At 39.3% G+C, this 144,179-nt stretch overlaps 1 protein-coding gene across 1 annotated transcript; it reads left to right on the top strand.

The window, feature by feature from the left end:
* Nucleotides 1-43,796: 43,796 nt before the first annotated feature.
* On the top strand, nucleotides 43,797-138,253 carry ALDH1A2 (aldehyde dehydrogenase 1 family member A2). The gene is made up of 13 exons (XM_045530111.1): nucleotides 43,797-44,121; nucleotides 79,014-79,118; nucleotides 79,307-79,447; nucleotides 82,415-82,544; nucleotides 94,588-94,649; nucleotides 96,653-96,781; nucleotides 96,908-97,021; nucleotides 123,959-124,061; nucleotides 125,762-125,946; nucleotides 127,374-127,538; nucleotides 128,255-128,412; nucleotides 128,720-128,794; nucleotides 136,361-138,253. The coding sequence occupies exons 1-13, from the start codon at nucleotides 44,005-44,007 to the stop codon at nucleotides 136,431-136,433; spliced, it is 1,557 nt and encodes a 518-aa protein (XP_045386067.1). The 5' UTR covers nucleotides 43,797-44,004; the 3' UTR covers nucleotides 136,434-138,253.
* Nucleotides 138,254-144,179: the final 5,926 nt, after the last annotated feature.

The following is a 144,179-nucleotide window of genomic DNA, read 5'->3' as shown; positions in this document are numbered from 1 at the left end:
GGAAATTGGCAGCCTCAACCACTCACTGACTGACCTGCTCCTTCCACCCGTGGGCTGGCTCCCTTCAAGAAAGAATTTGTTTCATATTCCACACTCCAGGTTCCAGATCCCTTTGAACTTGATAACTCCACCATGTGGCTCCATTTCATACTCCCTTTTCCTCAGCCAGGTTTTCACCTTTCAGTCCATCTGCTCTGGGATTGATATTTCTTGAAATGGTCCCTGGTTCTCCACTTGACTTTCACCTCAAGCTTCCATCCTTCAGATAACTCTTGGCACCGTCCCTACCCATTCCAATATCTAGCCCAGCAACCAGAATCCTTCTGTAATGGAAAGTCTAGCACTCTCACCCCCACCACTTTTTCCTGGAGGGATTCAGACAGTAACCTGATTGGTGCATCTATTTCTGTTGTGGGGATCTCTCCATGGAAGGAACCAGAACGTTGTGTTCAGTGGTCATGACTTCATCACCCAGAGAGCAGTGCTGGAGACCATTTCCTTACCCTTGAGAGAGAGACTGGAGTCTAGAGTTGAGTTTGAATGCCCCAGAGTTAGAGAGCTGGGGTTTCTATTTTTCTTTCACCATTTAGTAGCTGTGGAACCTTGAGCAAGTTATTGACTGCTCTGCACCTCAGTTTCCTCATTCACAGAAAGGGAATTATAATAGGTCATACCTCACAGGGCTATTCTGAGGAGTAAATTATTCCATGTAATACAATCCATGTGACACAGTAAGCACGCTGTACTTATTACTCTTCTTTGTCTATACTTTTTCTAGATTCCAAGCAGTCCCTTTCCTTCATAACAGCACCATGACCTCAGATGTTTTGCAATACAGTCAAGTGGGTTATAGTTTCATGGTAGCACCCTGTTGATCTGATGTAGGAGTAGATTAGATTAGGTAGGATGTGACTGCAAGAGGAGCACATTCACATTTGTTTAACACCTCCAGGGTGGACCACTTTGCAGCTGCCTAATTATAGTGATGTGCCAGCACCACGCAAATTGCTTTTGGTGAATATTGTTTTGTAATCTTTTATTTGATGGTCATTCAGGTGTGGCCACAAGGAGAGAGAGAGGAGAAGCTCAGGAAAAAACAAAGTGTGTTATACTCACAGATCCTGGAGATAGGATACCTCACATGGGGCTACGTGGGAAAGACACTAGGGGGGCCAAGGGCAGAAGACAGGATCCAGGGAAGGTTTAGGCCTTTATTGGGATTTCCAAAAGAAGGGAAAATCAAACAGGGTGAACAGTTTAGGATTAAATAGCTAATTTGATCATTTCAGTGGGTTTGGGGATAGAGGGGTGGTCCCAAGTTGCCTGGCACCTGGCCATGAGATGATTAAGGCAAAGAAATATTGACTCCTGCAGTGCATGGACCAGATAGACAGTGTGTGGCTCCAGGCTGTTGGTTTGTATACCAAAGACATGCTCCTGGCTGGCCCTTTGTTAATCTTTAAGAACTGGCTAGCCCTGGGAGCTGTAGTCTCTCCCAAGCCAGAAAGATTTTCTAAAGATTTTGAAACATCATAATGTGCAGAGGAAAGTCGTACATTCCTCATCCTAAAGATGAGGAAACTGGGCTTCCTGGCATCAGGACATTTGCCTGGAATGGGCAGCAACGGGAGGGGTCCTAATTTGAACTGAGGCCTTCCTGGTTCCAGAGCCCATGGTTTTCTCCAGAATGCTCTATTCTTTCCCTCATGAAATTTAAAGTGACCCTTCCCTTGAGCTGTCTGTATATTGTAGGGACACCTTAGTATAGACTCCTCAAATAATGACATAGACCTAGTTGTCCATGATCAAGTCAGACCAGATGTCTGGAATTTCCTGGGACAGGTTTGGCTATATCTTTTGTCATTAATAAATAAAGCATTATGTCCTGTGCTTTATTTATTAATATTTCACTTCTGTTGTTTTTGTTATTTTTGCCCCAATTCAGAAGCAATTAACTATATTTTTCCATCTTAACATCCCTCTGACTGAAGACCAACTTATTAATCTTAGAGTTAGTAGATTCTTGACCTAGGGTTCCTAAATTTCCCTCCTCCTAGGAGCAGATCTGGTTCAGAGGTTGAACCTCAGGTAGGAGTCAATCATTATATTGATTAGAGGAATTGGTGTCTACAGATTGGGGACATCATCCTCACGCCTACCTCCATGGTATGTGGATCATCCACGATGATCAACTTCCAGTTGGTCATTCTCTGGCTGTACCCACTTCCTTGCTGGGGAAACAGTCCCTCAAACTCTGTCTTTGGCCTCTCGCTCATTCTCTCACTTTTGTGTCCAAGCCTGAGCTCTTAGCCCCTGTTTTTCCTCATACATGAGTGTTCCTCCTGGAGATGCTAAGTCCTCAGATGAACTGAACTTTTATTCTGATCCTGCGTGGTTGCCTCTGTATCACAAGATCCACCCCATATCTTTTCCCTGCAAATTTCCTGTCTTCCCACCTTCTCCATCTTGTATCAATATATCCCATTCTCTTGGTCTCCCAGGCTTGAAATCTTGGAGTCATCTTAAATGTCTTTAAGCTGCATATTTAGCCTTCTACCAAAATATCTCTTAATTTACACGATCTTTTCCTATCTTACTGACATAGCCCTACATTTTTTCATTATGTGTATCAAGTATTAAAATAACCCACCAGCTTCAGGGTTTTTAAGCCTGGGGACTAAAACGCACACTAGGAGGTCCACAGATGAGCTTCAGTGGGTCCAAAAAAGCCCTGGAATTATTTTTAAAATTCTTGTGTTTGTATGGATACATGAGTATTTCTGTGTGAAATAATAGTTTTCATCAGTCTCTTAAAGGGTTTATATCAGTTTCCTATAATCACTGTAGCAAATTAGCAAAAATTTAGTGGCTTAAAACAACACAGATTTATTCTCTTACAGTTCTAGAGGTCACAAGTCTACAATCTAAGTGTTGGGAGGGCTGTACTCCTGGAGGCTCCCATTTCCTTGTCCTTTTCAGCTTCCAGAGGCTTTCTGCACTCTGGTCGGTTGCATCTTCCTTGCATCACTCCAGCCTCTGTGGCCACATCTCCTACTCATCTGGTCTCCAGCCTCCCTCTCATAGGGACCCTTGTGATTACAGTGGCCCCACTCAGGTAATCCAGGGTGCTCTCCCCTTCTCCAGATCCTCACTTAATCACATTTGCAAAGTCCCTTTTGCCATATAAGGTAACACTCATGGGCTCTAGGAAGTAGCATGTAGACATCTTTGGGAGGCCATTATTCAATCTACCTCTGCAGTCAATGCCCCAGGTATATTAAGAGCTGCTTTCTTAACTGGCTTCTTTAACAACACAGACAACTATTTCTCTAACACTACTCTTATCCTGCCATTCTTCTGCTAAATTTACAATGTCTTTTTCTTACCTATCAGATCAATCTACTCTGTGCACCCAGCATTCAAGGCCATCAGCCAACAGGCCCCGGTTTATCTCTCCAATCTCATCCCCAACATTCCCTCTTAAGTCATTTCCCTGAGAATGCGCTGTTACTTCTAACTCCACACCTGTTCTCACTGCTCCCCTGCCAAGAATGCCCTCTTATCTCACCCCTCTCCACCAGGGTAATTTCCTCCCTTATATCAAAGACTTTTTTCCATGTACTTTATCACTCACAATGTTTTCCTTTATGAAGCTTAGAGTCATTACTGACCGATACTAAAGTCATATATTATTTTAAATTGCCCTTTTGCTGGAGATGAGTAAATATTCTGAGGACAAAACCTTCATATTCATTTTTCAGAACACCTAGAAGAATTTATGAATGGAGAATTTCTTTTATTCTTTCATTTTTCCCCAGAAAACAGTTCTCTGCTTCACAGATACACTATGTCCTTCATTCTGGTCCTTTGTCCATAATCCAACAATAGCCATTCTGAAATGTGGTGTATCATGTAACTTACACAAACAAAAAAAGTTCACTGGACAAGGATTTTTTAAAGTATTCAGCTAAAAATATTTTCCTTATTTCAACCATTGATATTTAAAAGCCTGAGAGATATTTTGCAGGTATTTTCCCCCTATGAGGGAAAAGGCACAATGAGGGACAGCGAAAAGGCACAGTTTAGGAATGTTTAAAAAGGGAGATTATTTTACTTACAGTACAAGTGGGACGTGTTGTTTATGCACAGTGAGTTGGAAATAAACTTACTCTATCTTTTCCTCTTCCCACCAATTGGGGATGGGCTTGGCCAAAGTGCCTGAACAACATCTCATAAGCTTCTCTTTAGAACCTGGGCAAAGCCTGTGATTAACTACAGGATCCTTTCACCTTCACCTTCTCCATTTGCTTCTCCTCTTGGCTCTAACTAAAAGTTGTCTTTCCTCTAAGAGCCTGGTTTCTTCTGTGACTCTATTTTCAACAGCTGAGTCTTCTATATCCCTTTCCTGCCTGCATCTCTGGGACAAGGGAAAGAGATCAACTTTCCTGAGTCCTCAGTATTTGCCCTACTCTCATTCCTGCAAATTCCAAATTCTTTGGTCACGTTGTCCTCCACTCTTTCCTATTTCTGTCATCCTTTGGTCACATCCCTACACGAATGTCCCAAGAGAATGTCCTAAACTCCATCCATGCCCACAAATGAGTTCATCATTTTCCCTGTAACGCCTTTTCTTCCTCCTGTGTCTCCATCTTCCTGAATGGCATCACAATGTACCCAGATACCTTAGCCAGGAACATCTTTAAACTCTATTTCTCCTAAAAATCTCACATGCAATCCATCAACATGTGCTCTCAATCCTGTCTCCTTTATTCTTCTAGAATTTGTTCTCTTCTCTCCAGCCCCTCTGTCACGGAATTAATCCTGGCTCTCATACTTTCTTGCCTGGCTTACTACAAAGTTTTCTAATGACTCTATAATAGCTTTTCCTCTGGTCTTGTTCTGCTCCTGCCCATCCTCCCCACTGTTGCAAGACTGACTCTCTAAAATAAAGACTAGATCATATAATTCTTTTATTGTCACTCTCCCTGCCCACTCCCCCAACCGGTTGAATCAGTTTGTGTCTCAGTTGAGAGATTAGGACAAATGGAACAGAGTGGAGTCTATGGGTGACTTTTCTTGGAAGCCTTTCCTGGTCCTTTCCAGGTGAACATATGACTTCCTCCAGTGTACCTCTTCCCATACATACACTGTATATTCTTCTACCACAGCACTCATAATGTTACAGCACTCAATTTATACTCATGCATGTCTCTGTCTACTCGAAGAAAACATTTGGAAAGCAGGACTACATAGCAGGGCAATGTTGATGCCCTGCCCTCTTGCTGACCTCTGAGCTTCCCTGCAACTGCAGATGACAGATCACATGCTGGAGCCTTCCTAGCTCAAGTGTTGGCCCATCTGCTTTGCTGCCTAAGGGCTTTCTCCAGTGCCACGGGAGTGGCTCTGCAGGCTACAGGGCAACTCAAATGCCAAGGATATATTGCTTCCAGGGAAAACCTCAACCAATGAGAGACAAAAATCTGTGGATAAATAGCCTAGATTCCTAGCCCTTGATAAGACAATTCTGAGGCATGATTTCTTAGACCAGCGGTCCCCAATCTTTTTGGCACCCTCCTTTTAGTTTCATGGAAAACAATTTTTCCACGGACTGGGGATGGGGGGATGGTTTCCAGATGATTCAAGCACATTACATTTATTGTGCAAACCTCTCTGCTAATGATAATCTGTATTTGCAGCTGCTCCCCAGCGCTAGCATCACAGCCTCAGCTTCACCTCACATCATCAGGCAGTAGATTTTCATAAGGAGCAGACAACCAAGATCCCTCACATGTGCAGTTTAGAGTAGGGTTTGTACTCCTAAGAGAATCTAATGCCACTGCTGATCTGACATGAAGTGGGGCTTATGCGGTGATGCAAGCGATGGGGAGCAGCTGTGAATACAGATGAAGCTTCACTTGCTTGCCTGCCATTCACCTCCTGCTGTACAGCCCAGTTCCTAACAGGCCACGGACCGGTCCTGGTCCACAGCCCAGGGCTTGGGGACCACAGTCTTAGAGGATCCCCAAAGGAACTGAGTCCCAATTGTGTACAATGATGACCCATTTATTAATGCATCCTTGATTGGCTTTTATCTTTTTTCTGTCCTGCTTTCCCCACTCCTCCTCCTGTACTAGCTGGGATCACCTCCCAGATAAATTAATTGCACCCTAACCCTTGTCTCAGTGCCTACATTAGGGGAAATTCCAAACACAGACAGGCAATTTCTTATTTATCTCTTTGGTACATTTTAAGTGCTTAATAATGGTTAATATATGAAAATTCAATAAATTAATGAGGGGTGTAACGATTCCAAAAGCCAGGTGGGAAGTTGTCTTAGAGACAGGGCTGATGAACTGGGATGGGACGGTGAGAAGTCAAGAGTTGTTCAAAATGGAACCAGTAGTCAGAAAGAGGTTGGGGAGAGAGAGTGTACAGAAGAGAGTTGGAGCAAAACTCTGAAAACTGAAGCAATAGACAAACTAGTTGGATAGCCTAAGAGTAGTATGAACCACAGGGTTTATTTAGGCCAGGAAGGGGTGGGCAGGGGTCAGGGGTGGGGACCAGAGTTGGAGTGATTTCTCCGAGCAGCAAGGCAGAGTGGGGCACACAGTGAGACAAGGTGGTTTCCCGCAGCTCTCTTTTATCTACAACTGGTGCTGTGTCCATTCCACAGCTCACATCCTCAGCCTCCATGAACTAGCCCCACTTATCTTTCTAGGCTCGTATCTCATTGTTGCTCCTAAAAGCCTCACTCTCTGCTCCTGTACATCTATAGTTTAACATGTAATATCCAACTATGCCCTATTACTTCAAGCATCCATGCCTTTGCCCATATGATTTCCTTGGCTTAGAACAGGCTTTCCTAACCCCATCATCCTAGCTAACTTCCGATTGTCCTTCAAAGCTCAGTTCTAAGGTTATCTCTTCCAGAAGACTTTTCCTGCACCTAATGCCCCATAAACTCAGGTGACCTTCTTCCATACATAGTGCACAGCACAGAGCCACTGGCACAGTGCACCCCCATTGTGGTCTGCTTCTCTATCTCCTTTAGTAAACTGTTCTCTTTCTTGGGAACCTAACACAAAATCTGTCACATTTTGGGTATTTCACACAGCTGGATAAATGACAGCAGTAGCAGCAGCATAGCTTTTATCTTTCCAAATCACCACATGGAAACAGAGAGAGTGAATAGCTAGGAAAACTGAAAATTCATGATCAGCAGTTATAACAAAACTAAGTGACAAGGTCCCCCCGTGACTTCCAAAATACAAACAGGTGGGAACAAACCACCAACAGCTACAAAGCTTGAGTCCTATGGATTTCTGTCAAGGAGGAAGCAGAAAGAAGCCAGAAGGCATCCAAATCTGAAAACAGGAGAACCCTGAATCAGCCAACAGGTGTTCAATGGACAAAACACAAGGTGAGGGTGGGAGGAACGTGAAGACAGCAGCCAACATTGGGAAAGTTCAGACCATCTCTCATAGTAGGTGAGTGCAGGGAGCCCATGCTAAGGGCCAAAAGGACTGGGGAAGTCTAGCCCCTAACATTAAATAACTCTCCAAACTGACCCAGCAGGGCTCCTTCCAGTTCAAAGTCTGACCCTAGGAGAAAGTGCTGGGAGTAGAATCAAAATAAAGATGAAGGGGAGAGAAGGTTCAGATAAAAGTGGGTGGGAGGAACAGAGCCAAAATTTCTCAGAAAGCAAGCCTTTATTTTTTTTTTTAACACTACCTGAAAACAACAGAAGAAGGAGCTTCGTGAAGTTTGAAAAGCTACCTAAACATCTTCCTTTTAAAAGTTCAAGAAAACAAAGCTGGAAAACCAAAATTACATGACAATTAGTAACAGAAAACTACTGAGATCAAATCCCATGCAAAATTAGTATAATAAAAAGAGACATTTATTACAAAGGGGAAGATAGCAACTTAACAATGAAGGAAACCAACAGGAGGAAGCTAATTGTGCAGGCAAGACGTAATCAAAACTTGAACCAGTGTTATGGTGTAGGAATTGTAGAAACTGAAAATGTAAGAGGCATTGGATCTATATAATTCCTAGGACTTAAGAGAAGAACACTATTTGGAAAACTAAGTGGATTTTAAATTTCCTTTCTCAGGTAGGTAATGTGTGATAGAAAGTGTTGTAGTCTAGAGAACTTTCTATTTGCCAGGCATTTTCCTGATACAAGTAATTAATATTTTAAAATGCAAATACAAATGGTATAGCATTTGTGAATGCCAACATATGTATTTATTAATATATAAATTTTCTATTATAATAATAAAATTTTAAATTGTTATAAAATTATTGCAAAAGTAATGTAGAAACATAATAAAGTGTTTAATACATGAATTCAGTTAATTCTCACAACAGCCTTAGGAATTATTATTATTATATTATTATTATAGGAATTATTATTATATATTATATATTATTATATATTATATATATTATTATAGGAATTATATAATTATAATAATATAATGATAATATAACAATATAATAATATAATTATATTATTATTATAGGAATTATTATTATATATTATATATATTATTATATATTATTATTATTATTAGCTATTATTATCTCCACCTTACGGATGATGAAACTGAGGACGGAAGTTAATTCATTTGCCCACAATCACCCAGATAACAAATTGAAGAGCTGGATTTGAGCACAGGTAGTCTTGTTCCAGAGTTCAAAGAATGACATTTGGTACAATTACTTAACAGTTATGTAATCTCTGGCAATTGTAGCTCTAAGTCTCATTGATCATTTTTATAAAATGAGAATAAGAATACATAAATTTGTGAGAAGAACTAAACAAGAAATCATATGAAGAGCAATGCTCAGAATCTGTTTGTTTAGGTCTCCTTATCAGCCCCACAAGCAAACAAGCTTCATAGAGCCATGGTGGTCCTTTACCCGATAATCTTCTCTCCTCTCTTTTTCTTCAATTTAAATCCTACCTGCCCTTCTATATCATTCTCTTGAAGCCTCCTTGACTATATGAGCACTAAGTTACCTATTTCTCAGAAAATATAGATCTTAGAGTTGTAGAATAATTTAAAACCAAATAATTTGATACTTCTTCATTCCAATCCCATTTCATCTGCAGATTCAAACTCATCCAAATCAGGGCAGCGCTGGATAGTGAACACAATATAGTAGATAGAGCCAAGTTTGATATAATCTGTAACAGAGGCACAGTTCTCACTGTTCGCTGGCTGGCTGATTGTGATCATGTACCAGATAAGTTTCAGTTTCTTCTTCCATAAAATTAGAATAAAAAACAATGCCTTGATGCAAAAGAATTTTATAAAGCATAAAGTGATATAGAAATCTAAGTCAAATGCTAATCATTTAAAAAAATCTGAAAATATTTGTCAGTGAAAAAGAATAAGGACCTCTGAAAATTTTCTCCTCTGTAAAAGTGAAAAGAACGCTGACAAAAAGACCAGAATCAGCTTTTTTCAGAACTTTGGAAACAAATACGATTTGCAGCAATTTGGGGAGCGTTTATTAAAGAAAAATGGGAAAATCACAGTAAGAATAGCAAGCTTTGTGGCATTTTAATTTGGATTAGTTTCATCCCCCTTTACAGCTATGTGGTAGCCTTGAAAATGGTAACAACCCACAATAACAGTAAAGAAAAAAAAACAGCAACCTGGTAGCCATTGGAGGTGGAAGAGTGCGGTTGGAGCTTCTTCAAAGCCTCATTCTCAGAAAATTGCTATTATTTGATTTGTGTGGTGGTTCTCTGGCTAACCTTGAGTCTCTACCCAAGCAAGAAGTGAATGCAAGCACAGAGTCCCCAGGCAAAGACTAGGAGACTTACTGATTTCAGGTACCTGAGAAAATTTCTTTTCAAACAATGGCTGACCACTAAAGTAACTAAGCAGAGAGAATTCAGTGGCCATACACAACCAAAAATATGGACTTTATAGAATTAGTCCAGAAAATTATCAAACAACAACAAATGCTGAGGAGGAGAAATAATCTGATTCCAGAGTTTCCACATTATATTATTTGAAATGTCCAGTTTTCAACAAAAAAAGTGTTGGACATGCAAAAAGACAAGAAAGTATGACACATAAACAGAGGAGAAAAAAGGAGCTAATAGAAACTTTCAATTAAGGAAGCCCAGACATTGGACTTACCAGACAAAAGACTTTAAATCAGCCATTTAAAATATGTCCAAAGAACTAAAGAAACTCATGTCTAAAGAACTAAAAGAAAATTTGAAAATGATATCTTGCCAAATAGAGAACATTGATAAATATAGGAATTTTAAAAAGGAAACAAAAAGAAATTCTGGGGTAAAAAAGTATAATAAGTGAAATGAAAAATTTACTTGAGAGAATAAATAGTATATTTGAGCAGGTAGAAGAAAGAGTCAGTGAACTTGGGGATAGATCAACTGAAATTTTCCAGTCTGAGGAACAGAGGGGGAAAAAATGAAGAAAAATGAACAAAGGATCAGAGACTAGTTGTACATAATCAAGCATATTCACTTATTGCAAAATAGGAGTTCAAGGAGAAGAAAAGAAAAAGGGCAGAAAGAATATTTAAAGAAATAACGTCTGAAAACATTACATTTGCTATAACATCAGAAAGAATTAAATACTTAGGAGTAAATGTAACAAAAAGGTGTAAGACTTGTGCACTGAAAACTACAAAACACCATTAAAAGAAATTAAAGATCTAAATAAGTGGAAAGATATTCTATATTCATGGATTACAACATTTAATATTAAGATGGCAATACTCTCCAAATTGATCAACAGATTCAACACATTCCCTATCAAAATCCAGCTACTTTTTGTTGACAAAATTTATAAGCTGATCCTAAAATTCAACTGACCCAGAATAGACAAATCAATTTCAAAAAGAACAAAGTTGGAGGACCCACACTTCTAAATTTCAAAACTTATTGTAAAGCTACAGTAATACTGATAGTGAGTGTGGGATTGGAATAAGGATAGACATATAGATCAGTGAAATAGAACTCAGATTCCAGAGACAAACCCGTATATCTATGGCCAACTGATTTTTGACAAGAGTGCCAAGACTATTGAATGGGAGAAAGAATAGGCTTTTCAAAAAATGGTGCTGACACAGCTGAAAATCCATGTGCAAAAAAAATGGATCCCTACCTCACTCTACATACAAAATGGGTGATAGACCTAAATATAAGAGGTAAAATAATAATACTCTTATAAGAGAACATAGCTATAAATCTTCTTGACCTTGGATTTGGGGCAGTGGTTTCCTAGATATTATAGCAAAAGCACAATCAACAAAAGAAAAGTAGATAATTAAATGCCATCAAAATTAAAAGCTTTTGTGTGTCAAAAGACACTACCAAGAAAGTGAAAAGACAACTCACAGAATGGGAGAAAATATTTGAAAATTTTATATTTAATAAGAGTTTAATATCTAGGATACATAAAGAAGTCTTATAAATCAGCAATAAAAAGACAACCCAATTTAAGAATGGGCAGAGGATTCAAATAGACATTTCTCCAAAGAAATGTGTACAAATGGCCAATAAACAAATAAAAATATTCTTAATATCATTAATCATCAGAGAAATGCAAATCAGGGCCACAGTGAGAATTTACTTCACTCCCACTAGGAGGGCTATAATAAAAAAGATGGATAATAATAAGTGTTAAGAAGGATATGGAGAAATTGGAGACTTCATACCTTGCTGGTGGAAATGCAAAATGATGCAGCCATTTTGGGAAACAGTCTGGCATTTCCCCAATAAGTTAGGGTTAGAGTTACCATATCACCTGGCAATTCCACTCCTAGGTCTGCACCCACAAGAACTGAAAATATATGTCCATACTAACATTTGTACCCAAGTGTTCAAAGGAACATTATTGATAACAGCTAAAAAGTGAAAACAACCCAAATGTCCATCAATTGATAATGGATAAACAAAATGTGGTATAGCCATATAAGGAAATAGTATTCAGCCATTAAAAGGGACAAAGTACTGATACATGCTAGAACATGGATGAACCTTGGAAACATTATGCACAAAAGATCACATATTGTATGATTCCAAATATCCAAAACAGGTCAATCCATAGAGACAGAAAGTAGATCCAGGGATGAGGGAGAGGGAAATGTGAGGTTAACTGCTAATGTGTACAGATTTCTTTTAAGAGTGAAAATGTTTAGGCATTAAGTCATGGTGACAGTTGCTCAATTTTTAGAATATACAAAAAACCACTGAATTCTATACTTTTAAAGGGTGAACTTTAGGCCGGGCGCGGTGACTCATGCCTGTAATCCCAGCACTCTGGGAGGTCGAGGCGGGTGGACCGCTCGAGGTCAGGAGTTTGAGACCAGGCTGAGCAAGAGTGAGACCCTGTCTCTATCAAAAATAAAAAGAAATTATGTGGCCAACTAAAATATATATAGAAAATATTATCCAGGCATGGTGGCGCATGCCTGTAGTCCCAGCTACTCGGGAGGCTGAGGCGGGAGGATTGCTTAAGCCCAGGAGTTTGAGGTTGCTGTGAGCTAGGCTGACGCCACGGCACTCACTCTAGCCTGGGCAACAGAGCGAGACTCTGTCTCAAAAAAAGAAAAAAAAAAAAAAAAGGGTGAACTTTATTGTATGTGAATTACATCTCAGTTTTTAAAAATACGCATTCCTAATTAATCCACTTTGAAATAGGGATACTTGGGTGTAGGGTCTGTCAAGGCATGCTGAATGGCCCTGCTCCAATGGAGAAAGCCGCTGGCATACAGCTTGCTGCTAGGGCATCTCTGAGATCAGAACCTCTCTCCTCTCTCTGAGTTCCAAATCAGTGTCTGCCCTGATGCACAACCAAGTTAAGCTCAGGTTGAATACAGAGTAATTGGATTGGCTGCTATGGGAGCACTGAGCAATAGATCAGCCAGGGTCAGGTAAAGGTGGAGAGAGACACCCTAAGCACTTAGTTTGGGAGTGTGCTATAAATCCAGCACAGACCTGTGGCTCCAGCAGTCAGAAAACCTTGCCCCAGAGACACCATCCTGTCAGAGCAGGGCAGGAGCAAAGGAGACAAAACAAGGTTCAAAGCCTCACTTTAGTAAGGAGGGCCAGAAGCCAAAACAAAATCAAAGAAAAAACACAAACTTTAGGTAAATATGGGCAGTGGGGGAGGGACCTGAGATGAGGGATGTGGACAGATGTACTAATAACCAAATGTTATTTACCATGGAAACAGTACAAAGAACACCAAGTTTGGAATCAAGAGACCTTTTACTATTAACTCTGAGTTAACGAAGGCAGCCCGCATAGTCTGAGCCTCGGTTTCTTCATTCTGAATTGGAGACTTTGGACTAAATGATCCCTGAGAATTCTTTTAGCCCTTCATACTAAATTACAGGGCATAAACTTGAGAGCCAGATTGCTTGGGTTCAGGTCATGATTCTTCCAATTACTAGACGTTGGGCAAGTCACTTCTCTATGCTTCAGTTTTCTCCTATCAAATGGTAACAGTTATAGCACCTATAATTGTTGTGAGAATAAATGAATCCAGGTAAAGCACTTAAAGTACTGCCTGGCATACATTAATAGTAAGCACTAGGTACACATTAGCTATTGTTACTACCTTCTGCAACCCTTCAGAATGCAGTGTATAACCTTAACAATTCCCCTGCCAGAAAAGTAGCACTGAGGACAACTCACCTAGTGTATTTCTTTCTGAGACATATTGCAAAGAAGGCATATGGAAGATAAAGAGGAAAGCACCATGCTAGGAGGGTCCCTTAAATCTTTGCATGGAGGCAGAGAAGTCAAGAATTCATTATTATTGACTTAAAGAAATACCTCAATCTATGTTATTTTGTTAATAGCTCCATGATGTTTCCTAATTATTTTAAGAAGCCTATTACCAACAGATGCTAAATCTGGTTGCTATAGGAGACATGCCAAGTGAATAGGAAGTGTGAAAAAGTCATTCCATTTGGGCACCTAATAGTTAAAACAGAGAAGGATGTCTTTGTGCATGGAAAATGATGGAATCATAACCTGCCCTTTTGTCAAAAAAGAAGCCTAAATTTATTGGGCTCTTATCTCGAGTTTTGAGATGTTCCATTAGAATTCTAACGAACTTTTTAAAAATCAGACTTTACAAAACAGTTCACTTCCAAAATAGTGCTGCCATTTGCCACTTGAAAAATGCCCAACATTACTAAAAGAACTTGCCAGAATGTGCTTTTGAGTCTCTCATCATACTTTTGAATTATCTCAAAGAATGTAAACCACTCCGATTTTCAGCCCTCACTTTTATTTTATTTTATTTTATTTTATTTTATTTTATTTTATTTTATTTTATTTTATTTTATTTTATTTTATTGGCTTCTTTAATTCTTGAGACTGAATGAATGAATATGCCAGGGCATGAGAGTTAAGAGGATTAGAAGAAACACAATAGTTCTGGTCAAAAACAAAAGCAACTACAGGAGGGGAAGGAAAGCTGCAGACTAGAGGCAGCTGGCATGCGCTTCTTCTTCAGAGAAGAATCACAGGATCTGTTTAATAGCCATACTTCAAACAGACCACCGGAGAAAGAGCACTTGATTATAACAGAGAGGCAATGGCAGACACTGAGGGTGAAGGAAGAAGCAGGAAGCCCAGTTGCTGAGAACCTTCAGTGGTTCTCACTTACCCTGAACCCAGACCAGGGAGGGGGTGAGAAACCCTTGAGGCCCCACACTCCCACCTCTGACCTTTACAGCTTTAGCTACAGAACAGCTCCTCGACCCTCACAGGCCTCCAGAGTGGCACAGAGCTGCCAGGAGAGTACACAGATCACTGCTTGAACTCACGTGGAGTTCCACGGGCTTCTGAACTCCAAACTCCAGGCACCTGTGGCCAGAGCCAATCGGGAAGCCCTGCCCCCAGTGCTCTAAGCCCTGCCCTGAGGCCCCCACTGCCAGCTGCTGCCAGACCAGGGGGAGGGTCAGGAACCTCGGCAATCTCCTGTACCCCAAAGTCATGTTTCACCGCCACAGCTGTGAGCTACTACAGGATCCAGGTGTGTTCGTACCATGAGCCCCGTGCCTGCCAGCCTTCCCCAGAGCTGCCCATCTGGCTGCTCCCAGGGAGAGGAGCATATCCCTCCCCGGGGCCGGACTGCAGTATAACTATAGTTGACCTGCTTGAGTGTTCTGTGGGCAGCCTGGGACCAGCCTGCTTCTCCCTAGCATGGTCAGTACTTAAACTCAGGGTTCCTGAGGACAGGTCCACTGGCCTGGTCACATACCCCCCAGGACTTGATCACATCATTCAGGGGCATGGAGGAAATATTTGTGAACTGACCTCAAGTGGGAAGGGAGCCCTCAGGGGCGGAGCTAAGAGGAGAGTGTGCCGTGGCTTCATGCTGCAGTATACAAGCAGGGCGCCCCTCTCCCCACAGGAACAGCTGGGGAAGATGTGCTTCCTGTCCTGGATGGGGAGGCTCAGAGCCTGGGGTGAGTTTGCTACCTAAACACGGGCTCCTTTTAACTTTCCTAGCTGATAGGGCCTGCTGCCAGTGGCCAGATACTGGAGGGAGATCCACTGGGTCAGGGGAGTGGGAGCTGAGCGAACCCCATTTCCACCTGCTGGGCTCTAGACTACCCCTCCCTCTGTGCAGGTTCTTTGGCACAGTGCAGGTGCCTATGTCCCATCCTGGAAGCTTCCCCCAGTGATCTGGGAACCACCTATGACCCCCCCCAACAGGATAGCACTTGTGCCCACTTTTGGGGAGCCTGACCAGCCCCATCTGGCTTTGCCCCTCATCTACCTTAGCAGTGGCAGAACACAAGAATGGGCCCCCTGGGAGTTCTAGGGCCCCTTCCACTGCCTGGGACATCCTAGTGCTACTTCTGATTGACTAGGCTTGGGCATGGGTCCCACAAATACCACCATAGCTGGCTCTCTCCTGCAAGTGCCACCCACTGGCAGTGAGGTCAACTTGGACAGCCCATTACAACATTGGCTGACACAATTGTACAGGGCTTGGACAACTCTTATCTGCAAGTGCCACCTACTGGCCTGGAGACTAAACTGGATGTCCCAATGTAATTCATACTGTTAGAAGTGCACAGGGCTGGAGAATGAGATAAGATTCCAGAGACCTCCATCTCCCCTTCTAGGCAGGATGCAGGGACCCTGTCCACAGACATAGTACACTGCCACTGCAGCTTACAGATAATCAGCATATTGAAAACTGACACACTAAGGCTATCTATAACCAAGGAATTCATTCAGAGCCTTGGTCTTCTGAAAGCACCCACAAGCAAAGCCAAAGGTTCTTACCCAAAAGTTACACATGGCTAACAGTTCTTATCCATGTGCTACAGTCACAACTTTAAGAGGGAAAAATTGTTTACTTTTGGGTAAACAAAAGTAAATTCAAAAATAAGAAATGACAGCTTCCCCACATGGGAAGAAATCAGCACAAGAACTCTGGCACTATAAAAAGAGTGTAACAATCCCCCAAGAGGATCACATCAGTTCTCTAGCAATGGACCCCAACCAAGATGAAAATACTGAAGTGATAGATAAAGAATTCAAAATATGGATCAAAGAAGCTCAATGAGATCCAAGAGAAAAATGGGAAAGCAACTCAACAAAACCAGAAAATTAATTTGGGATATGAATGAAAATTTTATTAAAGAGATAAATATATTTAAGAAACAACCAAGCAGAGCTTCTAGAAATGAAAAGTTCATTTGGGGAAATACAAAACACAGTGGAAACTTTTAGCAATATATTAGACCAAGTAGAAGAAAGAATTTCAGAGCTTGAAGACAAGGCTTTGGAATTAACCCAGTCATACAAAAATATAGAAAAAAGAATTAAAAGCAATGAACAAAATCTCCAAGAAATATCAGATTGTGTGAAACACCCAAACCTAAGAATCATAGGCATCCTTTAGGGAGAAGAAGAAAAAGCAAAAAGTTTGGAAAGCCTATTTGAAGGAATAATAAAGGAAAACTTCCCTTGTCTTTTTAGAGATTTAGACATCTAGATACAAGAAGCTCAAAAAACTCCTGAGAAATTGGCTGCAGCAAGGACATCACCAAGGCATATAGTCATCAGACTAACCAAAGTGAAGAAGAAAATTTTATGAGAAGTGAGAAGAAAGCATAAAATCACTTACACAGAAAAACTCATAAGACTAACAGCAGACTTCTCAGCAGAAATCTTTCAAGCTAAAAGGGATTGTGGTCCTATATTTAGTCTTCCTAAACAATAACTGTCACCCAAGAATTTTATATCTGTCCTGTGGGGGTCAAAGATGGTTCCCAGGCCACTGGGGGAAGGTTCCAGGGAGGGGCACAGGCACTTCCACCATGCCAAAGAACCTGCACAGGGGGAGGGATAGTACAGAGTTCACGGTCCGGCAGGTAGAAATGGGGTTCGCTCAGCTCCCACTCCCCTGACCCAGTGGATCTCCCTCCAGTGTCTGGCCACTGGCAGCAGGCCAAATAAGCTAGACAAGCAAGGGATTTGGCACTAGACTGGTCCTACAAGAAATACTCAAAGGAGTTCTAAACATTGAAAGGACAGGTTGATACTTATCAGTATAAAGACACTCAGAAGTAAAACAGTAACATAATGAAGAGCACAAAGCAACTAGGTAAAAATCAGCATGATGACTGGAACAGTACAGTAGCTCACATGTCAATACTAACTTTGAATGTAAGTGCTCTATATGCCCCACTTAAAAGATCTAGATTGGTGGAATGGATAAACAAATACAACCCAAATATCTGCTGCCTTCCAGAGACCCACTTAACTTGTAAAGATTCTTGTAGACTCAAGGTAAAGGGGTGGAAACAAATATCCCATACAAATAGAAACCAAAATCAAGCAGGGATAGCTATTCTCATAACAGATAAAGCAGACTTTAAGTCAACAACAATAAAAACAGGCAAAGAAGATCATTATATAATGATAAAGGGATCAATTCGATAAGAGGATATAATAATTCTAAATATTTATGCACCTAACACTGGAGCTCACAAATTCATATAACAAATACTAGACCTAAGAAAAAAGATGGACCACAATACAATATCAGTAGGGAACTTCAATACTCCACTGACAGCACTAGACAGATCATCAAGGCAGAAAATCAACAAAGAAACACTGAACTTAAACTAGACTCTAGAACAAATGGACCTAAAAGAAATTTACAGAAAATTCTACTGAAAAACTGCAGAATATACATTCTTCTCATCAACACATGGAACATTTTCCAAGATAGACCATATGCTAGGCCACAAAACAAGTCTGAATAAATTTAAAAAACCTGTCTTTAGCTCTTCTGTGCTCTTCCTTCTGCTCTGCGTCTGCTGCGACAATGGGCCCTGTTGTCATCTGTGGGACTATAGAAATGATGTTAGACAAAATGAAATTTAAGTTATTTTCTTATTCGAGTTCAAAATGGGTCGTAAAGCAGCACAGACAACTTGCAACATCAACAACACATTTGGCCCAGGAACTGCTAATGAATGCACAGTGCAGTGGTGGTTCCAGAAGTTTGCAAAGGCGACAAGAGCCTTGAAGATGAGGAGCACAGTGGCCAGCCATCGGAAGTTGACAAAGACCAATTGAGAGTAACCATCAAAGCTGATTCTCTTTACAACTACATAAGAAGTTGTCGAAGAACTCAATGTGGACCATTCTACATTTGTTTGGAATTTGAAACCAATTGGAAAGGTGGAAAAGCTCCATAAGTGGGTGCTCATGAGCTGACTGAAAATCCAAAAAATCGTTGTTTTGAAGTGTTGTTTTCTTTTGTATGCAACAAGGAACAATTTCTCGATCGGATTGTGACATGTGACAAAAAGCAGATTTTATATGGCAACAGGTGACAACCAGCTCAATGGTTGGACCGAGAAGAAGCTCCAAAGCCAAACTTGCACCACAAAAAGGTCATGGTCACTGTTTGGTGGTCTGCTGCTGGTCTGATCCACTACAGCTTTCTGAATCTCAGCAAAACCATTATATCTGAGAAGTACGCTCGGCAACTAGATGATATGCACTGGAAACTGCAACTCCTGAAGCTGGCATTGGTCAACAGAAAGGGCCCCAGTTTTCTCCAGGACAACGCCCAACCGCACATTGCACAACCAATGCTTCATCCACCATACTCATCTGACCTTTCACCAACTGACTACCACTTCTTCAAGCATCCCAATGACTTTTTGCAGGGAAAACACTTCCACAACCAGCAGGATGCAGGAAATGCTTTCTAAGAGTTCGTCGAATACCAAAGCACAGATTTTTACGCTACGGTAACAAAAAAACTTATTTCTCATTGGCAAAAATGTCTTGATTGTAATAGTTCCTATTTTGATTAATAAAGATGTGTTTGAGCCTAGTTATAATGATTTAAAATTCAAGGTTGGAAACCACAATTACTTTTGCCCCAACCTAGTGTTATACTGTGAGTAACTTGTAACTGTTTGGATTCCTATACTTTTTTCTAGCTCTGTTAGAATACTATTCACAGTCTTAAATACATCATAACTAAATTTTTTATGTATCATCTAGATAGTAATTTTCTTAACTTGAATAGTGTTTATATTTTCATCCTTCTCTTACTACCCTGCACATAGTAAATGTTCCATAAATAGTTTTTGCCTAAGGAAACCACCTTACTGAACAATTAGGTAATCTTAATGAACAAATAAACAGAATATATTTTATAAAGTAAAAAAAAAAAAAAAACCCTGTCTTTACAAAAAATAGGAAAATTAGTCAGGCATGGTGGTGCATGCCTGTGGTCTCAGCTACTCAGGAGGTTGAAGTAGGAGGATTGCTTGAGCCCAAGACTTTGAGGTTGCAGTGAGCAATGATGATGCCACTGCACTCTGGCCTGGGCAACAGAACAAAACCCTGTCTCAAAAATTGAAAATAAAAATAAAAATGAGTAAAGAAAAAAATCAAAATCATATCAAGTATCTTCTCAGACCACAGTGGAGTAGAACTAGAAATTAACTCCAAGAAGAATTCTCAAAACTATACAAATACATGAAAATTAAACAACCTGCTCCTGATAATCTTTGGGTAAATGATGAAAACAAGATGAAAATTTAAAAGTTTTTTGAAATGAATAATAATAAAAGTGACATGGGTTATTAAAATTTCTTGGAAACAGAAAATGCCAAGAGGAAATTTTATAGTGCTAAATGCCTACATCAAAAAGACAAGAATATCATAAATTAACAATCTAACATTATACCTCAGGGAACTAAAAAATATAAGAACATACCAAATCAAAAGCTACCAGAAGAAAAAAATGACAAAGATCAGAGCAGAATTTAACAAAATTGAAACAAAAAAATACAAAGGATCAACGAAACAAAAAATTGGTTCTTTGAAAAGATTAATAAAATTGATAGAACATTAGCTAGATTAACCAAGCATAGAGGTAAGAGGATTGAAATGCACAGGGGGACATTACAACTGATACCACAGAAGTACAAAAGATCACCTGATACTGCTATGAACAACTCTATGTATACAAACTAGAAAATCTAGAGGAAATAGATAAATTCCTAGAAAGATAAAATCCTCTAAGCTTGAATCATAAAGAAACAGAATTCTGGACAGACCAAATAATGAGCAGTGAGATTGAATCAGAAATAAAAAATCTCCCAAGGGGGGAAAAAAAAAATCCCAGGACCAGACAGATTCACAGCCGAACTTTACCAGACATTCAAAGAAGAACTGATACCAATTCTACTGAAACTGTTCCAAAAGATCAAGAAGGAGGGAATCCTCCCTAACTCATTCTATGAAGCCAGTATCACCCTGATACCAAAGGCAGGAAAGGACACAGCAAAAAAAGAAAACTGCAGACCAATACCCTGATGAGCATGAATACAAAAATCCTCAACAAAAGCTAGCAAACTGAATCCAATGCCACATCAACAAGATAATTCACCACGATCAAGTGGGTTTCATCCCAGGGATGCAAGGATGGTTCAACACATATAAGTCAAAAAATGTGATTCACCACATAAACAGAACTAAAAACAAACACCATATAATCATCTCAATAGATGTGGAAAAAACATTTGATAAAATCCATCATCCCTTCATGATAAAAACAACAACAACAACACCTCAGCATAGAAGGAAAGTACTTCATAATAATAAAAGCCATATATGACAACTCTACAGCTAACATCATCTTGAATGGGGAAAAGTTGAAAGCCTTTCCCTTAAGAACTGGAACAAGACAAGGATGCCCACCTTCACCACTTCTATTCAACAAAGTACTGGAAGTCTTAGCCAGAACAATCAGGCAGGAGAAAGAAATAAAGGGCATCCAAATTGGAAAAGAGGAAGTCAAATGATCTTTGTTGCCAATAATATGATCTTTTACCTAGAAAATCCTAAAGACTCCTCTAAAAACATTTTTTAATTTTCTATTTGTTGCCGATCTATTGAAACACTATTGATTTTGTGTCTATCTACTTTATTAATTCTTATATTTTAACTGTAGGTTCTTTTGGACTTTATGTACCCAAATATATCATCTATAATATATCATCTATGAATAGTAACTTTCAATCCTTTATACCTCTTTTTTTTTAGACAGGGTATGGCTTTGTTGCCCAGGCTAGAGTGCAGGGGCATTGTCATAGCTCACTGAAAGCTCCAACTCCTAGACTCAAGTGATTCTCCTGCCTCAGCCTCCCAAGTATCTGGGACTACAGATGTGTGCCACCATGCCCAGCTAATTTTTCTATTTTTTGTAGGGATGGGATCTCGCTATGTTGCTCAGGCTGGTCTCAAATTCCTGGCCTCAAGTAATCCTCTCACCTAAACCTCCCAGAGTGCTAGGATTACAGGTATGAAGCACCATGCCTGGCCTATTTCTTTTTCTTGACTAGTGTACCTGCTAAGCCCATAAGTAGAAGTCAAATAGCAGCAATGGTGGAAGCCATCCTTTTATTGCTAGTAATCTTAAAGGGAAAGCTTTAATTATTTCACTATTAAGTATAATGTTTGCTCTAGGTACTTTTTAAAAGATAGATACCATCTTTAAGATTAAGTAAATTCCCTTTTATTCCTCATTTGCTAAGGTTTTTATGATGAATGGATGTTGACGTTTATCAAATACTTTTTGTGCATCTACTGAGATGGTCATATGATTTTTCTTCTTTAATCTGTTAATTGGTAACTCTCATTATATGTTTTTCTAACTTTAAATTAGCTATGCATTTCTGGGGAAGCTCAACTTGGTAATAATCCTTTGTATATACTGCTATATTAGGTTTGCTAATATTGTATCTAGGATTTTTGTAACTATATTTATTAGTGAGGTTGGCCTATAATTTTCCACATTTGTAATGTGGTTTTGGAGTTTTGGTGTCAAGGTTATGAGAAGTTCAGAAAACAAGTTGGGGAGTCCCCCCTTTGTCTATTTTCTGGAAGAGTCTCTTCCATGTTTTGTAAATCTAGCCACAGTCCTGGAATTTTTACAAAGATGAGATTTTTAAAACTACTGGTTTAATTTCTTTAGTGGTATAGCAATTTTCAGGTTTCTATTTCTTCTTGAGTCAACTTTGGTAAGTTATACTTTTCTAGATATTTATTCACTTTATCTAATTCAAATGTATTGCAATAATAATAATATAGCTTCAATCTCATTACTCTTTATTGGTTTGTTGAGGTTTCCTATTTCTTTATGGTTCAATTTTGGTAGATTGTATGTGTCCAGGAATTTATCTATTCTACTAGGTTTTCCTATTTATTGGTGTATAGTTGTTCATAATAGTCTCTAATGATTCTTTGTATTTCTGTGGCCTCAGTTGTTAACTCCCCTTTTTCATTTCTGATTTTATTTATTTGAGTCTTTTCTCTTTTTTTCTTAGTCTTACTACAGATTTGTCAATTTTGTTTATCTTTTCAAAAACCATCTTTTCATTTCATGGAACTGTATTTTTTTAGTCTCAATTCCATTTATTTTTGCTTTGATCTTTATTACTTCTTTCCTTCTTCTAATTTTGGGTTTGGTTTGTTCTTGCTTTTCAGGTTCCTTGAGATGTATCATTAGGTGGCTTATTTGAAGTCTTTAACTTTGTTGATACAGATTTTTTTTTTGCTATATTCCCTATTAGTACTACCTTTCCAATTTTGTAATTGTTATATCCTCTTGCTATATATGGACTCCTTTATCATTATATAGTGACCTTTTGTATCTCTTTTTATAGTCTTTGGCTTGTAGGCTATTTTATCTGATATAAGTACAGCTACTTCTGCTCTTTCTTGGTTTCCAGTTGCATGGAATATCTTTTTCCACTTCTTCATTTTGAGTCTATGCGTGTCTTTATAGGTGAAGTGGGTTTCCTGTAGACAGCCTATAGCTGGGTCTTGTATCTTTATCCATTCAGTCACTCTATGCCTTTTAATTGGAAAGTTGAGTCCATTTACATTAAATATTATTATCGATAAGTAACAACTTACTACTGCCATTTTGTTGCTTGTTTTCTGGTTGTTTTGTAACTCCTCTCTTCCTTTCTTCCTTTGTGGTTATGTGATTTTCTCTGGTAGTATGTTTCAATTTGATGCTTTTTATTTTTAGGGACTCTATTATTAAAGTTTTTGCACTGTGGTTACCATAAGATTTACAAATCCATTTACTTAACTATTACCTACACACAAGAACATTCTCCCACACATACATCATAAAACTGTCAAAATTAGGAAGTTAATACTGATATATTACTACTATCTAGTACTCAGACCCCATTCAAATTTTATCAATTGTTTCAATTGTCTTTTCTGGCCTATCTTGACCTCAACACATTTAAACATTATGTTCTAGAATGTCCCTCAACTTGTGTTTGTCTGATGTTTCTTCATGGTTCAATTCAGAGAGGACACAACAAATAAGACAAGATTCTGAAGCTAAAAGTGGAAAATGAGCTCAAGAACTTAGGTGGAGAGGCAAACCCCAGTCCCAAAGAATGGTTTTCTTTAGAAACGAAAGCTGTAAGTGAGAAGATTAAAAAAAAATAAGGAAATGTTGAGGCTGAGTACAGGGAAGTTGTTGAAGTTCATGAGTTCGTGCCCTGTGACCTCACCCTTCATGGTTAAACTTCTTGAAAGACAACTCTGCCTCTGCTTCCTCCTCGCCCACTCACTTCTGCTCCCACCACTTTGGAGAAGAAACTCCCTTTTTAAATGTCACCAAGAAACTTTTAATCATCAAATTCTAAAGACCTTTCTCAGTATTCATCCTCCTTGACTTTCTTGCAATAACTGCATCACTTTTTTTCTTGTTTAAGAAAACAAGCTATATTGAGATAAAATTCACATACTACACAATTTATTAGGTAAAATATACAATTCAATGCCTTTTAGTATATTCACAGAATTGTGCATTCATCACCACAATCAATTTAAGAACATCTCATTACTCCCAAAAGAAACCCTGTTCTCCTTAGCTGTCATCTCCCAATTCCCTCACCCCAGCTCTTGCCAAACTGTAATCCACTTTCTGTCTCTATGGATTTGTCTATTTGGGACATTTTATATAAATGACATCATGTAATTCCTGGTCTTGTGTGACTGGCTTCTTTCACTTAGCATGTTTTCAAGGTTCATTCCTGTTGCAGCATGTATCACTCTTTCATTCTTTTTCATGGCTAAATGATGTTCCATTGTATGGATATACCACATGGGTTTATCCACACTCATCAGTCAATGGACATGAGTTGTTTTCACTTTTTGGCTATTGTGAGTCATGCTGTTTCCCTTCATCCTAAAATTCTTCCTTTTTTTGGTTTTGACACCATTGTACGTCATCTTACTTTAATAATTCTTCTGTTACCTTCTGAGTTAAAAAAGAAACAAAGAAGCAAAGCTGACCAGCCTGATATTCAGTAATCTCCATGATATTGATTCATTTTTCTGTCTCTCTTACCTGCCTCCTTACCTAGAGGCAAACCATATGCCGTGATATGAAGCCTTTAGATTTTCAGATGCTTTTTCCTTTATTCATTCCTGTCAAAGACAGCCTTCCCATCACTCACTGACCAAAATACCCTACCAAATCTTCAAGGCTTATCTCAAATGCTACCAGTAGCTTTTCTATAATCCCCCTAAACTAAACTTTTACTAAACTTTCATGTTCTTTATTTTTGCTTCTTTTATGTCATATACTTCAATGTCTTCCCTACCAAACTGTTAGTCCTTGAGGGCCTGGGCTATGTCTTTCCTTTGTATTCTGTAGCACCTCGCAAAGTTGATCTATTCAAAATAAGGCCCAATAAATATTTATTTATGAAACCGCTGGGGGGGAATCATATAAACTGACTCAGTATTTCAAAAGAATATCTAAATGATGGAAGGAAAGCTATTTGGGGATTCTAACTTATCCAGAATCCAAAACTTTAGTTATTTTTAATTTAAGGCATGACCACAGAGAAGATGATTATTGTCTTCTGAATAATTCCTATTATATTCCATTTGGGGTAATGACTCATTGTTTTAAATATACTGTGACTCAACACTAATTCTAGTCAATATCTGTATATATTAAGAAAATGGTGAATGACTTAAAAAAGTAGTTGATTTATGAGACTTAGGGGCACATAGTTTCCAAAACAGTAGCTTTATTAGAAACAAACAAATAAAACTCACACAAACAATGGGCAATATAAACTAAAGGAGTTCTGTAGTCAACTGAATGGAACTATCACTAAGGTCATGATATACCTGATTTTGTGGCAGAGAAAGACTGATTTTAAAATAGTTAAAAATACATCATTATTTATTATCAAGAGATTGCTAACTCCAGCACCACTTATGAAGTATTTTTGCCTATGAAATTTGAACATGAATCAAATCAATCCTCTAGCTGGAACCACTCATGCAAACCCTTCCATGACACAAATAACATGTTTGTTTGTTAACGAAATAATGTCATAAAGAAAAAAATAAAAAAGAGACTGAGGACTATTTCAAAACAAAGTAAACTTAAGAGATATAACACTAAATGTAATATGTGGACCTTGTTTGGATCCTTGTTCCAACAAATTGACTATAAAAAGATACCTTTAAGACAACCAAGAACATATGTATATGGATTGGATTGTAGATAATGTTAAAGAATCTCTTTTAAGTCTGTTAGAAAAAATAATATTTTGGTGGTAAGTTGGAGATGCATACTAAAGTTTTTACGTGTGACATAACATAATGTTTGAGATTTGCCTTAAAATACTCCCAGAAAAAAAAAGGTGGAGAGACAAAGTAAAATGAGTTTGGCAAACTGTTGACAAGTGTTAAAGTTGGGTAACAGGTACATTGGGATTCATTACAATTCGCACTTTTCTTTTGAATACGTTTGAAATTTTCCGTAAAAAAAGTTTTCTTAAAAAAATAAAATTGGTAATACAAAAAAATTTGGAGTTAAAAAAAATATGCCAGATACTTACTATGGGTAAGATCCTGGGCTAGCTATAACATTTTTACAAACGATACCCTACATAAGTCTCACTATGATCCTGGGAGGGAGGTATTCTCCCTATTTTATATGTGAGGGAGCTCAGGCTCAGAAAGGTTAAAGAATTTACATGGGCTTACAAGTTGATGAACAGTGGAATTAGAATGCAAATCAGATCTTGGGACTCTAAACCCAAAGTGCTTTCACGGTTACATCACGGCTATTTCATAATCTTATCAATAATCTGAACTTGATTTTGGCCAGGTAAATTAAACTCTTAATTCTTTTATGTTATGTTGGGGAGAGAGATCAGAAGAGAAGGATATGAGAAAATTCAGGGGTCCACTTCTTTCTGTAAGGGGGTAAAAATCATAGAAAGAATAAAAAGGTGAGGAAGCGGTATTACTGATCAAAAGGGACATCTACTTTAAAAGAGGAAAATGTTTTAAGTTAAATAATAGGACAAGAATGTGTGAAGTCAGTGAATTCTGGGGAAACATACAGGAAATAAAACAAGATCCTTTTGAAGATCGCTGATACTGAGCTCCATTCCCCGTTACCCTGGTTACACAGCCTCTACACAGCCTCTCTTTACACTAATAGGTTAGTGAGAAAAGCCAATTGCAAATTAGATAAAACTTTAGTAGGAGCCAAGCAACATGTTATAAGCCACCTCCACCTTGAGGAAACTTCTAGGGAGGAATTTAAGGAGATTTATGCAGTGGACAAAAGATGAGGTTGAAAGAAAACGAAGTTGGTTTGTAAATAAAACTGATAATGCTACACCAGCTTGCCTGAGAATGACTTGTCTTCTGCAGTTCTGTTAGACCTTCCACTGACACAGTCATAATCACTGTAAGTTTAGTGTTTGTGAATCCACCTTTCTCCATAGGCTAAAAATAGGCCACTGCCGCATGAGAAGAAGTTCCAGCACTGGAGTCCTTCTCCTGGTGTGGCACCCTTTGAATTCACTTAGGTTATCAACAATTGATAAAACTTTCATTGTGTTAGCTTAGGTCATTAATAATAATGATCAGTGGTGGTCTCCTGCCTTAATTTGTTACCCTGCTGTTTGCTGCTACCAAGGAGAGGCAAGCCCCCCAGAGATGTTACCACGGGCAGAAGACAGAGGAATAGGATGATAAAGCTACTTGATTAAGCCCATTGCAGGAGTTTGTACAGTCATATACACTGTCTTGCACACACCAGAGCTGAAAGATATACCAAATGTGAACTGAGGCTTTTCTTGCTCTGCCATCCCATTCTTAACTGCTCCTTCCAATCTCCCTCCTTTTCTTCCTATCCAGGTCTTCAGTGGCTGCCTTGAAAAAACCAACTTATAGCTACTCAAGGTAAAGGATCCCAACCCTTTGAAGAAAAGCCACAGAAAATATTCAGATCAACCTTGGTATTTTCCAGCAGATCCACTTGCTGGGTCCACCTGTGTCTGCATCGCACATACGTTCAGCGGCGCCTGGCAGGTCAGAGACAGGTTGCACAGGTGGCCCTTGGGGTGGCTTTGCTTGTCACATAGCTTCCTCTAGAGGTTAGCAATCCAGCTGAAGCCCAGGAGGATTTTACAAGCCACCGTATTTTAACCAGGTGTCTATGCAAGTCCCCTGCTGCCTGGGACACTATCCTTGGGTGACTGTAGGAATTTGCAAAACACTAGTGAGTGATCACAGCTCCCACACAGTAGACACATCGAGATAAAATAGTCTAAATAGTCATGTATGAACTGAATTGTGTCCCACCCCAACCAAATCTGTATGTTGAAGTCTTAGCCCCTCTACCTCAGAATGTAACAGTGTGTGGAGATAAGGCCTTTAAAGAAGAGGATAAGTTAAAATGAGGCCGTTAGGGTGGGCACTAATCCAGTCTGACTGGTGTCCTCATAAGAAAAAGAAATGTGGGCACACAGAGACATCAGGAATGCTCACACACAGAGGGGAGACCGTGTGAAGCGGCAGCAAGATGGCAGCCGTCTGCAAGCCAGAGAGAGAAGCTCAAGGGAAACCAACCCTACTTGCACCTTAATCTTGGATTTCTAGCCTTCAGAATTCCGAGAAAATAAATTTTCTCGTTTATTCACAGCTGCCCAGACTACGGTATTTTGTTATGGAAGGCCTAGCAAACTAGTACAGTCTGGTCACTTATATTGTCTGGTTACCACAGTGACTGAAGAAAGAGGGAGATTCTTCAAGTATCAGACAATGGAAACCCTTAAATCTTGGTTGGAAAATTAGGCTGTGAAAGAAAAAAACCCAGCTCTACCTATCTATCTATCTAACGTCTATCTATCTGTCCATCATCTATCTATATCTCCACCCACACATATACATAAAAATGTGTGGTTTTAAATTGCCATATTGATTCCAAAAATATTTATTTACTGCCTTTAGGTCCCTGGAATTGTGGTGGTAATAATAGTAATATTAATAATAATGTCTCATGTTTAAATACCATTTACTATATATGTTCCAGGCAATGTTCTAAGTACTTTATCCACATTAACTCAATGTAATCCTAAAAAAAAAAAAAAAAAAAAAAAAAAAAAAAACCTCCCATGAGATGGGCACTATTATTACCACATTTAACAGGTGACTGAATCAAGGCATAGGGAGGTTAAATAATTGCTCAAGGTCACAGAACCAACAAGTGGCAGAGTTAGAATCTGAGCCCAAATAATTGGTTCCAGAATCTGCATTGTTAGGCACCATGCCAGCCCACCACATTCTCATATCCCAATAGAGAACGATTGAGACGCTGGGACAGAGGCTTGTACAGAACTAGCCTCCACATAGGAAAAGGCTTAGTAGCCCAGATCTGAACATCCACCCAACCATTTGAATATTATTTGTCACTTTGTCGCTGTGTGGATGATAACAAACGATTATAACTACGCAGTTTGCCTTCTATTACCACCATGGTAAAGATATGGCCTAAGTCCACCATACTTTTTGGCATACAGTGAAAAGATTTTGAATTTGAAAGTCAAAGTACCTAGACTCAAGGCTCTGTTTTATCGTCATGAGCCACTTAACCTTGAGCATGTCACTCAACTTAGATTCAGAAAGCTTTTCTTAACTGTAAAATGAAGATAAAAAATACTACTTTGTAGACTTGATGTGAGGATTGAGTAAGATAATGAATAAGAAAGATCCTGGTAGAGAGAAATTACTCAATAAATTCTGAGCAAGTTGACTCAGAAAACCTACTAAGATGAATAAGAATGCATGACAGTGCATGCAAGATCTTATCGCCAATTATTCTTAGATAAATGTAGCAATGAGTCTAATATTTGGCAAGAAGAATGAAGGCAGAGGAAAATTTTAACTCATTTTCTTTTTGGCCTGCACCACTTTCTTAAATATCCCTTAGACTTCTGCATTCTACCATATGTATTAGACAATTGGTAGCAATTAAAGAGTCTCACTCTAAGTGGTGAAAGCTATTACACAATTAACACTACCTTATACAACCAAATCACTGCATTAATAAACACATTGTTACTCCTTCAGTATTTACAATCTTCTGGTGTCAAAACAGTAAACAATAGTATAAATCATGTAAGTCTCATGATCACTGTTATTACACCTATCTATGTTGAAAAAGTCAGAGCCACTTTCTCAACAGTCCAGATCGTCTTTACTCAGATATGTTCTCCCACATCCCCTACAAACCCCAGGACTAAGTTTCCTTCCAAACCCACATGCTGATGAGCTGGAGGCCACAGGAGGTCTAGATTTTGAGACTGTGATGCATGACTTTCATTTGTGAGAAGAAAAGGAGAAAGATACCAATTAGGAGTAGTGGGTTCTTAGCCACTGGACATCATTAGGGAGGAATGAGGACATCGTGAAAATAGACTCTGAAAGTCTAGGATCGGGATAGAAGGGAGTAGAGTTAAATGTTGGGGTGCAGAGTGGGAGAGAATCAGCTCAAGCATTTTGCTGACCTCTCTGATTCTCACCTTTTGGGCACATAAAAGTAAGAGTTCCTAAACAAAACCAAAATTAAGAAAGTTTTCCTTACAAATCAAAGACACTTTCCTGCCCTGCCATCTCTATTGAATGGACTGAATAATTCTAAGAGTCTCCTAAATGTTTTCCCAGCCTCTAAGCCCCTCTTCCCCCACTATCTATTTCCATTTGCCACCAGGCCCATCTTTCTAATTTACAATTCTCCTGCCACTTCCCTGATGAAAACACCTTCACTGGTTCCCCAGTGTGTGTGTGTGTGTGTGTGTGTGTGTTTGCTTTAATTTATAAAGAAAAGAAATGTATTTCTTACAGCAACTCTTTGGCATGACTGTATCTGTTATCTTACTGCTGTATAAAAAATTATCTCCAAACTTAGTGGCTTTAAACAGCAATGGTCATTTACTATCTCTCATGGTTACTGCAGGTAGACATTCCGGCAGAATACAGCAGGGATGGCTTGCTATTGCTCTGCAGTGTCTGGAGCCCTGCGAAAAGACCTCGCATCTAGATGGAGGAATGCAAGCTACGTACTATGGGATGGGCTATACGCTGGTGAGGCCATCTTTGGAAAATACAGTTTGCCACGCACTTACTTACCCGACCCTTTGCCTCCAACCTACTTTTTAAGCATCATTTCCGTCTACTCCTTACCACTCATTCTACACTCTTTCCATATGATCTTCTGTTTTGCTTTATTTTGTTTTTTTTCTTTGAACATGAAATCTTTTCCATGCTTCTTTCCCCTTGTAGATGTGGCTCCTTATGCTTGGAACGTTCTTCTTTCTCCCTGTTAACACCCTAGTGAAAACCTTCTTATATTTCAAGTCCTAATTCAATTGTAGCATCTCTGTAAAGCCTTGTCCTGGCCCAAAGACATCAACTATTCCCTTCCCTAGGCTCCTATATGTCATGTATACCTCCCGTGTACAGTATTACCTTTTTGAATTTATATCCTCACCAGACCATGAGCAACTCAAAAGGAAGAACCAAGCCTTGTTCATTTTTTTAATGTATTCTCTTTATTGCCTCCTGAATGCCAAATATTTAACATAATGCTTCACACAGGTCACACTCATTAATTGAGTGTTCAATGACTGAACAAAACTTTAAAACAATCTTTGGGAAATTATAATTTCAAGGGCAAGGTAGCTTCCTTGGTCTCCTATTACAAATATTTTTTCCACTGCTGCTATTACCTGAATCACTTTACTCTCTGAAGCCCTGCATTTATGCTTAAGACAGGATGGGGGTTAGGGGGAGGCTGGATGGGACAACTACCTGGCCAAGGCAAGACACTGTTTTCAGTCAAAGTGTGGATGATGACAGCAAAGCTGTTTCTATGGATCTAGGAAAGAAAAGGCTGAGAGCAAGGACACACTGGGGGAAGGAGGGGCAAGGACACTAATGAGAGGAGAAGAAAGCAAAAACGGAAGGCTGGGAACACCAGGGACGAATACCGCTGGGATCACAATTTTGCCTCTAGACAGATCTTGTTTCTGTTTAGCTGTCTCTGGACAAATAGAAGCTAGGGGCAGAAGTATCCATATTCTGCCTGATCCTGGTTCCTCAGTGGCAGGAGCCCAAGACTGTCCTCCCCTCTCCTTCCTTTCTTCCTTCCCACTGCCCAAGAGTCACTATTGTTGTAGCCTCACGGGGCTAAAGGGACTGAAGGGAGGCCGTCCACTGTCAGGGTCCTGCACTCCCAGGAGCCCCAAAGTGGATCTCAGTGGGGATGTGGCAGGGACACTGGAGAGATGGTCATGAAGTCTGCAGTCTCCTTTACAACTGTTCTCCCTTCAGTCTCTCTGTTCTGGTCCTGGCGTTCATTTTCTAGACTTCTGCCACTGATGCATCTGTCAGGACCTGAGTTTCCTCATCCATTGTAAAAGGCTCTATCAGTGTTTCTCCAAACCACCTGAGCATAAGAGTCTCCTGGGGAAACTCAGGTTGTTAAACACACAGAATCCTGGGCCCTTCTCTGGCAGCCAGCAGACCCAAGAGGAATCCAGGGATCTGCTGTATTTGCAAATGATAACAAAAGATAGGGAAGCCTGGACAAGACCTCTGAGTCCCTGGCTGGTCTTCACTGAATGGTCTGCTTCTAAATTTTCTCTTCTTTCCTACATAGTTACACAATTAGCCTTCCAAAGTCAAAAGGCCACTCTATCAGCAGCATAAAGGTGACCTAGAGTGGTTCAAGACCAGAAGCAGTAAGAACGACATTATTCCAATAATCAGACATCCTCTTCTCCCATCAGTGGCTCAGAGCATTCCTGCTTCCCATGTCCCACGGGAACTGATCTCGTATCATTTAACTGTAACTGAAATTCATTCTCACTAATGTATAACCTTGCATACTTAGATATGCTCTCCAAGAGATGCAAAGGACCAGGACCAAAGCAGTAGCACTAGAGGTGAGAGAAGGGACTGGACAGGGGAACGACCATGAGATAGAAGATGCAGAACTTGGTGAGGAAAGGGTTAACACAGAGGCCACTTTGTACTTTGTAGGGTGTGTAGCCAGTGGAGTGAGAGTAAGCACCTTAAGGCATCTCCCAACACTTTCTTTTCTTTTTCTTTTCTTTTTTTTTTTTTATCACCTTGCTTCCTCCTCCTCTTCTGGCCCTAGGAATTTCTCCCATGCCTAAGGATCCTTTGATTCCACGCACAGACCTTTTGGGCCCTTTTCTGCTTTGGTCAGGCTATTTGTAATGTTGAATGTCACTGGCTTACACATCACACTTCTCTAGGACTTGCTACTTTCTCACACATGTAATACTACAGTGTAAAATGATGAGAGAGGAGAGAGAGAGAGAGAGAGAGAAAAAGAGAGAGAGAGAGAAGAGATAAGATGAGGGAAGAGAAAAGAGAGAAGAGAGAGCTGATTTACTTTAGCTCCCCCTTCTGCTAAACCTATTTCTTTTTTTTTTTTCCAGCTTATTATGGGGGTATAAAAGTTCAGGTTATATATATTGACATGGACATGACATTGACATGGGCAATATATGTAACCTGAACTTTTGTACCCCCATAATAAGCTGAAATAATTCTTATCTTGTCATCTGGGCTGGCCCATGTCCCAGGCTTTCCTCCACAGGTGTGTTACACAGTAGCCAAACTTTTATTTTCCAAAATTTGCCTCAGTCTTTCTGCCCCTACACTCCTCTTGCCTATGTGCCCTCCACTCTGTCATGTAGGTACTGCTCAAATGCCATCTTTCTACTCACCATGTGGACGTAACCATTTTCTCTTTTGGTTCCCCATAGCACTGCATACGTATTAGGGCACAACGCCATCACTGTGCTCCCTGCTGGCCTGAACACACAGCTCCTTGATGCAAAACGTTGGTTCACACATCTTTATACTTCACAGTTCCTAAGCATGCTGCAGCTGTTTCTGCTGGATTATGAAGATGTAATGTAATGATCATTTCTCACTTATACTTCAATTTATTTAGCTCAACTGTGCCCTAATTCTTTATTCCACAGTTTTGTGAATACCTTTGCACCATAGAGAAAGAGTTGAGTTATTTTCCTTTTGTAGTTAAAAAAATGCAAATCTTCTAATATCAGTTTTGGCCTGTTCTTATGGGGATATAGTCACATTAGCATTGGCATTTTCTATTAAGGGAAGTAGGGCACATTTTCAGTGGCTCCACGTATTGAGTAAGGGAATAATCAGGAATAGAATTTGAGCTTCCTGGATCCTAATCCAGTGTCCTTTCTCTTATTTAATAAGGTCAACAAAAAAAATTATTAAGAGATAGCAGAAACTCCAACAATATTGGCACAACCTGTTAATGATACATGAAAACCACTTAAAAATGAAAACCAATTAATGAGTTGAGTTCAAATTCAAATTCTGGAACCACTTTGTATACCTTTTCAGAGAGAACTTCAAAAATACAGTTGGCCTTCTCTACCTACGGGTTTGGCCTTGGTACAGAGGGATGACTGTATGCAGGAGGTTTATTATAGGACAGTCGACAGAAGAAAGCAGTGCAAACTGATGGAGCATCTCCGAGAAGTTACATAGAATCAGGACACTGAGAAACATCAATCTCTTAAGCCCACAGAGAAAAGCAACTGTTTGTATCTGGGCCTACCCCTAACATTTCTGTGATCTAGGGAAAGAAAACAAATGGAAACCCTAATACCATACATCTGAATATTTTACAATTTTAAACTAAATTTACAAACCGTTAAATATGATATTCTATTTTGCTTTGACAAACAGACTTTCTTGATGACAAAATTTTTAAATATGTAAAGCTATACTTTTTATTTGACTAAAAGAAAAATATCAAGACTGCTGAATTTAATTACAATTGTGTATGTCCTAGTGTTCTGTTGATGTGCCAGCAATGTTTGAGTAAGTAATAAAATAAAAATATACATGATTCATAAACTATATATTCCATAAAATGCAGCTTTTGCCTTTATTTCAACAAAATCACTGTATTGTTATAGTCATGGTTTTCACAAAAATATTGACAGTAATGATTCAAAGGTTCTTTAAAAAATGAGTTATATTTGAAGTGTATGGATTTGAATATATTTTCATCAGAAATGTGAATTAATTAAAAATAAAAATATTAAATTATTTCTCATAGATGTTTTTTAAAAATTTATTTTTTCTAAAATATTTAAAATTTTATTAAAATTAAAAGGCAAAATGGAAATTAAAATTAATGAATATTAAACTTTTAAATAAAATTACTGAAATAAGCTATTTAGTTTTTAAAAATGTAATTATTTCTTAGAAAATAACTTTATAAGAATAAAACTATTAGCAATTCTAGAGTTTAATGTCTATCTAGTTGCCAATGTAAAGAATCAATATTACATTTAATGTATGTTATGTCTAGACTTACATATATACGAATGTAAGAGTACTATATTGTTTAATATTGCAAAATATTCCTGTCACCACATAGAACTGTTGGGAACACCATATTAATTTGTGACTACCTCAAAACCCATCAATTGGATCACAAAGAAAAGCAAGTAATGGATGCTTGGCACTCCTGGGAAACAACAGTTCCACTTTTGAAGAACCCATTGCATTCATGCTGTCTAAAGTGATAAAATTCATTCATCTGTCTTTTCACTGACCTCTGTGTTCATACAGCTCAAATGATGTCACTCCGCACTCCAATGGTGACAGCTGCTTGGTACATTCATCTTCCCAGCATTCCCTGTGAAGGATGTTGTTTCTCGTCTTCAGAACACAGGGCCAGATATGAGGAATAGCATTTCTTTGGGGCCAGAACAGTGTTCATTGTAATACTGATTGCTTAGGGTTACAGATGATGCACTGTAACAGCCTGTGTCAGATCCTAAGTGACAGAGAGGTCCAGGCATCCCTTATCAAATTTGCTTTTTGTGTATTTATAACTGCATGGCTTCTATAGCATGAGTATCAGAGGAGACACGCTTGTTACTCAGGTACTGCTTATACACTCTCCTTCCAGTTCCCCAGAGTGCACCAGGTACCATGTTTTTTTTTTCCCTTTACTCATTTCCTGTGTTCTTTCCTTCTAGTGAGAGAAGATTTGCTCACATGGGCACTGTTTTCTGGATACTAAAGAGGGCAAACCACAGTAAAACTCACATTAAATATAATCTTGTGGGCATAAGTGTATATGTAAAGTCAAATATGAAGACTTTTCTTGTGAGAATCAAATTATTAATTTCTTAAGCCATGAGCAGACCTTACAGTTTTCTTTCTCATATCCTCAGGCAATCCAGTCAGTGCTAGGCACATAAGAGGCCATCAATATTAAACACATAAATACTGCAGTAAGTCATTTTTTAGAATATTTGATAAATGTATACTTGATACTCTAGCAGGGATATTGGACTTTGCGTCTGTATAAGTCAAGGTAAGAAATGTGGCCTTTTAATAATCCAAGTGTCAGCTTGAATGTAAGGAGTATAAAAATGAAAAAAACCCTCAAACTTTTCATGTCTCGGTACAGTAGCACACACACGTCCTAAAATACTCTTACTGTCACACTGCAGACATTTGGCCAAAGTTCCTTGTTCAGCTCTTGCTTTGATGTGGAAGATATCACATGCTGTGAAAGTGATTTCTGATTATTTTCCTCATAGTCTTGCCATCTCTAAAAATAGTTTTTCAAGTGAATTCTAGCCTCACCCACCTTTCCTGAAGTGGGTGGCTTTTTTATAATTAAGAGAAATGACTATTTCTTTATAACCAGAGAAATAAAAAGCCAGAATTTTAAAAACTGAAAATATTATGTAAATTCCCTTTAGATCTCTGAATTATCTAGATTCCAAATATCACTGACTACAGGAACATTCAGCTCCCAAAATATGTCTGCACATATCTTTACATGTATAAAATCATGTGAGTTTGGAATGATCCTAAAGTAAAGTACAGTAAATTAAAGATTTTGTTTAATTTTTGGTATTAATTTTCTCCTTGAGTTTATTTTCTTAAGCATTTATTATGAAAAACTCAGGTTAGAAAAACTCAATAATTTGGAATGACCATCTAGACCTGTACATTTCTATACTGACACATGTTTTCAAATGTGTATTTCTTTTGAAATTCTGATTTTTATGTCCCTCTAGAAAGGCATCTTTCTCTAGAAAACATATTCTTTTTCCTACGTTAGCAGATCCATAAAACTCCTTAAGAGTAGTATAGTACTCGGAAATGTTAAAATGGAAAGTTCAAGCTATTCAAGTTACATAACAGATTATATCCTTTCTTCATAGCAGAAAAGTTTGAGTCCTTTCAATTGGCAGGCAGATGTTGCCCTAATGCTGTCTCCATATTCATTAGCCCATAATGAATCCATTAATTGAATATGTAAGTTTGGCTAATTAGATGTAAGACATTTCAGATTTAAAGGGTAATAATAAAAAATTTAAACTGCAACACCAGATCAAGCATTTAAGAGTTGATAAATGTGAACTGGAAAGTGCACAATTCCAATATAAATTAGTTAATTGCCTCTGTTAATTTAGGTGAAATACATTAGCAGAAAGGTCAATCCATTTGAGGCTGGATGTGTTTTTTAAATACTAAATTAAAAATAGCAAATCAAAGAGCACTACAAAGTGGGAAGGCATGGAATCCACTTTTCCAATTCAGAGGTTGTAGAGTGGATTCAAGTTACCCCAGACAGTGAAGCTTCTGTGGGTTAACCAGTGGTTCTCAAACCAAGCTGTGCCTTATAGACACCAGGAAGCTTTGCTTAAAATATCAAATATCATCTTAGACTCATTGAAATCTCTAGAAGTAGGACCAGGCATCTATATTTTTTTAAAGCTCCCTAAATGATTATAATTGTACCTATTATCTTCTGGCTAGGGCTGTACCAAAGGGTCTTACACTTGACATCATATAACTTGGATTTAGCAAGTGGAAGGCAATCTCAGCTCCAAGTATTTGCTTTTGGAAATTCCAATTTTATAAATAGTTAACTCACTAGATAACACCATTTACCTTTACACTGAAAAATGTCAAAGAAGTTCTTTGTTGGGCCATGTTGGAAAATGTTATCTTTATTTTTTGTGTCTTGTGCTCCCCATAGCACCTGGAAGAGTATAAAGGTCCATAGGAGGCCTTTCCTGTCTCCCATGACCCTTGAATAGCTTCACATATTCAATTACTGTCATTCCAACCTCATTGCAAACTTGAGGGTAGGGATGTGCCACAGATTTCTTTTGTGTTCTTTATAGACTCTATGTCAATGATTGGCACATGGCATTTGGTCAATGATATTTGTTCATTTGAACTTATTTGATTGATACAAAGAGGAAAAAAAATCCAGGTTTAGCAATAGCAGTAGTCAGGGAGTCACAGATGCTCTGAAAGGGGGAATATGCATGGCTAAAGCAAGACCCTTCTTGTCATTTGGTGCTGGACGTCCAAATTGGATGCCTGTGTCGCAGCCCTGAATGCCTCCCACTTTTGCCCTGTGCCTTTCACAAGCAAACTGTGTGACTGAGAAGAAAGAAGCTGACATTCCACCTCTGTTGTCAAGATATCTAAAGTGTTCCTCATTATCCTTTCAGTGGTGCATTCTAGCATGTGAAAGAGAGAGACAGTGGCAGCTTTCTTAGCCTCGTTTCTAGTGAATATATAATAAATATGGATCTCTGTCGCAAATATCACCAAAGTTCATGTAGGTATTCTTTATGCCCAAAGATCCTTTGAGTTGAGTGGCTGTGCAAGGGCAGAAGGACTTGGTGAGGAAATTTATGCTTAGGCATGGGCGTGTCCTATGGTAAATAATAACAGTGAAGAGTTATGTGTTGAAGTGAGAGATTTTTAAAGTAAAAAGAAAAATATAAACTAAGGAATATGAAAGGAAAGGAAAGGAAACTTAACTTAGTTACATGCCACGTACTTATCTGGGCAAGAAAACAAAGAAATTCTGGCATCTGCCTATTAATAACTCTTCCTCACCCACCATGATAAAAATAGTTGGCTCCAATCTGAGACACACCCATGTGATTTGCCCTGTGGTACTGAGTGCTCTGAACACTATGTGAGTAGGCTTGTAGGGTTCTAAGTATTGCACTTTCTATGGTAAATTTGGCTGAGGAACACTATTGTTCTTTTCCTAAAAGTCAAAAGGTCTTTTAATGGAAGTCCTTCTCCTAAACTAACCGCAGTCTTAAATTTGTCTGAATCTCAGAGATTTTTTTCCTCCAAATTAATTCAAATTTGATGATAACATATCCCAGAGATTTCTCCTTAGTATTAGATAAAATACATCGAATTCAGCTATTACACTTAAATGGACTTGCACATACATACCATCAGCTGCAGAGGGAGCTAATGCCTTTTCTCTCAGGCCCTTCAGAAAAGGCTGTGTAGCTGGAAGTTTAATTTCTCCCTGTGTCTGTTAAACGTGATTATTGATAAAGTATTGAGCTCATCCCTGTACCCACATTGAAGACTCTGGAACATATACAAAGTTGAACTGGGCTCTCCAACAAAGGAAAATCTAGTCTCCACTTTTAAAATAGTCTCCTGGGGTCCCCAGAAAGTGGAGGATATATTTTAAAAGGAAAGAATTGTGTTTTGTATCAAAACATAGTTTTTGGAGTCATAATCAATTAGGACTCTACCCCTTGCTATAGAATATAGTGACCAGAGGCCACACTGAGGAATGAGGAACTTAATATCTAGAGAATTTTTATGGTTAATAAATGCCACAATTTCAACCTCTTTTCTTCTCGATGTTAGAAGGAAAAGGATAATTAAATGAGAGTTTAGATCTCACATAAAAAGTTAATATTCACATTAAATAAAAAATATAAGTGAATTTGTTTTATAGAAGTTTTCATAATGGGTCCCAAATACTTCATTAAGCATTTCTGGATAAAAATATGTAAAGCTCTTTATAAGCTTTTGTTAATAAATTAAATACCATTTCTCCATAAATATACCTTGCATTAAGCTTTCCTGTTAAGAGTTTTCAGGAAACATTTCAAATAAAGTGGCCAGGCATATCCCATTTGAGATGAATGAGATCATTAGGAAACACTTATATCTGAAACAAGCACTGAGATCATTCTGCATACAACCTAAGGGCCCTAATTTTTTAAATATTTCAAACAACGTGCCTCTTTCAAATCATTAGACTTAGAGACATTTAAGGAACTGATTCAATTAACCCAGAAGAGGGAAATGCTATAACGTGTGATTTATTTTTGAAGATAAATTAAAATGCAAGTGTATCTGTTAGAAAAGGTGGGCTGTCATCATGGTTAGTAATGGGAACAGGAAAGCCATTAAGCAGGGCCACCTGAGGCTGAAGCAGCCCCTGAACATAGAAGCTTGACGTTCAATCTGGACATTCAGTTATTGTCAAAACCAAAAGTGTATCTTCTTTGAGAGGGATCTTGTGCTCCATTTAATTTCCTTCATTGACTTCTAAAGCATGGTTCTCAATTTAACAAATACTTTACTCTCTTTAACTGCAACTAAAAAGAAGCCTAAATTGTTATGGTTTCATACCTTAAAGTCAAACTTCACATAAAGCTGATGCCTTAAAATTACAACTTTGCATTCTATTATTTAGGTGAGGAAATATGAGGCAAGAATTTATTTTTCTTCTCTGCAACTCCAGGATATTGGCTCCACCAGGCCTAATAAATTGCTTTCACAAGGAAATAAATAGAGCATGCTGCAGTTTAGGTTCCCCTGTGCAAGGGGTTTCAAACAAGAAGTATCCTAAACAATAAATAATTACAGATGGGGGAAGGTGGGAGGAGAAACACTAGAAGGGTGGGAAAAAGTGTTTCTTAACCAAATCAGGGAAAAGACTGAGATACAAAATGTTAGAAATCTGAAGGTAGTGTGGCAAAGACTGTCTCCTTAACCATTATGAAATCTATGGAGGAAATCAGAAGGTAGTAAAACAAGATGATAAAAGAAAGAGAAGAGGAGGAAAGAGTAAGAATGTGAGAAGAGATGTTAAGTCAACCTTAAAAGTAACAGTAAGTCCCATGAACAGAAACCAAGAAGATATTCACTGAGGAAGTAGATAATTAACTGTTGTTTTCTGCTAAATCTTGTCCATGCCTTGAACTTGGACAAAGAACTTGGACAAAAAGTGACTCCAATCATGAGCTGCATATAGAGAAAAATGTGTTCTTACAGGATGGTTCAAATGAAGAAAAAGAGTCTTAGACTCTACAAACAGAAAATTTCATAGTAAAAGATGGGGAAAAGCAAAGATCAGACAGAGGAAATGTTTCTTAATCAGAGAGTGTATGGAAGTTACTTCTGCTTATGGTGGAGGTAATCAAGAGTGCTTTGTCTTTTGCTCAAATCAATCAACAAAATATCTTATTAAATAGCTCTGATGTGTTCCACTTTATCTTTAGAAACTGAGGAAGGCACAAGAGAAATAGAAGACACAGTCCCTGTACTGATCATTTCACTGTCTAGTTGGAAAGTAAGTACCACACGGAAGGATCCATGAGGGAACAATTCAAAGCAGTCTGCCACCTGTTACTGTACTAGACCTTTTGCATATGTTTATGGGAAGAATCCAAGAGATACTCTCTTTCCTGCCTGGAGTAGATAAAAATCTCTTTATTTGCTTTACCTCGCTGTGCAACAAATGCTAATAATTCCATCATTGTTGGATACCGTCCCTTCCTCCAGGAGAGATTTTTGACCCGTGGTGACAGAATTGGAGTTAGCAAGCAAGAATTGAGTAAAGGGTACACAACCCCATCTTATGCTTTGAGAAGAATATAAAAGAATGGCTTCCAGTTTGTGACAGTCTTTCCTGACAATATGCATTTATCAGGTCAATCTATGCAAGTTTCCTTTTTCTCTTCCTCGGAATCTTTTGATGGCTTCTCAGTACCTCAAACATTAAGGTCCTTTCAATCTGAAGTTAACTGCCTTGCCAGCCTCATTTGCTACTCTTCCAACCACATTCCATGTCCCCAAAAACATACTCTCACATCTCTATGCCTTTGCTATAGCATCCTACCCAGTCTTGTTAAAGCCTCACTTCTCTTTAAAGGCCTCACCAAAGGTCAACTTCCCTAGACAGTCCCAGGTCATGCTGTCAATGCTCTTTTATAATTTTCCCCATAGCCTCTCATAGTCAGTGATCTACTTATCTGGAGGGAAGCGCTGCAAGTTCACTGACAGCAAGGGCTATTGGCCTAGTTTATAGGGCAGCCTGTGGCACCGTGCCTTGCATTGGAAGGTGCTTAAAATAAGTTTGCAAAATTGTTCCATGGGAATCATTGCTCTCCTTTGCCAGAACCACCTCTCTCTCCCCAACAAACCCCAAGTTCTTACTTTTTTATTCCCTAATTGTATCTCTAACCCTCCAAGGCTTTAATAAAAGTGTATCTTATGAACATATACTGTTATTAAGCCATAATTATTGGCCATAGAAATTCCCTGTTAATAGAGATCCCTCCAAAAGCTAAGGTCTATAGTTTCTCCATGAAAACAATTCACCGGGGTCACTTTGGGTAGGTACTTTAGGTTCTGAGAAGCTGGAACTTATTTCTATAAACCCAATACTAAGATAAAATATTTTTTGTCTATTTCCAGTACTGCTTAGCATCCAAACACTGAGCATTAGGCAGTCTTAGTTACTGAAAGTACTTAAGGCAGATGTTTTCTGGCTGATACTTCACACGCAAAGAAATGGGATGCTAACGGCTCTGAAAATGGCATTTAAAATGAGTATCAAAGAGTTGCTCGATAGTCGGGCCCCTCACAATGACACTCACTTTCCATGGAAAAACAGAGTTGAAAGAATGTTTATCAGTGGCCCGGTCAGGCTTACATTGGGAGTGAGGAAGGGAAGAGATCTATAAAGGTCTTTCATGTGGCCCTCAGGATTAGCCCACGGAGCCCAAAGCCTATTCTGAGAAGAGGTCTCTAGGTTCTCGGTTTATATCCACAAACTAGAGGAAGGCTCTTAAATTAGGCCCCTTAAATTAGGGGGTATGGAGGTGACACCTCGGCCCCTGTGGGTCAGTGAAGTAAGGAGCCCAGGTCCGGTGGTAGGATAGCTGTTGGCGTGAAGGACAGAAAGACAGTAGTGTTTCTGTGTACGTGTTGAGGCGAGGAGGGTAAGGGCTGGAGGAAGCGATCGGAGAAGACAGACGAAAGCCCATGAAACACGCAACTGCGAGGAGCCGAGGAGGACCAGGACCCACACCCTCCGGGGCGGTGCCGCCGGCAGAGGGCAGCAGCTGGGCGGGAGAAGCCCGCGAGGGCCGCGCTGCGACAATCGGCTCGCGGGGATCCTCATTCCGAGCGTGGGGTGAGGGACCCTCACCCGTCTCTCCCCCTCCCCGACCGTCTGGCCACCGCGCACCTCGGCCACGCTGAGAGGAGTGGGCGTGTGTGGGCAGAGGGTATCGCCGGGGACACCCGGCGCGCCTGCCCGGGGAAGAAGGGAGGGCGCCCCCGGGTCCCCGCGAGAGACGGGGAGCTGGGGTTCCGCGGGCCCCGGGACGGGGGTCGGAGGTCGGAGGTGATCGCGGCGCCCCGGGAGCCGCCCCCCACGCCGGGCTTCCTCCGCCAACACCGCTTCCCGCTCCCAGCGCCAAGCCCTCGGGCCCCCCCAGCCAGCTCCGCTTCCGGGGGCCACGACCCCCGCCCGACTTCGGCCAAGGTGCGCCTCCCGCCGATGCTGACACGGCGAGAGGGACACGGAGTCGGGCTGGCCTCACCCCGCGGGCCGCGGCGCACGTTCGCGCTCGTGCCGTCGAGGACGGCGGCGGCGGCGGCGTGGGCGTGGGCCTGTCCCCGCGGCCCGGGCGGGGGGCGGGCGGACTTGACCGTGGGCGCCCAGAGTCCCGGCCGCGCGGCGCGGGCTTTATGTAAATCGGGGCCGCGCCGGGGCGTCCTAGGTAGGATGGACCAGCCCCCCGCGCCTCGGCCCTCACGTCCAATAAGAAGAGCCCCAGCTTGACACCTGCCTATATACAGGCGAGCGCGCCCCCGGCCCGCGCACCGCGCGCACCGCCCGCACAGCCCCACGCCGCGGGCGAGCGAGACCTCGGCCCGCCACCATGACTTCCAGTAAGATCGAGATGCCGGGCGAGGTGAAGGCCGACCCCGCCGCCCTCATGGCGTCCCTGCACCTCCTGCCGTCGCCCACGCCTAACCTCGAAATCAAGTACACCAAGGTAAGCGGCCGCCGAGCGCCCGCCGTCCACGGACACTTTCTAGAAACTTCCTTCCTTCCTCTCCGTGACTTCTCTAGGGGGTGAGGGCGGCGTCATGGGGCCGGGGTCTGGGGTCGCCGGGGCCAGCCTGTCATCCCCGCGCAGCAGAAGGGGCGCCCTGTCTACCTTCGGGATTGGGGCGCTTCGAGCGCCGCTGCGATCTTGGGACACCTCGGGGACTTGCCCCAGCCTGGAGCGCGGCGTTGAGGGGTCGCCTCAACGGCTCCTGCCCGGCTCCGGTTTGCGGCTGGTTTCTGGTCTGATGCCGCGGTCCCGACTGTCGTGACGGGGCGTCGGAACCTCCTGGTCTCCGCGAAGGGAGGCAGGGGGTTCCCGGCCGGGTTGGCCCGGCGGCCTGGCCGTCGCTTCCCGGCCCTCCGCCCTCGGGGACCGCCCGGCTGCTCGTCCCAGTCAGGCCCTCGGGAGCCGGGGCCGCGGACGGGACTGACCCTGGGAAATGGGCAGGACACCAGCGCGCTGGCCGGTTTGACAAATTTCACGAAAACCTGCCTGATGAGTACAGTAGAACCAACTCAGCATTTACTTTGAGTTTTGCAGGCAGTGGTAGTTTCCCTGAAAAACTTGAAAAGTTTTAAAATTTGGGCAGATTAGCGAGTTCGCTTTTGAGCTGAAGAACTTATTTTTTAATAATGAACTCTGATATATCGGGTTTCCTAAGCAGGAATTTTTTTTTGTTGCTGCGCCGCATGAAAAAAGAATATGTGTCCGCTTCCTAATGTAAATTGAATTTGCTTTCTTTCCACAAATTCGACATAGAAAAAAATTATCAATTACTAAAAATGGAGAAATTGTAATTTTATAACATTTTGGGGGAAAGGGGGAGATAGACGGTATTTAAAGCCACATTTCTTGAAGTTCATTTTGCAGTTCTCTAGTTTGATTTTCTCTGCCTTCCAGCAGATTTCTACACCAACTTCTCCCGATTAACTTAAACACAGGCGTATGCACAATATGGTTAAAGATGTATTCCATCATGTTTATTACAAGATAAATTAAATTTTGTAGAGAAGTAAATTGTTTGGTTCTGTCTTAATAGTTGAAAGAGAAATACAAAAAACATCAGAATATTGAAATTGTACTTGCAGTCAGTTATAGGATACACATCAGGGTGATGCGTGTTTTAAATGTCGATTTAGATGGATTTGATGTACCTGTTAGCTTTTTTAGATGGTGTGACAAATTTTTCAAAGCCATTTTAATGAGAGGTCGTTAATGGTTATAGCCTTTTAGGCATTGTTTGCATAACAACAGTGCCAATGTATGGCACTTCTCTGGGTTTAGAAACTAGCAGGGAAAACATGCAGCTTAAAAGTTTTGTTTTATGAAGGTCCCTAACCTCTTCGGGCTCTTTTTAAAGGTCTTAAGATGTGAGATCTGCGCATGAAAAAGGACCTAACCCTCAGATTTGGGAAGGTTTGATTTTTGTCTTATTTTTTTGATCAGATTTTCCTAATAACCTCTGAAAGAAGTTTTAGGTATGCAGTAGGTATCTTTTTCAGAATTTAATTTGGAAGCTCTTCCAGTTCTTTTTTCCTAACTACCCCCTCTCTCTTTTCTCTCTTGTTCTCCCCCAGTAGGAAAGACAACTGATTTATAGCTAATTGGAGCCTTTAATGTGGAGTCTTTTAGCTCAGGGAAGACTTTTATCCAGTATCCACTTTCCCACTTATTACAAAGAAAAACAATCAGAAAAGAAATAATGGATTGTAACTTGATTCTTTAATTTGTGGGGAGGAGGCACCTTATTTTTGTCTTGACAAACAGCCCTCATAAACACTGAGTAACACTAATCTAAAGGCGAGCTTTTCCACAAAGACTTGTAAAATCAGGTATCTGTGAACATTTCTAGCAGCTTCCCTCCTCAGGTCTTTAGTGAAACTTCTAAATTTGCTAAGACAAGCATCGTGAGCAAGCAGGTTTTTCTTTTCTTTTTTTAAACGTGAAGAACAGAAGCTGCTCTTTTGGTAGCCCAGGGTAATGGGTAATGATTTTTTACCTAAAAGAAAAATAAGATTAATAGGGAATTTTTTAAAAAATGAACTTATGATCAGGAGTGAGGAAAATTATATTAGCAGTTTCAAAGAGAACAAAGTAGAATGGACAGTCCTTTAGAACAGTGATACCGTATTCATTAGGAAATTTTAAAAGGGCAATAGCTAAAAATTTATTATGCTTTGGGGCCTGTTGAGTAACACGTATGAAACAAACAGTTTTTATGTCAGAAGATGGTACTATAAGACAAACGTAGATAGATCATTAACTCATTGTTTTTGTCTTGTTAAACAAATATAGCTTTAATGAGGGATATGACTTTTCTATATGATTTTTCAATGTGATTTTGGGACCAACATACAGTCACTAACAAGTAAAAGACCTTATTATGAGAATTTCAAAGTAGCATGCACTTAGAATAGTTTGCGCTTGTGATCTTATATTTTTCTGCATTTTTCACCATTTTTTTCTTCTTCAAAAAATATTTGACATTTTTTATAAAGGGAGTGGAGGAAATCATCAGAATTAAAAGTTACTGCCTTTGCCTGTCACAGGTCCAGTGGAAATTCTCCAGAATTAACGTTCAATACCCAAGGGTGTTAACAAGGCTAAACTCATGGTTTTGTATTGACTTTTAGGCAATTACATTTTGTTTAAAAAATAAGCATACTACTCTGAAGTTCCAATATCCATTTTAGAATAAAGATCAATGGCAATACCATTTTTGGAATATGTCTATTTCTATTTCCCTAATATAGCAAGCTGGAACCAAGTTTTAAAAATGATTCCTTATTAAAGAATATGTTTTTTAAAAAAAAATAATGAAAAGGCTGTGTTTGTCAAGAAAAGTGATAACTGATGTGAAGTATTGAGAGGACCAATTTGGAGCTAAGAGAATGTGCACGCTCTTGCTTGTATCCTAAAAAGACTACATTCTGAGGGCTTTTTGCTATGTGTTCATGAATTAAAGTTTTTCTGAGTTGTCTGTTTTATCAGTCTGGTTTTTATTATTTTGTGTAGCTGAACATACTGTAGGAATACACACATTGTAAATCAAGGCTCAGCACTTCACTGACTAACCCTGACTGCAGGCGATACCTCTTCCAGATTCTCAGGTCTTTGGAAACTTGCTCTTTATCCCACTGCTACCTTCTCTATTGGCTCTATCTTCTTTTCTGGCTCTACTGGCCTCCCCTGCACCCTCCCCCGCAAAAAAACATGGGCTATCTCTGTTGATCACTTTTTCAGTGAGAGTTTGTACCTATAACGAACAGTAACAAAAGGTTATGTTCTAGCATCAGTTACAGTAGGGGGCTAGAACTGGGGGAGGAAGCGGACATTTATTGAATACTCACCTGCTAAAGTAGAAGAGAAAAAAATAAAAGGCAATCAACTGAAAAAAATAGAGCTAATGTGCATTGGGTGCCTGCTATTTATTCTTTTGTTTATTCATTTAACAATCTTTTATTGAACTTCTCTTTTCTGAGGTCAATTTCTATTCAATTCAATGGATATTTGAGTGGCCATGTTCCCTAACAGTGGTGCTTTCCACTATGCTGGTTAGACTGTGGAAACATCTGCCTTCTAGGAGCATAGGTTCTTATTATAATAAAAAGATTGAGTGGCAGAAATTGGTTGTTGGTCAGCACGACAGTAGTTTAGTTGATCAATGCAATAATAATAATGATGATAATAATACTTCTAATGCCACTTACATTTTTACAGGGCCTAATGGTTTACCTGTCACTTTCATATATATCTTATTTGATGTTTACAAAACCTTTTGAAGGAGAAAGAGTGGAAATAGGAATATTTGATAAGACAGACCTTGGCCTTGACTTTTAAAAAACTGTTAGAGCTTTCCTTGCCATATACTTTTCCTAACAGTCTGTGACGCATACTTTTTTTTTTTTTGAGAGAGGAAGAGTTTAAATCTTTATTTTTTTGTATTGCTTCTGTTGCAAACATGGGGAGAATATGAACTACTCTACTTCTCTTAAGAAAGAGCTACCTTTAGTGGCTTTTGATTCCCTGACTTTAAATTACTATTTTTCATGTCTCTAAGCTTTTTTAGGTGTGGGGCAAGATTCTTGCCTACGCCAGAAATAATTTTTTAAAAGACAGGTGTGGGCCTAGTTCCTTCCAAATCTTTACTCAAGATTGTCTGTTTTGATCATAAATTGTCAATCAAGTTTGCACATTAGTAATGGAAGACTTTAGGTTTTTTAAAAATGCTTTTCCATAACTATACAGCTTTTTGATGTTTGTATCATCTCCATTTAACCCAGGGAAGCAAAACATCATAGAACTTGAATTAGGTGATTCTCCTGGAGTCTGTGCTGATGCCTTCTATTACACAGGCTTAGGTTACCATGTAGAATTATCATTTGCTGAGGCACTCCTGGTCTTTTATGTCTATAAAATGATAAATGATAGTTTTTCTATTTCAGGGTAGGAGATTCTCTGAGGAGCCTGTTTTGTGAAATCTGACTTCCTGTAGCCAGGCTTAAGGAAGGCAAAGCACTAATGTTGTATCAGTGAAGCATGGTGATCAAATCATGACCAAACCAGCAAGCATCCCATGTTCCAACACGTGGACTTAGTTGTGAGCCTCAGTTGGATGATAAAATACAAATAGTGATGTGTATTTTTGCCTCTTTAGTTATCTTAGTGACTATTTGCAGGGGTCAGCAAAATATGGACTATCTGCCTGGTTTTGTAAATAAAGTTTTATTGTAACACAGCCACACCCATTCAGTTACATATTGTCTATGGTTGCTTTCAGACTACAAAGGCAGATCAGAGTAGTTGCAGCAGAGACCATATAACCTACATTTTAGAAAAATTTCCAAGCCCTTGACTTGGAAAAAGAAAGGCTCTGAGTTAAAATAGGCCTTTAATCAAATCCTAGTCAGACATGTACATATTAGCTATGTGGGTGATTAACATTTATTCAACATATAGTGCCAGGTACAGTGACAGTTCTTGGGGATACAACAGTGAAAAAAGTATGTATGGTGTCTTCTCTCAAGAGGTTTCTTCACTGAGTTTCAATTTCTACATCTGTCAAAATGAAGATAATAGTATCTACTTTATGGGGTCGTTATCAGGACTAAATGAAAAAGTGTGTGAAAGTAGGTGGCATATAATGACAATCAGTCAATGCTAATTCCGTTGCATTTCTACAAAAGTGATGATTACATTTGGATTATTATTGTATTTGTAGATACAAATTAATGGAAGCTCATTTTAAGAAAGATCAGAATTATATAATCAATAAAGTTTTATAAAACAGGCCATTGTTTACTATTTTCATTACTCATAAGAGTTTAATATTCTGGGCAGCTGTGGAATCCTTGTAAGTTTACACTGCATTTTCATCAAATAGAACTCCTAGGAGGTTTTTTTCCACCAAGGTCTTGTCTTTACTAGAAAATCACTAAATCAAACAATTTCCCAGCCAGTATTTTAATAGTTAAAGTAGATATCTGATATTTGTACCAAAATTCAGCATTAATATGCCTCAGTATGCCCAATTGGCTGAGCCTAAACAAGTTGCAAATAGCCATTTCTGGTATTTTAAGTAGTTTGGACAAAGATCTTGCTAAGTCATTTGGTACATATATCTAGGAAGTATGGCAGCATATGAGGACATTCTCATATGGTAGATACCTTTTGGCATTGGGAAGTTATCTTCATTTATATAATTTAAAACCAAAGAAATTTTAATGGTCCTGACTGCCCAGAATAACATGTGGGAGTTTGGGGCCACTTCCCAGGAATAGTCATCTTCCAGAAAGTAAAAGCGCCACGCAGTACCTATTGTGAAAGCCCTACTGGCATTTCCTTAATTTCTTCATTCACTATGACAGGTCATTTCAAAGCCATTCATTTCCCCTCAAACACCAAATCTAATGCACATCGAGGTGGTTGCCATAATGTCACCTTGGTTAATTTTTAATTGCCTTTTCAGACATATCTTTGAGCTCTATTACATTTAATTTTTCAAATATGTTAGATAATCCAAATTGGAAATTTCTTATTTCATATTGCTCTATTGCTTGTTTTTCTGCCTTTAAGATTGAGTTATGTTTAAATTGTTTCTTTTCAGAATCTTAACTCTTAGGAGTTCATTTACAGCAAGTCTCTGTTGGATCACATGATTGAAAACACTTCCAGGCTTTGAAAATTCCAGTTGGAATAATAATTGGGCAATTTTACCACCTGGTCTTCTGCTAAGCTCTCAACCATACTTCCCTGGGGCTAAACATGGGGATTAATTGACCTCTGTAGAATGTGGTTAAAAATTAGAATGTCTGTGAGTGAACATTCTAATTTTTATTATAGAAGGAAGCCTTCCTTTACTCCAGTTCAGCTCTGTTACCTCCAGAAATAGTTATCTGCTTTATTTCCTTTCCTCATCACTGTCTGGCCTTCGGAGAGCCAAAGTAGCAGTTTCTTTATCCCTGATCTTTTCAGATCTCTGAAAAGATAAAACTTATTGTCTAGGTGAAGCTGGAAACACCTCTCTCTTATTTAGAAGAATTTAGGCTATCGAGTCCAAAAACCCTTTCTCATCTTGATTGTAAGAGATAGGAAAAATTTTTCAAAATAATTAAAATTATGTTTTAATATATTTTCTCTTGCATACTTTTCATTCATTTAAGTCTTTTAATTCCAAGCCCAGTGACTCTTTCTAGGCATTTCTTAAAGATTAAGCTGAGTCAGAAAGTGGTATAGGTTGTGTGACTCTTCCAACAGGTTTAATGGAACCTACCTCCAGGTAAGTGGAACTGGCAAAGTATTGTGCGTTTAGCAAGCTCACTAATTATTTAGCCAGTCCACTAATAGGCAAAAATAACCTATTTATCTCCTCCCCCATCCTTTTCTACAAACACATGGAATCCACAGGCTGAGGTATGTATAATGATGGGAGGATTTAGGGTGGGAAGGAGTAGGGGAAATAAGGTGGCCTTGCCCAGGCAGATGAAATTATGAAATGCCTATATGAATTTATGGAGAACAACTTCAAGTCTTATTATATTTCCCTAGATGTGAAAATTGGAGTTCCACAACAAATTCTTTTTGGGGAGGAGATCAAGAATCAACATGAGACTATTTGGTTAAATTTCCTAGCAAAACTGAAACTAGTAAATTCTGCCTCATCTATATTTTAGAATCTGATACTCAATATACCAAAATAACTTGATATTATCTCACAGCCATTTTTATTTTTAGCTATAACCAGAGCTACTCTTTTGGTTCCCTAAATTTATTCATTTGTTTATTAACTTAACATTTATTAAGGCCTCTTGTGTGAAAAGATACATAGACATGGTTTCTCCTCTGAAGAGTTTCCCTTATGGGTGCGGGGTGAGGACATGCACACAATAACTGTGGTGCATGATAGAAGATGCTAAATGCTTGAGATGATGCAGTTAAAGTTCCATGAGGATTCAGAAGATAAAGAGATGTTTCAGATTCAGCAGATCAATAGCACGCTTAGAACATGTTAGACATATTTGACAGGAAATGAACTGCTTCAGTCATACAGAAAAGTATAGGGAATACTATAACAGACATTTATACCTATGCCCAGATTTGTTAGTTCTTAACATTTTTCAGTAACATTCTTAACATTTTTTGCTTTTGGTTTTTTAAAAGAAAGACATTGAAGTCCCCCTATGAAACCCTTCTATTTCCTTCTCTTCCTCCTCCTTCCTTCCTCAGAAGCACTTATCTTTCCCATAGGTGTGTGTATCCATAAATAATATGTTATGGTTTTGCATGCTAAAAATTTTTAATGTAAATGGTACCATATTACATATATTCTTCTACAATTTGCTTTGTTTGCCTAGCATCATATTTCGAAGATTCATCCATATTGTTGGACATATTTGCAATTCATTCCTTGTCATTGTTCCAGAGTATTCCAGTCTTTGAATATATCCCCATTTCTAATTCATTCTACTATTGACAATTAGGGCACTTCCAGTATTTTGCTATTACGATAATGCTGCATTGAACATTCCTGAACATGTCTCTTTATACACCTGGCTGAGAAAGCTTCTGTGATGTATACTTACAAGTGCTGGCTTAATTAGTGATTGCCAAATTTCTGTCCAACTCAGTTATACTAGTTTCTACCCCCAATCTATCAACCCCCCAGTATATTCCACCAGCAGTGTATCAAAGTTCCCATTACTCCACATCCTCGCCTATGCTTGGGATTCTCATACTTAATTAAATTCTGCCCATCTGATAAGTGTGAAATTGTATCTCATTGCTGTTTTAATTTTCATTTCCTTGATTTCTTGTGAGATTGAGCATCTTTTCATGTTTTTTGGCCATTTGGCTTTCCTCTTTTATGAATTGACTAGTTTATCATTTGCTCATTTTTCTGTGTCTTTTTGTTTACTGATTTATAGCAATTTTTGTATGTGTGTTCAAGATTATAATCCTTTGTTAGTTACATACTATGTGAACATATTCTTCCTCCTTGTGCTTTTTCTCTCTTTTTCTTTTTCTGGTGTAATTATCATACAGTTTTAAATGTGACTAAAGAGGAATTTTTATTTTAGCGTCTTGTTTAAGAAGTCCATTCTTATTCCAAGTTTTTCAAGGTATTCTTCTTACAGTTTTCTGAAAGTTTATTATTTTTACTATTAAAATATTTGCTGTTTGCATTTTTGTCTTAATCCCCTGGAATTAGTAATTGTTTATGTATGAAGACACAGATAGATCTTAAAGACAAATGAAGTAACATATAGGAAGGTCAGACAATATTGACGTGTAAATAATTTTTAAAAATTGTATTCTCTGCAATCTTGTAATAAGATCAGGAGGTCCAGAATGTGTGCGTCTCTATAATGGGAAAATATGAGAAACTAGTTCTACTTTGATGGATGATTTTAATACATGTTAGTTTCCCTAAACTAAGAACAGTAGCACATTCCATAAACCTACCTTTAAGGGGCCATTGTATAAAACTCTGGGTTGACATGATTATTATAACTTATTCATGTCAGGACTTAATTTTCCTGCCTTTCATTTATTACCTAGAACAGAATAAGTGCTTCAATGTTAGCTACTGTTGTGCTTTCTTGTGCATGCATGCTTTCTCACTCACTTGCTCTCTCTTGCATGTTCTCTCTCTCTCTCACTCTCTCTCACACACACACACACCCCACCCGTTTTTGAAGGGTCAAGGTAAATTGATGAATTCCTCACTATGTGTGGTTTGTCCATAGGTTTGCAGAAAACATGGATAGATGACAATTAATTTGAAAAAGAATTTCTGATAGAACTTTTTGTTGAATACAATACTATGCTTCATCCTGTTAATGCAGCAAATTTAAATTATTCCTTAACACCAGGCTTGAAAATAATGTTACTTCATACTTTGTTGACATTTTAATTTGTGTTCTAAACTCAAAGCTAGTGTTATATATTTATCTTTGTGTTTGGATTTCATAAGTGATTTGATTCAGGCATGTGTGCCTCTAATTCTAAAGAAGCTATTGTAGAAGAGTAAAATTCTCCAATCTTAAAACTGAAACTAACTCTTCAGTTTTAAGTGTATATTATTATATATAGTACCTAACAAAGTTGGGTACACCACCTGTTTTTTGATAATGAATTGATATTCTCTGAGAAGTCATGTTCATTATTTGCACTTCTCCTCCTGGAACAATTTTTCCCTTGTATTATATTTTTCATTGTAACTCCCTACTCCTAAACTGTACTGCATTGTAAACCCTTATTCATCTTGGTATTTCTGAAGCACCTAGCTCAGTGTCCAACAGTGTAGATGCTTTGGAAATGTTTGTTGAATGAGTACTTGTTATATTTTAGTAGTATTAATAGCTATAGCATTTATTATCAATAGCATAATATTCAGAGTGATTTTCACATACGATTACACTTAATTCTTGGGGCAACCCTATGATGTGGATATTATGTTAATATCTCCATATTATAAGTGAGAAAATCAAGCATATTAAAGTTAAATAATTTTTTTCAGATGGAGTAGCAATATGGGTGACAATTCTGGGACTCAATACTCTTCCCAGCTCATAACAAAAAGAACAAGCCCAAGAACCACAATAAAGTCAATAAAATTTGGAATGTTAACCCAAAGCTCTGCTGAGTGTTTTATGGGATAATACAGTTCTTTGACTACAAATCTCGTATTTAGTTCAAATCCCAAATTTAATTCCACTTAGTATTGTCTGTAGCTACCATTTTACAACAATTTCAACCAGACAAAAATGGGAGTATGCATCAAACAGTGGAAGCTGGGGGGTAGTGGGGGAGTGATAAAATTTGACACTTTAGGTATGAGTCAGCTGGGTTCCTGTGATTTTTTAAAATTATTTTTGGTACATAATGGTTGTATATCTTTATAGGGTACATGTGAATGTTTGATACAGATGTACAATGTAAATGAATCAAATCGGTAATTGGGGTATCTGTCACCTCAGGTATTTATATCATCTCTGTGTTAGGAACATTCCAATTCCACTCTTTTAGTTATTTTAAAGTATACCATAAGTTATTGTTGATTATAGTCACTTTGTGCTGTCAAATACTGTTAATTCTAACTATCTAACTGTATTTTCACACCCATTAACCATCCCCACTTTATCTTCCCCGCCGTTGATTCTTTAGGCTGGGATAAAGAATTATGGTTTTGGATTTGGATTCTCACTGGTTGGGTAGTCACACACTGCCCCTAATAAGATCTGTTTGTTCTGTTTTGGTTTTATTCAACAAGTATTTTCCTTTGTTATGGTTATTAAGATTTACTTTGGAGTGAGGATGTGTGAGGCTATTGAAAGCTAATGTATTTTACATTCTTTCTAATCCTTCCTCTCCTGCCACAGGTCGTCATATTGTGTAACTGGCTATAACCTGTGTCAGAGAGACACTTGCCAGAAAGAGTTGGGTGGATGTGTTCCACCTTGCCTGTTACGAAGAATCACCTCTCACTCAGGCTTAACTACTATCAGATCCCTTCTATTACGTGTAAACTTGGTGGGGATGCAGAATAGAGAAATTCATGCAGTATCCAAACTAATAGAATTTCAGTGATGAGGATGGGTGGTTGGCATGCACAATTAATATTTCATTGTAAATGACTAAAAAATCCTATCTAAATAAACTGCTAACAGGTTGTCCCCTTTAACCCAGATCTTGTAGTCTCCAGATTTCTCCCAGACTTCACTTTTAGAGAGAACATATTTCTCTTTCCCCTTACCTTGCCAGTCAACCCTACCCCCTCTTTCTTACCTTTTCTATCTCCTGTTTTATTCTTACCCACTTGTGCTTCTCTTCTGCTTCCCTAAGTGTTTCTCTCAGGACGGGCCCTTGATGACATTCATTCCTTGGTTAGACTCATTTACCTGTTTTCATAAAATGGTTAGTTATGCCTGGGAACCTTTGTAGTTGGCTCTCCCAGCTGTTGGCCTAAATAGTCCTTAGGGAGACCAGAAGCAATGAACCTGGAATAACCACATTTGACTTCTGTGAGCCCTCTTGAGAATTTCGTAATTACTTAATGGATTGAATTGGTGACATATACTATTCCAGATAACAGCCTGGGTTGCATTAAATTAACCTTCACAAATGGGTATTTATTGGTGTACTCTTAAAAGACTACACGTGTTGGCTGTAATTGCTCTTCCATGTTTCTTCATGCTGATAGGTATTTGTACTGAGTGAAAAATTTCTCAGATTAAAGCCTGGGTGGTACTTCTAGCCATTTAGTGATGTGTGTCATTGTGTTCAGCACATTGAGCATAAATCCTGTCTTGTAAACAGCAGGGAGACTAATGAGGTTTGCCCACATTCTGGTATCATTACCAGGAATTCCAACAGAGAAAAGAGAAGGCTTAGGGAAAAAGTATACAAAACAGAGACTTTTGGAACTCTTGATGATTTGAATTGAGGAGAAAGATTACTGTTTAACATTTAGTACAAGTATGTATGCATAAATATGGGTACATAAACTACATTTAATTAAAAAAGAAACCAAACATTTTGCTTTTAATGAACACTTGCAAAGTCACCAACTTGGTTCTACAAGAAAATGGAGCTTATTTATGAGAGTCTCTGATTCTGAGTGGTAAGGGGACGACTATTGAAATAATGCAGCTGTTAAAACGACAGTGTGCCTTCTGCTTTCTAGAACTCATAATTTCAGTGAACTAAAAATTTCACACCAATTTTAGTCTTACAGTTTTTGGAGTGTTTCTGTTGTCATTTTAATGTGATGGACAAACATGACTTCTGAACACACCAAATCCCTTGCAAGAAGCCTTTGAAATATGGTATTTTAGGCTTATTCAAATCTTTATTTTTATTATTACTGTTAAATGATGTGTATGTTTGATAATGCCACACCAGGGGATCCAGTTATTGTTTAATGGCTAGATTAGTTTTTTTCTTGGACTCCAGTTTTCGTGAGCTGTATCATGGCTGCCTTGACACAGAGTGTGGTCCATACATCTTTGTGTTTGAATGAATGAGTAAATGAGTATATACTAGAAAATAAAATTGTCTGATTCCATTTGCAGAGTCACTAATAGATGAAATGCCAGGACTAGAAAGTGAGTTCCAGCGGTAAAGTGTTTTGAAACAGTTATCTTCCTTTTATGTACTTCCTTTAGAGAAAGTGCACACACCCACACTCTCAAACACACACTTTAGGATGAAAAACTCCTCTCCTTCACTCCCACTCCCACTTGCCCCTTCCTTTGAAATAGAAATCTCTCAGGGTGCATTGTAGAGCAGTGAACAAGGCAGGGCACTGGGTGTTGGAGGACCTGTGTTCTGGCCTCAGCTCTGCCCCTTGTGTGTGCTCATTTTGCAGTTCCTTGTACATGTAGGCATGCAATAAATATTTATTGAATTAATGAATGAACAAAATCATTTGACCACTTATTGAGTATCTACCCTATATTAGGCCCTGCGGATATGAAAATGCTTTGTGATACTGGGTAAATCACTTAAATTTCCTGGAAACAGTTTTATTACTTATAAAATGAGAGGGCAGAATGAAATGCTTATTAAATTGACCTGCTTATAAAAAGGGTTGGATTAAAAGAGCTGTAAGATTTCTTTACCCCACCCTCACTATTCAGGAATCTGTACTCTCCTGGGCCCAGAACCTGCGACTGTGAGCATCAGAAGGACAACACTGAACTTGCTTGCTTATCTAGTTGTAGTCTTTCTGGGACCCAAAAATTGCACTCATAACAATTTTGTTAAAAATATTTTCTCAAGGATGTACTTGGAGTTACCAAAGAGTGGTCCACAGAAATCTCTGTTAATGATTCCCCTTATGCAAATTAGCGACTAGCAGTATCATAAAGATCCACTGGAAATCAAAATGTTTCATGTTTGCTAAAGACTTACAGTACTAGCAATTAGAGTAACAACTCCCAAGAGAATTCCTCCTTTGAGTATTAGGGAAAATAGATTTTAATACTTGGTAATAGGGGTAGAAAGAAAAGATTTGTTGTCGTTTCTTCTCCAAACCATTTCAGCAGCTTTTCTGCCAAGCTGAGCTCCTGAAAACCACAGAGGGCGAGGAAACGTGGTGGCGAGGGAACTTGTCAGAAGCTCACAGCTTTTCACTGGAGTCTAATAGAGACTTAGCACTTTGCAGGTCAGTGCCACTGCTATTTGTCTCTGACCTAAGAGATCTGGAGTTCTTCACATCAAAACCACAGCTTGCTGAGCAGAGATCAAACGTAGGAAGGTAAGGATTCTGCCAGTGATTTATCATGCCAGGGAGAGTGATCAGGCCATATGGGGCCACTGCAAATGAAGTTGACATTCCGGCAGTTTCTCATATAGGCCTCTCATGTAGTTATGGCTAGTTTTTCTTGTAGAGGAATTCCGGGTCAAGTGGCAGCTTTCAGTGGTATTTCTTAACAGGGCTGACCTCCAACATGAGGTTTATTTCAAAATCAAGTCCTAGCAAGAGTTTTCTGATATTTTATTTAAATGGCAAATAGGGATTTCTTGACCAAATATTTGATGATTAATTTGAGGTTTTTCATTTGATGTGTCATTTCCTTCTTTTTCCTTTTCTGGGAAGGTGACTATTTAAAAAAAGAAAGAAAGAAAAATTAAGGTGCTTTGGGATCTACAAAAAAAACCCTACCAAAAAAACTCCTTTCTTTCTAAATATTAGATGTGACTTTAAGATGATGAAATTGACTCTATAAACTATGCACAATTAGGCTTACTAGCTTATCAATACAGTTTATTAAGTCAAGGGGCTTTAGGAATGAATTACTACAAATAATATTATAATCCAGTTCCTGGGGTAGGAGGAGGCATCACATATACCTTTTTTGCATATTTGTAAGGGATGAGAACAAAGAGGAAGAATTTAATCATTTAATTACAAAATAAGTATAATTATGTTAAAATTATTTGCTAAGATCCAAGTCAAGGGCAAAAATTTTATTTTCATTGAAAGAAAAAAATTCAATAATCCTTCTCTTAATTTACTTTATATCAACAGATACGTAAACGTGATTGCACTACATAAAATTCAGTTTGCTATTTGTTTACTGTCACAAGCAAATGTTTAGTCTCCCGTGGAGACATCACTCATTTATTGGCTCAAAGGCCTCTTCAACCTTAGGATACCCACTGGGGTGTTCCAGCCCCTCCTTGCACAGGATGTTTGCTTTGCAACATAAATGAAAGATGATATTCACGTTTAAATGTAGTAGTTGATGACATTAACTGCTGATTCAAATAAAGATACTAGTGGTCCCTTTTGGTTTTACTTTTTTTTGTGATGAGAAAATTTTTGATATTTGGAATGTGCTTTAGTGGCTTAGAACTACATCTTATTCTCTAAGTCAAAATTCACTTGATTTCTTGAGTTATCATTTTATCTGTTTATAAATTGGAAATTATTATTCAGAACGATGAAGTACTTCAGCTCTGCTGTGAGTAAGTTTAAGTGCAATAAGGAAATGGAATTTCTCCTAGTTTTTGGTTGGCATTCTTGGAACATGTACAACATCCATGAAAATCTAGTAGGATTGCCAGATAAAATATAGGGTGTCTAGTTAAACTTGAATATTAGGTAAATAACTAATAATTGTTTAGTACAAGTATACCCCATGATGTCCCAGTGATTTGGGACATACATAGACTGGAATTTTATTCATTGTTTTTCTGAAATTCATATTTAACTAGGCATTCTATATTTTTATTGGCTAAAACTGGCAACTCTAAGCCATCATACAAATGTGACCAGCACATAAGAATTATTTTAATGTAAAATTAATTAACATAAAATTGAAGATCAAGAAATTCTTTTTAAAAAAAGACTTTTTTTTTTTTAACCATAGCAATACTACTGAATAAATAGGGCAACTAGGTACATGGTAAAGACAACTTAATCTCCTAAATGAATTGCTCCAACCTTCTAATTCAAAATCATACAAACAAAAACATTGAGATAAGCTGGGTGCTTTTTCAAATGAGGACCCCCATGGCTTTGAAAATAAACACTTCAGCCCCCTTCCCCCCAACACCCACACCCACACCCACTAGCCTTTCTGATGTCTTCCATTTGCAAATGAACAGGCTGAATTCTGAGAAAGACAGAAGACTAATTAAACCTAGGGAAGATGGGCAAAGGAACATTTGTTTCCAAGTAAAAGACAAAAAAGAAATCATGTTACATTCAGCTTTCTCAAGAAAGGTAGGAGGGCATTTAAAGCCCTTTCCCTGAGTTTTCTTCTCTCAAAGCACATTTCCCATGCTCACTGCTCAGACCTCAGGAGCAGGCAGCCCTAGCATGTTTGAACCAGGCTGCATAAGCCTATTTTCATGGCAGAGTCAGAAGAGGGTAGTGATCAGACATGCTGGGAGACCAGGTAATGTGTTGGATGGCCTTCACTGTCTTTACCTTCTTCTGTCTGCGGCCTTGGGGCCACATGTGGCCTTCTGGATCCTTGCGTGAGACGTTTTAACTGAATCTAAATTTTACAGAACGAATCCTTTTAATGAAGGGATTTGTTTTTATGTGACGTTTGGATTTGGTTGAGAAGCCGCACACACTTGGGGATCTGGAGGGCCACATGTGGCCTTGAGGCTGCAGGTTCCCCACCCCTGCATGGTTTGGCAAAGGGGTCTTAGTAGCAATAGAGAATAAATGAATGAATAAGAAACAAACAAATGGAACAAGGAGTGACTAACTTTAAGAGCACTAATAAATTGCCTTGAATTGATTGTTTGCATTCAGAATTAGAGTCAATAAAAATTCTGAGTGCACACTATGCTAGGCTTTCCAGTAATCCAGTACCTTGTTTAATCCTTACAACCTCTTGGTAAGGTAGTTTTATTTTCTTATTTTACAGATGGGAAAATAGAGCCACAGAGTGTTTAAATAACACATCCTAAGTCACACTTTCTAGTAATTGTTATATAAGTAGGAATTCAACCTATGAAGGAATCATGTGAGAAGAATACAGACAGAACTGGATCTTGGGACACCTTCATCAATTTTTATAATTAAAAAAGACCATACATACCTCTAAAAGACCCAACTCGGGTGTTAGTCAATCTGGCATATGACTAGAGGAGACTGGGAAAATTGGATAGTTTTGGTCTGTTGTAGGGATATCCTTATAACCCTTGGAATCCTGAATCAAATGGAAGACTAGATCTGCCCTAAGTCTGTATTACAGGACCCCAGAATTCTCCCAGGGCCCTTTAATCTGAATGATCTCAAGATAGCACTGGATATCTCAAGCAGCGTCATTCTGGGAAAGGGGCCAGGTCCCCCTCTCACTATCCTCCCTCCCCCCACTTCATTTGGAACCAGCCTTGTCCACCAAAGGCTGGCCAAACTGACTGTCCTCTGGGGAACATGACTAATGACCTTTTGTCTCTGTACTCTCATCAGTGTCCTTTCACTTTCGGAAACAGACCTTGATGGGTATGTGAGAAGCTGGATGGATTTTTGCTACCTAACTACTAGTGTCCTAAGTTATTTCTGTTTACAACATTAACACAATTTATGGAATCATTGCACGCTAGTGCAATGCATTGGGCATACAACACTTATTTTTAGAATATCCAGCCCCTTACTCTGTCACAATCCCTTTAATATTTTAAAGCTGTTTTAAAATGCTGCCTCTAGTTTTTCATTTCTTTTGACCTTGTGCTTTCTGAATACTTGGACAGTCTAGTTTGCAGTCTTTTCTATTGAAGGCTCTTTCTTCTTCCTGCTCCTTAACTTAGGACTCAGCACAAGTGGGGCTCAGAGTATACAATATTGGGTCCATTATTTAAAACTTACTTAATTTAACATTAAAATGGGTAAATTAGTCCTTGTTGAACCAAGCTTTGTAAAACCATGCTTTTTGCCAGTAAAAGATTGCACCTACTGAACAAAGGCCATGTCTCTATAATATCAAAACATTGACTTTAAAGTGAAAAATGCAATCAATCATCTAGGTGTTTTTCCTATACAATGCCATTTGGGTGTTTTTTCACTTTTTAGCCAGATGTTTTGGCGTGAAGCAAAGCGAAGAATGGAAGTTGACAGAACCACTTTTGCTCTAACTATGTAGCTATTTCAAGAGGAAGGTCCCCCCCTTCCTCATACATAAATGATCTGAACACTTTGCCTCATTATTTTACTCTGTATAGGTAGACTCTTAATTAGAAGAAAAATAACATGGGGCTATTTTTCCTCATAGTTAATAATACTTTTATTACCTTTCATTATAATATTCAAAGCCCACTAGCCTTACAGAGTGCCATACTGAGATGATCATCAATACAATTTTTAAAAATTTAATATAGTTAAGTAGTAACACTCTATTCTTTGTTCATAAATCTCTTTAGAGCATATCAGTAGAAACAATGGGAGAAACATGTAAAAGGACATAACTACCATATGACAAGGACTCAAACTACTTCCTTGTATTGTTTAACTAAAAATAATTGAACTTTTTCATATAAATAGATCAATCTAGCTATTGATTTGCTATCTGGTACTCTTCCTGTGATGAACCAAAAGCAGTTTAATGGCAAGCTGAGTAAAATTTAACTCTCCAAGGCACAATCTACTGCAGGGTTTAATGCAAATCATTTGAAGCATTTACTATTAAAAAAACAAAACATTTTATTACTGAAATAAAACATGGCAGCTTTATGTCAAAGATTCATTGAGGATAGGAAATTATTTACACCTAACTCCTATTAATGCCTGCTGCTTTGAGAATTCCTTGGTGTTTAGATCCCCCAATTAGAAAATTCATGGCAGCCTCTCAATATACTCATGGCCACTTCGCTATGGGCTGAAAAGTGTGGTAACTGTAATTGTCCTAGATTATGTTCCTGCTGCAAAAGTGGCCAAGCGTTGCAGCCTACATGGATAGGCATCACTGTTTGGATTCTTTAACCAAGTAACTGCTGAAATTTATAAAACAACTTAAAACAACTCTTAGGTGAATCTGATCCCTGTTGACAGCCAATTTGAATTCCTTATCCCATCCCCACTTCTTTCCCTAGGGACGTGATTTATTATATCTTTTGAGCACTTACTGCTTGTTAAGTGCTGTGTTAAGATGTGAAGGAAACCAAATGAAGCCAGGAGACCTCTCTTCGAGGAACTTGGGAAGGGAGCAACTTCCGTTTTAGCCAGCGAAACCTTAGGTGCATTCGTATTTTATCTCACGAATTGTACAACAGCCTGTAAGGTAGATAGGTCTTATTTCTGATTTTACAGAGGAGGAAACAAAGCTCAGAGAGTTTAAATAGCTCACCTAGGATTTACACAAATGGTAAAAGATAGACTAGTATTAAAATGGAGATCTTTCAACTCAGATACCTCCATTTTTGGTGGTTCTATGAGGACGATGAAAGAATACATACAAGGGTAGTCACCTCAGTCCTTAAATGAATATCCTTATTTCTTTACTTTGTTTTATATGCATAGACACAACCCTTATAACATTTAACCATCAAGGTTGAATAAATTAAGCAACTCTAACTGATCTTGGGTGGAACAGACTGGCCTGTTACCTTGTTATCCTGATGGTCTCTTTTTAAAAAATAAAATTATATAAACCAGCCCAGTCACCTTTAATTGGCTTTCAAAAAGTCCACCTTTATGCTCTTAACTGTTTTAACCCAGGGATACAACCATATCCTTCATTCACATGTCAGACCACCTCCCTTGGAGACTATGGGATGTCTGTTCCTTTACGATTTGGGAAGGAGCATTTTTGATTGGCAGAAAGCCTTTGTTGCGGGTGAGCATTGTCCTTGTTAGAGTTCTTAAAAGCATTCCACCAGGAAGGCGGAATTTCTGAGATAGGAAAATATATGACATTTCCTGCCCAGGTGCCCAGAATTTAAGATACTATGAAATAGTTACAGAAGGAAATTGTACTTACAGATCTTTTCCAAATGTTTGTGTGGAGTATCTCTAATAAAGTACCATTATGAATTTTTATTTTAATTCTCTGAGCTGGGAGAAGAAACTGTGGGCCAGACAGCTGTGACCATTTAAAAAAGACTTTGTTTGGCATTTGATGCCCTTCTCTTGTTCAGCCTTGGATACCCAGACTCTACAGAGAAGGGAACATATGAAAAAAGGCTCACTTTGATGCACTGAAATTCTAACCAGCTCCTAAATCAGTCAAGATTGACCATTCCCTTTTTCCTCTGCTCATTCGAAACCAGCCTTCCTGTGGGAAGTTACTAGGACAGGGGTTGGTCTTGAGGTCCCCCTTCTTGAACCCTCAAATATAGTCCTGCAGTTGTAAGAACACAAAACTATTCTTTAATAAACCTAGAAAAATAATTTCCTATTTGAGGATTATCATAGTCTGGCTGCTGACTGTCCTCTGGCAGAAGTTCCTGCTTCTGCACCTGGGCAGACTGCAGAAAATGTCCCAGGACCTCATCTCTAAGTAGTGTCATATTAGGAATGTAAATCAACACTGTTTCCCTAACACATTTTGCTTTCAAGAAAGGAAATGTAAAATTACTTTACAGTCACCTGTGTTTATTGAGCTGGACCTGAATAATTTCTAACAGTATGACGGAGATGCAGTGAGGATTCCTCATATTCCTGTTCAGCCACCACGCCCCCTTTTCAAGTAAACATCAGCAAAAATTAAATTTAGAAAAAGCACTGGAGTGGGGATCAGGGAGTGGGGGTTCAGCGCCTATTCTGCCACTAGCTGGGAATGTGTGGCCTTGAACAAATCACTGGACTTCTTTTGATAAGTTTTTTTCTGTAACATTTTCTGTGTGCTTAAGGTATATCTAAGGCCCCTTCCAGCTCTGTGAATCTGTCTCTTCCTAACCAAAGCAGCCTCTACTATATTTAGACCAAGAAAAAGATCTTCATTCATTAGTGCATTTCAAAATAGTACTTTAATAGGACTTGGCTGCCAAAGTATGATGTTGGTGTACTGAATAGTTTCACAACAGGAAACTAAAACCAGTTTTTTTGGGAGGGGAGGTTTCTAGCTGTTCTAGATGATGACCTTGCATAGGTTTTAAAATGTTTGTTGTAGGACTCTTTTCCACCTGAATTTCACTTTTTTCATATGATGTCTTTCTAGTACATTCATTGCGTTTTAAAACACTAGACATAATTGGGAAAGAAGGAAGGCAGTTGAATGCAGAGGGTGGACTCTGCAGTGGTCATGAGACACTGTTATTCAAATGGCCATGAAACTTTAACATGCACTTGAAAAGGAGCAAGACAAACCAAAGTATCGCAAAACTTCTGATAAACTTTCTTATTGAGCGCCCACTGGTGGTCACATATGTTCTGTATCCAGTAACTCAGATGTACAGAATATTAGAACTCAGAGGTCATTAGGGATAGCAATGCATTTAATAGTAAATGACATCTTTCACTCAACTGATAGTAGCTTTCTGAAGTGCCATGTTGAAAAGTATTCAGAAGTTCAGCTAGAAAGTGTTATGATCAATTATTAATGTCTGCAAAGGAGCTGGAAAGATTTGTATCGTAAGTGCCATAGATTAGCTTTCCTTTGGTTACCAAGTCTGTTCCTCTCATAGACAAGGAAATGGAGGGCTGGGGAAGCTGAGTGACTTGCCAGACATTTAGCTTGAAACCAGGACTAGAACACAGGACTTCACCTCCTCCTCTTCCTCCTTATGCTGTAGAAGAAAATAAGACTTTTTAAGTGGTACCCTCTTATAAATAAGACATAGCTTAAATATTAATAACATGCCGTAAAATAGCCACACTACATAATTGGTAGCGGTCAGATGAGGAGACTGCAATTCTGATTTGCCCTTCGAGGTTGCAGATCACTCACTGGAACTCCAGTGTTATGGCCCAGTGCCCCAGAGAAAAGCAGCCCCTTCTGAATCACCTTCATTCCCAAATGCTTTAGCAAGATACCAGTGGTACTGCATTCTTTTTAGTAAACAACTTCATTGTCTTGGTGGTCACAGTGTCTATCTAAAACTATGTGTGTGATGAAAACTGTCTTAATCTCAATTAAGACAAAAAATATGAAGCATACAATATAAGTGAGATGGCATTCAGTATAGATTGAATGCCATGGGACATGAGATGAAAATTGTTCTAGGATTACAAGAACCTTGACTACAGGAATTCAAAACATACATTGTTTTGCTTTTTGTTGGAAGAAACAATGTATGTTTTGAATTCGTACTTCTTGTGTAATACCAATACATATCAAACATTTATTGAGCATTTATTATTGCTTACTTAGGTGCTGGAAAAACAAAAGTAAAGATGGCATAGTTACATAGAGATTGTTCTTAAGGAGCAAATGGTTTAACAGGAAACATAGGTGAAGTATTTACAGGACAAAGTGATAGATAGGTAGATGTCAGAGGACCAGCAGTTACCTGTGTCTGAAGAGTTTTGGGAAGGCTTTGCCAAGAGGTTTATTTGAACTGAGTTTTGAAAGATGACTAAGATTTTAATGTTTTGACAGGTAAAGAAGGAAGGGAACAGTTCAAATATCCCAACTCATAAAAGTTTATGTCATATTTTAAAAATTGGTGTAGTTTTAGTACAAAATTTGGGAAGGGGTTGGGAGTGCTATGGTCTGAATGTTTGTGTCTTCCCAAAATTTATATGTTGAAATCCTAATACAGCAATCCCCCCTTATCTACAACTTTGCTTTCCACAGTTTCAGTTACTCATAGTCAACTGCTATCCGAAAATGGATGAGTACATTACAATAAGATATTTTGAGAGAGAGAGAAAGAGAGCCCACATTCATGTAACTTTTATTACAGTGTATTGTTACAATTGTTCTATTTTATTGTTAGTTATTATTCTTTTACTGTACCTAATTTATAAATTAAACTTTATGATAGATATATGTGTATAGGAAAAAACATAATATTTGTATTGTATTTGTGGTTTCGGCATCCACTGGGGGTCTTAGAATATATCCACAGCAGATAAGGGAGGACTGCTATACCAAGGTGATGGTATTAGGAGGTGGGAACTTTAGAAGTTGATTAGGTCAAGAGGGCTCCGCCCTCATAATGGGATTAGTGCCCTTATAAAAGAAGGCCTGAGAGAGCTAGCTCATCCATTACGCCATGTGAGGACACAGCGAGAAGGTGCCATCTGTAAACCAGAATATGGGCCCTCACTAGACACTAAATATGTTGGTGCCTTGATCTAGAACTTCCCAGCCTCCAGATTTGTGAGAAATAAATTTTTATTGTTTATAAGCCACCCAGTTTACGGTATTTTGTTATAGCAGCTCAAATAAACTAAGACAGGGAGGAACTTAGATCCACAGATTTAAGTTCTCATGCTCTTCAGTTTATGGCACATATAAGACATTGGTCTATGCAAGATCTCTCTGGTTTCTGCCACAGGTACCCACTCCAATCTATTTTTAGATATGGACATACTATGGATGGTAAATGTGTTATTTTGCCTCTGTGTTTTTATTTATATAAATGCTATTGTTCTGTAGGTGTTAATCTGGCATAGATAGTTGATGAGGAGTGTTTAGAGAAGAGACTGGAGAGATTGGTTGAGACCAGATTATGAAGGAACCTACCCTTTAGGAAGAAATACATTTAATTAATCTTGTAACAGTACAAATGGCTACTTGAAGGTTATGCAGCATGAAGGAAGTTGCACCATGGCATTGCCCTGTTAAAAATACCAGTATGTAGAACTGAGGTTAAGGTAGGTGCCACACCATTTGGATTTTGAATCCCAGCTCTACTAAATTCCTATCCAGGGGCAAGTTCCTTTAAGTCTTTGAGCCTCATCTTCCTCATCTATAAAACAGGAATAATGAGAGTGCCTACTTCAGATGGTGGTTGTGAAGATTAAATGACTTAACACATGTAAAAACCGTCTAGAATAGTGTCTGGACATAGTAAGCACTCATATGTTAACTTTTATTATTATTCTCTTGATTGATTAGGTTTTCAATTCTGACTTTACAGTAAATGTCCTCATTTATTCCTTTCCCGCCTGTGGCCCAACACAAAATAGATCTTTAATTTAAAGTTATGTATTAGCAGAGAAGAGGTAGGGGAGAAAGAATAATGTTGAGAGGAATGGAAAGAGCTCTAAACTTAGCAGTGGGAGACCTAGGTTCAAGTTTTTGCCCTGTGTGAGCAAAAGTTTTTGTCGTGTGAGCTTGGACTTGTAACACAGACCTTAGTTTATTCCTCTGGAAAGAAAAATAATACCTATATCACAGATTTGTTATTCAGATTAAATGAAATAGTGAAAGTTCTCGGTACATGTCGGGCATCTAATAGTGTTAGTTGTATCCTAATTGTTTACTGAATGTGTGTGTGTTATTCATATACTTTGGTTAAAACAAATTCCTCTCCCTAGATTATCCATCTGCAGGTTGTTTTACTATTCATGGTATAGTTGGACTTGCATAGATATGTCCTATTAGTATAACTCTTGAAGAAGCATGCGCTCATCAAACAATCCTGTCTCTTTAACCATGGGTTCAGAGACCCAGTGCTTGCTTTGTTGAAGCCCCAGTTCTTTTCTTCAGAGGGACGTTCTGTCGGCTCTGTCAGGCAGGTGTGGTTGCTTTGGTTGGATTTCTGTGACTCACTTAAATTGCCTCTCTGGCATTTTATAAAATTGAACATAAAATTTACTGTCTTTGGAGCACATTCGTGGTAGATAGTCAATAAATAAATACTTTTGAGTGTTGTTACCACATCGAATTGTTGATAACCCCCACCGCAGTGCTGAACACTCATTTCAAGGGCAGGGACTGATTCTTACGTATATGTTTTATCCTCCAACATCTTGCATGGTGCCTAACATATAGTGGGTGCATAATAACGATTGTGAATAAAGGAAGAATTAATGACTTCAAGGAGGATAGAACAGAGATGCCAGCTGCCTCTCCTTGTATGTGTAACTCTCCTCCCTTTTTCTCTTCTTTTCTTTCTCTTTAGCTCCCCACTCCCAGTAAACAGTGTTGTGAGTCACTTAACTAGCCTTAGCTCACCTTGTTAGAAGACAATATTTCTTTCATTTCCTCTCTTGACAAAAATGAAAGGTGGCATGTCTCTGTTATAAAGAAATGGCCTCAGCAACTTCTGGAAAAACTCTAGTGGTTAATCAGTTACTTTTTATTTAAATGTATATGCTTAATGCTGAATTACATTGTAAAACTCCCAGGCTGATTTATGGCCTCAGTCTGCCTTAATTAACATCGATTCCAGGGGAATAGTAAATGGGAATGGCCTTCACAATTGAGGTTGAACAATGAACTCTCTGGGTGTTGTCCAATTTGTAACATGATTTACATGGAAGCAAGCCCTTCCTTTCCCGGGGTTATCCCTTTTTCATCTGGTGTTTAAGACGGGTTATATATAATCCATAGATAGGAACATTTGCTGTCAAATACTTTTGCTGATTTAGAGCTAGACCACAAAATGGTCACTATTAATAAAGAAGGAGAAAAAAAACCTAATCTGAGACTTTGCAGGGATTCCAGGTTCTTGCTATGTGTCATCGCTTGTCCAGTCTGTGGCGGTTTTATGAAGTGGCCATAATGAAAGTCAGATTAAATGCACAGGATATATACATTTAATCAACAGCCATTGGAGTCTGTGGTGCTGGAAGAGTTATAAGAGCCCAGTGAATGCAAATTTATTGCAAAAGAATTCGAGGAGTGGAGGAATGAATGTCTGCTGAATGGTACTACCTGACACAAGACACCAAAAAACTTTCCAGAGTGAGTGATTTAAGTGTAAGGTTTGGCTTGTAAAGCTGCCAGCTGCTTGGTTTCAAAACTTGAAACATTTCCAAAACATTGGATGAGGCACTTTATATGTGCACTAGAGTAAATACTCTAGTTTTACTGCCAATTTAAATGTGCTCAGTTTACAGTAATGAGCTTGTATAGGCATTACCTTGTTTATAGAAAGTGGAACAGGAAGAAATGAACATTAACCATTACCAGTAGCAATTCCCATTGCCTTCTGCCATAACACTGATGGCAAGTTTAGTTTCTTCCAATTTGGGAATATGTCACAACTGACATTGGTGTGTACTTGGCTTTAATGTCATGTTGCCTCAACAGAGTAACCAAATGCTGTAATTCAACTTGACTCTGTCAAGGCTGCTCTGACCAGTTGGTTGTTTTGTACTATTTTTCCTGAAACAGATGTCAATAGCACAGCTACGGGAATTGTGGGACAGTAGAGTAGGTAGGTACCCTGATTAGTCATAATTGGGTTTGTTTTAGCCAAGTCTGTTTTCTATAAGTGAATCAATTAGGGGAGTCATTCATTTTCTTTTAAAAAATTATTTGGCTGTATTCTGTTACTACACATGAAAGCATTGGCCTTTGTTTCTAGGGATGACTGGCACAGAAACCTCTTTAGCCTTCTTTTACGCCTTGTATCTTATACTGGAGATAAGCCAGATATATTTAGACTTAAAAACATAATTTTCTTGGCCTGGAGAAGAAAGAAAATATATAGGGAGGCCCTAGTAAGCACAATGCCTAGAAAAGAGTAGGTGCTCAGTAAATACTCTTGAAAGAGGTAAGAAAGGAAGGGAAGTAATAAGGGAGAGGATGAGGGTGTTTATCAGAAGAGACCATGGAAACGTATATCTTAAGAGACACATCCTTGTAAGTTCAGCTGTGTTTAGATCTCAAGAGGCAGGAAGAAAAGATGGGGGAGGCCGCATAGGGAAAAACTGAGGTTAACAGACAGAGGCCGATTGGGCAAAGGGACATTGATATCAAGGAAGATAGAGATTAGGATATACATTATAAAAAAGACAAAGTATCTTTTTGAGTTCTCTTGATCTTAAAGTTCTTTTTATGTTTGTCTAGGTGGATCAAAGACTGCCAATTGCCAGGGACTTCTTGTCCTTCTTTCTTTTCTTTCTTTCTTTTTTTTTTTTTTTTTGAGATGGAGTTTTAATCTTTCACCCTGACTAGAGTGCGGTGGTGTCATCTTAGCTCACTGCAACCTCAAACTCCTGGGCTCAAGCGATTCTTCTGCCCCAGCTTCCCGAGTAGCTGGGACTACAGGCACACACCACGATGTTAAGCTAATTTTTCTATTTTTAGTAGAGATGGGGTCTTGCTCTTGCTCAGGCTGGTCTCAAACTCTTGACCTAAAGGGATCCTCCTGCCTCGGCCTCCCAGAGTGCTAGGATTATAGGCGTGAGCCACCGCACCTGGCCTATTTCTGCTTTTCTTTGCATGGCTTTTTAGAACCTTTTGGCCCAAATACTTAAGAGTATTAGGATATTGCTATCCACGGAATACCACACTTCCCCACACCTTCTCCATTGTGTGGGATACTAGCAAAATGCACAAATTGACCAAAATCAAGAGTGTGATACGTCTGCAAACAGCAGAAGTATAATGACGCAAGAATGTGGCTATCAAATTTTGTCACGACCTATCTATGTTTTCTGTCTGGTCTTGCTTTAATGCTTTTTGTAATCATCTTTTCATGGTGAATAAAAGAAAAGAAAGCTAGTTATTCAGTATTGAATAGTTCAAAGTATTAAATACCTAAATTTTGAACTTTCATGGGAGATATGTTCCATCTCTTTCATTTTGCCCTGTCAGTATTCATTTTCCTTATCTTTTAAAAGTCTCCTCTTGCTGTTTTCCTCCAGTGTTTTCCACTACATTTTATCACTGCTCTTCCAAAATATGTGCTTAATTTATAACATATGTAAATGTTTTTTCTCTTCCCATGTCTTCCTTCTTTCTGTGACTCTGTTTGACTGCCTTTATGAGCTTTCTGATTTATTTACTCTCATTCTTTTATGGATTTTTGTGATTTGGGGGCCTTCCTTGCCTCAATACACCCTTACTTGCCTGAGCACAGTCCTATGGTAGAGGCTAGTGGTGAGAATCTAGGGGCACCTCAATCCTTTGAGCTTATGGTAGGGTCAGAGGACTTGTAGAGGGAAGAAGAGAAGCTAAACTTTCATTTATTTCTTCTCAGTCACACTTCTTAAACCCAGGGTATCAGATAATCTTTAGAGAGGAGCTAAAGGCAAAAAGAGGGGCTGATCAGGCTTGCTGGATAATTTTATTAAGGATAGAGTTTCTTCCTCCCACCTTCCCCATTCTCTACCCCAGGTCATACTCCCTCATTATTTCTTGTTTCCCTGAAGTGTTCTTCTAACATGTCAGCCACACTGCTGTCTCCCTTCTCTGAAGTGAACTCCTGCAGTGCTTATCTCTACCATCCATCTTGGCACTAAATCACAAGAGTGTCTTACATTATTTAACTTTCCTGAAAGTAATCTTGTCATTGAAACATTATTGTAAGCTCCAGGACAGCAGAATACATGTTTTCTGTGGATTTTCAGTAGTATCTACAGACAATGCCATGCTTAGAATAGGCCTTTAATAAATATTTTGCAGTTTTTTCTGTGAAATCAAATTTCTACTCAGGTATTCCTTTCCTGCTTAGTTCCAACTCATACCATTTATGTTCTAGCAACCTTTTTCACAGGGGAGGATGTGGGAGGAAGTTTTGCAGGTCCTTTAATCTTACAGAGTGGTTGCATTGCAACTAAAAGCCATAACTATTCTTTAGACATTTCTTTAGACTATTATTTTTAAATTTACCTATTTTAAAAGGTTAATAGTTGCTGCCAAAAGTTGCTGCCCAGGATTTCCATTTTTGGCATTAAAGTGAACTATATGCTCTAAAACAGTGGTGCCCAGCCTTTTTGGCACCAGGGACTGGTCTCATGGAAGACAATTTTTCCACGGATGGAGAGTGGGGATGGTTTCAGGGTGATTCAAGTGCATTGCATTTATCATGCAGTCAAACCTTTCTGCTAATGATAATCTGTATTTGCAGCTGCTCCCCAGCGCTAGCATCACCACCTCAGCTCCACCTCAGATCATCACTCATTAGATTCTCACAAGGAGCGTGCAACCTAGATCTGTCTCATGTGCAGCTTACAGCAGTGTTCACGCTCCTATGAAAATCTAATGCCGTGGCTGATCTGACAGGAGGTGGAGCTGAGGCAGTGATGCCAGTGATGGGAAACGACTGTCAATACAGATTAAGCTTCGCTCACTCGCCTGCTGCTCACCTCCTGCTGTGTAACCTGGTCCACAGCCTGGGGGTCAGGGACCACAGCTCTAAATGGTCCTTCTGTCAGAATGCAGCTAGATCTTGGATGAATATGTATATAAATATGAATATGTATGTATTTATGTACATGTGTGTATAAAAATACATGTATTTAAATCTCTAAAAAAACAAAAACAGAAAAAACACAACAAAATAGGCTCTAAGAGAGAAAGCTTTACTAGTTATAAAGTCATTTCATATTGATAAATAGTTTACCATTTAATAGTTATTATACAAAGTTATATTTAGTAATAAAATATCCTCAAATTTATAAAGGTAAAATGCCCTCACATTTATAAAGGTAAAAAATGATGAAAATAAGGGATACATTGATAAATGCACCACCCAGGTGGGAAATTTCAACATAGCTTTCTCAATTTTTATAGTACAAACATATCAAATGTTAAGATGATCTAAGCAATGCCACAAAATTGATACAATAGACAGATGTAGAAATCTGTATCCAATAATTAGTTTATTTGGGCAAGAAAAAGAAAGAAAATATCCAAGGACAAATAAATTATAAATTAGCATTTACCGCTAGTGATAAGGTGTGTCAAGCTGGAGGATGGGATCAGGGAGAAACACGCAAGCAGCGTCAGTAACTAATAACATTCTAGTGTTTGAATGGTGTGTTCATGGTGTGTTTTAGTATGATGGATCTTAACCCACATTTATGGTACCTATATTCTTTTGTACTATATTAATTACAATGTAATATAAGAAAATTTTGTTGCCCAAATATACTCTTTATTCTTCAGCATGTTTCTGATTTTATCTTGGTGTGGGAGGTATTGTATTTCTAATCTTATCAGGAAAGATGTTAGGCAATGATTCATGTCCTCTCCCAGCAGACATTCCATTCCAGTTAACATTAACTAAATGCCTACCACATCCATTATGTCTTTTAATACCAAAAACAACCCATAAAACGTCCATGGGCAGTTACTTCTTCACAACCACAAGGGAAAGAAAATTAGGTTTGTAAGCTAATCCATCCTATTCTCTTAGAAACCTAGAGTGGACAGGTACCTTCTTCCGTAGGCCATCTGTTTCTTTTGCCTTTAGTTACAGCATCACAGAATTATATAATGTTATAAGTCAATATTTCTGTATTTTACAAATGAAGAAACAGAGCAACAGTCAAGGAACTTAGAGTCAGATATCTCTTCTACTTTTAAGGAGTTCTACAGTAGAAAAGTCCACATTTTTACTTATACCTATTCTGAAATTCAACAAACTGCAAAGCAAAATTTTGTGGTTTCTCATATGGACATTAACAAGCCTTTGAACTGAAATAATTTGTAAATTTTAAAATGACTAATTTTTGGCAGCATTGGGTCATAACTTTTATTTTTTCATTTTCCACAAACTCATATTTAAAGGAACTTTTGTGAAAAGAAAGATGTTGAATCCTCATTTCTTCATTGAACAAATTTGTTTTGGGCATTATTAATATAATATGAAAGGTAGGCACCAAAAGATGACACTAACTTTTAAACTTTTTTTTAACGTTTCATTTTGAAATAATTTCAGATTTACAAAAATAAAGTTGCAAAAATAGTGCAAAGAATTCCCATATGCCCTTTGCCCAGATTCTACACTGTTCTTATATAACCACAGTACAATTGCAAAAACCAGGAAATTAACATTGATACAATATTATTATATAAAGACCCTTTTGAAATTTCAATAATTGTCCCAATAATATCCTTTTTTCTGGTCCAGGATTCAGGCTATGGTTACATGATGCATTTAATTTTTATGTCTCATTAGTGTCTAATTTAGAACAGTTTTTTAGTCTTTCTTTGTCTTTCATGACCTTGACACTTTAAAAAAGTATAGGACAGTTACTTTGTAGCATGTGCCTGATGTTTAATTGGATTTGCCTGATGTTTTTTCATGATTACATTCAGGTTTGCCTTTTGAGTAAGGATACTACAGAAGTGATCTTGTGTCTTTCTCAGTGTATCATATCAGAACACATGATGTCAATTTGTCCTACTATTGGTGATGTCAACTTTGATCACTTGATTAAGGTGGTGTCTGCCAAGTTTCTCCAGTGTTATAAGTTACTATTTTTTCTTTTGTAATTAATATCTTGAGAGGAGATAGAAGATACTTTGAGACTACATGAAAATTCAGTTTTTCATTACACTTTGCCCACTGATTTTTATGACCCATTGATGATTTTTTTCCTGAAGCAGTTATTAACATGGTGTTTGACAAATAATGACTATGTAATTCCATCATTCCTTCACATCTATTAGTTGGAATTCTATTATGAAGAAGAGCAATTTCCTTATCCCCCATTTATTTATATATTCATTGAAAAAAATTTATATCATCATGAACTCTTTGGTGCTTTTTTCATTCTATGGGTAATAATTTATTACTATTATTATTTACTTTGGTGTTTAAATTATCCCAGTATTGTCCATTGGGAGCTCCTTAATGTTGGCTTCTGTGTCCTTTTATTATGTTCCCGTCAATTTTTGAGCATTTACTTGATTTCTGGGACCGCAGTGTCCCAGGTTCATCTTGTGTTTTCGCTGCTACAGCCCTGAAATAAACCATTTCTTTAAGGAGCCCTTGTCAGAGAAGAACATGTAGATAGAATTCAAAACTTTCAAAATTGCCCAAGGAAGCTGAAAACAATCAAATATTTGGGAGGTACTTGTTATTATTATAAGTCTGGGCCTACAAGGATATTAATGTGGTAAAATTAAAAATCTTAACTTTCGGCATACCAGGAAAATAGCCATCACCTTTACCATCTGGTTCCAATGGATCCTTTTATTTTTTAACTTTTAAGCTATTTTATGAATAATTTACAGAAGTAAGAATAAAGAGATGGTAAAAACAGCAAAATAAGAATTTAAACCTAGCAAACCAAATTTTTATTTCATATTTTCCTGGTTTGGGAGGTATATGTAACCTGAAATGGGCAATGCCTTTGAATACAACTAACTACTCACCAATTGTCGTATATGAACCTGGAACATAATCATGTCATAAATACTGATTCCAGATTTTAAATACATCTCTAACAGATTACAGGTTATTACTTCTGATTATTCTTGTATATGCATTATCACAATGTAATATTCTTGAAAATTTCAAAGGCTCATAATTGTGTAGAAAAGAGGATCGCCATCTTTTTCTTCCATAATTATTAATACAAAAATTTTCATTTTAAGTTTTATAAATGTTAATTAGATTGATCAACCCGATGAACTTTTTAAATTTTTATATGTCCTTTCATTCCCCCTTAGATATATACCTTCCTTCAGTATTTGCCCATTTATGAATCATCTCAAGTAAATTTTTCCCCACAAATGTTATCAAGATAAAAGAATTGTCATATGTCCTTTTACCAAAACAGGATGGTCCAGGATCTTATTGCAAAATATTAGTGATCAAGTCCTTCCTGTTGAATGACTAATGGGTTAGAATATCATATTTCTTTTTTGTCTTCATAACTTACACCATTTACTCCTTGATTCTTGAGTTTGAGAAAATTTATCTATCTGAAACACTCATAGCCCAAGATTTTGCTTATAAGGTCATTTTTACCCTTATCAGTGGAGTCTTGAGTGCTTCTGTCTCTGCTTTTATATTCTCACTCATCCAGTAATTGTGAAATGTCTTTCTCCGTTAATTTTCTTCTCTATCTCACTATGGGCAGAAAGCTAAAAATTCTGCATTCTTAACTGTGTTCAATGAAAGATAAAAAGAATATGGCAAAGATGGCATCTCCAGGCTTGTTTTATACCTTATTGAAAGATAATGTATTACTTTGGACAACACAATTAGAAAACTGAAGGATGATGTAATAGTGGTAGCTTATTTATTCATGCCTAAGCAATTCCATGATTTTTTTGTTTCCTTATTTATTATTTTAGTTTTTTAAAGCATAGTTGGAAATAAGTGATGATTAAATAATTCTTAGGATAATAAAACAGCAAAATGTTTTAAGGGATAGGAAATGTAAGATCACTAAGATGCCATAATGTATCTTAGATAAATCCCATAATGCATCTTAGATTTATAAAATGATTAATGGACCTACATGATAATAGTAAGAAGATGAGTTTTAGCCTATTCTCTGATCTTTGGAAAACCTCTAAGAAATGATAAAAGTCATGAAATATCAATCCCTGCAAATAGTTAAAACTCCTACACAAAGAAACTTAAAAAAAAAAAAAAAAAAAAACTTGGATTCTGTGGGCCCTGATGATATTCCCAAGGTTTAGAAGTTTGATTCAGCCGTATAGTGAATCAAAGGAGTAAGGAGCATTGGTAATGCCTCTTCTTTTTTAAATCTGGTGATACCCTAGAAGTGAATTCTTAATGAAACTAACCTCTTAACTTTCTTCTTTTATTACCTTGAGGTCATATTTCTGTGAGAAAATTTGTTAAATGGAATGAAAAGAGAACCAGACCAGGACTCCAAGAACTGTAACTTTAGTTCGTGCTTGGACATTAACTATTACAGTTTTGTTTCTTGGGCTGAGTAATCCTGGAAACCATGTATAGTGGAAAGAGCAGTAGCAGTCTTTGAATTAAAGCCACAGCAGAACCTGCTACTTTGGACTCAACCTCCTTGCCTCTCAATTTTCTCATCTTTGTTAGAGATAAGAAAATTCTCCCTCACAGGGTTGTATTAAATAAACTACTGGAGACTGTAAGACCCTGGAGGGCTGGAACACTCTTAATCATGTTTTCCTTTCCTGTGTCTAGAAGTATCTAAGTATTTGTTGGGTAAATGAATACGTTATGTTAAGTGTGTTTATATATTATATATTATAAACTGTAAAATTTTCTGCAATTACAAGGTCATGTGTTTGTGATCAATACATTTGTATTGAATATGTTACGTTAAGCATGTTTATGTATTGTATATTATAAACTGTAAAATGTTCTACAATTACAAGGCCACTTGTTTGTGATCAGTACATTTGCATTAAGTGCTATACAACTTTAAGGTCTTTTCTTTCCCTTTATCTTAGAAACCCTTAAGGAAAAGAAAGCTCTAGTTTAATCAGTGCCTCCTTTCACATGGGCTCATTGTTTTATCAAATAGGGGGGAAAAGGAAAGCTTCAAGACATTTTCTAGAATTTGGTATTTAAAAGTGTAGATTTTACTTATTAAGCTTTGTCTATGATTATCAAAAAATGGCAGGTAATAACAAATCAATTTATCACTGTGTTTGTCCTAAATTGGCTGATTGGTTCATACATTCAGAAATCTTCATTGTGCTATAAATTTCCTAGCTTAAAACATCTTTGTGTGTTCTTGAAGATTTCATAGTGCAAAAATATTAGTTTGGGGTTCTCTCTTAATGTCAATAACAATTTAAAAAATTTTTTGCCTATGTTTTCCCTTTTACTGTAACTAATTTACTACAAATCTTGTGAGAAATTGACTTGAATAATTTTTTAAATCATTAGTTTCTTTGCCACTTTAATATAATCTCCATTTAATATATAAGGAAACCAAGCTTCTTAAGAAATCTTAGAGAGACCAACCTGAAAGTTATAGACTGTTTGTTAAGCCATAAAGCCTACTCAGCAAGGGGAAAGAAATCTAATTTGGAGTTATACATGCAACTTGTTTTACTCACTAGTTAGTTTCGTCAGAGTCATTGGTTTAGTTCAGGATTTGACTATAAATTAGGCGAATGTTTATTCCAGCACCATCCAGATTTCCTTGGGAAGTCACTTAGGTTTCTGACAGAGAAACTAGGACCTAAGAGGCTTGATGAATATCAGTTTGCTCCACTGTTTAACCCTTATGGATATTGGCTAGAACTTGGACTATCAATAACTATTTTCTTAGCTTTAATTTATGGTCTGTATGTATGTGAGACTTTCTGTCCTTCCATCCTTATTTGTCTTTCTCATTAGTGGACAGGTTCACTAAAGGTAAGAACTATATTTAGTCTTTGGATGACATTGAAGCAAAAACCTTATAGTGGAAATTCCTGAACTGAGAGTGAATCTGGACCGGATACTGTTTAAGATCTCTTGCAACACTTCAAATTCTATGCTTTTATTATGTACCAGCAAGCATACAGAACAAGTATTAAATTTACCACAGTACTTCCATATCACTGGGCCATTGACTGGGTTTGTCATCTGTGTCACAGATCCCATTCTCTTGTCTACTCCCGTAGATCTTTATTAACAACGAGTGGCAGAACTCAGAGAGTGGGAGAGTGTTCCCTGTCTGTAATCCAGCCACAGGAGAACAGGTGTGTGAAGTTCAAGAAGCAGACAAGGTATGTCTTTCTTAGAAATAGATTCCCTGTGAAATAACTTACCTTCGAACGGCAGAGCAGTAAGCATATGCTCTCTAGACACCACCACTTGTGCTAATACATCATTTTTTTTTTTTGTGAGAGCAGATAGTTCTTCCTTTATTTGGAGTGTTTATCTTTCATCATTTGTGCCTTTTGCCCTCTAACAGGCGGATATAGACAAAGCAGTGCAGGCAGCCCGCCTGGCTTTCTCTCTTGGTTCAGTGTGGAGGAGGATGGACGCTTCAGAAAGAGGACGTCTGCTGGATAAGCTTGCGGACTTGGTGGAAAGAGATAGGGCAGTTCTTGCAGTAAGTAACCGAAGAACACATTAAGACTTTATATAAAATTTACCATTTCACTGAAATTTACATCCCTCACTCTCTCTGGAAGTATGCTGTGAAGCAGACCTCAGCAAAAAGCTAAAGAATGTATTATACACATGAGAAATGAGAGATGTTTGAATTTGGGGATCAGGTGGGGAAGTAGAGGGTCAGCTGAGTGCATCTTCTCACAGAATTTTGAAGGAAAAAATCACAGCTTTCTGTGACTGGTAAGGACCTTTCTTTCTTACCTCCCGCCCAAACAAGAGTCACTGTGCTGCTTGCAGAAAACCAATACCAAGTGCTTCTTTTGAGAATCAAATAAGACTGGTTTTTACCTCTCCAGAGTTAACACCTCTTAACTAAAGAGAATCCTTCAGAAGCAGAGGGCATGATGTGGACCATTAATACATATCTGCCCCATCTGTTCTCCCGTTTTCTAGAGCCAATAGAAAGGAAAGACAGCAGGGGACAGCAACTTTCTTTCACTAAAACAATCATTTTTCTCACATAAGGAACTACTTCTATCCTATTGGGTTTTGTTGGTGGTAGTGCTGTTTTTAAAATAGAAGTTAACTTCTTAGAGAATACAAACTTTCAGGAAACTGGAACCATTTAGGACTATATGCACTGTCCACCAGGGATCCCCACCTGGATGACCCACAATTGATCAATTAATATTTAGGACTTCCTTCTTCAGTCAAGATACTCAAGCCATGGGTACTGCATCCTGCCCTCTACTTGGGAAAATGGGTCACTATTGGACTTGCTTTGGGGAGGGAAGCATTAGTTCCCTTCCTCAATGGCCCCCTTTCCATGGCTCTGCCCTCCTGCCTTCCCTTCTGTTCATAGAAAATGATTCCTATATGGGGATTACTTGGGATTCTAGCTCTATAGAACATTTATTTGTCTATAAAAACATTTTCTAATCTGGTACTCCAGGAAATACTGTTCCAATGTGGTATTTATGCATATTGTGAAAAAGTTGTTTTATGGTGAAGTAGCTCCTTATTGGAGATTCACAGAACACTGAGCATTTAAGGCTGTGGAAATCCTACTCAATGTTACTCAGGCTTATTTGAGCCTTAATACTATTTTGCTGGCTAACCCACCAATATCGTGCAAAACTGAGTTCTTTGGAACACCTTGGAGAATGCAGGTCTTTATGTTTTTCTTCACTGGATTATGATTTCCTTGAGAATCAAAACTGGATTTTCTTTCTTTTTTTAATGTAATCCAGCATAGCTCCTGGCACATAAATGGTAAACGAGAGCACATATAGGTAGTCAATTAATATCTGTGTAATTGAATTAAAGATATATAGTAGCTACAGCATTGGATTAACAGTATATAATATAAGATGATATAGCTCAGTTATATTTTCATATAATAAAATTCAAATACCTTTCTTTTTCTGCCATTTGTCTCACTGTGATCAAGTCTCTTTCCCACCACATCTAAATGAGATTCCTACTTTTAAACATTCCCAAACTACAAGGTAAGTGAGTTTTAATAAGGGGTAGGCTCTAGAATAAAAGGGAGCTCCTGACCAGAAAACTGAAGTTAATACCACAGCCAAAATAAACACAATTGAAAATAGACCTGGCAATTCTCAGGTGAATTTGGCTGGTGTCAACATCTCATAGGTACCATTTAGGTCGCCCAGATTCGGGTTATTGACTCTACTTTCATCTATGCTGTGTAGACTTTGGCTTTATGCTAGCTGCATAGATTATGTACTGCCTATCTTAGGAACATATAAATGTTCTAAAAATTAGTGGGAAATAATTTTATTCCATTTAATAAAGGTGAGCCAATATATAGTGGTAAGTAACATGATATTTTAAAATGAATTTCTTCTTGTACACATAGTAAGTAGATAAATTGCATTGTAAGTAATAGTATTTTCATCTCATTGAATGGAGACTGTTTCACTTTTAACTTCTTCAGCAATTTAGTAATTTTCACACGACTATGTGTTATAAAAATATCCTTGTAAAAAAAGTGAAATTATTAGCTCGCTGCACCCTGGGGCGGAGCCAGAGAGCAGAGCAGGTCCTGGCCCACAGTCCGAGCCCTGCCCCTGGGCCTTAAAAAAGAAAAAAAGAAATAAGAAAAAGAAAAAAAAAAGTGAAATTACAAACATATGTTTTTGTTTATTTCATTTATTAAACTTGTAGCACCTGTAATATCTCTCAAGTCAAAATATTCTTTTCTCATTTCACTTTGTTCATTTTTCATTGTTTTTGTTACAGACCTAGCCAGTTTAGGAACATGTCATTAAAATAATAATGTTTACAATGCAAAGCTGTTTAATATTGCTATTTTTATCAAACGGATTAAATATTTCACTCTTAATAGATAATGGTGGTTAACATAAATGTTTACAAAAAAATCAGCCTTTAAGTTGTTAAAGTCTGAGCTTCCCTAGAGGAGATCTTGTTTATTTGGTGGTAATAAATAAACTCCTGTGCACCATGGATATTCCATTTCTCAGCAGGGGGCTTGGCAGCTGTGGAGAACCTTTTATATTCTCATCAGTTGCATAAATAGCCCATGTTCCTGCCCCTCTTTATGGATTCAGATTACTGGCGTAGACTCCAAAAAATCCCCAGTGAGCTCTGATCATTCATATAACAGAGGCTGGTTTGACAAGTAGAACATTTCTTCATTATCAGTTAAAGAAATGTTGTGTTTATATACTTGGACAGTGGTAACTGGAAACACACAAGCACAAGAACATACACATATATAATCCTTGTGGTTTTTACTAGAAACTAAACCAAATTGACAGTACTAGAAATCTTTTTATTTGGGAAATCAGAGTTGACCAGGTATGTATCACCATTCATATTCATTTGTAGTCTCTTGCTTCCTTTTTTCTTCTGTGCTAGAAATTAGTGTATTGCTGGAAAGTTCTGGGGATTTGATTTCTCTCCATTTCTTTTCCTACAGACCATGGAATCCCTAAATGGTGGCAAACCATTCCTCCAAGCATTTTATGTGGATTTGCAGGGCGTCATCAAAACCCTTCGGTACTATGCGGGCTGGGCTGATAAAATTCATGGGATGACCATTCCTGTAGGTATGTGAAATCTGAGTATGTTGAAAAGGGAAATGTGAGGCTTCACAGAAAAACATTTTCACCACCAAACATGAGCAGCAGTCACACGGAATACAGATATGAGCACACTTACAGCAGTTTGAACTGAGCAAAGAACCAAAAACATGTCGCTAAGTCTGACACTGTCTCTATTTCTATATGCAGATAGTCCACATACAAGGGTAGGGGCAAGCCACTTAAATCAGTACATCATTCATCTAAGGAACAGGTATATATTCGTCAGCTGCTAAGTGCTCAGCACTGTGCTAGGTTAGATGCTAGGAGTTTGGAAGGGAGTTGGGCAGGCAGAAATCAAGAAGATTAAGTCTTGGTCCTTGCTGTCCAGAAACATATTACTCTACTCTTTGGAAGGAAATACTCTGAAATGTTAACAGTTGTCTCTGAGTGGTGAGATTGTGGATGATTTTCAATTTCTTTGTTGTATTTTTCTCTATTTTCTATGTTTCCTATAATGACCATGAATTACTTTCATGATCTATAAAAACAATAATAATTATTTTTAAAATAATTTAAAAATTATTAAGATCCTTTTTTAAAATTATTAAGATCCAGGTCAGAAGACAAAACCAGCAACAAAAAAACAAGTAAAGGTGCCTACAGGAGAGTTATAATTAGGTGCTAAGTTGTATGCTTTGTCTGTCAGGGTCGTAGCCCTTTAAAGGAGAGGAAAAATATCTACTAAAGCAGTCAGTGGAGAGGTCTTGTTCTGAGCTTAAATACTAGTGATAGCTAATACCAATTGAGTGCTTTCACAACAACCCGAAGAGGAAGGCACTGTTATAAACATCTTTAGTTTATACAGGTGGAAACTGATGCCTAGAGAAGTTAAATATTAATAGTTATCCTAATTAACACAGCAAATAAGTTTTAGAACTAAAATTTTGACATTAGAGGCTAGGCTCATAATCATTTCACTAGAGGATCCATTTTAGATCTTGGGAGGAAGAGATATCATTATAGGAAAGGGACAGACTGAAAGAGATAATAGCATGTGGAGAATGGTGAGTAGACATAAGGAAAGAAAATGCAAGTTTATTAAGTAGATACCAGATACTGCTAAATAAGTACTATGCCAGGTGCTCTACCTGTGTTCTCTGGACAGCAGTGTGCTTTCCCTGGAGCGTGCATACTAACAAGAGTGGAAAGTAATGCTGGGTACTTTGGAGTGGCCCTGTGGGCCTTCATAGTGAGGCTGAGCAGCATTGATTTACCAGAAAAGGGGGTGGTTTGGCTGATAGTGTGGGTGGCCTGGGCAGTGTTTCCCACACTTTATTGTGCACACAAATCACCTGGGGCATTGTTCAAGTGCAGTTTCTGATGGAATAGGTTTGAGGTGGGGGCCTGAGACGCTGCGCTTCTAATTAGCTTCCAGTTGATATCTGTGTTGCTGGTCCTCTGCATTGAGTAGCAAGGAGAGGATACAGAGAGCAGCACCGAGCTAGGTAGCCATTGTGCTGCCTCATGTGGGCATGGAATGAGAAAGGAAGAAGTAGTCATAGTGAGAGTAGAGAAGAGATAGAACAAAACTTTAAAGGACTATTTGAAAATGACCGCCACAAATGATGACATGTGTAATGTTAGCTTTAGAAAATGGGTTTCAGATTGTAGGTGCTCTTCCCGGCCAAAGATTTCCCTTGTTCAGCAGACTCAGAAGGATAGGAAGGATTGCTCTTGGGGCATGTCAGAATCTTAGTTCAGTTCTGACTCTACGGATATTGCAGAACAACTGTTCTCCAGCATCACTTGCAGGATTTGGGGATGGCCTAAGTGAGGCAGGGAGTCACTATTCGTTATGAGCATACCTGTTGGAGGGCTCAAGACTTAAAACCTTCGTCAAAAACAGGACATGTGTCAGCCTTTTCAGGGTGGCCTCTCCTATTTCAGTACAGAAAGGTAAATTAACAAGATCAAAGACACCAGATTTTTTCCTGACCTCACCTGCCATTTCACTATTAAAACAACAAATACGTTTCAGGCATTTAAATATCTTAGGAATGAGATAAAACAGAAGGCAGTACATATAGGTCTCTATTTGGCCTAACAGTGTCCTGATTTTTTTTTTCACTTCCTCTGGAGGGAAGACCGTGTTTAGATAAAGATTTATTGGAGTCTCTGATGATATTTGATGCTTTAAATATGGAACTTTATCTGGCAATAGAGGTGGTTGGTCCATAAGCCTCACTGTTTTCATCTCATTCTCTTTGGAGATCCTGAGGATGCTGACCTAGGAGTTAGAAATACAGAGCTTAGAAAAGGCTCTCAGAGTAGTCTTTCTCACATTTACTCATTCCTGGTGTTCAGCCAATGAAGGAAAAAAAAGGAGAAATTCTTTTAAACCTAAGTAATTTTTTGTTTCCCCAATTTTTCTGAATGTGCATTTAGAGGCATACTGGGATGAGGGACTCTCCCTGGGGTCAGGTCTGCAGGCAGAGCTCTTAGGAGGCTGGGGTTTGGGTTATCGCTTTCACCATGGTATCCCAAACAGATGAGAGAAGGATGGAGACAGAGGTGAACTTGGCAGCTTTCCTCTCTGTTCTAGTTTTAGATACATTTGGGCTTGCCTAGAGGCTACTGAAAATTCAGCCAACAATGCCTTTGGCTAGTCCAGTGCTTAGTAAATCTAGCTGGACTAAATCAGGAGGATTATAGGGGAAAATCAGGGTAAGGGGGTCATAATTATTCATGTATTTATTCTAGATTTGTTCAATCTATCCATTTATTTGTCATTTATAACTCCATAAGTTAACATCAGCTTGATTTTTTTTTTCTTTGCATGCTTGGCTTTTTTCCATAGTGAAATCTGGAGTAGTCTTTAACCATATGTTATATACGTTTCTCTGCAAAACATCCTAATATTATATTTGGAATTATAAAGGAATGATGTACTATATATTTGCGTAGCACTTGAGCATATAAAATGTTCTTTCACATTCAGTATGTTTGAGACTCTTTGTGTGATTTGTGAGATAGGCTGGATTTAAATAGGTATTACACCCATTTTGCAGGTAAGAAAATAAGATAGTAAAGGTTTAGTGTCTTGAACAAGGTCATGTCAGTAAGTGGCAGGCCTGAGATTCAAACCCAAGTTTCTGCATTTGCCATTGTAAACTCTTTTCCTTATGGAGATTGGTTCAGCAGGGCAGGAATGTGAAGAGGCCAGTTGCTCTGGTGAAATCTTCAACCTTTTGAAGATTTTTAGATTAATATACAATTGATTCTCATTATTAATGGTAGTTATGTTCTATAAAGTTATCATGGACACTGAAATAGCAAATACTGAACTATTGCTCCTAGGTGAAATACAGGGTTAGGTTCCTGCAAGCTCTTGGTCACAACATTTTTGTCCAGTGATCAAAATAAGATCTAGTTTTATGTATGTTTCTGTTGAAAGACGTTTTGTTTAATATATATATATTATGGATTTATGAACATTGAACTCGTGGCCAACCAGCCAACCGCATTACAATTCATGCCTGGACAAAGCTTGTCCAACACATGTATTTTCTCCATAAGGCACATCACAGCCTTCTTGCACTTAGGAACACTAGACAGCACTTCGGCCCTATGCTTAGGGGCCATTGTAAACAGAGAAATCATGAATAAAAGGCACAGAAATGTGAAAAATGTGGCACTACACAGACCCCAAAAAGGACAATTTTTTTACAGTATTAGAGCTGAACCAGGAAGGCAGAGTGTCACCTCGTTCAATCTCAGCTGAGAATGTGTTCCTTGGGCAACTCAAATTTTTTTCTGCTCTGGATGCATACACCTGTAAATGACTGTGAAAGTGACATCAGTACTGATTTGGGGGTTACAAATAAATTTTAACAATTAGCAAAGTTCTCAAATACAGAATCCATGAATAATAAAGATATACTGTGTCTAGAGTCTAGTTTTCTCAAGATGGCATTTATGAATCTTAAATGTTCTGTAACACTTAAGATTGTGGATCTCCCTGCCTAGATCATAACCATATGGGTGAAGGAGGCTTTTGTAGTGAGTGTCAGGGATGAAAAGCACATAGTTTTGTCTGGTTACCCATAAAAAAGAATCTGCAAGTTTTTTTTTTAATCTGAAAATATAAGACTACTTTGCTTTACTATTAATACATTGAATCACATTTCATGTTTATTCAGCTTAGCATCTCTGACACTAAAGGATAAGAACCAAAAATAGTGGGAGGAATCATGCTGTTGTCTCTGGACTCCTTCCCACTTAGGAAGGCTGAGGAAGGTACCATGCAATGGGAAGGGCTCTGCTTTTACCTCCTCCTCTAGACATCAGTTTCAGCTCCTCATTCCACTCGTTTCTTCATACATTAATTAATTCAACAGAATTTTTTGAGCACCTGCTATATTTCAGGTCCTATGTTAGGCACTGGGGCTATAAAGGCAAATAACTAGGATATTCATAGAATAATAAAGAAAACAAACAAGTAGGCAGGAAACTATAATACAGTGTGGCCTATTCAGATATGGAAGTATGAAGTTTGATGAGACTCCACAGGAGAGACATGTACCCAGTATTAAGGCTTCCTTGGAGAAGCAGGTGGGATGTGCAAGGTGATCCCTGAAGGACAAGTAAGTGAAGATGGAGATAGGACACCCCAAGCATGGTAAGAGCCTGTGAAACATACGGAGGGAGGAGAGTACAGTGTGTTAGTGGATCTGAAAGTACAGCCAGATGGAGAAGACAATGGGGCTCTGAGCCTGGGACAGCCATGCTACAAGTTTTATTCCACAGTCAACAGCGAGTCACTGAATTATTATATTTTAAACAGATGAGTGCCTTGATCAAAATTGTATTTTAGAAAGAGCACTTTGATTATAAATGGGTAATCATTTGGAGAGAGCACATATCTGCTTTATCTCTCTCCCTGAAGGATAGCCTCCCACTAGAATATTTCAGAAAAGGATAAAAAGATTATCTCATGACCACTTTTGAGCCGTGAACTAGACAACTGTTTCTTCCTTTGAATTGGGAATTTCTCTCCCACTCTTCATTCCACCCCGCTCAAGGGCCACAACTGGATATTACTGCAGAACTACGCAACACCACTTTGATTCACAAGGGTCTTGATATTGCTTCCTTTATGACACCATCCATTCTGTCCTGCCATTCTCTCCGACCATAAATCCCATGCTCTGACCCTCCTACTATGGCAGCTCCTAATTATTATGATAAATAATAATCATTACTATGATTCATTGAACACTTTCTTTGTACCTGTTATATTATCTCTAATCTCTAATAGGAGCTCTGAAGAAAAGTATTATTTTCCCCATTTTGATATTTTTAACCTTTATCGTAATCCTCTGTTCCTCTCACATCCACAACCTCCTTGTGATGAAGGAAGGATCAAAGCTTGTTTTCAGTGTACTGAGGGAAAAATGGAAGTTAACTGATTTGTATTACCTTAGATTTTTCTCTATGATAGTATTGATTTTATTGATTCTGTGGTATGTAAGCAGAGAAAATGTAGTCCATGCTTTAAGCTGAATTCTGACATAAAAATGGCTTTGCGATGTATTAGTATGTAGAACAGGTTAAAGACTACCCAAGTCATGTGTAATTAGTTATCCTGCTTCACCATCTCCAGTTTTACCTGTTAAACTAAGAATATGCTACAAATACACTCAGATCCTAAGGTTTTGCCTTGTGTCAGCTTGGTCTGCTTTAGTGTCATCAGCAGCCAATGTGCAGGGTAAAATCCGAAACCTTGTGTTCTCACTTCTCAAAATCTGAGATCTCATCAGAATGACAGTGAGGGGTTATTTGCTCTGCCCATCTAAGAAGACCCAGAGGTAGTTAATGGGACTTGAGTTGGTGGTGACAGGAGGTTGTGAAGTCATATTCACAAGGAACCTCTTTAAGAGGTTGAGGCTGAGAAGGCCTTCAGGGCTTCCTAAGGCCTATCTCCTCATTTCACAAAGAAACCAAGGTCTAGAGAAGTAAATTAACTTTTTTTCAAGATCATGTAGTGGTAGAATTAAGATGCCTTCATGAAAGACTCAGGAACATGTAATCTAACTTCTTAGAAGCTACCAGCAGACTCCTGGGAAGAAAAGTGTTGGTACCACTTCATACTAACATAAAGTTTCAGTGTTTGTATAGGCGTTTACAGAGTTTATCATCATAGCGTGAAATGCTCAGTGAGGTCTGTTTAGTGTCACATGCATAGGAATCTGCTAGGGTACATAATGGAATAGTTCGATGTAATTGATCTAATTGTTTAATACTGGGGTCATCAAAAGGGTTGCCAGCACCTTGAAGGGTAATTCTGTACACAGATTAGAAATTGGAAGATGACTTTTATTCACTAAATTACATTATAGATTTTTATGCCACTGAATAAACTCAACGTGTATTGTTATTAAGTATACAAAATTTGCTACAGTTCCTGAAATGCAAGTGTTATAATACAGAGCTATTTCTTGAGGTCCATATTTGATAAATTTCTCCTCAATTTCTGACATATTTCAACTTTTTCTGATTCTATTGACTATACTGCTTGCCTAATCACACTTTCTCTAGTTTATATATGGAATGTGCCAATGCCTGATACTGTTATGAGAATAAAAATTCTGTCAGAAAAATTTTCAGGAATTTACAAAATCTGCTTTAAGAATTAATGTTTGTCTTATAGAAATTATCCAAAAACTTAAATTATTCTAATTAACTAAATATTACTATTCTTCTGTGTAATTTTTTTTTTTTTTTTTTTTTTTGAGAGAGGGTCTTGCTCTGTTGCCTGGGCTAGAGTATAGTGGTGTGCTCCTAGCTCATTTCAACCTCAAACTCCTGGGCTTAAGCAATCCTCCTGCCTCAGCTTCCTGAGTAGCTGTGATTACAGGCATGAGCTACCATAGCTGGCTAATTTTTCTATTTTTTTGTAGAGATGGGGTCTCACTATGTTGCCTAGGCTGGTCTCGAGTGCCTGGACTCAAGCAATCCTCTCACCTCAGCCTCCCAAAGTGCTAGGAGTACAGGTGTGAGCCACCACATCCAGCCTCTTCTGTGATTTTTTATAAGCCCCCATCAAAAAACATAGAACAGTGTCTCAATAGTTCCCAAATACAGAGGAGGCTTATTCTATTACTTATCTGTAGGGACAAAGGCTTTTCTTAATTACAGTCATAGAAGAGGCTCAATGCACACATATTCAGTACAATTTAATCCACAATTCAGCTGAGTTCATAGCATAATGAAGTATTTAATTGTAAGATTTTTTATATTCTTTTTTATATTCTTCATGAGTTGTAAACTACTCTTTGGTCATTAAAAACACTCAGATATAAAAACATACCAGAAAAGTTGTCTCTGGCTATGTCTTTAAACCTATTTTAAGCGCGGTATCTATTACTCTGAGTTTTTTACCTTTTTGAATGAAAGGGAAGAGACTGACGAATAAAAAGTCCTAAACATGTGATTTAATATTTCTGTTTTGGTCTCTCATCTCTTCTTTAGTTTTCTCCACCATAGTTATGTTCTAACCTGTTGACCCAGAAGGTGGTATTCAGAACATTTTTCTGCTACCTCATCAAATGCAACCCTTTTTTTGCTGAGTCTAAGCCCTCTCTGTAATCCCTTATGTTTGGTTAGAAGACCTAAAATCATCGTAGCCTAAAACGTAGTATTGGAGTTTGGGTGAAGATGCTTTTATATCAAGCTGTTGAGCTTATAACACAAAGCTAGAGAAATGAAGGAAAGCTTTTAAGTCATCCTGCCATATTTAGAGAGCATTATTAATATAAATGATGGAAAAGTGGGCTATAATTTTTCTTCTAGGCAGAGAAGAGTACTCCTTATATCTATCATCGTAGGTAGAGAAGAGAGTCAGCTCTGCCTAGATGACAAGGAAAGAGGCACTCAGTCCCGGGCTCCCGTATCGTGGGGAACGTTGCTCTGTCGTGTTCCCTTTGTAACGTGAGATACCAGAGTGTGCGTGAGGTCTCAGTGCACAGATTATCAAACAGTCGTCTTCACCCTTCCTCACAAAAGGGTTATCGTTTTTTTGTTTTATTTTTACTTCATTTATACTTTCTTGAAATTATACTCTAATTCTGTGGTTTGTGATTATCCACCTCAACCCAGAACACAAAAAAGTCCTTAATATGTTTTTATAGGCAAAGAATTAGAAGTCTGAAGCCCCAAATCTAAGTCAGGAATGACAGCTTAACCAGTTATATCTGTATATCACTTTGGACTTAACCTCTGTGTGCCATAATTTCTCCATTTATAAAGTGTTGATAATGATAGTGCCTTTTGTTTTGTTTTTTTGGAATAGTGTTGAGTGTGAAACGAGGTAAGAATGTGAGAATATTTTATAAGGTTCTGCATATGTAGTGCTTTTGTTCTTATTTTACTACTTTAAAAGTATTAAAAACACTGATCAGATTCTCCTAGACTTCAAACTCCTTTCAGGCAAATTAGTAGAGTTATCAGAGAGGCAAAAAATGAAAATGAAGTAAGACAACTGTAAAGCAACTCCAGGTCATGGACCCACTCTCCCCTCTTGATTCCTCTGGATCTTGCTCCTTGGAGTGTGGTCTGTGGATCAGAAACGCCGGCATCACCTGGAAGGATGTCGAAATGCAGATTCTCAGGTCTCACCCCAGACTCGGTGGTTCACAGTCTGCATTTTAACAAGATCTCTAGATGCTTTGTGTTCACAGTTAAGTTTGAAATTGTGAAGGTGGCTCTTGAGGGAGTGGCCTTAAGGTAACCCTGATCTAGAAGCTCTGTGGGATCCAGAGCAGGGTCTTAGTAGTTTCGAAGGACTTCTTGGGTGCTGTTAGCTGCAGCCCAGGGTACCTGTAGAAAGGGTAGTGCTCGTGTTTGCCAGGCCCCCTGGGTCAGACTAGGAGTGTCATCTATCACTGTCCACATGGGAATACAAACAGCTCGCAAGGTCTAGGGCCCTTTCCTTATTCCTTCCACTCAGTGCTCTTTTGGGAAGAATTAAGACATCAAAATACCCTTTATTTCTTTATTTACTACTTAAAGGAACTGTAGAGATTAGAAGATTCAGTCCCTCTCCTTGTATTAGCCTTTAGCTAAATGTTTATCAAATCTGTGAACAGTTTATCCAAGGAAGTTTTCATTCCCCATAACTCAGTTTCTCTTGGGATACAATTATGGAGTCAAGCTCAGCTCCTCATGAAATCAGATTTTTAAGATTTTGTCTACATTTTTTTCTCCTTGCTTTCATTTTTTCAGTGACTTTTGACATTATGTAAGTAATACAACTAAATTCTTAAGCATGTAGAATGTAGAGAGGGAAATGCTTTATGAACTACCATGCTGTGCTTGTGCAGGTGCCTTGTGAATTTTCTCAGAATCATTCCACGTTCCTACATGTGCTGCTAAAATAAACACCTGTGCTCTTCTTCAGTTCATTTCCCCCTTTTTTTCTTAGTCCTGTTTGTACTGCATCTTGACATTACACTCTGATTCTATGCTCTGTGACTATCTACCGGAATCCACCACCTTAGCCAAATTAAAGAGTTTAGTTGGGGAAGACAAGAGAAATTCTCTAGCCTATTGATCAGTGTTGTTGCTCCACATGAAAAACCTTTCCAGAGATTTACAAATTGAAGAATCATAGTAACTTGCACAATAGTAAAGAATGGTATCTATTCAGAAGATTCTTGAGTTCTCTGCATAGAGAGGTAAGATAATTTGATTTTTTAAAATATTATTTGGACTTCTTATTGTCATTCAATGGACAGTTTTCAACATCTTGGCTATTTTTTTCTGTGATAGGAGATGTATTTTTTAAAAATTTCCTACAGTTTCAAAAGCCAGGCTACTTCCTAATTTCTTCCATTTAAAATAAGATACATAGAACAAAGTCGAGAGATAAGCAGCAGATTAGGGAAAATCTTTGCAATAATATGACAGAGGCCTAATTTCCTTAATATCCATAGAGCTTTTCAAAGGGCTAAAAAGAGGAATAACCCAATAGAAAAATGGTAAAGGATATAAACATGAAAAGATGTTCACCCTCATATATCATTAAACACAAATCAAAATAAGTTACCATTTTCCAACTGTCAGATTGGCCGAAATTAAAATGTTTGAAAAACCCCAGTGTTAAAGAGTAGAAAAATAGCAGCTTGTTGGAATTACAAATTGTTTAACTTTTCTGAAAGGTGATTTGGCAATATTTATGAAAATGTGAAATGTACATATACTTTGATCAAGAAATTTCACAGATATGAAAAGATCTATGTATAATGATAGTCTTTACAGAATTACTTATAATAGCCAAAACTGAAGGCAACCTGGATGTCCCTCAGGAGAGTTCACAGTAGTACCATCATTTATTGAGCCAATGGAATAACATGCAGTCATTAGATGTGATAGCTTTGTATGAAAAAAATATAAAAGATCGTGAATAATATGATCCCATTTGTATAAAAAAAAGAGGAGGGGATGAAGGATCCTACATGTACTGTACTTGTATGTGAATAAAAGTTCTTTGAAAAGAAGGAATAGAGATCAGAGAGAGAGGGACCGATACCTTTAACTTAATTATTTAAAAAATGTATAATTTTGAGTTTAGTTAAAACAATTTTGTGTGATAAACGTTAGTGATTTAGATGTGTTGAGGGAATGATAAACAGTGTAATTCACATCATTTCTCTTTCCCCAACCCACACACTCCTCCTGTCCCCACCTTCATCCCCGTCTCTAATAGTTATACTTTCATGAATATTAATGGATGTCTTCATTTTCCCAGGGGAACTGCTTTTGAGAGAGAAAACAAATATTAGTGAAGTGGCCAAAGGACTGGCAATGGAGGAAAAAACAAAGATTTTGCCCAGTATTGAAAATGAAATGCCATCTGCTAAAAACTAGCCATTCTTTGGTTATTTCAGTTAGCCATTTAAAATAATTCGGATAAAAGCAATGACATTTTCCTATAGAAGACTTTGGCTTGGACTTCCTGGATAATTATTCCAATTGCCCATTATTCCTATTAATATAAGGAAAACAAGGTTATTAAATTTCTCTCAAGCTCTTTTTCTTTTAGCCTCTAGGGATACAAGGACATCCTTATTTCTAAGTCTAGTTTGAGGGTGGAGGCTTTGGGTTATTGATGGGTTTTTTTTAAGAAGTGGATTTTTGCCTTCTTTAAATAGCCCTGGACATGTCTGTGTTCTACTAGTACCCAGGAAGTATGTTTTGACACCTGGATTGAGTTATGAAATGTATCTTACTTTTACTCCTCACTTTTTCCAGTTGCCCAGCATTTAAAATTTCCCCAATAGCATTTTACTTAGTTTTTTTTAATACTTCAGAAAGTTATTTAAAAATTTGTTACTTCTGGTCAGGCGCATTGGCTCAGGCCTGTAATCGCAGCACTTTGGGAGGCTGAGGTGGGAGCATTTCTTGAGGCTAGGAGTTCAAGACCAGCCTGAGCAAGAGCAAGACTCTGTCTCTACAAAAAATAGAAAAATTAGCTGGGTGTGGTGGCACATACCTGTAGTCCCAGCTACTCAGGAGGCTTTGGCAGGAGAATCACTTAGGCCCAGGAGTTTGAGGTTGCAGTGAGTTATGATGACGCTACGGTATTCCAGCCCAGGTGACAGAGCAAGACTCTATCTCTAAAAAAAAAAAAAGTTTGTCACCTCGGTTTTTAAAATCAAACAACTCTTCTACCTATGTTATTTTAATATTTAATATAAAATTTAGTTTTTTAATATATTCAGTTTCCAATCTCTCCCACCCCCACCCCATAGGACTTCTAGTGTCATAAATTTGTCTTTTATTTTGCCTTAGAGGTCCTTGCCTCAGTACTCTGTTTGAGCGTCTGGGAGCCATATCTGGAGCTACCCTATGCCAAATGATAGTCTTCTACCAGTTTGTATGCGTGGATGAGTGGATGTTTTTCCACTTCATTTCTGGTTTTTGCTGCCACCAAAAAGGTTCACCAAGGCTCTCTATTTTTTTCTTCTTATCTAAACTTTCTGGGAGTGATCATGCTTATTTCTTTCAGATGGAGACTATCTTACCTTTACAAGACATGAACCCATTGGAGTATGTGGACAGATCATCCCAGTGAGTGTATCTCCTCGCACCTCGTATTTATTTTCATTTGACCCAGTTCTCTTAAAGACACATAAAACATGGTCCTCAGCGATGTGTGTTTTCCATTACTGGGGGAAAAAAAACTGAGCTCATGTTGTTGACATATCTTTAACAGCCTCCCTGCAAATGCTTATTTGAACAGGTTAATAGGGTTTCAGCTCCATTACCAGGAGTTGAGTTCTCAAGTCATGGAATTCTCATGATTAAAATAAGCAAAGCAAAGCACAGTGTATTAATAACCTGCCCTTGGTTATGGGTGTCCATTCTGCTCATGGAAAATTAATGCTTTGTTATATTTGCTTGTTTATTTTTTAAAACTGTGACTCACCATCTTTCCAGGCATATTATTTTATATGGTCTTTTAATCCCGTTCTTTCCCACTGTTTCTTTTCACAAGAATCTAGATAGAAGACACTACAGAAGACACAGCAGTACAATTAACGTCACGGTCATAATTGAAACCATGCCGGGCTGTTGTGTGTCTTGTAAAGGGAAATAGATGTAGTGCTTAGTGTTTGGATTGGAACATTAAACATTGTCCTTTTTTTTTCTCTCTCTCCCTCATACACACCCTTGGCACAATACAAAATATCACTGAAGCTTCTAACAGTACTAGCTAATAGTTCTGGCAGGATTTCAAGGGGAGGCTCAAATTAAACTCTTACAGTATAGACAAGAACTTTTCTCTTATATAGGAGAATAAGTAAAGATAATCTTTGGCTTTGGGAACCAAAGATTTGGGGGGGAGGTATTAATATTTGTTGAAATGATAGGTAAGTCCCAGGTTCCATGAAATTTATTAGAGAATGAAAAGGGAAAAGTGAAAGGTTTGATTTAAGTTCTTCTCCTAACCCCCTAAAGAAATCTCACTTGGATCAGCTCACGGGTGCGGCCTGTCCCCTGCATCGTAGGACTCCAACTTGCTCTTCTTGCCCTTCCCCAGACTTCACTGATAGGACAAGAGCTCCTTGTCAGCCAGCTCTAGCTCAATTACGGCACTCCAAGATTTATATACTGTAGATGGAATTAAAACATTACTGTGGACTCTCAAGTTTATAAACAACTAAGGGGAAAAGAAATTGGGTGTTTGGTGAAGGCAAGACACTTGTATATTTTTGCAAGCTTGCCAGAGCCAGTGAGAATCCTTCAAGGATGGCAGCTGAGATGCTTCAGGCAGAAACACATTGTGGTCAGGGGCTGAAGCCAAAGACCGGGATTTCTGTTTTCTTTCTTAATGAAATTATCAATGACACCTGATAGTACTGAGGCTCATGCCTGTGCTCATGACAATACAAGCTTAATATCCTTTTAAAATCAACGTAAGCCATTTTTGGCCCCAAATTCATATACTCACATAAATATATTTTAGTCTCCATTAGCTTATTTTGCAGTGGGTAGGAGACAAATGAAAATTTTTGCATAATCATCGCTGTATGCCCTTTATTTTTTGTAATCATATGTGTTTTGTGACAGTATATGTGTGTAAAGAAAAAATGCTTCTTTGAAACACACATTGACTTAAATATAATTCACAGAATTTTCTTTTCTAGCTTTTCCACATTGAAGAGCTTTCACATTAGTTTTAAAATCCTTGTGTAAAAATTTCAGATGCAAGGGAAAGTTTTAATATGCAAGAACTTATTAGAACCAAAGCCCAATTTTAAAAGTATGTAAAACAACAACAGTGAAAAACCAAAACAAAACAAACAAAAAATGAACGCTTTTTACCAAGAGATTTATTTTGGTGAGTACTTGCACTACAGTAATTTGTTGAACAGAGAGTAAAAGAGAGATTTTCAAGGTCGGTGCTATTCTATTCTTAATGAAGTTATTAAAAATCCAAACATCTATACTTGGTGGTAGACAAGATTTATGTTGAGGACTAGTTTGAGAAATCTGAGAACTCACAGCTTGAAAACAAAGCGGTGAAGGAATATTTTTCCATCTATCAACTTTGAGTTTTTTCCTTTCAGTGGAACTTCCCCCTGCTGATGTTTGCCTGGAAGATTGCTCCAGCTCTGTGCTGTGGGAACACAGTAGTTATTAAGCCTGCAGAGCAAACACCACTCAGCGCACTCTACATGGGAGCCCTCATCAAGGAGGTAAGAGAAACTGACTTCAGGAGTGGTTCCGACTCCCTTTACAGTTGGAGCCTGTTAGAGCATATCTCATTTAATATAATGCATCAGCTTTCACAAGCCACATTTCCTGCTATTCTGTTTTCTTAGGCTGGCTTTCCACCAGGAGTCATCAATATTTTGCCAGGATACGGGCCAACAGCTGGAGCAGCAATAGCTTCTCACGTTGGCATAGACAAGATTGCATTCACGGGGTCTACTGAGGTAGGTGTCTGAGAAACCAGGAGTTGAAAAACAGTTCTGTGAATAAGCAGAGGGGTAAAAGAACACTGAAAATAATACCCATAGGCTGGACACCAGCAGGGCAGTGAGTACCGAAGCCCCCAAAGGACAACCTTGGTATTATAGATAGAATGCTGGTGAATGTGCAAGCAAAGGCACACACTGACCGTTCGGTGCTACAGATCTCTAAGCGTTTGTGTGTAAAACTGTGTAAAAACTGTCCCAGAAACGGGGGTTCTAGATACTTTTTTGAGTCAAAAGCAAGTTAAGCTGGAAATCTAAACTAGTCTCTGGTAGGGATGAGAATTGAGACACAGCATTCCCTTCTCATTGTTTTGCCAGGTCCTATATATGCAATTAGCAACTAACTGTGCCCCATGAGCCATAAGGGGTGACATAAAGCAGGGATCAGGAAATTTTTTCTGTGAAGGGCCAGATAATAAATGTAGATTTTGCAGACAACGTGGTCTCTGTCACAGCTATTCAACCATTCCCTAGTAACACCAAGCAGTTGTAGATAATACATAATAATGAGCATGGCTATGTGCTAATAAAACTTTAGTTATAGACACTGAAATTAGAATTTTATATAATTTTTGTGAATCACAAAATGTTAATCTTTTTGTTTTTTTCCAGACATTTAAAGATGCAAAAAAATGTTTTTAGCTTGTAGGCCATACCAAAACAGGTAGCAGGCCAAATTTGGCAGATGGGCCATAGTTTACAGAACCCTGACACAGAGTCACAAGTGTGTTTAGGGAGATTAATAAAATGTTACTTCAATATGTCTTTGAGTCAAGTAACAGATAATCAAGAGAGTCTGATTCATTGTTTCAAGTAGAACCTCACAGATGACAGCACCATTGAACAACAGATGTCTGCAGCTCTAGAACAGAGCTATCTAATAGAAATCAAATTAGAGCAACATCTGTCATGTAAAATTGGAAGAGGCCACATTTTAAAACAAAAGAAGAAATAAGTAAAATTAATTTTAACATTTCATTTAATCCAGTATTTTCAAAAAAGTACATTTTAACATAAAAATTATTAACCAATATTTTACATTCTCTTTTTTTTTTTTTTTTTTTTTTGAGACAGAGTCTCATTCTGTTGCTCTGTTGCCCAGGCTGGAGTGCAGTGGTATGGTACAGCTCACTGTAACCTCAAACTCCTGGCCTCAAGTGATCCTCCTGCCTCAGCCTCCCAAAGTGCTGGGATTACAGGCGTAAGCCAACTGCATCCAGCCTGCATTCTCTTTTTCACATATAGTCTTTGAAATCTGATATATGTTTTACATTTATAGCACATCTCAATTGAGACTAGCCACATTTTAAACACTCCATAGCCATGTGTGTCACCATATTGGACAGTGCAGGTCTAGAAACTCCATCATATCAGTTGATACAGAGTTAATGAAATGTATTAACATGACTGACTCATTAATAAATTTCATAAAACATTAATAAATTTGAATGTCAATTAATTTACCGTTAGATTTTTGTTTGTCAAGGTTATCTTGTTTGTTTCTAAACCTTTCATTCTAGTTGTAATGTTGTAGTAATTTTGCAATTAATGAAATATGTAAACCAAAATGTGAGTGTGAAGAGAATTACCATTTCTATATAAACTAAGTCTAATGCTTTGAAAATAAAGGCTAGATGATAAGAAAAATTACAATCAGTTAGGACTGGGCAAGACAATTGTAAAAGATTGGGGAAAAATATAAATCTAGACAGAGTATATACCTGGATTGCTTTACAAATGTTTTTAGGTCCTTTTTAAAGAAATTGAAACCAGAAATCTTAAACAACTCTTTAGGGGTGTGGTTTAATTAGAAAAGACAGGTGGACCCATAATTAAAGAAAATCCTTAGTTCTATATAAAAGACTGGAGATGAATATATATATATATATTTTTTTTTAAGCAAAAATGAAATATATAAGGTATCTTTCCCTGCTTTAACCTTTTTCTGTTAATCAACCAATGGTCCTGACTGAGTTAGTCAAGAGACTTCTGGTGTGTAATTTTTTTTAATAAAAGTAAAGACATAATACATAAAATGAGATATAACACCTTGTCATGTCAGTAGCTATATCGTCTCTCTTTTTTTTTTTTTTTGTATTTTTAACATTTTTACATTTTTCTGTTTTTAGAGACAGGGTCTTGCTCTGTCACCCAGGCTGGAGTGCAGTGATACAATCATAGCTCACTGCAACCTTGAACAACTAGGCTCAGGTGATCGTCCTGCCTGCCAGTTATTTGTTGTGTAGTGTTCATCACGATGTCATCATGTAGATCTTAGGCATTTCTTGATAAATTAATTGCTAGGCATTTAACACTTTCTTCCAAGATATTTCAGTCTAAAAACTGTCACCATTTTTTTGTAAGTCACAATATCATGTAATAGAAAGTTATATTGAATAGATGGAACCTCAGGCCAGCCAAGAAGTCATATAGTGGGTCAGTAAGAACATTAAGCACTTGTTGCCAGGCTGCCTGGGTTCAAATCTTTGTTTTGCCACCGAAGACCTTTTTTTTTTTACGTTTTTAAATGACTTTATTGAAGTGCAATTTACTCATGATAAAATGCACCAATTTAAGTACCAAATATACACACCTATGTAACCACCATCCAAATCAAGATATAAAATATTTCCATACCCTGAAAAAGATTTCTCATGCCTCCTTGTGGATAATAACTTTGGCTCTAGGCAACCACTGATTCTTTTTATTATATTTTAGCTATTCTAGAATTTCATATAAATGGAATAATACAATGTATACTCTTCTGTGTTCATTTTCTTGTATATGTACATGTGTTTTTGTGTTTTTTGTTGTTGTTCCACATTTAATGTATTTTTATATGGTCAGGTTTAAATCCCCCATCTTGATTTTTGTTTTCTCTTTATCCCGTCTGGTTCTTTGGTCCATTTTTTTACTCTTTGTCTACCTTCTATTGGATGAATTGAATAATTTTAGTGCTCCATTTTGTCTTCTATTTTGCATTATTGGCTAGATTTCTTTTTAAGGTGTTTGCTTTAGTGTTTGCAGTATACATGTTAATCAGTCTACCATTAAATAGTATTATGTTTATATATGTGATAAGCTTATAGCAGTATTCTCCCACTCCTCATCCCATCCCTAATGCTATTGTTGCCCTATAATTTACTTCCACATATGTTATATGCCCCACAATACACTGCTACTATTTTTGTTTTAAAAATTTAATTATTAAAAAAGACTTTAAATGAGAAAACACAATTATTTTACGTTTTCTTACACTCTTGCTATTCCTGGCCATCTTCTTTTTTTGGTGTAGGCCAAGGATTGGGAAGCTTTTCATGTTGGAAGCCCGCATTAATTTAGCTGTAACCAAATAAGGCTGCTTTCAAGAAACTTCAATTAAATATTCTTAAAAATGTACATTGTTTTGTAAAAATCTAACCACTATGTATTTAATAATTTCAAAAAATGGAAATTTTTTTTAATTTTAAAATTAACTAACCTTTTAATGACTTTGTTGTGTCTGCTTTTTGTTGGAAAGCATTTGAATATTTGGTTGCAGCATAGAGGTCTGCAGTTTCAGTTGATCCTCTAGATGGGTGTTGGTCATTTGTGACCTTAAGGAAGACATCTTGATTTGGGTTAGGTAGGAGAATGTAGATCTGCAGGAATAAGGGGTTGAAAAGCAAGAAAGCATTTTTCAGGCATGTTGCCAAAGTTGTGGGTATTCTATTGCATTTTTCCATATTTCAATTGGATCTTTCTTAGCATCAAATAATGACTTTAAAATGTCATCTACTGAGAGCTCAATCAATTCCATCTGTAGTTGTTTAGGTGCCTTAGTGGTATCAACTAGGTGAGGCTGAAATGCTAAGTTCAGTGTGATGTCATGATTTTCAAGGTCAGTGAATCTTTCATTGTATTCTCCAATTAATAGGTCTATAACAGCTACATATTCTTCAAATGATTTGCATATACCATCCTGCTCATCAGTGACCTTTGCTAACTGGGGAAAATGTTCATCTGAAATTTCCTTTTGAAGAAGTGTTTTGAAAAATGACAGCTTTTTTCGAAATGCTTGGATTTTTGGCAACATGTCATATATAAGCTTAGTTTTACCTTGCAAAGAAATAATCAGGTTGTTTTGATTTGACATGATATCACACAGAAATGCTGTATTCCTATAGAAATATTCTTTCAATAATTCACATTGCTGATTCTGTTCTTCGTAAAATTTAACTATCTGTTCTCACACAGATAAAATTTTGGCTAACATCTGTCAGTGCAATAGCCAATGCACTTTAGAATGATACAGCAAATCCTCACAGAATACCTCATTATTCAACTTTAGCATGTTAGGAAACTGACAATGCCATGTTGCATTTGCAGAAATATAGTTAACAATACTTATAACTTGTTGCAAAGTGTTACTTAAAATAGTAGCTTTGGCACAGAGATTTTGCTGATGCAAGATACAATGAAAAGAAACGAGAGCATCTGGATCTACTAATAATTATTTTTATCGGTGAATAAACCCTTCATGTTTTCCTGTTGTGGAATGTGTACCCTCTGTACATACACTCACTAAATTTACCAAATTCAGTCCAACTTCATGACATTTATCTCAAAAAATTGTTGACAATATCTATTCCACCTGTTCTGTTCGCCAAGAGTGCCCAAAGTGAGTGACTCTTTGTAACAAAGACGATCTTCTGTTATGACCCGAACGAAACCCGTGCCAAGTCAGTAGTATCAGTTGATTCATCCAAAGCAATTGAATAATATATATTTTTCCTTTAGAGTATTTCATGAAGTTGTTCTGTTAAGTTGTAGGCTAATTCATGCTGCTGATCAGTTATTGTTCTCCTTGAAAGAGGCAGTTGTTTGTACTTTGAAACATTATTGGAGTCTAAGCATCCTATAACTTTGACAATGTATTCTTTCACAATTTCTACATCACTGAATGGCTTCCCTTTTCCACCCCCCGAGTATATAAGCTACTTTATAAGTTGCTTCAGTGACATTATTTCCAGGTCTTATTGCTGCTTGAAAGAATTGTCTTTGCTTTTGCTCTTCATCTTTTAATTTCTGCAATACAATCGTTTGTGCCTCTCCTTGTAATTGAATTTGTGGTCCTTTGGAGTGGTATAATGCTGATAAGCATTGAATTTCTTTAATGTTAGTATTGCAGTATCACAAAGCAAGCAAATCACCTTATCTTTAGCAGAAACAAGATAACATTGCAATTTCCAATTCTCATTAAAACAGTTTTCTGCTTTCAGCGTTCTCTTGGTCTTCTTTGACATGATGGGCTGTTAAGCAGACAGAATTAAAAAATACCGTTGAGCTGTGCAACTGTTCACAAATTCCACTTCAAACAGAAACACAGTGCACTGTTGTCAAAAGCTGATAACAGACTGGCGTACTCGACCCCCATAAACTCTCACCAACCAGCCTCATGTGGTAGTGGCACCAGTCAGGCAGGGGAGGTTAGAACTAAATCATGAACATAGCAGTTGTCAATTTAGCCCTTATGGCTCACTAATGTTCTAATTGTTTCAGTCAATCTGGGTATTATTTCATTGAAACTTATTTTATCCTTTGGTATTTTAAATATATTCATTTTAAAAAGAGAAATGTAAAAGATGAGCAAAACTGTATTCATAAAAATAAAAGGATTTGTTCTGTAAAATTTGGATTCAGTCATAAGGCTGCACTTAAGAATTCAGAAGGCCACATGTGGCCTTAAGACCGCAGGTTCCCCACCCCTGCTGTAGGCCCAGGTTTCCCTTTGGTATCATTTTCTTAGCTGCAAAGATCTTTCTTTGACATTTCTTGTAGGGCAGGTCTACTCGTGATGAATTCTCCCTGCTTTTGTTTGTCTGAAAAATATCTTTATTTTTAAATTATTTTTCTCTGGGTATAGAATTCTTTTTAGTAATTTGGCAGTTTTTGCTTTGTTTTATTTTACTTTCAAGACTTTAAAGGTGTCATTCTTGTTTTTCTGACTTATTGTTTGTGATGAGACATCAGTAGTCATTTTTATCTTTATTTTACAGTGCATGATGTTTCTTTTTTCTCTGACTGCTTTTAAAATATTTTCTTTTTACTTGTTTTCATCAATTTTATTGTGATGTGCTTTTGTGTAATTTTCTTTGTTTTTTGTCCTAGTTGACATTCGTTAAAATTCTTGGATCTATGAGTTTATAGTTTTCATCAAATTTGGAGACGTTTTGACCGTTAACATTATCCCACAGGTCACTGAGGCTCTTCTCTTTTATTTTCAGCCCTTTTTCTCTTTGTGCTTCAGTGTAGATAACTTATCTTGAAATTCCCAGATCGAATCCTTTAGTGCTTAATCTGCTTCAGAGATTATATTTTTATGCTCTAGAAATTTCATGGGTTCTTTCTTTTTTCTTTCTTTTTATTTTTTTATTTAGAAATGGGGTCTTACTCTGTTGCCAAGGCTGGAGTGTAGTGGTGCAGTCATAGCTCTCTGCAGCCTCAAACTCCTGGCCTCAAGTGATCCTCCTGCTGCAGTGTCCTGAGTAGCTGGAACTATAGGCATGTGCCACCATGCCCAGCTAATTTTTTTATTTTTTGTAGGGACAGGTCTCACTGTGTTGCCCAGGCTGGTCTCAAAACTCCTGGCCTCAAGTAATCCTCCCACCTCAGCCTCCCAAAGTGCTGGAATTACAGTCGTGAGCTACTGCACCCAGCCCAGGATTCTTATTTTATGTATTATATTTTCCTCTTCATTATACTCCTGTTTTCTTTTAAATTTCTGTACATATTTCTAATATCAGTTTTAAAGTCTTTGTTAATTTTAACATCTCTGTCATTTCTGAGTCTACTTCTGTTGACTGGTGTTTTCCTTGGTTATGAGTCTTATCTTTCTTTTTGCTTCTTTTCATTTCTGTTAATCTTTAGAAAGGAAACTGGATGTTGTGACCATTACATGGTTGAACATGTAGATTTTGTTGTTTTTCCTTAAAGAGTGCCAGGGTTTTTTTTTTCCCCAATAGGCAGTTAAGTCACTTGAGGTTCAGCTTGACTCTTTTGGAACTTATTTTAAGCTTTGTTAGGACTAGTTTATCCATATTAATAAGTTGAGATCCTTCTGGGGTTTCTACCAAATATTCCAGAGTTCAACAATCTTATCTGTCTGGTCAGAACTTACTCCCAGCCCTGTATGATATAAATTCTGGGAATTATTCAGCATACAGATTACTTGGTATTTGTTGTTTTCCAGCTTCATGGAAGCTCATTCTATACATTCCTAGCTTAACATTTAGCCAAAGACTCAAAGGGACCTTCATGCAGATTTCTGGGCCTCTTTCTCTCCCTCTGGTTCTTGGTCCTTCACATTTTAGCCACTCAGCCTCCGTGGGCTCTGATCTCTATTTCATCAACTCAGCGAGACCATCATGTTCTGCTATGGTCTCCCCATGCCATACTGCACTCTAGAAAGTTTTTTGGCAAAAGAAGGCTTCCCTTATTTGTTTTTCTTGTCTACAGAGTCATAGTCCCATACTGCCTGATGTCCAGTGTTTGAAGAAAACTATTTCATATGCTTTTCTAGTTGTTTCCAGTGGTAGGACAGGTCCAGTGTCAGTTATTCCTTCATGATTAGAAGCAGAAGGCTCCATGGCACCTTTTGATTAATTTTGATATTGTCCTTTGATTTCATTTCTCTAGGTTTCATGTAGATGACCTTAACCTTATAGTTTATCATTACCTAAAATTGGATATGTTATAGTCAATGAGGTTATTACTGTTTTATTTACTGCAGTTGGTAAAATGAAAGTCTTCAAAGTACAACCCTAAGGACATTTGGATTCGGAAAAGTGCTTGACTTATTAGTATATGATATTTAAGTAGTAATTTAGTCTCATAAATAACTCCCTTGTAATCTCTTTGAGCTGATTTGCTTATCAGTTTAGTGTTGATTTTATAAGTTTTAGTTTCAGAAGGTGGCATTTTCTGGTCATGTTTGCAGATTTGAAGGGAGAATATTCTCTTTGGAGTCTATCCCTTAAGCATTTTCCTCAGTACTTCGAGTAGTATCTGATGTTTAGTAAACATGCATTCTAAATGTTTGTTGCTACATGAAGGAGGCAAGAGCTAATTTGATAAATAATAGTTTAATATGAGAACTAGAAGGTGATGTATCAATGGAATACTTCTCTTCTTTAAATGCCACAATAAGCATAGGGTTTACTATTTTTTACTTTGTAGCTATAAAGTTATGGACCAGCCAATTAATTCTGTACAAAACTGGCTTAATAATGGTGAGCACACCTATTTCTCAGGGTCATGAGAATTAAATGCAATGAGTTTGGGAAATTATAAATAGTAAGCAAATGTCAGTTTGTAATACAACATCAGCATCTCAAGAAGGGAGAGATCTCTAGTGTTTGGGTGATCTATCAAGGCTTCAAGAGAAAGAGGGATTTGATACAGGTCTTGTATGATATGGATAGTAGAGTGAATTGGGAAGAAAGAGCAGTATTGGTTAATAACTAGAAGCAGAAGAATACAGAATGTCTTAGTGGAGGAGAGTGGGGATTGAGATGGGATTGGGGAGAAAGGTTGGGAGGCAGATGAACTAGAAAATAATATTGTGTAAATGTCATTTGAATTCTGGGTTAAAAAATTGTGTCAAAAATGTAAAAGAAATTTCAGACAAAGACATCATAAGAAAACTATACACCACTATCTTATGAATATAGATGCAAAAATCCTCAACAAAATACTAGCAAACAGAATCCAGCAATATATAAAAAGGATTGTACACCATGACCAAGTGTAATTTATCCCAGGAGGGAAAGCTTGGTTTAATATCCAAAAAATTAATATAATACTCTATAGTAAAAAGAATAAAGTACAAAAATCATATCATCTAATACCACACAGAAACTTGTACATAAGTTTCTAATTGCCAAGAAGTAGCAACATTATTCCTAATTGCCAAGAAGTAGAAACAACTCAAGTGCCCATCAAATGATGAGTTGATTAGCAAAAAGTTGTATATCCATACAATGGAATATTAATCAGCCATAAAAAAAGATGAAGTACTTATACATACTACAACATGCGTGAACCCTGAAAACAGTATGCTAAGTGAAAGAAGCCAGTTACAAAAGGCAACATAGTGTATGATTCTATTTATATGAAATACCCAGAATAGCCAAGTCAATATAAATAGGAAGCAGATTAGTGGTTGCCAGGGGCTCGGAGGAGTGGAGAATGGGGAGTGACTGCTAATGAATATAAAGTTTCTTTTTGGAGTGATGAAATTAGATAGAAGTAATGGTTGTGATAATTGCACAACTCTGTTAACATGCTGAAAACCACTGAATTGTACTAAAGCGTGGATTTTATGGTGTGTGAATTACATCTCAGTAAAGCTGTTAAACATGAATGCATTTTTAAAGTGTTAAAGGTTTTAAATTTTGGATATTAATAGCCAACAGTGATTGACCACTTACTTTAGGCCAGGCACCTGCTAAGTGCTTTGAATACATCATCTCACTACATCTTTACAACAACCCTAGGAAGTACACATGTGGGAAAAGTATGGCTGGGAGGGGTTACATACAAGTGAGTTGCAGGGCTAAGAGTCACACTCAGAGCCTGACTCCACGTCACAGTGCTACAGCGCCTCCCTGGCTAAGGGGCTGCAACCGTCCCATGGGAGGAGGGAGCCATTAAAATCCAGAATGATACATTAATGGGGATACTTAGGAAGGATGATTTCTCAATGGAATATGCTTTGATGAAAGAATGGTAAAAACTGTCTAATTCTTAAAGGTCATAGATGCTATTTTAACTCTATCCTTTAAAATTGCATCTATAGCCCCTCTAAATTTCATTTGTTACATTGTAGCACTTCTAGCTGACATTCTCTGATACAAGACTTAAAGTTTTAAACCCAAGCTATTTCAAGTCAATTCTTCAAACACTTATTGAACATTTACGTGTCAAGCACTATGCGAGACCTTGGGTGGGATCTTGTGAGAGTCAGCGTAGCCCAGGTAACAGTCTGTGAATATGTAACTATTGCAGTGTGACACGTATGGGAGCCTGGAGGAAGAGGAGAAGAATTTTGTACCATTTTACTTAAAAATTTCCTGATTTTGAATATACTTTCTAATATCAAAGCTAGAACTAAAATTCTCTTGTACAACCTGGTTTTCAAATGTATCTGTGTATCTAGGAGGAAATATCATTAGTTCCAGATATTTACTTTTTGTTTAAATTGAAATACCATTAGTGCCAACAGCGTAGCAGGGCCCATAAAATTGAAGTACCATTTATTTGAAGTGGTCTGGGGGGAGATGGCCTAAAGATTTTGATGAGTTGGTGACTGAAGTCTCCCAAAGCCGATCCTTGGCATGTCCTTTGGGACTCAGAGCACAGGATCTAACTCGTGGCTGAGAGGAATAGAGTGCCATTTTGAAAGCCCCCCAAAAGGTTTGGTTTTGTGCTGCTCTAGGGCAGAGCTCATGGTGATGAGGTGGGTGCAGGGCAAAAGGTCTGGGCCTGGAAAGCCGGACGGGATTCCATAGCAGTAGGAGGAAACTGTGAGCAAGCACCCACAGGAAGGAACACTGTGTTGACAGGACTGTAAGTCCAAAGTCTAAAGTGCTACTACAGTCTGGGTGTAGACAGGAGACTTGAGGTGATGAACGTGGGGGTAGCAGGGTAAATGGCTTTAAACACCAAACTGAGGAGCTTGGGGTTTAGCCTGAGGGCAGCCATGGAAGGTGGGGTTTGTGAGATCTGAGTCCGGGCTAGGTGTGCAGACTGGATGGAGTGAGGTGAGCTTTAGAGCCTGGTCTGGGAGTCAGAACACCCACTTGGTCCCTGCTCCCACGCCTCCCCAGCGCCACCACCTGGCTTTCAGTCTCTGGCACAGCAAGGAAGCCACTGTATTCAAAGATAACAGAATTTTAAGAAAAAGATAATTCTACATCGTCATTCCATAGTTCTTAATATTCACAACTGGGAGGAATTTAGGTCTGTCTTCTTTTTCTCTTATCACTAATCTCTTTGGAGAAAATGAAGTTGTAGTGATATGGGAACCAAAGTACAAAACAAACTTGGAGGAAAAGAATGCCAGGGGTGGGGGCCCTTGTGAGTACTGTGTTGCTTGATATTGGCAGATAATCAACAAATACTGGTACCATTCAATTCTCAAAATCATTTCCCGTGCCAGATATTAAAAGACCAGCACTTTCAAAAAGCTTGATACATATTTTGCTGGAAGGGAGAATGGGAGATTAGGTTTCACTGTTTCCTCTCAATAGCAAATAAAGATTTTGTTGTCATTCTGGCAGTGCTGCTTTTAACAGGCATATAAAAGCCAGAGTAGCAGATTTAATACTAATTCAGTGTCTATCCTTAAAAATCTCTTTAAAAGGATGTGAGAAGACTTACAGAGATGGGGAAAAACAAGCAAACACACCAGCCCTAAGAACCTAAATTGTACCAGATGGGACACGTTGATGCGTTGGTGTGTGTCTGCTTTCCTAGGGTCCTAACACTTGGTAGGAGCCAACAATGAGCACCACATGCTCTACAGCTGCTAAATGTACGTTCAAGTGAAAGTATTTAATAGTCAAGGGATACAAAAGTGTGTAAAAGTTAGATAAAATACTAGGTTTTCTTCTGTTAGCTATTTCTCATAAATCATCTTTCTACTCCTCAGATTATATTACTCTCAGCCACATTCAGGCTAAGTTAATTTCCATCTACAAAACTATGCCAGTGACTTATCATAAGCAAATATAATTCCAGAGCTGAACAGTTAATGATCAATCTGATTAACCAGATGATCAACAAAGACTACCTCATAGAATTTTACAATAGTTTAGGAAGTTTAGAGATTTAATGTAGTTCAGCTTGAGTTCATTTCTCTCCATCCTTTACTTAGAGTCTCTTAAAGGAGAATAAAGTATTCCTCAGCACCTTGCTAAGATGAAAGCTTGAAAGAATGTATCACAACGCTATACTTTACCTCTCTCTAAAAAAAAAAAAAAAAAAAAAAAAAACTAGAGGAAATCATCCCTTTTTCAATAAGAAATTCCAAACAGAGATTTCAAATCATACTAAAGCAATCAGGATTAAATATATCAGAGTCATATCAGAAAACTGGATTTAGTTGCAACATCTGTTATGGTTGTATGGATTCATTTACAGTACATGTTATTATTTAATCTTCCCAGGCCTCATATTTCCTTTCTATAGATTCGGGATGATTGTACCTACTTCATGGAGTGGGAGGATGAAATAAGCTATATGTTTGAATGCGTCCCCCAGAAAGCATATATGTTGGAAACTTAATCTCCAATGCAACAGTGCAACAGTATTGCGAGGTGGGAGCTAATGGGAAGTGTTCAGGTCATGAGAGCTCCACCCATGTGAATGGATTAATGTCATTTTAAAAGGGCTTGAGGCTGTGAGTTAGGTCTCTTGTTCTCTCATACTTGTTTGCCCTTCCACCTTCTGCCATGGCATGACACAGCAAGAAGGTCCCCGCCAGATGCGGGCCCCTCAACCTTGGACTTCCCAGCTTCCATAACTGTGAGAAATAAATTTCTGTTCTTTATAAATTACCCGGTCTGTAGTATTCTGTTATGGCAACACTAAATAGACTAAGACAAGCTAGTGTATTTAAAATATTTAGCACAGGATCTAATTTTTAGTAAATTGTCAGTAAAGATTAGCTGTCATTGTTGTCTATTTTAAGTAAAGTTTATAGAACAATTTATGCTTGGGGAAATGTGGAATAACAGAAGGGGCAATGGATTCAACCAACCATGGATCAAATTCCAGCTTTCCTGCTATGTGACTTCTGGCAAATCATTTAGAGTCTCTGGTCATTCATTTCTTCTGCTATTAAGAAGGGCTGTGAATAAATCCCTACAGGCTTATTTGTGGATTGGGATAATGTATTTGAAAGTTCCATCATATTGCTTGGCACATTGTAAGAACACAGTAAATATTAGTTGAATCTGAAATTTCTATTTGCAAATATTAAGTCTGTCAGTAACTAATTCCTGCTCTCGTTGGCAGGTTTATTCTCCTTTTGTTTATTTTGTAGCTTTTATAAATATTTTACAAGTATTTTTGGCTTCTAAGAAGTGTTTATTTTTTGTGTTTGCTCTTCTGTTTCACTTTTTGGAAGATCGCCTGGGTACTAGCTGGATAAACTGATTTTGAGTCCTTTTTCTTTTTAGGTGAAATAGTGTACTAGATTTAAAGCGTGGTGCTGGAGGAGTAGGCTGGTGCCTATTAAGGAACTCGCTTATAATTCCTTGCTGTGGCCTAGAGTAGGGGCCACTCTTTCAACCTGAGTTTGAAAGTATTGAATCTGGTGTAGGGAGAAATTTCTTTGCAGAAAAATGTAATACGGTTACCATTGTTTTTCAGTAGTTGTGCATGGACCACCTCACCTACAGTGGTGGAGGTGGGGTGCTTGTTAAAATGCAGCTTCCTAGGCACCCCCCAAGGATCTTCTAAATTAAAATTTTGGAAATAGGTCCAGGAGTTCTCATTTGAATAAGCTTACCTAATGATTCTCATGTTCATTGACATTCAAGAATTGCCAGTTTACACATAATTTGAATAATTGGGTCATACTCCAGAACATGTTCCCAGGCCCATTTAAGAAAAAAACCCCAACAGTTCTGACTTTGTTAATCTGTGGGTGATAACTGAAAGGTACCACTCACATTACCTGCTGTATCTATAGTTGCATTTTTCCTTAAGGTGCTTCAGAGAGAAAAATAAATTCAAGATCAGTTTAGCAAAGCAAGGACATGGTCCAAAGCTTTCCCTATGCCCTTGAATTAACCAAGAAACAAACAAGCAAAAAAGTGCCAGTATTGTATTAAAAGTGTGCAGACATTTCTAAAAGTTCACACATACTACAAAACTATACAGAATAGGTAATATAGTAAAACATGTGACTGAAGACAGGGGAACTGATTGGCATGTGAGCAGGGTTCTACTTTGATTATATTTCTCAGAAAGAAGCTGTGACTCACATAGTGCAACTGTAAGGTAATAAGACTCATTTCCACAAGCTACACCTCATAAACAAGTTGTACCAGAGCTACAGTCCCATGCCACTTTTTAATCTGTTTGTGGTTGATTATATTCTCCCTCGCTCCTGCTTTTCAAATACTGGAGCAGTCCTTGAACCCAGAAAGGCACTAATAAACTTTCTAGCTGCAAAAGAGATGACTTTAACAATCTTAGAACTAAGATTCCTCTTTCATTTCATAAGCGTTTTGATTCCCTGCTGTGTGCCAGGCGCTGGTGTATAAAGATACCTTAAGTTACTGCATATTTTACAAATGAAACCGCCAAGGCTCACCCAGCATACAGAGCACGGAGCTGATCGTTGGTCATATCACCTGGGTTCTTTGTGCATGTGTTCCTCCCTCTCTCCTTTATTTCTTCTGTGCTCCAGCCCTAGACCCCAGTTTTATAGGTTTGGCACAGCTCCAGTGCCATCTCACTGCACCATTCTGTCCCCCATATAGGTTGTTCAAGGGCACCCAGGAAATCAGCTGAGGAATTCATTGGAAATGTTATTCTCCAGGCCTACCTGGTGAGATTTTCTTGTTAAGCAATCTTTGTTGATTTATCTCTTATCTTCTTAAAGCAATATTCCTTTTAGGGAAGGTCCAAGGTAAATTTCATTCATAACTATTGATTTCTGAACATGGAAATTTACCACCATTTCCCATGCCAACGCTTTTCCTTCCTCATAAGACCATCTATATAAAAGGTTTTTCACCTGTAGTAAAACTATCTAATTGATCCATTTATTTATTCACCAGTGTGAAAGTAATCAAATAAATGAATCAACGTAGTGTGTCATTTAGGCTGTTTCCCTAAAATAGCTCACTTATAATTATTAACCTCTCTTTTGAGCTCTAGACTTCTAACTGCAGAGTAGACATCTGTACCTGGTTGTCCATCAGAGACCAAAATCCAAACACCTTAGGGCAACAGACAGGCTGATTCATGACCTGACCCACCGCTTTCCTCACCACCTCTATCACCTGCACCCGTCATGCACACTGGCCTTGCTGGATGATTTGCAAACCCCCAAATGTGATGTTCCTTTCACAGTTCTGTGACTTTTCGCGTGTCATTCCTTCTGCCTGAAGTGAACTTTCTTCCCTTGTCTACCCATGGAGTCCTTAGCTTTATAATTCGTTCTACCTTCTGTGCAGATAAATGAGATCCGGAGGCACGTTCAGGGTGGTGTGGCTGTAAATGTCTGTATAGATAAATGAGAACCAGTCAACTTCCATAATGACCATGATGCTCTATTCTTATTTAGGTTTATAACCTCAAATGCTGCCTTCTTTTTGTTCCAGTCATCATAATTTATTTTATTGGCCTCTGATCTGTTCTTTGTTTTCTTTTGCTTTCCTTAAAGTTCTTTTTTTCTATTCACTTATTCTTCTCTTTTTGGGCTCTAATTATTTTAAAATTTAATTAATTTATTCTTAATTCATTTGACTCTAATTAAAGCTAATAAAGCATACTTTAAGTAGTCAGGTAGATTCGATATAATTTCCCTGCTAATAGTCAACAAAAGGACAACAAAGAGATGTATGTATGGGTAATAGCTCTAATACAGGATCATTTTTATTGTTTAATGTATCCTTCTTTTTTTTTTTTTTTTTTTTTTTTTTTTAAATTCTATTTTGTGCTTTATTTTCTCTACAGCTCATATGATGAAATGTATTTTTTAAGTTTATAATTTGCTTCTATTTGTCATTAATTTACATTAAAAACAAACATTTCCTATACAGAGATTCATTTTGGCTTAGAATTAATTTTATTCTAAACTTGGAATTTCTATAGATATCCCTGAAAACGGTAAATCTTCATATTAATGATGAGTTTTTCTGCTACTTTATGCTTTAAGATTTTTTTTTTTTTTTAATATATTTTTTTTATTTCAGCTCATCATGGGGGTACATAAGTTCAGATCATATACATTGTCCCTGTCCCGCCCATCCCCCCGAGTCAGAGTCCCAAGCGCGTCCGCTCCCACTCTCCAGACAGTGCGCCTGGCACTCGCCATGTATTCATACCTCGATCCCCTCCCCCCCCACCTCCCCGGGTCTGCACCCTCAAGCATGACCATTCCCCAGAGGGTGCGCAATGCACTCGTCATGTAGGCATACACCCATCCCCTCCCCCCACCCCCCCATCCCAGTCTGATATCCAATTGGTATCCTTCCCTGATGTACATTTAGGTGATGATCAGGGAAACCAGTTTTCTGGTGAGTACATGTGATGCTTGTTTTTCCATTCTTTGGATACTTCACTTAGTATAATGGGTTCCAGCTCTCTCCAGGAGAACCAAAGAGATGTCGTATCATCGTTATTTCTTATAGCTGAGTAGTACTCCATGGTATACATATACCACAGTTTACTAATCCATTCGTGGATCAATGGGCACTTGGGTTGTTTCCACATCTTTGCGATTGTGAATTGTGCTGCTATAAACATTCGGGTACAGGTGTCTTTGTTAAAAAATGACTTTTGTTCTTCTGGGTATATGCCCAATAATGGAATTGCTGGATCAAATGGTAGGTCTACTTGAATCTGTTTAAGGTATCTCCATATTGCTTTCCATAGGGGTTGCACTAGTTTGCATTCCCACCAGCAGTGTATGAGTGTTCCTGTCTCTCCGCATCCACGCCAACACGTGTTGTTTTGGGATTTTTTGATAAAATGTATCCTTCTTGATAGCTTTACTGAGGTATAATATACATTAGATTTCACATATTTAAAGTATACAATTTGATAAGTCTTGGTGCATGTATCTATCCACCTATGAAACTGTCAACACAATTCATAGTGAATCCATCCTCCTCGTGCCCATTTGTAATCTCTCTCATCTGTCCCTCCACCCTACCTCCACATTCCCAGGCCCTGATCTACTTTCTGGCACTGTAGATTATTTGCATTTGCTAGAAATTTTTGTAAATGTAAACATAGAGTATACTCTTTTGTCTGGGTATTTTTATTCAGCACAATTATTTTAAGATCCATTTGTGTTGTTACATATATCAATAATCCATTGCTTTTTATTTCTGAGTGGTATTACATGTATGGATATACAGGTTGAGTCCCCCTACTCTGAATATCTGAAATCCAAAATACTCCAAAATCTGAAACTTTTTGTGTGCCAACCTGACATGCAAAGGAAATGCTTACTGAAACATTTTAGATTTGGGGTTTCCAGATTAAGGATGCTCAACTAGTAAATATAATGCAAATATTCTAAGATTAAAAAAAAAATCCAAAATCTAAAACACTGCTGGTCCCAAGCATTTTGGATAATGGATATTCAATCACAATTTGTTTATCCATTTGGCTGTTGATGAACATTTCGGTTGTTTTCAGTTAGTACTACTACAAATAAAGGTCCTTGTGAACATTCATGTACAAATCTTTGTATGGCCATATAAGATCTTTTCTCTTGGGTAAATACCTAAGAATGGAATGACTGAATCATATGGTAGGTTAAGAGACTGATGATTGAAAGTCGTTGTACCATCTTAACATTCCTACCAGCAATGTAGGAATGTAACTCCTCCACATCTTTGCCAATGCTTAGTATGGTCAGTCTTTTAATTTTAGCCATTCAATTAGATGTATAGTGTTATCTCAATGTGGCTTTAACTTCCACTTCTCCATTGTTGAGCATCTTTTCATTTGTGTATTTTCCACTGTATATCTTCTTTGGTGAAGTACCTTTAAATCTTCGCCCACTTTGGAGAGGGGGTTATTTGTTTTCTTATTGTTGCATTTTGAAAGTTGTTTGTATATTCTGGATACAAGTCCTTTGTACTTTGCAAATATTTTCTCCCAGTCTGTGGCTTTTCATTCTCTTAACAGCGTCTTTTGAAGAGCAGAAGTTCTTAATTTTGGTGAGGTCAGTTTATCAATATTTTCTTTTATGAATCAGGCCTTTGGTGTCATAGCTAAGAAATCTTTGCCTAACTTAAGATTACAAAGTCTCCTGTGTTTCTTTCTAGACATTTTCTAGTTTTGTATTTGTTACATTTAGGCCTATGATCTATCTTGAGTTAATTTTTATATAGGGAAGTAAGGATGCAATACACATACACACACACACACACACACACACACACACACACACATATACATATACAGATATGGATGACAATAGTTCCAGCACCATTTCTTGAAAAGACTGTCCTATCTCCATTGAATCACCTTTGTGGTGCTTACCTTGTTCAAACATCAGTTTTCTATATTTGTGTGAATCTATTTCTAGACTGTTTTGTTTCATTGATCTGGTGCTTCACCAATTCCACACTATTTTGATTACTGTAGCTTCTTAATAACAGGAAGTTCTTTATCTTCATAGGGAAAACATTAACAACTATGTATGTAATCTTCAAAGATGGAGCTATTCAATGGAGAACTGAGAGAGAGAGAGAAGAGAAGATTGGGGAAGAGAATGGGGTGTAAGGTAGCCCATGAAGTGTTTGCTGTTAGCACTACTCATGAGTTAGGTAGTTTATTACAGCATGCATAGAGCAAGTTTCAGCTAAATTTTTCTGATGGAGTCTACATTTAATACTCCTCTGTAGAGAGGCTTATATTCATTTGGAGGGGAACTAATCCTGTGGCTTCTAGGCTATCTCTTAGTTTCTTCTCTGAAATGACATCATTGGCAGACACTAGAGGACATGAGGGAGAAAAGCATTTGTCTGGAGTATGAAAACCAACTTGTGATTATCCATATTAATAGTGGCGGATGGAGGATTTTCACAGGTAAATCAAATGACCACATAATCCCCAAGCCCCTTTTCAGCTTGTAGTTATTTACTTCTTTATTCTTTTCTAACTTTGTAGGCTACTTGGGAAATTATGTAGATTCTTCCAGAGTGTACGTGTCACTTGAAATATGGATTTGACCATGGCCTCCGTTACAATTACCCTAGAGAGATGAGACCTATTAGTACATCACAAAACGTCTGGAACAGTCAGTAACAAGAAACTTATTTGAGGCGGCTGCTTTCCATTTTACTTTAGCAAAAGGTCTTTAGAAAGCAAACAACTTTACTGAGATTAAAGATGGGATTAATTTCTTCTTATGCAGCTAAATACATAAGCAATGCATGTAAATATTTAATAAGTGAATAGGAAAGAGCTCTTATAAACACAAGTCCATAAACAATCTCAATAAAGTACAAGAAAACAGTTTGCATTTTGCTTGGTATAGTGTTTTCTTTATTCAGTTAGATTAACAAACCATGATTTCATCGTTAGTCAACAAGATAGTAGAGGGACCATCAAAGCAAACTACAGGAGAGTCCAGACTGATTCGTGCCAAACAAATGTTTGTAGCTAACAGCTGTATTATCACTCATTCTAATTTACGCAGCTGGGGTTCTCCTTTCATTTCCTAAGTGAGATAAATGTCATGTTGCATGTTATGAACACCATCTCTGCTGTTGAGTAATGAATTGGGTCAGCTCTCTCCTCTGTTTAGCCTCACCCCTCTTTGTAGGTGGGGGAAGTTGCCTGCTCCAGTTTTAGCTATTTTTTAAAACAGCTAATAGGCCTTTTTCTAAGGTTGTGTGAGTCCACTAGTGAATCATTCAGCATTTTAATCAAAAATACCATTTTGATGTAACAAAACCTTTGGATGTGCAGGTTTTAAACTATTAGCTTTCTTCCCTTTAAAAAAAATTCTTAAATCGAAAGTTGAGTACTACTGAAGAATAAGAAAAACTGTGCTATAGTCTTCGCCTGCTGGATGAGATTTCATGATTTATTCTTTACTGATGCAAGCTGAGTATGAACAGGTCTTAAGGCATCTGTCCTTTTTGGTCACCAAGTTATTGGGACATATAATACCTTTGACTTGAACACTCCATGCTTCTTCCTATCAAAGCAGACCACAAAAATCTAAATCTTGATTTTTAGAATTTATCTGAAATAGAAATGGAGAGTCTTCTGTAACAACAGGATGGCTAAATATACAGGGTAATTGATCTAGAATATGTTAGTGGTAGATAGTGTGTTTAACTGTCAGAATTCTACTCACAGAGAGGGGACCTAATCCCCAGAATGTCTAGAGAAGAGAAGGGCCACAGAGGGAAGCTGTGGTGGAGGGGAAAGAGCCCGGGGCGTTCTGGGCCCAGTCTGGCTCTGCCACCCAGTGGGAGCCCACTAGCAAGACATGTCTTGACCTCTCTGAGTCTTTTTCTTCCCAGTTATAAAATGGGATAAAAATTCTTGCCTCCTGGGATTGGCATGAACAATAAATGAAATAATGTTGTGACAACAAGTAGCACAGAGTAGCTGCTCAATCAATAGTAACATCGAACAGTAGGTGAATAGAACCAGCGATAAAAGGTTAAAGAAACAAATATGAGAGAGAGAAATGCCTTTAAAGATTTTTAGTCCCATGGTTTTTGACCCTACTAGCACATTGGAATGCTCTCAGGAACTTTTGAGAAATACCCATGCCTCTGTGTTCTCCTCCAAATTAAGATGATCAGAATCTCTAGAGATGGAGCCCAGACACAGAAGAAGATTTTAAGTGCCCAGGAAATTCCAGTGTGCGGTGTTAGAACCATGGAGCCATTCCTGCACTAGAGATGAGGAAATTAAAGCCAAAGACAAGTAAGAGGGAAGCTCAAGATCCTCCTGCTAGTCGTGGCTCAGCTGAACCTCGGGCATAGGCATCGTCTGTTCTCTCATCTGTTTCCCTAAGACCTGATGTTCTCTGATTTTCAGAGATATCATGAGCAGCCGTCATGTTCTGGCTCATTGACTCAACAAATGTTACTGAAAATCTTCTGTGTGTACATACACAGATGAAAAAATTAATCAAATAGAGTCCCTCCACTGAAAAATTCAGTCTAGTGGGGAAGATGACTTTAAACAAGCACAGTGCTAGAGTTAAGTACAAAGCACCGTGAGATCAGAGAAGGAACTCCAAGCCCTGCGGGGAGGTTCAGGAGGTGAAGCTAGCTTCTCAGAGGAGGTGGCAGAGAGTTAGGTCTGGAAAAATGAGTTTTATCAAGGAAGCAAGGGGAGGAAGGCACTGCAGGCAGATGAAACAGCTTTTACAAAGACACTGAAGCATGTTCCAGGAAGGACAAGTGCTTTTACGTGGCTGGAGTGGTGGGTGTGTGGTAGGGGCAACTGTAGGGAAGAAGGCTGGAAACATACTTAGCAGTTTTATTGGTTTTCATGATCTAAATTTCACAGATAAAAGTTTGGAAACTGTATTATCACTTAAGAGAACTGCTTAGATGCCTTGGTCCTGCGAATTTCTGGTAGAAATCTGAACAGATTAGTTTGGCTTATTTCTGGATATTTCAGAAAGACAAGAAATACCCAATTTACATATTTTTGGCATTTCTATTTCCATTACTGTTGGAACCAGGAGGCACAACAATGAAAATTAAGAAAGGAGAGGAGGGAAGAAGCATAGAGTAAATCTGTTTGGGATTTAAGAAATGAAACGACATGGCAGAAAGCAGGCATCTTTGCCCAGTTTCCTGAGATCTCTACTAGAGATTTTTCTATTTTAAAAATGGTATCATACCTCTGAGAAGAAATTCACCCTCATTTGTGTAATGAAGTAGCTTTGAGAAGGAACCCACCCTAATATGAGTAATTAAGTAATTAACAAAAAGGAAAATTTTACCCAACTTTAGAAACTTTGTTCAGGGAGCAACTCCCTTGAATAAAGAGGGCATGAAAAGCCTTTTGTGTTCTTTTTTGTCTGTATAACAAATTATTTTCCTTGCAAAGCCCCAAATTGCATTCCCCTATGGTGCTGCCTTGCGGTGAACATGATTCTGGTACATTGTGGCTCTTCCAGGGATACTCCTGATATCAATCTTGAAGCCTATTCAAACGAGGATGGGAGTCAGAGTGGATCTGTGCCAACATTCCTGCTGAGAATTAGCCCAGTTTCATTATGTGTGGGGGATCCCCCAGTTTACTGCCCTTGCCTGCTTAGGGTACACAGATAGAGCTGAGAGGCTCTGCAGGGAGTGCAAAGTTAAGAAACTCCGTGATAGGAACACTATCACTTACTCTTTCGTAATGAGCTTTGTGCGGGGAAACTAAAAAAAGATCAGGTTTTTCTATCATTCAGTGCAGCTGTGGTGCTCTTGTGACAAGCTACTTCTGCTCCGTAAGGCAAGAAAAACACAGCAGAATTGCAGGCAGACTCACAGAACGAGCAGCGTCCCCAGGAGTCCTATCTGTCTTTTTTAAGTCCTCCAATTAACCGGAGTGCTAAGGGACAGATTTGCTGCTTGGCCTGTGCCTTCATTCTGCAGATGAAGAAACTGAGACCCGGGGGAGGCACGGTGGCTTTCTCAAACTGAAGGTGCGTTAGCAGCCACACCAGAGTTTGTAGTACCAGGTCTGCTGACTTCTGTGGGACAAACTGTAGTCCATAAACCTAAATATGGTTATAATTAACCAGCTTTCAGCAACGAGGCGGGAGGTATGAGTATGTTGTGAAGTCTTTTCTGATTGGAAAAAAAGATGATGAACTCAAGATATGATCTCTGTGCCTTTGTCTTACTTAATCTACATTCACATCATATACGGGATTTAGTTTCTTAAGCTGTATATCTGTTTTATCTTCCAGATTGCCTGTTTTATCAGAATAGGGTTTGGTTTCATGAAGTCTGTCTCTATCAACTTGACTTTTGACTACTTAGAAGACCCGTGCATCCTCACGGCCTCCTGTATCCTCCATGTACTCCCACCTCCTGCTCATATAGGAAGGGGTTAAAGATGACTGGTTCAGCACATGTCCCCGAGGAACCATACTTACACTTTTCCATTCAAGAAGCGTTAGTCAATCCCAGGCCTGTGTTTCGCATGTGTAATTTGTTCTCTTTTAAACTTTCTAATCCCGTAGATTTTGACCTTGGAAACCTTTGTATGGGATTTGTCTAAGTATTATTTTAGCTTGGTTTTCATAGGACCTACCGTATTTTGTAAGCAGACATGGAGCAGTCTTGCCGAACTCCCTATTTTTAAACATAGTACATTTTCCTATTAATAATCCACTGCTTTAGAGTTGCCTCTGTTCTTTCTGTCACCTCCGTCCCTCTCATGATAATGGTAATGAGGAGTACTAGTACTTCCCTTTGGGGTCAGTTAACCTCGCTTCACTCATAGGGAGAATTCATGAGTAGTAACACATTTTCCAAAGAGAGTTTGACCTGGAAACTGTATCATGGGAAGGCATATAATGCTTCTCCTGTAAGTAACGAAAGCTGTTCCATCCTAGCCCAATTCTATGGGTAAGAATGGTCTGACTCTGAGTTATAACAAAGGACTGCAGAATTGTAATTTAATCTGTTCAGATCTAAAATTAGACCCAGATTTTTTTCTAAGTGTTCTGTGAAGCCACATTTATTGAGCACTTGCTAAGTTTACATGGGAGTCCTTTTAGCCTTGAGTTCTTTGTTGGTAAGGGATTATGCCCAACAGTGCACCTGGCACACAGTAGGAGAACTATGAATATGTGCTGAATGAAGTAGGTTGGTGCAAATGGGTTTTTCAGGAGTGTCCTGTCCTGAGGCCACTCCAGATGGAAGTGGTTCTCCCATGGCCTGACACATCCAGTTCTTTCTTGAGGCTGGGCTGCAACTTGACCTCCTTCCAAAGATGAAGAGGAAAGGCATTATTCATCTGAGATTTGCCTTGTGGTGTTTAGCACAAATTTGGTTTCTAAGGAAAGGCTGGCAAAGCATTGACGCAGGAAGAATTATTCTTAGGTATTCTTCTCTGATGATTGTAGACTGAGCAAGACTTTTACTTTTGTATAGTTACTGTAGCCATGAAAATAATCACTGGCCGACATTCCTAGTGGCAAAAATATCAACCCCTAGAATGGTCTGATGAATGTCAGGGCGTGGGGCTAACAGAAATGCAATGCCAGCTGGGCCGGCGTTCTCTTTACCAGCCCCGGGTATTTATTCAGCATCTTGCTACGTGTAAAACCCCTGATTTCTCCTTGCTTTTGCTTGTTTCTTAAATGTAGACCCAAATGCAGAATGTTTTGTAACTAATGATTTGTGAATGTTATTTGTGTCTACAAGAGGTGATACTCCTACTCACTTTGAAATCGGTTCTGAGTGCAGGGATGATTTTGGTGGTATGTGGCACACATTAGGTGCCCGGTAAATATAGAAAGGGGAGCAGGAAGGACAGAATGCTAGGGGGAAGGAGGGAGAGTGATCCCAGACTTGGGCCCTGGAGTCAGCCTGCGTTAACCTGCAGGCTCTGTCATTAACCAGCTGGGTGACCTGGTGACATTCATTAACTTCTGACTCTTAAATTTGCTCATCTCTGAAATGAGAGAAAGTCTACTTCACAGGGTTTTTGAGAGGCCTAAATGACTTAATGCATATAAATATCTGACATAGACTACTCAGTAGATGCTAGGTTTTTAAATATAAAGAATAATATGTTCATGAATTTCAGGGATTATCTTCTCTGAGAAAGCACTCACCTGTTTATCTTCCTGGACTTTAAAAATGAGCCCATGTTAATTAATTTGGATATCCCCAGAGCAGAGAGAGCCAAGCACATCAAAATTCCTCAGAAAAGAAGGCAGTCCCTGTTCTCAGGAACTCCCCCTGGGTGCTGGCATGAAGTCGAGGGGTTGCTGTTTTCTGAATTGCCCTTCACTGTGAGTTTTCCCCTCTTCCTAGGGTCTCAGGCCCCAGTCACAATTTTCACCTGATGCTGTTCTTTTGCCTAGAGCAGAAGGCCAGATTCTTTTTTCCCTTGTGGCCTCATACTCTCTTCTTGGAGAGAGAGCATGGTAGCCTGAGAACTGGGCCCTTACTGAGCCCAGGGCTTCCTGAGGAGTTTGCCTGGAGGTAGAAGAAATACAAGCTGGCACGCGCAGCGCAGGGGCAGTCTGGCTGGGGGCCCAAGTCTGCCCCTCCTTCTTTAGGGCCAGATATTAGCATTTCCTAACACCTTGGTAAGTAACATTTTCTGCAAATCAAGAAACTTTAATTCTCCCTTTTTCAAAGACATCACTTTTTCCTCCCAAGATTGGGTTTCCACAGAATGAGGTGTATATTTTCTAAAAGTTTTACCATGAGGCAAAGTTAGAATGAAAACACAAAAGCACTTAATTCAGCTATTGAGTAATATTGGAGACTGGGGGGCAGTCAGAGCATTCCCCCAGTGTTTTTCTGAAGCAGTTAATAGCATAGACAGTTTTGGAGACCTGGAGGAGACCAGCTTTGGAGGGTCTAGCTGTCCCTCTGCATACAGTCCGTTTCTCTCCATTGAACGTGGAAGGCAAAGGGGCCCTGGCTTCTCACACTTGCTCATGGTTAGCATGTCTGGGTACTCACCACGTGCCAGGCTGAGTTCCAAGTGCCATATATGGTAAATCACTCAATCCTCAGGACAGCTCAATTCTGAGGTAAATACTATATTCCCATTTACAGAGGAAGGAACTAAGGCTCAGAGACATTAAATAAATTTCCCAAGGTCGAACAGTTGGTAAGTGATAGAACCAATAAAAAATCCAGGCAGTCTGGCTCCAGAATCTTTTTCTTAGCGGTGAGTCTCCACTTCCTGAGAAGTTGTTAGTCCTGCTGGAGGATCTCAACAAGGGGCTGAAGGAGTCAAAAGTAAATTTAGCATTTCTCTTCTCCATGCATTTAAAATGTTTAATTTTCAGTAGAATTCCAGGCATGAGTAGCATTTTTATCTCAGTGAGACAAAATTGCCTGTATGGGCTGTTTGGCGGCTCGGTGTTTTCCATACAGTCCCCTCTACTCTGCAGGAGGTAGCACCCTGTGTGCAGGTTGGGTTGAGCTGGAGTTTGGCTTACAGGAGTGTGTTGGGGATGGCTGCTGGAGGGAGTGGGCACCAAGAGAAGCAGAACTGTTGTGCGGGCCTGACACAGCCTCGGCCCAACACTTGGGGCGTGGTGGAGCAATGTGGTCTCTCAGAGCTGTCTTGTGGTGGACTGACAGGGCAGGACCTCCACAGCCCTGCCACCATCGGTGGGCGGATGTGGCCTCCCCAGGGGGTGGGCATCTCCTTGGATAAGGGAGCTCATTTCAGCTGAGGCAGACCCTGAAGGGGCTGACCGCACTCCCACTGCTGAGGCAATGAGTTCTTCCCTGAGCACGGGCTTTTGGTGGTGCATCCCCATTTCCATTGGACACTTTCAGTTTTATCACAAGTGTGACTCTACTCATTGGCAAATGCCTTCTCCTAACTCAGTCTCTTATTTGCTTGGGTTCAAGAGAAAAGGCATTTACAATATTGCACAAGTAGAGGCAGAGCCTCAACTATCTGGAATCCTTTTACTGTAGCCCTGGGCAGAGGCAAAGTTATAATAATATCAATAGTCTCTTTGGACCATGTGATAAAAATCATACCTGGAATTTTTGGAGATACATGAACAATTTGTTTGATTCATCATATCTTTCAAGTGGAGCCAGTTGACTTTTTTCTGGAGGCCAGAGTCCAAAGCTGAAGGCCACAGTACAGTGATGGAAATCTCTGGTTATATTTTGCTTGCCAGCTGCCTTGAGAGAAATCTTTACGTGTTTAAGATTCCAGATTTAACTCTATTTTCCTTGCTCGTTCCATCATGAAACTAAAGCTCCTCCAGTTCTTTACCATGGACATCAAACTGCATCCCACTAACGTGTATCTTGTCCACCCAGTTGACTGCAGAGCTGTACCGGTGGCATAGTTTGCTTTTTAGAATCAGTTACTGCTCAGCCCAGTGTTGCCCAGCGCCAGCTTTGGCCACTGGCTGTCTCACTACAGAGTGTGCAGAACCTCTTTCTGTTTCCTTTCTTTCAGGTTGGAAAACTTATCCAAGAAGCAGCTGGAAGAAGTAATTTGAAGAGAGTAACTCTGGAACTTGGAGGGAAAAGTCCTAATATTATTTTTGCTGATGCTGATTGTAAGTCAACCAGAGCTCTCACGCATGTCCCAGCACACTACCTTTGGTAGCTCCACTTCTGATAGGACACTAAGAAACAGGTCTTTGAAACAAAGGACAATCTCGTTCCCCTTCTGAGGAGAAAATAGTTTAATGTTGGGGAAAGAGCACTTACCAGTTAACAACTGAACAGAGTTTGTTTTCTAGACCTTGACGAGCCATTTTTACTCTGATGTTGTAGAACAGGGTAGAAGAAGTGAAGACTTGGTCAGTGGTGTAGTGTAGTGGTATAGTATGAAGTTGAAAGAGCAGTGGTCTAAGCCACCCAGTTCCTGAAGTATAGTTTCTCTGCCTCGATTCAGGAAATCTAAAACTTCTCACCCAGGCTTGGTGGCTGGTAGGTAAATCATTAAAAATAAATTCTACTTCACTAGCCCTGCCTGCATTCTTTCAAACCTACAACCCCTTCTCTGTTTAGTCATTCCAGCCCCTTCCTGCTACACCCGTGACTTTTAGTTAGGATGACAGCTCACTCAGGTCAGTTCAGCATGAATAACCCTAAGTCTGAGGAGACTGCACCTTGTCAGTAAGACTTTACAGAGGGTCAGAGCAGTAGCCTAAGAAAGTCCGTGTCTCCAGGAAGGATGCCACCTACTCCATTCTGCACAGGTGTGATCTTTCTGTTTTCAAAAGCTCTCCCAGGAAGGAAATTTCAAAATCTCTTTCAGAGATTCTTTATTTTTCCTTCACATTTTGCCAGGTAGAGCTGCTTCCCCAATTTCACCCCTGGAGAGATCAGAAAACAGGAAGCAGGTTGCTTGCATTTCAGCCCCAGCTTGGGATTTGCAGAGTTCAGCTTTAGCTTTCTACTGGTTGTAAAGGGGATGAGAATTCTTACACTGATTCCTCTTGAGGACTAGGCACTCCACTGGAATGACATTGATCCATTCAGCCAGTCAGTGAGTCAGCAGCTAGCACACACCAGGTTTGCTAATACTATAATATCTCGAAGTGTAAGATATAAGAAATGAAATGGAAGAGTTACCATATGCTGTTATTATAATTCCATGTCAATATAGAGGAACTTTTTAGTGTCTTAAAAGAAGACCCATTGTTGTTACAGTTTAATCACCAAAATACTAAACATGCAGCTACAAGGTCCTTTAGATTAGGGGTTGTAAGTTGGCCAAATGCAGAATATAGACATGTTTACTTGTCTAAACATTACATTGTGTTTATAAAACAAAAGCTGCACATTAAAAATATTGATTTCTGGTTTTTCTTAAAATTGGGAAGCTCTGGCAACCCTGGGCCAGATATATTCATGTGCGGCACCAATAAAATGTAGGGGCTTCCCTGCTTAGTCTCTCTGTGACATCGTCTTACCACCTGGCGGATTCATACTTTACCTTATCTGCCTAGTCCTTTCGCATATTGGGGTTTGAGACTCCAATTATAGATGATGTAGTCCATTCCTTCTGTTTACAGAATAAGAAAGAGACTCAGTGAAATCAAGTTGTTCTAAGTTCACATAGCAAGTAGTGTCAGGGCTGGTTAGAACTAGAACCGAGTTGCATTCCCAACCCAGTGCTATTGGCTGTTGTGCTGTGTGGTGAGCAAGACATTATGCCTGGGGCTGTGGAGAGGGGAGGGAGGTGGCTCCATAGACAGGCCTCTGCCGGGCAAAGCAGTGTTGGGAGCATGGCTGTTTCCTCTTGCAGTGGACTACGCCGTGGAGCAGGCTCACCAGGGTGTGTTCTTCAACCAAGGCCAGTGCTGCACCGCAGGGTCGCGCATCTTTGTGGAGGAGTCCATCTATGAGGAGTTTGTGAGGAGAAGCGTGGAACGGGCCAAGAGGCGCATAGTGGGGAGTCCCTTTGACCCCACCACTGAGCAGGGTCCCCAGGTAAAGACGTCATAACATTCCCTTTGCTCACTTAATCCCTGACTGGCACTGAAACTGGGTGCTCTTGTGGGACCCAACAAAGCAACATCCTCCTTTTTCCGCTGCCTCCTTACTCTTCCCTGTCTTCATAGCTGGAGATGTAGCCAGGGAAGGATTGCTTATGTCTTGTGCTTCTCTTTCCCTTTCTAAGTTTTATCTCTGTAACACTGGGGGATTAGGGTTGTCTTACAGATAATTCGAACTTTGGGGGTAAGCTAGTCTCTCAGCTCTAAAGAAAGCCCTGGGCATAACCAGATGGAATCTTGACACACAACCTACTCCCAGTCCTTCTAGCCACAGAACGTCAGGGCGTCCCTACAGATGCCGCAGGCAAGGAGGGCGGTGTCTCTCCTCCCCAGAGCCATTTATCCTTTCACCAGCTGCCCAGGATTCTCTCCACCAGCCTGACCTAGCCTGAACAGATCACTGGGGCTGTAAACGTGTAGGAAACAGAGGGCTGGCTGACTTTCCTCCTGCTGCGTGGCTGTCTCTCTGCCTGAATGCGTCACACACTGTGATGGGGTGGGGGGGACCACAGAAGTCTCTCCCAAGTGGCCAGACTGCCCTCTCTGGCTCTGCACATTCACCGTAGCATCAAGGAATATTTCTAAATGTAATTCTAGTTTTAATCTGTAGACAAGGTCTGAGAATTTTTAAAGAGATATCAGGACCAGCTCCCATCTGGGTCACTAGAGCATGGGTTTTCTTGGTAAGGGACAACATCTCCTTAGTTTGGAGACCACTGGAGAGAAGACTGATGTTCTAGCTGAGCAAAGCAGACTTGAGTGAATGTGGGCTTTTGTGTTATTGACCAGAATGGTAACCATATCAGTTTTTGGGGGAGCAAGCACAGCTGACCTTATATTTTGGATCAGGGACCTAGTTCTTTACACTTAAATCCTTTTCTCTAAAGTTTCCTTTAAAAGATTCCCTTAAAAATAAATCCCAGTAGAATTTGGTATGTAGCACTATCTAAAGAGTTTGTGTGTTAATTTATCTATTGTTTTCTTCTTTTTAATGTCAGTGCAACTTGCTAAATTATTCATTTGATTATAGAAGTGATTTTTTTCTTATATAAATAATGAATAATAAATTAGCCAGCATCTTCATCATTTTGAAACATTTTCTAAATCTTCAACTGGTATTTTTGATTAGGCTGTGTCATCAGAGCAGTACATTTATTGGAATCCTCACTATATTAGGTTGAACCATATGAAATTGCCATTTTTATAGGTCAAAAATTGGTAATTAACAGAAGTTTCATAAGATTTGACTGGATATAGTGAAAATTTGAAAAAAATCATAAATGAAAGATTCTTGAGAACATGCGTATTTTCATAAAGGGTTGTACTTGTAAACATTAGGTCCTCTCTCCCTCTTTCCTGTAGATTGACAAGAAACAGTACAACAAGATCCTGGAGCTCATCCAGAGTGGTGTGGCCGAAGGTGCCAAGCTGGAATGTGGAGGCAAAGGACTGGGCCGAAAGGGTTTTTTTATTGAGCCCACGGTGTTTTCCAACGTCACTGACGATATGCGCATTGCCAAGGAGGAGGTAGCAAATAAGTGGTGTTCTTACAAAAGCTGCATCTTTCCTTGGGATGGTTTCCAGAGCATTTCTGGTAGATGATATTAGAACTTTAGGTCTTTATATTTTATATACATTCATTTTGCAATAGCAATAAACATGGCTATGAAAACCCTGATTTTAAGAAAAAAAATAAACCAAAAGGCAAGAAACTAGATAGAGGCCAGGTGACATGCTGTGTGATTGTGGTTATTATTTGCCAACAGAATAGTCAGAATAGCCCATCGTTGGCCTCAGTAACATGCTTGCAACAGTTCAGCTCCTCAAAATGTGGTTCACTGGGCTGTTAACCAAGAAAGAGAAGACGTTCAAACATCTCCATGTGTCTGAAGGAGATGAGCCAGGAGCAAGTCAGCCAGTAGTCCAGAGCTGTCAGCTCTGGAGCAGGGTTTGGCGGATCATAGAGGATGCCACTTTCTCTTCTGTACCTACAGACACACCCCTCGTACACATGGTGGAATCAGGTGATGGCAGGGAGGCTGGGTGAGTGGGGATAGTGAACAAACTCTAAGGTTAGACTCATATAGTCTTGTTTTGGGAAAGTTTGGTCTATTTTATAGCTTTGTGCTGCTAAACTTAAATGTCATTTAAATAATCAAGGCAGAGTAAACTTGCTTTGAAATACAGAAAGCAAGTAAAAAAAAGATAAGGCAACCGTGTTGAGTCAGACTATTTTGTTGCAGATCTTTGGCCCTGTTCAGGAAATTCTGAGGTTTAAGACTATGGATGAAGTGATCGAAAGAGCCAATAACTCAGACTTTGGACTCGTAGCAGCCGTCTTTACTAATGACATCAACAAGGCCCTCACAGTATCTTCTGCAATGCAAGCTGGGACTGTTTGGTAAGATTAGAGTCAGTTTGGTTGTTCTGGCCATAATAAATTCGACTGGTGGTATGGGAGCTGGGGTGAAATAAACAAATATCCTCTGGAAGGATGGGGAAGACCAAAGGCAACCAGACTTCACCTGAAAGGGGGTACATTCCTTGCTGGCTAAATCAGGAAATCAAATAAATTTTAAATTATACATTTTTAATCTGGAAAAAAGGAATTAAAAAATAAAACTTTCAAAAGAAACATCATACTGGTTGGATTCTTTCTGTGTAGGCAAAATTTACACTAATTCATAGTCTATGTTTTCTTCTTTCAGGATCAATTGTTACAATGCCTTAAATGCCCAGAGCCCCTTTGGGGGATTCAAGATGTCTGGAAATGGGAGAGAAATGTAAGTGTCAAAGTTGCTGATGCCTGCAGAGAAATAGAGATTGCAAATGTCAGCACAGAGGAGTGCTTTCAAAATAGGTTTATTGTTTTATGCTCATCCTTTCACTGAACTAACATTTTGTTCAGCACATATTACTATAAGCTAAGTATTACATGTTAGAAAGATGAATAAGACACAATTCCCTTATCCTAAATAAGAACAGAAAAATTAATATACCACTAATTCCACATAATAAGGGCTATTTAGAAGTATGTCAAACATCTTGTAAGTACAGAGGAAAAATCAATTAATTTTGCTTTGTGGGGTCAGAGAAGGCTTCACAGAGAAAATAACATGTCAGTTTTTTTAGGAGCTGGCATTCTAGGCTAAGTGAATAGCAGAAACAAAGGCATGAATGCATAAGTATAGAATACTCAGGGACCAGAATGGAGTTTGGTGTATACTTAACATGAAGGTCACCAACTGCCAGCGCTAGGGCGAAGTATGACCTGCAGAAATGTTTTGTTTTGCTTTCACAACGTTTGAAAATTTCTAACTGACATTCAAAAATGAGGAGGCTATCCATAAAGTCTTGATTTCTTGCTTATTTTCATTCTCTATAACAAAATCGCTGGAGCTATGAGCTCTGCAATTTGCCATATTCCCCACTACTGCTGCTGCTTTGGGGCCTGAACATTAGTTGTGATTGATTTTACATCCACTAAGTTTACTCACTTATGTCCCCTGCTCGTCCCCTATGGGTTCTTTGATTTGGGGACTGCAGGTTAGGGCATAGGATCAATGGAGGGGATATATTGAAGATCCAAATGGGAAGGTTGGTTTAAACCACATTTCAAGGGCTTTGAAGGAAATTTTGTGGGAACAGGAGGTAATAGAGTTTTTAAGGCCAAGATTCTTGGCATATAGAGGATGTCTTGGCAGAGACTAGAAGAACTATTACAAGGATTTTACAATAACAATAGTAGATATTGTCTTAGTCCATTTGAGCTGCTATAAAAATATCTTAGACCAGGTAATTTACAAACAACAGAAATTGCTCACAGTTCTGGAGGCTGAGAAGTCCAAGATCAAGGTACCAGCAGATTTGGTGTTTGATGAGGGCCCATTCCTCTCAGGTGGTACCTTCTGTGTTCTCACATGGTAGAAGGGGCAAAGGAGCTCACTCAAGCCTCATATAAGGGCACTAATCGCATTCATGAGAGTGGACCTCTCATGACTTAACCACTTCTCAGAGGCCCTACCTCTTAGTACTGTCACATTGGGTATTCTGTTTCAACATAGGAATTTGGAGTTCACAGACATTCAGACCATAGCACATCTCATTAATTAAATGCTTGCTGTTTATCTGGCCTTATACTAACTACTTTTCTAGCATTGTCTCATCTGCTTTTCACAGTGATGATATGGGATAGATACATGTATCTTTACGGATTGCCCAGATGAGACACTAAGGATTAGAGTGGTTAAGTAGCTTGCCCAAGTCACACAGCTGGGAAGTGGCAGATCAGAGATTTGAACCTCGGTCTCAATGGCTCCAGATGCACTTAAGTTCCATTATGTCCAGCCAAGGAAGCATGGGGGCCAGGTACAGGAACTCTTCTGATCAGGAACAGGATCAGAGCTTGACAGAGTCCTCCTGAGATGCTTAGGACCTGAAAAATAGGACTGTAGCAGAAGTAAACTAGATTCAAGAGAGATTTGACTTGCAAACTTTGGTATAAATTGATATTTTGAGTGGCATTCAGAAGACAAATGGTAGCCAGGGTGTTTAGGCTGAACATGCCCCCATACAGAATAAAAAAAAACCACTTTCCCTCATTTTGAAAGGAGTTGATCCATGTTTTCCAAATCCTGTGATTCACAAGAGGAAACTTGTTCCATGCCCATTTCCTCTGCCATTACCGAAACATACTTTTTTGAGCAAGTACTTAGTTTACAATCAATCTACTAACAAGTATTGAGCACGAACTATGTACAAAGCACTGTGCTTGGTCTGTGGGGGAAGATGCAGGTGATTAAGATATTTGAAATGTTGTTGGGTAAATGAATACAAAACACTGAAAGAATCAGAAGAATCCCAGGAAAGACAGAAGTGATAGAGCAGTTCAGGGAGGGGGGAGATCATTGTGAGCTGGAGAAGTCTGGGAAATGAAAAGATATGATCTGGTACAGAGATTTGAATTGGCCTTTCAAGGAGAGGAACACATGAGTTGATGGAGAAAAAGGAATATGTTTTCAAGGTTGATGAGCAAAGCAAGATAACAGTAGGGGAAGAGTGAGTGAAGGCATTGTGGAAAAAATAAGTATGGGAAATGCAGCGAACCCATAAGACTAGAGCAGAGGATTTACATGCTTCAGATAGTTCAGCTGGTAATTTCTAGCTCCTAGTCATTAAACCAAAAAGTAGGTATAGTGTGGTGGCTAAGAACAATTTCTAGAATCACACTGATCAGATTTGAATCCTGCCTCTACTACCTACTACCTGTGCAACCTTGGAAAAATTACTTAATCTCATTAAGTCTCACTTTCCTCATCTATAAGATGGGGATCATTATAGTACCTATCTCAGAGGGCTGCTGGGAGGATTAAGTGTTAGGATTAAGTATGCAAACATCCAACAGTGTCTGGCAAGCCTTCAGAAAATGTTAGCTGCTCTCATCATTGTCAGTCAAGTAGATCAGGGGTCCCCAACCTATGGTGAGTTGTGTAATTATTTCATTATATATTACAATGTAATAATGATATAAATAAAGTGAACAATAAATGTAATGCACTTAAATCAACCTGAAACCATCTTCCTCCTCCCCAGTCCACGGAAAAATTGTCTTCTACAAGAATGTTCCCTTGTGCCAAAAATGTTGGGGACTGCTGAAGTAGATGAGTGTTACATAGGCGATCCCTGTTTTTCTTAACAAACCTTACTTTGGAAGTGTGGCAGAAGTTTTCCTAAACTCCAGCTAGTGCAACCAGCTCATGTTCTGTCTCTGGCTGTGCCAGGGAGAAGCTGTTCTCACTTGAACCTTTGCTTCTGGCCTCCAGCACCCATCTCTTGGTTTACAGCCAGAACCTACAACCAGTCTGAGTCCTGTTGGCTCAGTTATTAGTACTTCTTCAGCTTTCATAATATCCTCATGCACTCCAGTGTCTCTTCTTCACTTGCATATGGCCTTAACTTTCTGCTTCCACTTTTCAAGATGCCTTCCACTTGTTATTTCATTTCCTGCCTCTATGCCTGTGCTCTCCTTGGCTATGAAATGTTGGGGCAGTCGCTGGCTCTGGGAATGGTGCTCGCACTGACTGTTTTGTCACAGATCATTAACAGAGTGAATCACTGGAATAAAATATACTTGTAATAAATGATGCCTGGTTGATGGAGCCTAATCCCAGACTAGCTCTGGTCCCTCACTGCGGGCAGGCCTCCTGCCAGGATCCAGGCTTTAGACATTGCTCCCATCAGAAATGTTCTCCTTGCCTAGAAAGCCCAGGAGACAGTTTGGCTGTGTCAGAACCTCACATAACAGTGGCCCAGAGACTAAAGAACAATGTTGCTCTACTTGTCTTGTAGGCACTATAGTGATCTGGCCTTCCCAGTGCAGTTAAAAATAATTAGGAAATGGTGCTCTTTGATGAGACTGACTTCATCTTGTCTAAATTACACGGTTCTTTGTCTGTACTTACCCAGAAGACTTCCTTAAATGATGTACAGTGGTAGGAAATGCGTCAGATAAAAGAACCTGTTCTGTCTTGGTCCCTGAGTCTTCCATCTCATTTGATACAAGCCCAGAAACTCCACTTAACCCTCCATTTGGACAAGTTATGTATCTCATGGCCTACAAACCCCCTACAGCTTTGGTCCCTGACACTCTGTTGTCAACTTCTGAGAGGAGCAGAGAAGGGAAGTAGCACTTCCAGAAACCAGCTCCAAGGAGGGCCGACCCAGCCCATGTGGTCTCCCCACGGAGAGCTGTGGGGAGGGCTGCCCTCTACAGGTTATGTGATGCTCTGGCCTCTAATTCTCAGAGTCAGAGACTTTTCTCAGTTCTGCCTACTCAGCTAATTCCATCCGTTTTGCTCTTCCTGTCCTTTTCCTTACTTCCTCATTTAAGCTCCCCCTGAGATGAGGGGTGGTAAAGCACAAGCGGTAAAACGTGTCACAAACTGAAGGAATGGAAAGAAAGTCGTGAATCTCAGCATTTTAAAAACTAATGAGACAGGCTTTGAAAATGAGAGGCATTGTTAGATACTCTAAAATGTAGGCTTCTCAAATTGCATGCGTGTGTGTGTGTGTGTGCGCGCGCGTGTGTGCATGTGTAGGCATGCAGAACATGCATGTGCACAGAAGGAAGTCGCCTGCAGCCTGGGTGACGGAGTTGTTTGTTAAGCATGCCTATCTGGGGACCCACTCTCAGAGATTCTGAGTTGATCTGGGCTAGGGCCCAGGGTCTGCATTTTTAACAAGCTCCTGGAACAATTCTGATGCAGGTGGTCTACAGGCCTTACTCTGAGAAACGCTGCTGCAAGCCAGATAAGAGGGCAGGAAAATACATACCCTAAACAGAAATCCTTATTTGTGTTACGGGTGAGTCTCAGTGATTCCTAAGATGGCTGGCTGAGAGCACCAAAATCTGGCATGTTACCTTCCCTCTAGGTATGCCAAGCTTGGTTTATCTTAGGGAATATAACCTAGTCTGCTGAGACGCAGGAATGCAGACCTCTAAGTGTGCCTGTGTCCTGATGCCTTGCCAGCCGTGGAGGTGCATCGGTAATGAGACGCCTGCCTTTTGTGCAGCGATGGGCTTCTTCCTTGTTCACTGGGGAACTGGACGTGCCACAAAATCTAACTAAAGTAAATAGAATTGAGAGAAAGATCCTGGAATAGGATGGTGAAAATGCTGAAGAATTTAAACTTCAGGGCTTTTAGAGACCTTCAAGCAGTGTTTCTCAAAGTGTGAGCCAAATGACCACCCATATCACAGTCTTCTGGGTCCCTCCCCAAATCTACTGAAACAGAATCGTTAAGGGGGAGGATTTCAAGAATCTACAATTTAAGCAAGCTCCTTGGGTGCTACTTATACATGCTGAGGGTCAGAACTGCTGCCAGAGAGATGACTGGGCACCAAGCGGATAGAGGTGACTCGACTTGTATCCTTCAGCCAGTTAATGGCAGAGCCAAGTTGGCACTCCTATCTGCTGACCCCAACGCCAGTGTTCTTTCTCCGCTCCATGCTGCCTCGGTCACTCTGCCCTAGGACCTCTCGCTGGTTTTCCTTGATGCCTGGGCCCGTGGGTGTCCTTTTGGTAGCAGATCTGAGTCCATTCCTCTGTCTTGGAGGAGGCTGTGCCTAGGCGGTTGCCTGGGCCCTGGGAGAGGAGCCCCTCCAGTGCAGCGGGGTTTTCCGTGGGGTCACACACCCAGGGGGTGCAACAGTCACGCTTGAAAGCACCCCTAACTGAGAGGTTTCTGATTCTGTAGACTTCCTGACATTTCTCACAACCTAGTCAGAGATCGGAGTGGGAGGCAAGTGTGGTTCAGGGTCTGCCCCAAGTGCGTGCACAAGCCAGGAAACAACAAGGGAGTCAACTTACTTCAAACAGGAGGCACATGATGTCCGTGATGAAGAGACACATTCAGAATTGCCCAAGGACAGGAAAAAGTCCAGAGAGAGCCAGAGCTGAGCTGTTAATAAAGAGACTCCGAGCTTGGAGGGAGCTAATGAGGGAGCCATGTAATGAGTGGGGCAGTCCCAGTCTATTTTTCTCATCCTCTAAGTAAAATGACCTATCCGGACAGGCGAACTTCATGCTTGTCCCAGGCTCTCCTCGGCTGCCCTCTGATGTCAACTCAGGGGCCCTTCTGCTCAGAGGAGCTTCTGGCAGAGCAGTTGGCGCCTTGTTAGGGCCACAGGGATTCCTGAAAGGAACCACAATGAATCATTTCAGCAGGTCTCGCTTATAAAGCCCAGTTACAGTAACTCTGTACATTTTATAACGGACGATTTTAAAAGCTAGGCTTTGTTAATCCTTTCATATTCAAATACATCTTTAAGTGTTCTTTAATTTCTTCCTGGTGGAGACGGTACAGCAACATGGTGGAACTGGGGAATGGGGACTGGGAAGGAGACCTCCCTCCCTCCTCCCTTCCTTCCGCAGTCATCAAGTGCCTGCCTCCTGTGTGCCTGACACTGTAGGCTATACGCTGTGTTTGCTGGAAGGCAAAACGCAAAATTAGTAGGATGCAACTCAGTGGGGAAGACAGTTCAAGCCCTTCCTCCCCGTGTGCTAAGCGCCGTGGTCGAGGAGCGGACAGGGGCTCTGTGAGCACAGGGGAGGGAGGAGCTGCTCCTCCTGAAGCTATCAGGAAAAGCTTCACCAAGGAATGACCAAAAGGAATAAAAGAAAGAAAAGTTCTGTTATTTTAAAGAAAAAGAATTAGGAGAACATGCTTGATTTTACAATGGAGTAGAAAACAAAGGCACTGAAGACGAGGTGAAAAGAAGAGAAGAGAGCAGAGAGGTGGACGAGAAGGATTTCAGCACGCAGGCTTTGCTGCACCCCAGCATCTTTGCCTCAGGGGCGTGCAGAGGGCTGGGAGCCTCAGACCGGCGAGCCCTTGCCCACCCTCCATCTCAGTCCTCAGCACCTGCAAGCTCCCCAGAGGCTGGGACCAGTTGATCATTTTGCTTGCCCCAGCCCAGGCCGCCTGTCGAGATCGCTCGTAAGTGGCTGCTGACTGACTGCGTGGCGACCCTTGCTACGTGACCAGGGCCCTAGAGGGGAAGTGGCTAAAGGAGAAGCTTGGGGGGAAAGCATACTAACACTTCCCAGTTCTTTCATCGTCAGTTACTTTTATTTCCTAAATCTTCCCCCCAACTCGGTGGGGGACCCGACTTATTCAGGATTATGTGTTTACAGCGGTGCAGGTGATTTCTGCTTTTCTATGGTAGGCCATTAGATATTCGTTCCCATTTATTAAATCTAAGGAACAAGGAAAAAGAAATCTAGAATAACAGAGAAGATCCCAGCCTGGGAATCTTAACCTTTTCTTTCAGTTAATGTGGACTAGGTCTCCAGGCAGTCAGAGACATCCAGAGGGCACCCAGCGGCAGGACAGCTTTGGAGGAGGACAGCGCGCTACTGTCCCTACTGCCTGGTGCCAAAGCAGCGCAGCCCCGTGGGGAGAAACACGGCCAAGCGGTCAGAGAGCTGGGGCCTGGTTGCACTGCGTGCTCAGCCCCGGAGCACAGCCCAGGGCCGGCTGTGTGCCCTCTGGCCATGGCTGACCCCCAGGCCCAGTGCTCTCAGTAATTGGGAGTTGTTGCCTTTCTGCTCGATACTGTGAAGACAAGCCATCCTTTAACTTTGATAACTGGTGACAGCTCATGAGATGACAGTTTTCTCTGCCCCTCAGAGGGAGGCTGGGCTATCCATCCATTAGGAATCTTTATGTGGAAACCGCAGGACCTGCTGCTAGGAGGTGACACGCTGCACCTTCCCAGGACTCACACTGTTGCCCAGGTGTGGCTGCCTGGGCCCTAGCATCTGACACTACCCATTTCTGTGTTTCAGGGGAGAATTCGGTTTGCGAGAGTACTCAGAAGTTAAGACTGTGACAGTAAAGATCCCCCAGAAGAACTCCTAAGAAGGCCACGGAGGAGAATGAAGGCCAGCCCGCACGTCTCCCCCTCTCTGCTTTCTCTGTAGGGCCCAGCTCTCAGGAACACAAAGCTGAGCCACAGTCCTTATTTAAAGATTGAAATGATAACACATAGGCCAGGCAGGTTGCTGCACAACTACAGCAAACAGCTGGGCATGGTTTCTTGGCATTCTATAAGGGATCACCTTAATGATACCAAATACTGGGGAGCGTGGGGTAAAAGCAAGGGGAGGAGCTGTCGGGCACATCCGGTATCTCTGGAGTGCGGGATGGAGGACGGGAGCTGCGTTATTTGATGCCTTTGTCACAGAGGGCTTCCTCTTGAGAAAAGGTGACCTTTCCACCATCTTCATTTTCCTTCTTCCAGGCTCTCCCCACTCACCCACCCCTCCTTCTCTTCCAAGGAGATCTCAGCTGACTGAACTCATTTTGGGGCAGATGTTTGGGCCGGGAACAATTTTCCAAGGTTTTGCAGCCAAATTACCATTTCATGTATCCATTTCTTCAAAGCAAAACATGAAATGGTTTCAGTTAAGAGTCAGACCACACTGAAAATGCCAGGAGCTGGTACACTACAGATGTACTCAGAAATAAGAACTCAGGATATTCCTGACCCAATCTGGTTTTCTTAGATCCATAAATAACACGAGTGAAAAATCAGGATGATGGAGACTGGAGGTCATCAGGGCATCATGTGTAGTTCACAGCTTCTGAGCTTGCTGTATGGTTTTGTTTCATGTTGGGGGGTGTGTGGGGGGGTTGTGGGTGTGTTTAATTCCTTCCTGGTTATTCTGGAATAAGACGGGGTAGGTTATTTTTCATAGATAGATAAGTTCCCTTCCAAAGCTTACTTAGAACCAACCAAAAAACAATCCAAGTAGGCTTGAGAATTTAATAATGCTGGATGCTGTGCAGAAATAATTCAGTTTCTAGTATTGGGTGGCAATTCTTACTAAGTGAATTGTTTCCATAGTTGGAATCTATAATGTCTTCTGCACCCCAGCCCCCTGCACCAACACCTGCTACTCCCAGTGCTGTGGGTGTTGCTTTGGCCTCTCCTGCCCTACTAATGTGCCCTGAGTCCACTGGCAGTAACCTTGGAAAATCTGGCTAAGCCTGGGGATGTCCTTTTCCATTTGCAGAGCTCCAATGTGCCATCACTGCCATGACCGGAGCTCCTCTGTCACACCCAGCAGCTCCTCTACACCCCCTTCTTGCCCCAAGCAAGTGGCGGCCTACAGAGCAGGAGGCGCGAGGTGGCTCATCTCCCTTCCCTCCCAACCACGCGCTCCTCTCCTGCTTCCCAGCGACGCCACCAGTTTGACGTGGGCAGTGTTAGCTTCCTTTCCTTCTTCCCTCTTCCCACTACCAAATCCAAGACAGTCTCTTACCTAGATGCAGATCATTTATTTAAAAGTACCAAACATAACCTAGAGTATGTGGAATATGGGCAACATATATTTAGCCTTCTGTATTTGATGATTTTCTGCTTTCTAACCACACCGGTTTTCTATTTATAACTCTTGTCTATCCACGATGTTTTAAAGAAATCTTTACTTGCTGTTACTTACAAACGACAGTGCGTTCAGCAGCCCGATGCCTTGAGCCCTGACAGATGCCGTATTTCTGAGTTCTGCCACGTGAATGCCAGGCTCTTCTCCTGTAGCATGTGTCCAAGTGGACATACCCATTAACCAACTAGTTACCTTTGGACTGCAATATAGAATGTGAAAATGAAGATTTATTTCTTTTAATTTACTTAAAAAGAAACCTCTGTGCTAGCAATAAAGCATTTATATTGTGTACTCCTTGCGACTGCTTGGCTGTGTTTATAAGTCTTTGTGTCCTTCCCGCAGCAGCCGGGTGTTTCAGCTGTGCTGCTCTCTCGGGTTACTGGTATTTTTACAGTAAACGAAAACCTTATCCTCTGACACTATTCAAAATCCATGTGTGCATACAGTTTGGGGTGGCAAATACGTATAACCATGTATGAAATACATGAAATGACAAGTTCCATTCAAAATACCCTCCATGAAAGCTGAAATGTAGAGGAGTTTGTAGGGCCTGTTCTCACAAACGTGGCCTACACCCCGAGAGCTCACGTTGCTGCTGGCATTTCGCAGTAGCTTTGTTTTTATTTACCAAAGTGAATGAAGTCAAAGGCTGACAAGCTGATGAGATATTTTTGCAGCTGTGAAAAGAAAGGTGTAGACGGTGACTGTACTGCTAACAGGCTAGAGCTTGTTTACTGTGTGTTCTTAGAGTCGAGCTTGCGGGGAGGGCTTCCTACCCTTTAGAACTGCATATTCCACCACCCCCAAGCCTTGTAATCTCCACCCAAGTTCTGGTCAAGTTAGACAAAAACTAAACCTAATGACTTGGCCCCAGAGTAAATCCACCTTGGGGTGAGAGATGCATCGTGCTGGACAGGGCTTCATTGCTCTGGGTGCTGTCTTGGGGCATGGGGTAAAACTCCGAAATGTGCGCTTTCTGTGATTCCACCTTGTGTTCTACAGATTGAGCCATCAAGAAGAAAATGGGAAAGACATGGACATGGAATAGTATTTAAAAGTCTTTTGGAAAGGTGCCATGGTAGCATGCGTGGGTAGCAGGAATCTGAAATAAGATAAACATAAGAAAGCATTCCTTGTAAAAGGAATAACCTACACAAGCGCAGAGCAGAGGCCGAGCTCGGCATGTTTCTGTGATAGCGAGGAGATGGGCTGCAAGAGCAGGCCCTGCGTGTCGGCAGTGGGGCTGCGGAGGGCCCTGGCAGTCAGCCAGAGGTTTTCCCGGGTACTGTGGTAGAAAATTGACAGTCACTGGAAGGTTTGGGACTGGAGAATACTGGAAGCCGTGGTTAGAGCATTGTGGTCCAAAGCAAAGTGGGTGGAAGGATAAACACTGATTACAAGGCCAGTTTGGCCTAATATTAGCTTGGGTGGGGGCAGGAGGCGGGGGATGGAGAGGGAGCAGACACATCAGCATCCCCAGCCTTGGTGAGTGAGTATGAAGGAATGAAAGGTAAGAGTAAGTGTTCAAACCGGGCTGAGTGGGAAGATGGCAGTGCCACTGCCACAGAAATAGGACTGTTCTCACAAATGTGCAGAACATGGTTTGGGGGAGTGATCCTGATTTCAGGCTTTGGGCATGTGAATTGCGGGGTGATGAAGAGACACCCAGGTAGAAGTCTCTAGCAGGTGACTGGAGAGAGAGGGTTAGAACTGGGCTCTGGTGACAGGGCTATGGCATGAATATACAAGTGATGGCTCTAGCTACAGAGAGAGTGAGAATAAGCCCAGGGCCGGGGAGAAAGAGCTCAGCAACAGAAATGGAGGCCGTAGTCGGAGACACAGGAGGGAAGTGTGACAGGTGTGACCCTGCAGAAACCCAAGGGAGAGAAGCCAGGAGCGCAGGCGGCAAAGAGGCTGGGAAGACGAGCAAGGGGTGAGGAGACCTGGCATTAGGGGCTTTCGGATTGGTCTCTCTTGATGGAGTAGAGACTGGTGCTGTCCACTAGCTGAGGGAGTTGAGGGCAGCGCCATGCTCTGCACTGTGAGGGCGGCGTGTGGCCTCGTAGGGCTCCCTCCCCGTGGGGGACAGCCCCTGCAGTACAGGCTCCTCCTGAGCCTTCCTGAAGACTCAGCACCCAGAGGCCAGGACGCGCTCTTGTGCACCCGGAACCCGCAGAGGGGGAGGACAGCAGCTCATGGTTGATACGTGCCTCATGAGTTAGAGGAAGGTAGAGCCTAGAGTAGCTGGGGGAGGAGGAAACTGTCCTTGGGTTAGGTATTAAGGAGTGAATAGAATTTAGAAAGGTGGGAAGAGGAGGAATAGCAAGACCGCTGGGAAAATCTCCATGCAGACTTTCTGTATCGTCAACATTCTTGGCAGGGGGAGGGCTGAGGGCAGCGCCAGAAAAGGAATGCCCCTTGCCAGTTATGCATTTAAACAGTCATTTATTGGGTTGGGGGGGGGTTCCGCTAATAATTCACAAATATTAAAGTCAGTCATAAGAATGCTTAAAATGTAACAGCAACAATAAAAGCAAAGCCACATGAATTAAAAGTGGAAGTAAGAAAGAAAAGAAAATGAAGATGGGCAATTAATGAAGAGAGAATGAGACTAGAAAGTAGATATTACACAGTCTTCTCCGCCTTCTTACGGGTCCCTGCTGTCTGAGGAGGGAAGAGCTGACACTGCGTACCTGTTGACCCTAAGCAACTAGCCTCCCTTCTGCCCTTCTCTCGCCCTCACTCAACCCTCCTTCCCTTCCCAGATGTTTATTCTCCTGGGCGCTGGCACAGGTGCTGCGGATAGAGCAAGCCAGACATGGCTACTGTCCTTGTGACTCTCAAGGTGACTCAGCCAGTAGTCAGCAGCTTCCCTTGCTATCTTACTGTAACTCCTTCCCACGCACAGATATCCAATTCACGGAGGGTAGTGTAGGACCTTTCCCAGGTCTGCTTAGCGGGTAACGCAGAGTGACAACTTTGCCCGTGACGGTAGCTGACTAGCAATGTGGCAGAGTGCAAAGCATGTTGCATCAGAGGGTCAGAAATGTGAGCAGAGGTCTGCACACAGGGCCCCTCATCTACCAGTTACAAGGTGCGTGTCTCTAAGCAAATCACTTAACTTGTACGGGCCTCCACTTCCTCCTCCACAGGATCAACATGACCATTCCTGCCCTGCCTACTGCACAGAGGTGGGTGAGGATTAAGCGACGCTGTGGATGATCTATTTCTTCAGCTGGTCTGAAACATCATGCTGTATACACACAACTCTAAGCAACTGCAGAAAGTAAATGCAAAATGCTCTTTGTTGCTTTGCTGATCGGAATTCATCATTTCTCACTTAGCTTTGAGGCCATTCTAACCCTAGGACAGTTCCCTGCAGGTTTCTGGGGGCGCGGCTCTTGCCTGGAGGCCAGACCTCATCTGAATATCTCAAGCCAACTATGGGCAAGGGGACGAATGCAGCTGTGATGTTCCCCCAAGTTGTGGTCCGATGTGTGTGACACATTGTTCAGACCCTCTGTAGAGAGATTAAACAACCCGCAGGCCCTGGCCGGGTCGTCTGTGCCACCCCGAATGTGTGATGCAACAATGGCTCAGCGGTGGAAAGCGGCTGGGAATGAGAGCATGGGAAAGTCCACTCTGGAACGGCGTGAAGCCCTCTTCCTAAACATGAGCATTATCTAATTCTCACTTGGTTATTGGCCAGAGTAAAAGGAAGATCAGCTTGCCATTTAGCCTTTGATGTGAAACTGCTTGGATAATGTTTCCTTTGGCCATTTATCTATGTAGCAAGGAGGAACCTGAAACCAGCGTGGCCGGGGCCCCATTCTTGCTGGAGCATGAGCACCTCTTAATGGTTTCAAGGTCCTCTGGCCTTGCTTTTTTCATTTTTTTCTCAAGAGCAGTCCCTGTCCTTCTTCCCCTCATGAAATAGACGTTATCAAGTGGGCTTGAGTTGTCTAATTTCTTTTACAACATGGTTTCCCCGGTCTGTTTTCAGAAGTTTGCATCTGGTTTCATATTTTATATTCTGGGCATGAGAAAATTACAAAAACTCAAGCACTTCTGAGCTGGAAAGAACAGAAAGCCCTCCAGTCCTTACCCGACCTACCGCCAAATATGGGGATTTTAGGACCCTGGGAAGACTGACCTCTTCCGCTCCAGGCAGGTACATCCAATTTATAGACACACAATGCAGTACCGAGTTCCTCTTGGCTGGAAACGTAGAGTGAGAGCTCTCAAAACTCACACTAGGGGTAGCTGAGCAGCAATGAACGAGAGCCCATAGTGCCCTGTGGCTTGCCGGAGCTCGGCAAGGGGAAGGCCTACCCAAGGGAAAGGTCTGTTAAATAGCTGAGGCCCCCGGCTCCATTTCCCAAGTTAGGTTCATTCATAAACAACACAGGATTCGTGTAAAATTGAATAAAATCCAGATGCCACGTGTTAATACAATTAGCTCATGCTCCCTGGTGGCCCTGGGGGAGGTGTGCTGCTCACAAACACCCTCAGAGCCTGCAGCAGTGTCCACTCCCTGCCCCGAGCCACCTGTGCCAAGGGGAGTGGGGGCAGGGCTTGTCACGCAAGGCTGCAGAATGGAGATGTCTGCGGAGGAGTGTCCGCACATCATGTGTCTGGTCTTTTAAGTTCAGATCTGGCGCACTATAATTCCAGGAAGGGAAGTTTGTCAGTAGCATAGTTTTGTCCAGTGGGCAAAGAAACAGAATTCCAAACTGCTCCATCACTCACTAGCTGTGAGCCCTTAAAAAAATCTTCCATCCAAACCCTCAGTTTTCTCACCTGTATAATGGGGTGATAAAATTATCTGCCTCATGCAGTTGTCATGAAGGTGGAACAAGAACATAGATATAAAGTCCTTAGCTCCACTGTAAGAGCTGAAGCAAATGGTATTACAGCAATCAATGAAAATGAATAAACAAATCAGCATTTACCAGAACTGTGGTCCCAAAGAGACTGTAAATCTCACATTCCCTTGGGGTTGGTCCCTGTGTAGAAGCCAGGCAGGAGGACACTGTCGTGAAGGTGACAGAGACGGTGGGACTGGAGTCAGCAACTCGGTGAATGTTAGGAAGTTGGAAGGGTAATGACCATTTACAAATTACATGGCTGTGCCCAGTAAGTTCTGCTTCACCTGCTGAGTCACTGAGATTTAGAGATTTTTTAACACAGAAGATCACAGAAGATGTTGCCCTGGCTTTATTTGTTTAAAAGAACAGATAGCAAGGCCGGGTGCTATGGCTCATACCTGTAATCCTAGCACTCTGGGAGGCTGAGGTGGGCAGATCGTTTGAGATCAGGAGTTCCAGACCAGCCTGAGCAAGAGTAAGACCCTGTCTCTACTAAAAAAAATTAGAAAGATTATATGGACAGCTAAAATATATATATAGAAAATTTAGCCGGGCATGGTGGTGCATGCCTGTAGTCCCAACTACTTGGGAGGCCGAGGCAGGAGGATCGCTTGAGCCCAGGAGTTTGAGGTTGCTGTGAGCTAGGCTGACGCCACGGCACTCTAGCAAAAAAAAAGAACAGATAGCAAGAAGGGGCAAAGGTTAAATGGGAGGCAAATGCTAAGTTAGAAGTGGCCTTTGCCACCTCGTGCTGAATAAATGTCAGCTGTGCTGAGATGATGATGATGATGATGATGATGATGATGATTGTTCTTGTTGTTATGAGGGGTTCCAGGCTTGAGGAACATGGTGGCTTTTGGCTTGGGGGGCAATGACTTGTCTGGCTTGAATCTTTAAAGTGAACCACAGCAGTTCTCAGGAAGGTGGTGGGAACACCTCTGGAGAGGAGCACTCTGAAAAGCTATCTTCCCTCCCCAAAGCTACAAAGCGTGGCGCTCTGCAAGAGGAGGAGAGGTGCGGGGGCAGCTCTGGCCAGATGTTGAAAACGTGAACCTTCTCTGAAGCCGGGGCCGAAGCAAAATCAGCCGAGCCTAAAGGACAGCAAGAGAGCAACACTGAAAAATGCTCACAACAGTTCTGTTGCTTGTTTGTTCAGCTTCATTCCCACAAGTAACTGTTATTGTTGCAAACTAGATACAAGGTTTACCCACAAGACCAACTGATAACCTTCTAAAAACCTAGGAAAATAAACCCACGCTGGAAACCCGCTCAGTTCCGAGGGTTTGGCTTGGGGCGTGATGACCCAGGATTCTGATTTGCCTTTGTATTTCTTCTCTTCCCTCTCAAAG

The sequence above is a fragment of the Lemur catta genome, chromosome 1, assembly GCF_020740605.2.
Source record: "Lemur catta isolate mLemCat1 chromosome 1, mLemCat1.pri, whole genome shotgun sequence".
Lineage (NCBI taxonomy): Eukaryota > Metazoa > Chordata > Mammalia > Primates > Lemuridae > Lemur > Lemur catta.
This window is presented reverse-complemented; position numbering and strand designations above follow the sequence as displayed.

Coding starts and splice junctions, on each gene's coding strand:
- ALDH1A2 (XM_045530111.1), top strand. CDS start 44,005: ATGACTTCCAGTAAGATCGAGATGCCGGGCGAGGTGAAGGCCGACCCC. Junction 127,539..128,254: donor TGCGCATTGCCAAGGAGGAG/GTAGCAAATAAG, acceptor ATTTTGTTGCAG/ATCTTTGGCCCTGTTCAGGA. Junction 128,413..128,719: donor ATGCAAGCTGGGACTGTTTG/GTAAGATTAGAG, acceptor TTCTTCTTTCAG/GATCAATTGTTACAATGCCT.